The sequence below is a fragment of the Enoplosus armatus genome, chromosome 20 (assembly GCF_043641665.1).
Source record: "Enoplosus armatus isolate fEnoArm2 chromosome 20, fEnoArm2.hap1, whole genome shotgun sequence".
Classification (NCBI taxonomy): domain Eukaryota; kingdom Metazoa; phylum Chordata; class Actinopteri; order Centrarchiformes; family Enoplosidae; genus Enoplosus; species Enoplosus armatus.
Genome location: NC_092199.1, coordinates 15393773 through 15537951, shown reverse-complemented (window position 1 = coordinate 15537951; position 144179 = coordinate 15393773). Strand labels below are relative to the sequence as shown.

The following is a 144179-nucleotide window of genomic DNA, read 5'->3' as shown; positions in this document are numbered from 1 at the left end:
TAATGACGGGCTACAGTGGCTATACGGGAATACATGTTTGTGATTTGATGATACAAACAGTGGATTGATAGTCACCGGCACATTCCCAATGAACACCATTATCGGTTGATTATCTCTTTCTTTAGTGACCAAATGACTCTAAATGAGATTTCGGTGCGTGGTTTGTTAGAACGGTCAGTAGTCAAGTACGGGAAAATTTCAAATGTGTCTGTTTTTTTTCTTTTCTCTCCAGCTCTCCTCCTTCTCTATGACGTCACTAGCAAAGCATCCTTCGACAACATCCGGGTAAGAACATCCACACTTGTCACTTCTTTGATATAACTCACTGCTCTTTGTTTTTGTCTTGTGTCAATCTGTATACTGTCAATACTGTCAGTCTTTGTACCGGACCATTGAGGTCAATTTAGCCGTTGATCTACATTCCAACCCTCACCTGTGGTCATGAGTTTTGGGTAGTGACTGCAAGAGTGAGATTGTGGATACAAGCTGCCGAAATGAGTTTGCTGGTGGTTGGGCTCACCCGTAGAGGTAAGGCAAGGAACTCAGATATCCAGAGTAGAGACGCTGCTCCTAAGTGTTGAAAGGGGCCAGTTTAGGTTGTTTGGGCATCTGATAAGGATATTATTATTACAGTATTATAGTACTGGTCGCCTTCCTTTGGAGGTTTTGTGGTCACGTCCAACTGGTACAGTAGGAGACTCCCTGGTAGACCTAGAACACGCTGGAGGGATAATATATCTCATCTGGTTTGGGAACGGCCCGGGATCCCCCAGGAGGAGCTAGAAGACGTTGCTGGCGCGAGTGCTGATTGGACTACCTAGCTTAGCCTGCTGCCACTGTCACCCGACCCCAGACACGAGATCAAATTGAATGGAGCGGCTATTTTGTACATTAACAAAGTTCAGGAGTTAGATTACATGCTAATTTCAGAATAGATTGGCTGGCTGTCTGAATCGACTGATGTAATGATTCTTGGATGCTTGAAATCACTGTTGAACTCTCTGGAGGAACAAATTCTATGCTACTTGATGCTAGTTGGTGGAATAACCAATACTCACCTATTGACCCTGTAACATTTTGATGAAGGTGCAGGTGAATCGTGCTGCCTGTTTGACAGTTCTGTAGATTCACGTCGCTGTTGTCTGACGCAGTTTGTGGGTTAGCGTAATTCTTCTAAATTGGGATTTTGCTCGAATGCTTACCTAAGATGATGGCGGAGAGATGAGTGTAACATCAAACCCTGTATATTGTTGAAGGCTTTCCATTCGTGTAAGCAAAGCAGAAATCTAATTTGGATCGTACAAATTAGCATAGTGCTTGTGGAAAGTCTCTTGTCCACTGGAAAATGTGCAGCTGAATACAAAAAGCTCTTAAAATAATTTGCTCGTACTCGCAGCAGGGATGGGATGGCGAACGATGAGGACACTGACTGAGGATGACCACAGTGGTAACAAATGAAGGGAGGTGACGAGACGGAAGAGCATGTGGGGTGCAGATTAGAGCTCACTTTTTTCCCCCAAATGGACCCGTCTCTTTGTAGTCGCAGCATGGCTCTCCTCGGCACTCAGCTCCAACTGTGATTTTCCAACCATCTCGTCCTCCCCTCATCCCCTGTAAGTGCATTACTCTCCTTTGATTAACGCAGAGCGGAGTTAAGAGCAGAGAATGGCCATTATAAAAGTTTGTGTCTTACACATCAAGGAGAGAAATGGCTCCAAAGCCATCTGGCAGGCCTGATGCATTTACATCTGGAGACTGTGTGTGTGTGTGTGTGTGTGTGGGTTTGTTCATGTGTGTTCATGGGTATGCCTGTGTGGGGTGCCAGTATAACCTGGATGTGCATGTGCGCTCAGGTGTTTGCGTAGGTGTGCAAATGCCTTCATTAACAGAGGATGGAGAGCAGTCCCTAGAGGGGGACAGACACAGCTTAGCTTCTCTCCAAACTGCAGGTTAGCATCATTATGCTTTTAATGGTTTGCATTAAAGCACCCTATCAGGTATTTGAAGCTTGGATCTAATGGGGATGAAAAACAGAGGACTGACAGGGGAGGAGGAAGTAGACACCAATTTCCAATAACCTGATCTGCTACTGAGTTGATATAAAGGGCAGGGCTGGTGATATTACTATGTTTTATATGTCACATGAAAAGACCGAAAACAACCATGTGTTAGTCCATCTCACACACACACACACACACACACACAGACTCACAAGGTGAAAACAATACCAGCCACACGCAGTCACGGCTTGTGAACATACAGCGTTACAACCAACCTTTTGACATGTTCTCTACCAAGTGCAATCTTTCATCGTCATTGGTTTCACACAGGACACGCACAGCGGTCCTCTGGGTGAAAGTCCTATCTTTCTGTCGGAAAAAGGCTTTCTGCCAGATAGCTATGACGGCAAACTTCTCCCACGTGCCACGAGCAGGTCAGGTGTGCGTGAACGTTTTGAAACAAAGTGTCACCACTTCTTCCTTTGTGCTGAACAGATTGCTGATAGGCTAATATGCAACTTCCCAAGTAACAGCCAAGGGACAAATATCATATATAAATATTAATATTTACTAATATGGTATAAACAAACCAAACAATTCCCCGTGTGATTTGGCCCACGGGGTGCAAGTTGAGTATCACTGGTTTACAATGACAGTTTGTAACACAGGCTTTCTGTTGTGTATGTGTATATATATATATATATATATGTCTAGTCCCCAAGCCTGATGACAGTGTTAACGTTATTTTCATGACTTCACAAAGCTCCTCTGGAGCCACACAAGATGTTCGAGCCAATTCAGTTTGATATGTATTGTCGCGCCCGCTAGATGCTGACAGGATACGGAACCCCTATTAAATAGGAAGTGAGGCCTACAGAAAGGCGGGTTTGGGTACTGGGAGTGAGAGCGAGGACGGCAGCAAACAGTTTTTGACCACATTTTTTATTTATGGGCCAAGTAAACTTTAGTTGAAAGGGCATGTTGATAATCTAGGACTAAAGAAAGAAATAAAAAGGGAGAAGCCTTATTTTGTAGGATGCTTTTAACTCGTCTATGTTGATTTTCACACATCACGCATCTACAGCAAAGCTTATTATATTTTCAGTTATATTTAGAAAGGCCGCAGTTCCTGTTTTCTTTCGTTGCTGTATAGGATTCGTTAGTTTGTTTTGTTTGTTTGAACGAGTCGCTGGCTGGGGACTTGAAAAGAGGTAGGAGTAGTACTAGCTGATTGTGTGATGCACCCTTTTTAACCAACACAATCATACACTAGTAGAATTATAAAATACTGTGTGAGAGCTGAGAAGTCACCGTGACACTTTTTAATGGTCCAATGTGTTTACACCATACAATGCCGGAAGAAGATGAAGCTTCTTTTTTACTTTCTCTAAGCGTTTGACTTGGATGGAACACAAAACTGCACTATGACCTCTTTAAATGTATACAAATCCTAGGAATGGGTTCTTGGCCTGGGTGCACTATATAGTCCACCTTGTTATCCAGTGACTCTGGGTCTTTGCGTGTTACTATTCCTGAGAACCGCAGGAGCGTCTGCAATCACGCTGCCGGTGATTCTCGGATCAATCAAAGAACACAGGGACGTGGTGAAGTGGAGATGATTTGGAATCAGAAAGCTCGTGTTGAACTGGGGATTTGAACCATGAGAGGTGACGTAAAGATGGCTTATCTACCTGTAGCACTCATGTGCAAATATATCAGACATGATGCTGATTTAATTTGTGCTTAATTTGAAATTATGAAGCAGTAAGCACTCTGTTTGTGTATTGCTTCAAGTTTCAAATTAATTTGGGGTCAGAACACAAATCTTCCTTATCCCGACCAAGGCTTCACAGTGCGAGCGTTTCACTCGCATTTGACTAAAAATAGATGCGTGGAAACTGTAGCACGTGCGAATGAGAAGTTACAAAATGACTCAAATCAGCCCAAGCAGCCTCAACTTCTCCTCAATGTCCCTTTGATGATTTGTGGTGTTATTCATATCTTCGACATGCATGAGGATGTTAGCCTGTTAGCATAAAAACAGCTCTAATGCGCCAGAGCAGATGCAAACTCAGTGTGAGGCTAGGTGTGTGTGTGTGTGTGTGTGTGTGTGTGTGTGTGTGTGTTTGATGAATATACAGAACGGACTGTAATCCCTGCAGAGGGGTGAGAGAGCACACCTGTTCACTACAACAACAACAACAACTGAACAACCTGCGAGTCACACACACACACACACACACACACACACAAAGGCAATTTGGGCTTGTTAATGTTAATCAATTCTAATTACAACAATTGAAGTGCAGATTGTGCAGGCCATAATATGTGCACACCCACAACCTTTTGTTTATATGGGTGCATTGTAGCGGAGCTGGGCACACAAATTCACTCAAGTACGGTACTTGTATTTTGCAGTTACTCGAAATGTACTTGAGTATTTCTATTTTATGCTACTTTTATACTTTTTTATACTACTCCAACACTACAATAGGGAGTGAAATATACTTTTTACTCGACTACATGTGTTTCACAGCTACAGAAATATGCTTATTTGCTTTCTTGCTGAGCGTTGGATGAGACGATTGATACCACTCTGTACAGTAACTATGAAGCTAATTCCAGCAGCCAGTTAGCTTAGCTTAGCATAAAGACTGGAAACGGGGCAACCAGCCAGCCCAGCTCTGTCAGAAGTAACACAATCTGCCTGACAGCACCTCTAAAGCTCACTAAATATCTTGTGTGTAATCCTTACAAAAACAAAACATAAAATCAACCTTTTTTTTTTTTTACACTGTTTGCAATCTTTATGCTAAGTTAAGCTAAGATGCTGCTGATGGTAGCTTCATATTTACCATAAAAACATGAGCGGTATCGATCTTCTCACCCAATTCTCAACATGACAGCGAATATGTGTGTTTCGCAAAATGTCGAGCTTTTCCTGTAGTTTACCAGGCAGTATATGAAAATAGGATTATAATGGATGCTAATATAGCACTTTACACAGTGGTATCTTGCTTGGGTACTTTTACTTTTCATACTTTAATATATGTTGCTGCTAAAACTTTTATTTTTACTGCCAGTTAAGTAAAAGATCAGATACTTCTTGCTGCTTTTATGTCACTTTTGTGTATTCCTACCCAGATGAATGTGTGCATGTGGCACACATAGCTCTCACCATATACATGTGCGTTCAAGGCTCCCGCAGAACACTGTGTCAGCACACACTGATGTGTCCCATAGAGTGAATCCATTAGCAGCAGAGCCTCGGGGTGAAGGCTGGAGAGCATTTGGATGATAAAGAGATGGAGACACTGTGCCCACTGCTTTCCATCACTCACTCTCTCTTATTCTGTCTCCCATGTTTTGCTTTTGCTCTTTCACTTCTCTCTTCACGCTCCATACCATCTGTAACCATGGCCACAGCCACTGCTGCTTTCTATCGGCCGCTCTTTTCTGCTTCTACTTACCTCCATCTATATCTTCTTTTGTCTCTCTCTGCCTTTCTGTTTCATTAGCCCAGCCTTTTCTTTTGCTTAACATTTGTATTTTGTAAGACCAGTACATTTGCAGTAATTGTGACAAAAGTAAGGAGGAAACAAAAATAATCAACAATCACCTTGCATTTGGCCTCTTAAGCACCCTCCAGACATGCACCTTGTTACGTAAATGCGATACCAATTTAACATGAAGGTCTTAAATATGAATAAAAGTCACTTCTACATAGTGACAACATGTTTTATTAGGTTGGACCTAAGCATTTATGAATTGAATGCTGTCAGATTGACATAAAGGCACATAGTCATGTGATCCATTGTTGATATAAAAATATTTATTATAGGCGCTTTAATGTCTTTTCATTCTATGAATGTGCACTGAGGAACTTTATAAAATAGGCACCGGAATTCTAATAAATGATTGATGAATTGATGAGAAAATGTATTTGTGGGTTCACTGTGAGAAGGGGCTGAGGGTCCATCACCGATGCCAAATATCACATGAGCATTGTGGCCCTCTTTGTAACAGTCCCGTCGTGTCTGAATAAAGCCAGAGGGAACGTTTGTCTGAATGACACGACGTCATCACTGTAACAGAAAGATGAAGCCAGAATGTTACGTACCCCCATGTCTGAACGGGGCTTTAGTTGGTTTGAATGGAGAGTGACCATGGAAGACCACAATGTCCTCACCAATGTCCTTATTTCATGCGTGTGTGTGTTTCTGTATCTCGGCATCCATTGAATGTGTGTGCATTCACGTGTTCACGCGTGTACTTTGCATGTACGTATGCTACAGTGACGATGTGACCCTGTCAGAGATCAGCTGCATTTCAAGATGAAAAGTGCTTTTACTTGTCAAAATTGTCAAAAAAAGAGTGTTTTTCTGGCTATATCCCATGTTGCATTATTCATTCTCCATATGTTATTGCATGCATGTGAATGTGTGTAAATATAGTCGTAGTGTTTCAGGAGCCTGATGCCATTAAACCCTGGAATCCTTTGCAACCTTATATCAGGGCTTTACAGCTGCTGCTTTGGCACCACGCGCATGTGTTTTGCTAAAGACACTGCTCAGCTGAAGATTTGTGCTCCCTCACATGCCACACACTCATGAATATACACAGACAAGCACAGCGGCACGCACACACACTCACTCGGACAGATTTTATTGGTATTGACCTGCACGCCCGGGCACAGAGGCCACAGAGAAAAATCATTAAATCATTAGATCTCTAAAAGCCGTCGCACAGCAGGGAAGGCTTTGTTGTTCAAAAGATTCCCCCAACAGTAAAGTAAAAAATCAATTTGATGGTCAGCTAAACGTTTGGGGAGGGTGAAGAGATGGAGCAGACTGTAGGGAAGCAGAATTACAGTGATCATTGGATTTCCTTTTTAATGTAATCTGTTACATTTACCACATGTTGTTCTTGCAATAATAACACAACTCGGGTCTTGAAGGTATACTGCAAACTCCTCTGCTTTTTTAAAATTTTAATTAAATTAGTTTTACACTCAGTATTCTCCTAAAAACGATTAGCATCAATCACAGTAAAAGGTTGCAACGGGCCCGGGCTCTCTTTGGTAAAGACGCTAAAACAATATTGATGCATTAAAATTGCATTTCTACTTTTTTAATTATATGCCTGCCACCAGACCTACCTGCTTGAGGACGGGAGGAAAAACAAGCCTCTAAATAATAATAAACATTTGAGAAACTGGCTGGAGCTGCGGTTCCTCTGGCGTGTGAGTCAGAGTCAGAAATAGCACCTGTGCTGTTGGTGGTACTCTGGCCATTTCAAATAAACACGGCCTGCTTAAACGAGGCAAAAACTTGGACACCTTGATATGAGTGTGATCCGGCAACAAAACCCACAAGTGATGTATAGGAATACATGATATATGTAACACATTATTTGTCTTACTCAGACTGACTGTTAGTTTCAGATGACTTTAAAAATCCCTTTGGCACGGAACAAGGACTGTGGATTTTATCCCCCATTTCCCATTTCCATTTCCTTTACAGTGTTTTACGGGACTAGTGTGTACAGCAGGAACAACTGCAGCAACTAAAAACCACTATGTACATTTATTCTGTTAAGAGAGACTTCAAAAGGCAAAACGTGATATAAGATATTGTAATGTTAGACATCAAATCCAGACATATTTACCATATGTACTCCGGTAAATTACACGTATCAAATGACACTACAAAATGGCCGACTGGCTTCTGGGAAAAAAAAAAAAAAAAAAAGGTTTCTGCTTCTGCAATCATTTTCCAGCACAGCCTCTCCAGAGCACCAGCCTAGAAGTTGATGAGTCTCAGTGCCAGTTTGCCTAATTGAGCTGCGGGGACACTGAAAGGCTTTTGGGCGAACAAAAAATCCTCCACTGTTGATTGGCAGGTGAGAGTGGTGATGCTTTGGATGCTCGGTAAAGGTCCTTCCCTTTACCGAGCAGAAAATGAACGATGCAGAAACTCTCTCCGCCTGTTTGTTCCACTGAATCAAATAATGTTTGTCCTTCTGTCTCCTTCCTCTCTCTCTCTCTCTCTCCCTCTCTCTTCTACTCACACAAACTCACAAGCATATTTGTTGATTTTCTCCACCCGCCCCGGCAGCCCTCTCACTTTCTGCTTCTTTCCTCTGTTTATTCGTCGCGCTTCCTCCCTTCTGCCGAGGCTGTGTCTCTCTGAAACCCAGTTAGCTTTTTCGCCCTCTTCTCCAATGCTAACAGCGGCATTTCCTTTACGTTTTTTGGCATTTAACATTTCCCGTGTCGCCACAGCTTATCAGCCAGGAGTGAGAAAACAGCTTGGAAAGGCCAACGTGGGGTCCTATGAATATGTAAAACACAAGGAGCAGGAGATTGTGAGGTGAAAGACTTGTGGTAGTTGGATGCTAACTGGTTATTCAGTCTCTCATGGGATTTGATAGAGACTTTAATGGCTCCATCTGTAGCTGGCTTATTGCAGTGTCTGAAGGACCTGGAACGAGTCCACACACATTCACAGTAATGCTGTGTGCATGTGCCGTTGTCCTGAACGCTGAGTCACACAGTGACATTCAGACAGAATTAACACACAGAATCAGATGTAAAAAAAAACAAAAACCCACACCACTGCTCATATTTGTACGTGTTGTACATCCCAAAGTTGTGCGACCACCTTTTTGTTTATTGTGAAATAATAATAACCCTCAGATGCAACCTGGAAGACTTTATTTTTCAGGTTAGTACTTGGTGAAAATGAGCGATCTTTCTTTGTCAAACTTAAAAAGTTTGAAAATCCACCACAGTCTCAGGCGGCAGATTCAGACACTCCCTGTAGCCCCCCCGTATTTCAAACCCTGGGTAAGCCGTATCATGTTATGCAGCTAAATATAGTTTCCTTTAAGTGCAGTTGAGTATCGTTATAAATGTGCACATTGTATTATTATACCAGTGGTCGCCAACCCATCGCAACCTTTAAGACTTTCCCGAAAATAATAGAAAAATAAATACACAAATACAATATGCTCCCACGAAAGAAAGGCGAAAACGTGCAATTTCCATCCAGAATGGGAAGAGGAATTTATTTTTACCTTGGTGAAAGACAAGTGTGTATGAACGTTGTGCCACCAAATGCAAGCACCGTCTGAAAGAAGAAATCTGGAGCGACACCACAACACCAACCACCAGACGTTGAAGGTGTTATTGGATGAGCTTCGGGAGACCTACTTCTGCATGCTGATGTCCGGTGGTTGAGTCGCAGCAAAGTGTTGCAGGGACTTGTCGACTTGCTGCCTGAGACAAAGGCTTTACTGTCGACAAGGAGCACGAGGACTTGTCAGATGATGCCTGGCTACTGGACTGGGGTTTCTGACACCCGCCCCAAATGATAAATTCGAGGCCAAACTCTGTGTTTGGACCGCACCTCTAAAGAACGAGAGGCTGACACCTGGAGAAAATGTCGCAGGCCATCGAAGACGAGGATGCTTTTCACCCTGAGCAGTACCGTGATCACCTGAACAAAGTGGCAACAGAGCTCAATCTGCGCTTTGGCGAGTTAGACGTCACGGAAGGCAGAGCTGCATTGGTCTCAAACTCATTCCTGTCCATTGATGTAGGTAGCGGTAGATATAGGTATAACAGGTAACAGCCAAATTCCAGCAAGTATTTGCTTTGCCAAGTGGAGTTGGCGAGGAGATGTTGATTTGCAGAATGACATAGAGGTGAAAGGGCAGATCAAGGGACAGTGACTTTTTGGGGACTTGTGGTATCCTCGCACAAAGAGCGAGTGCCTGCTTTGGATCCACTTACCTCTGTGAGATGGCGTTTTCGCGGATGAAAATAATCAAATCAAAGTACAGGAGCCTCAGACCGGCCGTCTGTAGCGATGAGCCGAACTACAAAGTGTTCGGTCACAGCCGTCACGCTGACTCTGGGGGAGTAACAGGAGTGCAATAGCTTCGCCTTCTGACGGCATTGTGAAAAGTGATGCCGTGTAAGATGGGACATAGAATTGCACTCAGCTTGAAGTGTGTAATGAGATGCTGTGGTACTGTGGTGCCCGTAATACGCACATTGCACTAACTTGGACATAATTCAAACACACACTAACATGTACACTTTTACACACACTACCCGCACAACCTGACGCTGTCCCAAACACACACACACACACACACACACACACACACACACACACACACACACACACACACACTCAAAGTGCAGCAGGCTAATAAGTGTCAGTCTGTTCTGCCTCCTCTGCTCTCCTCGCTCTGAAGGATGAAAAGATCTCTTCCTCTCTGCCTTTTCATCTCCCTCTTCTTGTTCCTCCTCAAAGGCGGAGTGCATCCAGCCGTCTCATTTAGACTCCTGAGACGTTTGTTCCTTTTCTGCTCTCAAAGTTTCAGTTATTAATCCGTTTGAGTGAAAACTTATATCTGAGGTTCATTCATGCCAAGCGCGTTTGTGAGCGTCTCGCATCGAAGCCCGGAGTGTTTGATCCTGCAGTTCAGTCCGTTTGGGAGGGCGGGAACACGTCTTCAGGTGCACTCAGCTGATCGGGATCATTCCACCATGTGTGAAGTATCATAAGCCCATAACCACACATCACGTCCTGCCTGCAAGAGGTTTTTTTGTTTGTTTTTTTTTGGGCTCCCACTGTCTTGGAGGCTGGCCTGGCTAACTTCAGCAGGCTGATTTCACATTGGCTGATTTCACAAGCAAGTGCTACGAAAAACAAAGCAAAACAAAACAGAGCTGTGAAATCTGAGGGGCAGCACACACTGGTGTATAACATACATCAATACCAAGCTCTGGGCTGTGATGCTATTTTGGTATAGTGGCCACTTTTGGCTTTGCAGGATCTTGTGCTGCACACTGGCCCAAAACACACACTTCCCAGTTTGAACCACAGGCAACAGACTCTGGGTGCGATCGCCCCCCCCCCCCCCCCTGTGTGTTGTCGGAGTGATTCTGTAATGAGTCTCGTGTGACCGGACTCCTCCTCATCGTGTTTGTCTCAGTGCAATGAATTTAGAGCTGCCGTCCCTTCATGACAGAAAGAGTTGATCTCCCAGCAGCTGATGCAGGTAAAATTAGAAACCAAGAGATCTTAACACAGTTGAAAGCAGTGTTCAGCCTGCAGACGTGAGGCTTGAAGTGCAATGTGTGTCGATCAGCGTGTGAAGTTGTGTATTTTTGTACCTACTTTCATCTAGTTTTAGACCTTAAGAATGTAGATATTTTTGTGGAATAATTCCTCTTGGCTGCTCCTGATCCTCTTGTTAAAGAGTGTAGTGTAAGGTTTTCATTTCCGGGGGTTGGATATGGGTTAAATAATAAAAGCCCACTGTGATTCATGCAAGCACAAGTTACTTGTAGTTCAGCAAGTGTAAAAAGTGAAGCGATGAGATGAGAAATATGAGATGCAGCATCTTCAGATTTGCATGCACAGGTTGAGATATAGAGTGTGTGTGTGTGTGTGTGTGTGTGTGTATGTGTGTGTGTACAGGTGTCGGGGGGGGTTCTCTGCATGTGTTGCATGATGATCGGTCCCGCTGCTCACCTGCCTGCAGCGTTGCTTCCAGCCTGCACTGCAGATCTCTGCTCGACACCCAGCAGCTCGTCTCAGCGGACCAAACCCACATTCACACAGCTGACGCCGTCGAAACGTCTCTGTCGGCATCTTTTTACCTTTTCGCTTCTATGAGCATGCTTCCTGCTGAAGTATTACTAAATAGTTCACTGTGGAAAATAATATTTTGATTTGGTTTATATATAGAGAGAGAGAGAGAGCAGGCAAAGTCTAATTAGGTTGCATTAATCAGAAATGCACAGAGAAGAAAGTCATTAGCATTCTTTATTACGTAAGCTTTATTCCTGTAAACAGTTCCCCAAATAGAACTGCACTCAGTTCAGTTGTCAACTTTTCAAGATTTTTGACCAGCCAGTTATCGGCTGGTAATGCTATATTTCAGGGGCACGTAGTTTTTCCTGGACAGGATGATGGCATTTGGTACTAATTATAGGGAATGAAACAATGATCCAAGATGGTACGCCCACCATTTATGTGAGTTTGTAAGAAAAATCAAGTCCATTTAGTAGCATCACCGAGCTCGTAAATGGACCTTGAGTTGAGGTTATTTTGTCGCTCATACTAATCCCAAGAGCAAGAATTAACTTTCACGCTGAAGATACGATGTTATAGTTCCATAAAAATGGAATATGGGCTCAAGACTTTTTTTTTTAACCAAAAGCCTACATTACAAACTGGAGGTGTGGGGCAGTATTGGTGTTTTTGGAGCTTGAACCATACTCGGGACTGTCGGAAGATCTCGGCCTCTATCTCGTACCTCTTTAAGTTACACTAACAATGCATTTGAGTTAAATAATTGGAAGTGTACTGAAGCGGGCACGGCCTCCATTTCCCTTTTAATAGTACCAAAACAGAGAAACTTTCCCAATTACCCTCTCGGTTCCATTCTAGGAAATTAAAAGGATACTTTGGTTTAGTTTCCCTCAACACTTAATTCTTTCTGAACCTATTCTTCCAAGTTTGTCACGAGTAGATAATGTGCATACATGGAAAGTCTGCCAACCTGGGCCAAGGCAACAGATGGTAAACAAGCGTTGGTCTTTGGCTGCTACTTCACACAGTCTGGACTGCTGTTTTGTCATTTTTATTATTTCCTTTTGGATCCTCTCACTCGTTCTAGTTGTAAATTTGTCCCCGCTGTCGTTGCTGTAAAAACGCACCACGTGAACAGTCTGATGAGTTTTGGCTTGGCTTTAGTAAGACTGTTATTGTTTGTAGTTTCAACCAGCAAATACACAGTGATAACATAGTGGCTTTTTTTTTTTTTTTTGCTATTTTCCCAGTGATTTCCCTGTGAGCAGCTGTTCCATTGTGATTAGGCGGTCTGTAAACTTTAAGCTTTTTGCTGTCTTGAGCCCATTCTTCTGTTTATTTGACTGACCAGAGATAAGCAGCAAGATTCCCAGCACTCCGCACCTGTGTCAAGTCCGCGTACTACGTGCTATTGCAGCCGCAAGCAAGTTCGATTTTGCTGCTGCGCATTGTGTTTGTGCGTCTGTCAGGCAAACACACCAAGGTTTACCCAAGTATAGTGTTGTACATAGAAAGGGCCCGCAGCAATTCATCTGGAGGCAGAGTGCCGGAGACATCAGACCGTGGGACTCGCTGATAAAAACAAACAAAAGAATTTTTCACAAAATTGATTCCATCAGTTAAAAAGCTCTAATAACAATGTTCTGTTCAACTGAAAATGATGAAAACGGTAAAAGAAGGCAAACTTGAGAAGCTTTAACCAGTGTTTTTGCTTCTATTTGACAGGAAGGGAGGGGATCTATGGTTGAAGGGTCCCAAGCTTCAAAAATGTACTGAAAAAGCAAAATGAACTGAGAAGATTAATGATTTATTGCCATCAGTTTATTTCTTGTTGGTCAAATAATCAGCTAATATCAGTGCCTAAAAGATTCAAATGTATTCATTTTACAGCAAAGAATATCACATCTGGTATCATCAGTAACCTACTGCTCACAGAACACATCAGGCACATTTCCAACACTGTACAAGCAAGTATACAACAGTAACTTAAAGGGACATGGAGTGATTTATTGTCTCTAATAGCAACCAGTAGGAATTGCAGCATCTGCCGGGTTTGTTTCTTCCTGCACAAGTAGCACCACACGCCCTTAAAGCAACACTTGCTTGTGACTCACACAAAGAATGAAGTCGTATTTCCACAACAGAGAGAAGTTAGGCAAATATTTGCAGCAGACATTCAACAGAAATATACGGTGGAGAGGTAAAACATCAGACATTTGCGTCAGCCAGGGAAGCGTGGAGTGGACCTCTCCCTGTCGCAGCTGGTGTCCACTGGCAGCCCTGCTGAGACACAGGAAACGCTGTTACTATTGACGGACACTGTAAAGCCCCTCCCCTCCTCACAGCACCCGGCAAAGGAAATCAATCGAAAGCCAATCAGGGAGAGAGGCACTCAGGCATCTGCAATTAGATCTTCTGTAAACGTTAAAGACAGCGTTGTGCTTCGTCTTCATGTACAACAAATTCACTGTTTGTGTGAAGGGGAACGCCAACATTTTTACACATCAGCCGTCGTCCGTTGCTCGAGAGGAACTTTCTGAAGTGTGAGAACGTCTCATATTATTGGTTTGCATGTCCAATTGTGCCTTTAGACTACAATCCCTGAGCTGTATTAGTATTTTAGTCCTGAACAGTGCCACTGGAGGGCAGCACACATATACGTGAGTTAATGATTCTATGTCATCTGTACATGCTCAAGACCCTGTATGCCTCTACAGTGCTGAATTGCTGGACTAGCCCTTTAACGAGTTGCAGTGTGTTTTGTAGTTTTGTTTAGGTGTTCTTTCTTCACAACTTATTATTGGTTGATTTTCACGAGTGCTTACCGGTTTTCCTCGCATGCCCGTTGTTGTGGTCTCCAGTCTGGTGTGAGCGTTTAGGCTTTGGCATTACAACACTGGTGTAAATGTTTTCTGCATTACTTTCAGCTGTAACAGGCCGACAGCGTTGGTGCGAATGAGCAATCAGTTGTGCCGTTTGTCTCGCCACGGAAGTTTTTTCTGGAACAGGTGGTGGTACTTTGCGTGGCCGAGCGGTCCCCTTCACCTCCTCTTCATCCCCCTCGCTGAAGACGTTGTCGGACTCATCTGAAAGGGTGACTGGGCGGAGATGCACAGAGCAGAGCTCCTCAATTGTCACCACAGGCACAGGGGTCCCCAGAGATCTGAGGAAGGCTGAGGAGTCGGAGTGGCGACGACGGGGTGGTTTGGCTATGAGAGGAGTTTTGGTTGTAGTGTTGGAGTGAGCAGGACCAGATTTGGGCTCAGGAAAGACGACAGGGAGGGGAATCTGCAGAGACAACCTGTTAGTGCGAGCATGGGGGGGCGTGGAGCTGGACTTGGGACGCAACTTCCACCCTAGAGGGTCGGGGCCGGTGATGACGGTTGTCTGGACAGGAGGAGGGGAGGAGCAGGAAGAAGTGGAGGCTGAGGAAGAAGAGGAGGATGGATGACTTGGCGAGCCAAAGACTCCAACGGGGGGGCAGGAGTAGCGTTTGACAGAAGAATGGGATGCAGTGTGGGGTCTGAGGAGGGATACTCCACGCTGAGGAGGCTGCGGTTCCTTCACGTTCTTCTTCACAGTAATGACTGGGGAGGTTCCGCACTTGCAAAAGTCGGCTGACCACCGGCGCCGATGAGAACGTGGGGTCACACTGAAGGTGGAGACTGTTGAGGAGGAGTTGTGTGTTGTGACATGTCCTGGTCCTTGTCTGCTCTTGCAGTCTCTGTTCTGTGCCGCGAGGCTCACATGGTTACCATTAGACACTTTTTTATCCATCTGGCCACACTTAGCATAGCTGCCATTTGCACACGCCGGGCTAGCAGTAGAACATTTACTCATCTTGCTTGCGACCTCAGTGTTTGTCAAGTCTGGTGAGCATAAGTAACCCTGTGAAGACACACATGGAAAGTGAGAGGACGGAGGGTGTGGGTTGGGGTGGGGGGGGTCAGGCTGTTTCCATTTTGAAAAGAGGAACAGGAAACACCCATCTTGACTTCACAAATAAAGGTTTCACAATGTACTGGCTGCTATGATAACACCCATCAGTCGTGTGTATTTTAGAAAGGGCGTCTTCGATCAATTGATAACCAGCTGTTATAATTTGAAAAGGCAATTACGACATTTACATAGTTATAGAAATAAATGCTAAAATACTGTTTAGCTTTTCGCTGAAATGCTAAGCTATTGTAACAGTAGCGCAAGTGGAGAAAGGTCAGCAAACTTTTTTCGGTAATGTCCTTCATACAGCCATATGATTGACTAACATTAGTCAACATGAGCTAATCACACCAGACCAAATGAGGCTGCAGCAGCAAAAGTGTATTTAAATGCATTACTTCAGCTTTTCATTTGTAAAAGGTAGATTGTGCTGTTTCTTCTCTCAAAAGTTACATAGTCTTGTTTTAGATTAATATAAATAAAGTTGTTGGTTTGATTAAACTACCACTGCACACGTTAATGAACATGCTAACTGCATAACATGAAATTCTCTCAAGACAGTTTGTAACTTAAATGTTTGTACATAAAAACTTGAAGACCTCAAATAATTATACCCCAACACGTAATAATGAACACTGTTTACAATGTGAATACCTTCAAGATGTGAATGTAAAATGTAAAACATTATTTACCTGCAGAGCTGTGTGGCTCTCAGTTCTCATCCAGTCTGTACGAATCTCTTCCTCTCATCTCTTTCTTAATATCACTCTGTGTGTGTGTGTGTGTGTGTGTGTGTGTGTGTGTGTGTGTGTGTGTGTGTGTGTGTGTGTGTGTGTGTGTGTGTGTGTGTGTGTGTGTGTGTGTGTGTGTGTGTGTTCACCCACCCAGCGACCCAGCCCACATCTGACCGCAGCTTCCTCAAACTAACGCCTAGAAACCCCTTTTCACACACACACACACACACACACACACACACACACACACACACACACACTCGGGGTTGATTAACAGCTGTTTTCATAATAGCATGAAGCAAGAGCAGTTTGGGAAAGTATATATTTGTTCACGAACATGAACATTTCACACGGCTCACAGACATTTAAACTGGATGTTAAATGTCTATGACAGACCTCACTCATGATACTCATACTATTGTTAGTAATATATAAATCTGTAGTGATTTAACCTATTGCCAGACGGTTAAAGGGTTAGTTCACCAAATCATAAAATAACATGGTCTCCCACTTTGTCCAGTTTTCCACCAAAGAAACATTTAAACAAGTAAAAACTGTCCAGCGTGAAGACTTAATAACCAGGACATTGATTCTTAGAGGGAACTTTTTCAGAAGTAACTTTTCAATGCTTTGAGCGCTTTGTAATTCCACTCATGTCTTTGCAGAATAGCAAAAGTCTCATGGTTCTGGATGTTTTACTGGATGCCGTGTTGGTGCTTTGCATTTAGACTGCCTCCTTTGCACGGTGCCTCAAATCAACTGAGCGCTATTTGGATAAACCCCAATTACAGGCACTTGTTTTCAAGCATGTCATAATTAACTGCTCTCTGCTTCACAAACTCAGCTAGCAGCTAGTGACTGCAATGTCCGTGTGTTGGTTGGTCCACCACTTTGGTCCAGTCTGAAATATCTCAGCAGCTGTCGGATGGATTGCTTTGAGATTTTGTACAGCCATTCATGGTGCCAAGAGGATGGATCCTACTGACTTTGGTGATCCCCTGACCTTCCCTCTAGTGCCGCCGTGGCGTTGACATTTGTGATTTTGAGTATAGTATCTGCAACCATTGAATGGATTGCCATGAAATGTAATACACACACGTGTGTTGAAACTTAAAAACCAGCAGGAGAAAGACATATTGGTACTACTGATTTGGACTTTTCGCTTATCCATTTCGAAGGAAACCCACAAAGTTCAGAAAGCAACTATGGCATAGGTTGCACTCTTGTTACGTCTTGAAGATGTTTGGATCTTCTCTGACAGCTGAAAATAAGCACCCAGCGAATCGATCACGCGATTCCGTAGTAGCCTCTTTATAAGCCCGCGGCCAGGACACTCGGTCTCCCTCGGCACAAAATTTACTCCAAGTGTCAACCGCAAGCTATACCAAAGCTGTAAATCTGACTGAATGTCACAAGCTATCACATGTAGACCAACGCATACACGTGTCCTCCTCCCGTGCTCCCACATGCTGTATGATCTCGAACGCTCAGCGTCGACAGCGAGTCCTTTGAAGTTTGATCACTCTCGGCTCAGAAGCTGCGTTCCTTCTCTCACCTCCTCGTAATCCTCCCACATGCCGCCGAGATCTTTCAAGGCTGTGTGAGTAATTGGCAGGTTCGCATGTTGTGGAGAGTCGGGGCTGCTAGGTGAGGGCTTGGTACATTAATCTCTGTGTAATGAAGTGATGTAAACCCCCCGGGAGGCAGCGCTGAATACTGTAAACCTGTAGGCGAGGGGAGGGATTACAGCACAGAGCTGCGAGATGGACGGAGGCAGGAGGAAATGTGTGTGTGTGTGTGTTGTACAGTATGTGTGTGAGTGCGAGAGAGAACTGACCTTTCTCTCACTGTTTCATTCAATAGCAGTGAAATATATTTACCTCTGCTCCCAGCCAGTCAGAAGCGATCAATATGTACTTGTTGATGCTTGAAATGTTAACTGCTCCTCTCTTCCCCGCTGGCCGTCTCCGCTTATGTTATGTTTGGGGTTATATGTCTTTTGTGGAGCACAACAGCGTTAAAACCCCTGCTGGGAACTTTTCATTTCAGTTTAGAAACTTATAAAATTGCTGTAAAAGTTGAATCCAACCTTGGAGTGAAGTGTTTGACGTGGGCCTAAAATAAAAACCCATGTGCCTAAAGAAGGAAGGGAAAATTGTTTATAATAAGAGTATGAGGTCCAAACGTTTCAGAAATCAGGTGGGAATAATGTCCAAGAGGTAAGAGGAGGATTTCATGATGGGTTTATTTTTTTGTTGTTGACAGATGTACAGTACAGCTCTGTGGAAAATGGAGAGATTTGAAGCCTGATTCCCTCCGGTTTGCTGGCAAAATGATCAAAGAAAGATTTTTTTTTTGAGGAAGTACAGCTAGTCACACACTTAGGGTTTGGAGGAATCCTGGAGCAAACGGAAGGTACAAGTTGCACATATCGTTCTATGCAATCACAAACTATTGCTGATTTATAGCTCTCTAGAAGCCTTTTGATCCATCAAGCAGCTAGAAAAATGTCTGAATAGACGACAGCATCCACATCACTCCCATCACATCACTGCTACCTGCCTCAGTTTGTGAAATCAGGGTCCGTTGCTAGTCAGTCACAATCGCTCTCCAAGCTTCCTTTGTTATTTGCAGCTTGTTAGTTTAGTTTGGTCGCTAACAGTTCATACTCCAACATGGAGGACGGTTAGATAAAAGCGGGCGTTGCTACACAGCTAACAAGCTACAATAGCGTCCGCCATTCTGAGAGAGGCGTCTTGCTAGCGACAACACAAATTCACGGGTCAAAGTTTCACCGAAGTCGACAAAGTTCTTCCCCGTGAGTTGAATCCACTGATCGCGGCGATTCTGTCGGAAAGAGCTGATGTCGCCGCTCGATGCTTCAAAAGCAACTCTGAAGCGATCACGTGATTGATCACCTGTATGCTCTGAGCAGAAACAGCCTATCAGAGAAGAGGATTCCCGCATGTGCCATAATCTTCATTGTTGTTTCAGCCTTACCTTTTGCTCATGTTATTCCTGCGAAAAACAGAATATTTCCGGAGTTGCCATGTTTTATTTATTTGTTTTGATGTGCCCAAATATCCTAGTGAGACGTTTGTTAAATGCCTGACATGCACATCAGTGTCTGTTATGTGCTCACTGTTGCTGTACACGTTGCACTTGCTTGTCATTTATCCGGAGTCCCTTAGATTTCTGCGTCTCCTCTGGTAACAAAGCGGTTCCCGTGCAACCACTCCAGTCCATTCTCCTCCTCTGTCATAACGGCACAGCCTTCCTGTTCTCGCTCTCTGCCAGTCGAGGTGTTTCGACACAACCTTGAACCGCCGATGAACGCTGACTTCACTGTTGCATAAGCTCTCCATTTCATTACACCTTTCCCCACCGTTCCTCTCACTCTTACCCAGGCCTAATAGCCGAATCTCAGAACAGCTGACCGTCCTTCACGATATCCTGTGAACAAAAAATTGGGCCGGCGGGAAAGTTGATACAAATCCTGCGGTCGTCTGTGGCTCATTATTTAGTACCCTCACCATCGTACAATAAGTTTTACGGCCAAAAAATGGCAACTTGTGGTCGATTTAATCACATACAGAAAAGCACACACATACAGTATCTGCTCAGAGAATGTTAAGGGACAGTAATTACCATAACTGCAATTATTTCCATAATCATCTGGGCTAATTAGAAACTTGAAAGTAGGGCAGCTACTGTAAATTATTGTTGTGTTAATGTAAATGATTGTCAAGCTACATGCATATATTTTGTGGGGGACTGGAGCTAAATAGATAAAAAAGGAGTATCCTGTATCTGGTTGAAACCAGAATGGGTTTCTTTATGTGCCCTGCCCTTCCACTTTTCTTTTTTTCTTTTTTATCTTCAACTGCTTTAAGCAGATGCTAATTTGAATGAATTTAATTAGTCTGGATAACGGTGGAGAGTTTTCGAGTTCCATGTTAGAGGCTTTTACACTTAAAGCTGTAGTCTGGAAGAATTAGTTTTGTAATTTGGCAGGATAATGGTCAACTTTAAATACATTACACGCGTTGGTGGGGGCGTGCTGTTTAAGGCACCGGCAAGACAATGAAATATAATCCAGGATTCATTTGGATTAACAGATTAGTGAGTTTAAAGTTTCTGTAATACTCACAGACCGAACTTTACAACTCTGGAAAGTTTCCACTGTCGGCATCTATTTCAGTCGTGATGATCGCGAGGTAACCAGTAGGAATACAGCGTACCTTTTTTGCTTTTTTGCTCCCTGAATTGTTTTTGCTGGAGCCCCCTGCGTTGCGTCCCCAGACCGGCTCCATTCAAATGAATGAGAGCGCTGAGTTTTTGGCGTGGCCCCGCTCCAACCTTAACCAACCTAACCAACGGAAGCAACGAGTACTAGCCAATCAGAGGCAGAGTTCCCGGGACTTGCGGGTTGCAAGCATGGCTAGCAGGCTAACAAGAGCAGTCCAAAAGGTTGTAAATTTAACAGCTTCAACTATATGTCCTGAAGGAGAGGTCAATCCACCCCAGTCTCACTGAAGAGCTCATCGTCTGATCGGGCTCTAAGACCATAATGTTAACAGTGAAGTGTCGTTTTGGCCTCATATCTGTCCATCACAACCTCCCTGGAGTGTCACATCAACTGTTGTTCCCACGCACACACAGAGCCCATCATATTAACATTCTATTAACAGTCATTCTACATGAAATATTACCGTAAAGTAAAGAATGACTTGTCCAATACTAATCAGATCTAATACTAAGGACTGCTCTCTTTTTAATTTATTTTTTTTAATTTCTTTTTCAACTTCATCATCATCATTTTTGTGTTGGCTGCTCAGCGACATCCCTGGTCACTGGGCATTTCGAAAGTTTGTATAAAAGTTGCCTGAAAGTGGGATGGAAACGCACTTGGTCTCAGCTTCTTTTCATGTGTGCTATAGTGAACTATGGATGAGGTGTGTGTGTGAGTAGAGTACCAAAGACCCCCGGACGCTAAGTGCTCTTTAACCAAGCCAGGTAACAGGGAGCCAAGAGACCACTGGCATGTAATTGGAAGAAGACGGATGGATAGATATGCAGGAGGAGAGACGAAGGGTGAAGAGGGGATCTCGAGGGAGGACAAGAAGAACTGCAGCCAGTCAACAATAAATTAATCTATTGTCTTTCTCCTTTTCCCCCTCTGTGTGAATCCATCCGTCTCCTCTGTCACTATCTATCTCTAATCCCTCCCTGCCTATCTCCTCTGTACTCTCTCCTCTCCCTACTTCCCTTTTCCCGTTTTGGATTCCTTCACCACTCTGTGCTCTCTTTCCGTCCCCAGGCATGGCTGACAGAGATCCATGAGTACGCCCAGCAGGACGTGGTCGTCATGCTGCTGGGCAACAAGGTGAGGCCTTGTTGCCAACACTGGGAGATGGATGGACAGATGGACTCATAGAGGGAGGGAAGGAGGGATCATGGAGGGAGGTATGGCGGGAGCCGGGGTGTAAGGACGGATTTATCGATGTCATCTGGAAGCAGGGAAAGAGATGTGCTTTGTATGTATTGCAGAGTGGATTATCAAATGTCACAAAATGTCTTAAGAGTGGTCGCTTATCATGTCAACAGATAGGCCACCGTGTTGTGACAATACGCTCAAATGATTGAAGCTTAAGCTAATCAACATGTATGTGTCAGACGACGATGTGTGAACTCAGCTCTGTGGAGCTTAGCATCTTTTAGCTTTGTAAGGCTACAACATGTCAAATGTCGTATTTTTAGCTTCTTATGGAGCCTCCAAGTGAACGAAAGAGCAGTTAATGCCACTTAAGTCTCTCAATTTTTATGAGATCTCAGACATTTACGTCCAAATCCTCCGCTTGTAGTTATGTATTTGTTTTTCAGGAGAGTTGGTCGTGACAATTGGGACAATCAAAACCAAAATTTGCAAAGAATGTAAAAGCAGCTGGTAAGACAATGAAGAATGACTGGCAGGTACTTCAATTTATGCCGTAAGAGAGGTAAATTGGATAGTGACACGGACAACTAAATGAATTCCCTCGTTAGCGTTGACCACTCTCCGGACACTGTGTGGCTGTGGGCGATGTGAGCCACGGATCCTAACGTGACATTGTTGTGTTCTAGGCTGACTCAACACATGACAGGGTGGTGAAGCGAGAGGAGGGAGAGAAACTGGCAAAGGTGAGCTTCATAATACACACACACACACACACACACACACACACATGCAGTTTGACACATGTAACAAGGGTGAAAGACATGCTGTACTTAATCTGCCCATGCAGCCATGTGGACCCTGAAACTCCCCCCATGTGGCTGCTGTGTCTTGATTAGTGTGTGTAATTATGTATTCATGGAGGCACATGATGTTGTTATTGTTTGGAATAAATGACGGGGGGGCTTGCTAACTTAATTTTCCAGGCCGTTTCGCTCAGATAAGCTCTGAGATGCGTGTTAGAGTAAATACGAACACAAGTGGTGGGGAATAGCGTGGCAGAGGCACTGCAGCTGTCAAGTTAGAGACACACACACAGCAGGAATATTGACATGTACACACACACACACACATATATGCGGAATGTGATACCTGGGAGCATCTTTCATCGATTAAATGTGGTGTTGTTTTTCTTTCTCGTAAATGACGACAAAGAGGGGAGAAAATTAGTTTTTGAAAGCCAGGAATCTCAGCCATCAGAATGATTGCTGAATTATTGGTATTGATCAGCAACCCTCTCACCCCACGCCAGGTGCTTTAGACCCCAGCTCTAAACCTGAACACCCGAACCTAGATTAATCCTAAACCTCAACTTTCAGTCAGCTTCAGGACATTTTTTTTTCCTCATGAGGGAAAAGATATAAGAGTGCCAAGTCCACACACACATCACACACACACACACACACACACACACACACACACACACACACACAGTAACCTAGTAACAGATGTTTCTCCGTTTCTCTGTGCAGGAGTTTGGGGTGCCCTTCATGGAGACGAGCGCTAAATCTGGACTGAATGTGGAGCTGGCCTTCACTGCAGTGGCCAAGTGAGTCACACTAACAACCACAGAATGAAGAGCACAGCAATGTAACTTTACCTCGAATGAACACAGACGTTTTGAGAGTTTGTGTGCTCTGCATAGGCTGTATAAAAGTGGGTCTGAAAAGTGAAGCCAACGTGGACGTGCCTTAAACCTGTATTCTTTCTAATGGCCAGCAGGGGGGCGACTCCACTGGTGGCAAAAAGAAGTCTGATTGTGTAGAAGGCTATGAGAAAATGACCCTACTTAGTAAATTCTGGTCCCATTTAGAGGGAAATAGACTGGTATGCTTTAGGGCAGGGCTACCTTGTGATTGACAGGTCGCCGTGGTAGCGACCAGGGATACCAGGATATCGCCAGGGTAGATGTGTAGCAATGCATATGCATGGTACTGTGGACATTTAAATTGTTTTACAATTTAAATGGTTTCGTCTGATTTGAAAATCGGACCCAGTGACAGGCATTAAAAATTCCTATATAGAAATAGCTCATGGTCTCGTTTGCTTGTGTAGGTCACATAAAGGCATCAGTATTAAACTGAGACTGTTTCGTGACCAGTTAAAAACTCCTTGGAGTTGCTTTAATATGAGATCAGCATCTGAACCAAAAGTTTATGTTGACAACAACACATCTAATAGTTGTGCTTGTCTTATAGGATACTATTTTAACTGTGTGTGTCACTTCACTGTGTAGTGTCGGACAGTTTGTGTGGGAGTTGTTTTACATTTATAGCCTCGTTATGGTAACAGGCTGACATGATGGGGTGTCGCCAAGAATAGCTTGACAGTCTGGCACACAACACCCCGCAGATACAGAATATAAGACAAGCTCTTTTCTTGTGGGGTTGTGTTTACACCTCTTCCAGTTTTCACGTCTCTTGCTTTCTCTTTTTTTTTCATCTCTCTCCAAACTTCTCCATCACTTCTCATCTGTCACTCCTCCACGTCTCTCATCTCTTCCACCCGATCGTGTTTTACTTCATTTCTACACTGAGGTCATTAAACGGTCACCATTCTGTCGGCTCTAATGAGCTCATTAAGATGTTAACATAAAGTTTTACTTTCATTTCTGTCTGTTAAATGTGGAGCTACAATTTCTGAGTTTGAGAACGCACACACGGCCAGACAGACAAGTGTGAGCTTCAATGCAAGTCCAGTTTTTGGTGTCTGAGGCTGTTTCCAGTTTCCTTTATGTACAATACATTGATCTGTCATGTGATCGATATAACATCAGATCAGTTAATATGGAGTTTAGCATGAAGACTGTTATCTTTAGACAGAGCCAGGCTACAAGTTGGGGTTATTTACGGGGGGGTGGGGGGGTAGTGTAGGGGACTATTTCTTGTACCAGCGGACACTCCAGGCAGTCGCTGCACCTGGCTAAGAAATACTTAGGAACATAACCCCACATTTTGATTAGTGAGCTGTAGCGTTGCTGGCCGGTGGATTTGTTACCTTTGGACGGAACCAGGCCAGCAGTTTCCCCCTTGTTTCCAGTCTTTGAGCTAAGCTAAACTAAGCTAACCGTCCCCTTCTGTGGGAGTTCAGATTTCATTGACAGATATGAAAGTGGTACCAGTCTTTACATCTCACGTTGGAAAAGAAAGCCAATAAGTAGATTTCCAAAAATGTCAAACTATTACCACTATTATAAAGTGGGAAAAACCATCTGTGTCTTGCTGTACCAGATATATATATTCTGTCAGGCTTTTGATGTTTACATTGAGTTAAGTATTCAAACCCATGTTTTTTTTTATAGCCGCACCATTTCAACGAATATAGACTTATTTTGTATAATGATATGCACATTTTACCAAAATTCAGAGCTTTGTACCTTTGGGAACTTGGGCCCAGCGTCCAGTCAAGTTTCCTCTTGCTGTAAGCATCCAACTGTAAAATCATCCTGGAATTCTTCAACAATGTGCACCAAACATTGTGTAGATGTAATTGACTGCCACAGCACCTTGTCACTATGGTGAAAATGTTATCGTGTGATATTCTATAATGCAGAAAAGTCAGTGCTGCTCTGCTCTGTCGCCACCTATTGGTAGCAGAGTTAGCATAGCCTCATGTCTGTCTGTGTGTGTGTGTGTGTGTGTGTCTCTCTCTCAGAGAACTGAAGCACAGGACCATGAAGGAGCCCGATGAGCCAAAGTTTCAGCTGAAGGAGTACGTCGACAAAGAAATGAGGACTGCTGGCTGCTGCCGCTCATAGACCGCATCCCGCGCGCACGCGCGTGTGTGTGTGTGTGTGTGTGTGTGTGTGTGTGTGTGTATGCGTGTGTGTGAGAGCGAGACAGAGAGAGAACAGGTACATTCTATTAAAGTAGTAATAAATCTGAGTCGGTGTTGTCTGGGAATTCTAATGAAATTCTCAGTGGTGATATGGCCAACATGCTCTCTCTCCTAACCCACCTTTCCTCCGCAACTGTGAATGTAATATAACTCCTATCGACATGCTTGCACATACACATGCATGCACACACACACACACACACACACACACACACACACACACACACACACGGCTGTGTTTGTACGTTTACTTCGCGGCCTGTCCAATCCATTTTTCCATACGTGTGATGTAAATATTTTAAATGTAATTTTAATTTTGTGCTCTGAAACTTTGTAGTTTGTAAATGCCTGTCTTGTTGGAACTAAAGAACACAAATATGTTAAATATTCTATCAATCTTGTTAAAGTCATGGAACTAAATAGATCTTATGAACACACTTGTACAGATACACTATTGAACCTGCTGTAAGCTGTCAGGCGGCACTGTGTGCTGTTTATGTACAGGATATCATGTGGTAACTGTTTTTAATACTTGTACCCGTGATCATGACTATCACTGTACTGATGCGTCTGTGAAATTTGATTTGGGGTCTTGACCTTTTATACACAGACGGTTCAGTTTGAGTTTAAAGCTGCCATGGGAACCCTTTTAAACACAAAATAAATCCTCCTTCAGTAATTATTAGACCGCATTAGATGTAAAAAACAAGATCATCAGCAAAAAGGCTGGAGGCGTCCGTTGACTGCTACTCCGCCATTGACAGAAGAATGTCAGAAGAAATCAGTTATATTTATGGCACGAAACAGGAAGAGGGCGTCATTCATCCATAGAAATCACTTCTGGCTCTCAGACCTTTTTGAGAAAGGGAAAGAAAACTACAATTTGAAGAAAGATTTAAAAGAAAAAAAAAAGTTGGGGAAAAAAAAATCTCAATTCAAAGTCTCCTTACTGTACTAGAAGTACAATTTCTGGAGCTTTCCACCACCTCTCACTCTCTTCATCAGCACATGGAGTTGATCTTCTGATAAAGACCGGATCAACGCCATCTGCTTCAATAAGATTTAACAATATTGATTTATTTGATATTCAGAGCTGATAGAAGACCCTGAGATGTGGTTGAAAGCTCCAGATAAAGCCAGTAAGTGGACTTTGAGTTAAGTTTTTTTCTTTTTTTAAGGTTGAATATAGCTGGTTTGAGGTTGGAGGTTATCTATTATTCTCCACTTTTTGTACGTACACGGTGAAATTTCAGCTATACAGTATATTGTATAAATGTTTAAAACTGCTACACCAAACGTCTTGATTTTTGTTTTTTTACTCCCCTTTGCCAGGCTTCATTTAAATGCATCAACATGTTCAAACAATATCAAATAAACTTGCAGCAGCTACAATGAACACGAACACAGCAGATACGCAAAGAGCCAGTCTCACAAAATGTAGAAAACTGAGTTGAGAATTTGTTAAACCAAGAAGACTGAACTTATGTTTCACTTGTTTTTTCCCTCCTGAGGTTTTGTAGTTCCTGTCAGCCCATAGAGACGTAGCCATTGTTATTGGATCTTTGCTGAACTAATACTGCGCGCTGTGACTCCAACCCCAAGACGAGGCGAAGGGGACGGTAATTGGAAGTTACTAGTTGGTGGAGGGATGCTGTTATTGTGTGGTGGCTGTCTGCAGTGTAATGGAACTTGTCTTGGGGCAAAGATGCAGGATTCACTTGTAAATGAATGTAACTTGTCACAGGTAATCATATCTTTATTTTTGGTGAGACGTTTCATCAAAGATGGTTTCATACTGCTGCTTATGTTTAAAAATGCTACAAATTCCTTCATGAAATGCTGTTAATACAGATTCAATTTGCTTACATTCAATTGTATTTAAATGAAATGACACTGAATATTGATACACTGCTTTTACAATAGATCACACCTTTTCAGAATAAATCAGTCGCTTAATGTCTACTTGTAATGTGTGTACTGTATCTTAAATGAAATGATTTGTATTGTATCAATCTCCAGTGTTCACAATAAAGAGTCAATGTAAGGCAGTGAATGAGTCGTTCTTACCTGTGGATGACCAGCTCACACACAGGTCTACACTGCCACCATCAGGCAGAAAGTTGTCATTACAACATTGACTATGTCTGGCTGTATTTGCGCAACACAGTGCGATGGTATTAAATGTAATGGAACTTGTCTTGGTGCTTTTGCAATCATACTCACAAACGACCCGCTTTGCTGCCCCCTCCTTTATTCATGTTTGTCCTGGCTCTCGTACTCCCTCTTGCTCTCTCTAGGCTCCTGAATTGTCTTGACCCTGAACTCTTGGAGAGCTCAGTGCTGGACAAGCCAGAACACAGACTGCACTGACTCGGGATCAGTAGAGAATTGGCCAGCAGGTCTCTTACCATCAGCACTGGGACAACGGGTGTAGGTGGGTATGAATGCATTTTCTTTTTACAGTAACGGGATGTGTTGATGGAGTCCTGAATCAGGCACTGAGCTGCGAGGGGCTGTACAAGCCACAATTCATATTGTTCTTGCAAGTCAAGGCAAGCTTGTCTGACACTGTAGATGGTTTAATATCACTTGAAATTCATTATGCACATTCAAGTAATCAGTGTGTACATGCTTTTATTTTGGTTTTTACTGCCTGCTGTTGGCAGTTCTCTTAATGGCAGCTATTGCCTCAATGTTTCAAGCTAAATCATCCATGAGAAGATTTCCATTTTTTCGTACTAGTTCTGTGGAAAGTAATGATTAACTGCCAACAGAAAGAAAGATGTTTTTTTTTTAGAACACTGTTGTGCTTATTGAAGTATTTTTTTCTTTATGGATGTGATGGTTTTCGCCTCTGGAACTAAACAAAGAACGGTGTATGTAGTATACCTCAAAGGCTGCTGCACAATGAGATGCCTTATTTTTCTAGTCGAACATTTTGTTCAAAAAAAACGTTGCAAATTGGAGCAAAAATGTAATCAAATAGAACACCACCCCTGCAGGGCCCCGTGGTAATAATCTTTGCCATATCAGTCAGTAAGGTCATTTCTGCCTCCAAAATGTTTTATGATACCTGAAATTTCAATCTGTGAGGAGGCGGGGGTGGGAGGGCTGAGACTGTGAGCAAGGTTGGATTAACCTGCAGGTTTGATGTAGCAGGGTTTTTTTTTTTTTTTCCAGTGTTCCACACCCACACTGTTTTTCCAAAGAAGAACACAGTTGAAATGGAAGGACAGTTTAACCTGAGTTAGCCTCTCTTTATCAGTCAGTACTGAGCTTTCCTTTGATTGGTCCGAAAATGGTTGACGCCATGATATTCTGCAACAGGGCACAACAGAGTGAAAGGGCAGGGAAGACTGAGGATGAGGAGGAGGAGGAGGAGGAGGAGGAGACAAAGTGACCAGAAGAAGGGAACAGGTCAGCATCACACAGTACGGGATGAACAAATGTCACAGTGCAGGTAAGCAAGCAAGAGAACATGACGACCCGCTGCAGGAAGTGAAGACAGAATTATTCCGTACTAAAATAATAATGTATACTAAATGAATTGGCAACAACGTCTTCGTGTAGACATCCACGGTGGCCGGACAAGAGCAGACATTTTAAGACATTAACACATTGTTAAGAGTTGTGCAGGAGGTTTGTGTGGATGTGTGTTCGATGTTATGTTATTACAATGGACAATTTACTTTTGACTTATGGGAAGTCCACAAGTGAAGATGAATAATGCTTTAACATCCTTTCCTTTTAAATGTGTACAAATCTACATTCAAATGTAAATCAGATTTCTTCGTTTAGCCCATTTTGACCAAACTTCCACCTTCCAGCTAGAAGTAGTCAGTTTTCTAAATGATTGACAGGCACGTGAATAAGTTTGAATGACTTCAGTTTAGACCGATGTGCCTCTTGTGGCTGCTGATGGTGGAGACGGAACGAATCGACACTGTGTTCTGTCCACTTTTGCTCAATCTAGTGTTCTCCCCCTCTCTGTTATTGTGTCCTTCGCTGCGAGTGGAAAATATGTTGCCTGGGTGATCAACACCGTGTGCTTAGACAGGCTGTGACTCAGACTCTGACTAATAGTTATTCCAATTTCCTTAAAACATCCCAGTCTGGAACAGTATGACGATGACACCCAGAAACATTTTCCCTCTCCTTCTTGTTTACTGGATCCAGTGGCACTTAATTAGAAGATGGGCGGTTTGAAGCACACGTTGACCTGATAATACGACCTGAAAAAGTTTAGTCACACACTGTATCATGGTATCATGCAACTGACAGGCATGCCTACATGACTTTCTATGGCACAGCAGCTAAACTTTTACGAAACTCACTTTGTACCATTCCTCCAAGCGTGAATCATTAAACGTCCACTTTCATCACCCACATTTCCCGAGCTCCTCCCAGAAGCCTGTAGTCTGCCACAAAAGCAGTGCTTTACCTGCTGTAGTCAAGCTGGGGTAAGCTGTAGTGCCCTTTATGCTCAGCAGGGGTCACACTTGTAGCACGGATTTTGCTAAGAAGCCTCAAGCAGCACTTGTTGCTCACAGCTGTGTTTTTTCACTGAGGAATGAACTGAGTTTTACATTTTTAAGATCATTTATTGATGTCTCTGGTGACGGGTTTTTTTCTGTACACCCATTTTAGAAGACAGTGTCCATTCCCACTCTATGGTATGTGTGCAGTTTCTTTTCCATTAGGTGTCATCTCTGGATTTTGTTTGAGTTTGCTCTGAATTAGCTCCAACCTCGCTCTGTTTTCGGGCCGGGATTTGGTCATTTCAGTAATTGCAAATTAGTTAGAGAATTGGTGCCTTTACCGTACAATATCAACCAGGAGAGATCCTGCAATACCTTCTCTTGTGGCCCTGTATTGTAGAACAGTGGTTCCCATTCTGGGGGCCGGCCCCCGCACAAGGGGTCGTGAGATAAATCTGAGGGCGGAGAGCAGAAAAAAAAAAAAACATATACTACACAACCTGCAGTATAGTCCTCCAAATTAAATGACATAATAAAGCCGTTTGTACGTTTTCTGACCTGACGCCCCCATCGACAGGACGACATCAATGAATCAGTTTCATGATGTGACAACGCTATGGCTAAGGTTTGGTTAGATTTAGGGAAACATCGTGGTTTGGATTAAAATAAGTACTTTGTTGGGATTAGGGAGCGATTGGGGTTGTGGTTACGAAACCCAATGATGGCAGTCGGGTGGAAACGGCTGCCTCTCGCGTTAAAGTCTCATGTTTTGTTGACCCATCCGACCTCCCCGACCTCCTCCCTATGCGGAATATGTCACTCTGCGATTATGTCACCTGACTGCCTCCTTTGCTCTGGCATAATTCCTATGGCCACTTTATTGTAGTGGTTCACGTTGTGCCCACATGGTGCATATTCCTAAATAATGTTGCGATCAAAACATCACAATCAAGAGGCAGGCACCATAATAAATAAGGAAGCCGCTATGTGTAGTCTGCCGTGTGCACGATACGTAATGGAAACTTGGAGGTGACAGGGTGCATCCACAATGTTCAGAGGGTCGTGTTCAAAGTTCACTTGCTCATGAATTGTTCATACACAAATCCTGGTTGTAGTAACGCAAACCGCTCTACAATTTTTTATTTCCATCCACAGAAAAAGAGGGGCAAGCAGAAGGCAAAGAATGGCTCCAGGAGTGGTCATGCTGCCTGAATATGTGTAAATGTGTGCAATGGTGTGAATAAGTCAATAAATGACTGTCATAGTCATGCCACTTGTTAACAGAGGCCCTCATATGACTTAGCGAGGGCCATCTGTTGCACCAGTTGCTCTCCGTGTCATTAGCCCTACCTGAGGACACCATAACCCCGATGGCTCTTCTGTAGTGGTCAGAGTATGTGTGTCTGATTTTGTGCGCGTGTGTGCTCATCTGTCACTCGTTGCCAAGCAGTCCGCTCTGCTGCGCTAAAGGGAGCAGGAACCCCAAACAAAGCCATGTGGTGTACGTATTTATGTGTTGAAATGCCGGTTTCTGTCGCGTGAGTTTTGTCCTGAAGGCCTTATCCCTTGTGTTTCTGGAAAATCTGAGTCTTCCTACTAACTCTATACACTCACTCACCTGTGCTATAAAGGACCCCTGTTCACAGTGAGTGCAATAGCCTGCAGCAGTACCATTACATATAACACCACCAGACATAGCGCTGGGTTATTTTTAGGATGAGACAGTGACAAGAGAATGAGTACACAGCGAGGAAGAGGGTGGTGTTTTTGTTCATGTTGTTGTCTGTTTCTATTGTCTGTCTCCTTCTGAGCCCCTGGACCTTGTTGCAATGACACTAATAATTACCACCTTATAGATGTTACAATAATAAAAGGCGTGGCATCCCTTGAGGATTAAAAAGACCAGGCTGAATTCAGTGTTGTTCTCCTCCCCATTGTTGTTTTATCTAAACACTGTGGTGTAGTTTATGTCATGTCACAATATGTCAGGGAACATCTGTGTGCTTTAATTACATTTAAGTTCATACATTGTTAATGAATCTCCTAATATATTCTTAAATGCATATTTATTTTTATTTCATTTGCTATATCTTTTACTTGCATGTTGGACTTGACTTGACTTGAGTTGACTGGACTGGATTGGATTGGTTTGGATTGATTTGATTGGACTGGAAAGAACTAGATTTATCATTTTGTACTAGATTTAGCTGGACCAGATTGGTAGATTGGATTAGACTGGATTTGATTAGACTGGATTGTATTGGATGGAACTGAGTTAGACTCAACGGGATTGAGTTTGAATGGACTTGACTGGATTGGAATAGATTGAACAGTAAGTAGCTGGATTTATATTTCAAATGGATTTAGCTTGGCTCAAATTGAGACTGGACCTGATTGGATTGGATTAGAATGGGTTAGACTGGACTGGATGGGACTGTATTTGACTAAAGTGGATTACACGTGACTAGACAAGACTTGATTGGACTGGATTTGATTAGATTAGATGGGACTGGACTGGGCTACGCTGATTTTAATCAGATTTAACTGGATTGGACTGGTAGATTGGATTAAATTTGGGCTGTGTCTGAGTGGATTGGATTTGGCTGGATTGAACTGGATTGATTTAGACTGGAGTGGATTGGACTAGACTGCACTGGACTAGCCTGGATTGGGATAAATGGGGCTAAACAGGACTTTAATGGATTAGATTGGACTGGAATTGAGAGGACTGGATTCGTAGACAGGAATGACTGATTCACAGACTGACCAACACCAAAAAAAGGATAATATATATAAATATATATAGTTTGGTTTCAGTGTGATCCATGACATTTAATCGATGGAGTGTAATAAATGCTTCATCTTCATTCGTACAGTATATGACTCTTCTGGGAACACAGCAATATTTTGGCCCCTCTGTTGTCACAGTGCATCGATTATGGCCCTTCCTCTGGTTATTTGTAATGTTATGGATGTGGGAAATGTGTTACAGTATCTGTCTACAAAGCCTAATGGCCTCATTTAAATAGATTGATTATCAATACTGGAAATAAACCCTTCCTTAATCTTTACTGGTATGTGTCCTGGCTGACAGTAATGTGGGTCTTTCGGTTGTCATTTACACGTGTGAATGGAGCAACATTAGTTTCCATATTTGTGTTTGTTGTGTGTGTGTGTGTGTGTATGTCTGGTTTGTGTTGTGGAGACTGGCCTTCCAGTTATGCAGTCCCATTAAGATAAGCCTCCTCTCCACACCGAAGAACGTCAACAAACAGAGAGGAAATCCTCCTGCTGCGACACACAGTCACACTGGCCCACGTGGATCTACTCAACTGTATGTTTTCCTCCTCAGATTCCACCCTCGCTGACATTTGCCTGATAAGATGAGACAACAAATGAGGAAGAGGAAGAGGCAGGGAATGGCACACAACTCAAAGTGAAATGATGTGGAGGAGATACTGTATACGGTCGTCTTATTATCGTGAAAATGTATTTATTTTGAGTATATTTTTGAAAGAATTCACAAGGACAGATAGGGGGCAAGGCATGCATGGAGGGCATGGTGAGAGGTGAGCGTGCACGCAAGAGGAAAACATGTTGTGACACAACCTCCGCCTCTAGCCACGTGACACGGAATCACTGATAACACAAAACACACAAATGATGTAAGAGAGAGTACCTTGCAATTGTTGGACTGTATACACACATGACCAAAGAAAGAACATAAAAAAAAGCACTATTAAAATGTACTAATACAATGGTACTATCATACAAATTAGATCGTGGCTGAAAAGGCATTGTGCCTGCAAATTGTATATTCGGTGAAATTGTGAGAATTGGCTGCAAAACAGAGCAACCTTATAATTCAGGAAATAACCAGATTGGCATCCCTCTTTACTATTTGTACACATTATGGAGGCTTAAGACGTGTCCTTTCACAATAAGAGCTAGATGCTTGGTGATTTAGTGACTACCCGGAGTGCTAATCAGAAAACTGCCGAAGCTGCCGCGTTAAAAGCTAACATGCTAACCAGTGAGGGAACACAAGCTACTCAATCACAGTACCTTTTCCAAGCGAGCTGGAACTTGGTACTTGGTAACTTCCAGTTAGCAACCCGTGCATCCTCTGTGCAGTAGTTCATTTTCTGACAGAGCAGGGTAGTATAAAATTGAATGGTGCAACACAGCTAATATAAGCGATGAAAGCACCCTCTGTTTTGGACACTCGGACTCCATGTTCCCTCAACGGGTGTCTGTCACGACAGTTTGCCTGTGGACAACGGCGTTCAACTTTGACACGAAAGATGGACGCGTGGATTTCATAGATGTTCTAGAAGAGCTGGATATGGTGCCGCAAATTTGGCCCAGGGGCCAACTGCAGTATTGGGTTGAAGAAATCTCTTGCGGACCGATCCCTATGTGAAGTCTCTTTAGCAGCATCAGCAGTGGGCTGCATCTTCATTTCCGGTATCCAGTTTTTATAATATTGCTGAGTTGATGAATGAATTGGGGATTTTGGGCAGCCGCCTCCCCTCTGCACCTTTTGGTGCAGAGATTTTGGTGAGGCCATCAGGGAGCTGGCTGACACTACATAACTGTCATGAGAAAGACCAGTCAAGCCTAATGGACAGCGGACAAGACAATGAAAAAAGCAGACTGGTTGCATTTGCTTTCTGAATCTTCAACACTGGTGGGGGATTTATAGATGCAGGTTATCTCATCTTCAGGCAGATAAGTGACAAAGTGTGTGTGTGTGTGTGTGTGTGTGTGTGTGTGTGTGTGTGTGTGCGCGCGCGCGCGCGCGCGGGAGCTTGAAACGGTGACGGACAGGAGAACGGGAATAAGCAACCACTTCCTGTTTTTAGGCTGCATGATGTGCTTTTCAAATCAGCTACGTAAATAAGCTCCCGTCGGCTCCTTTCATCACTTCTCTGGAACTATCTGCCACGGAGAGAGGGATTCAGAAGGCCCGCTGTGTCCGGCCGACGCCTGGACCATTTGGGTTCATTTTGACCGTGTCAAAAGTCTCTGCTGCTCCTCCAAAGCCCTGCTGCTCTCGGAATGAGGGTAGCATGACTGTCGGAGCAGGTTTTAGAGTGATTGTGACATTGTGGGGCCTCAATCCTGCAGTAATTCCAGAGGGGAAAGCGTATGCTCTCAGTGCCGTGTCAGTGGGGCATATTTTTAGCCTTGTGTTTCATAAGGCCTGTATACATTGTAAGCATTTGATGGATTTGGTCCCTTGACAACCGCGGAGTGATCATGCGTCTTTGTCCGCAGGGGAGTGATTCCTGCAGGGGTGGGATGTACCTATTTGGCTAAAGATAATGCACAATTTTTTTTTCTGTTGCTTTGTGATGAGAACAACGTTTATCCATTTATCTTTTACCCATGTCAGTCTCAGTATTTCATTCCATTACAGCCATTTTGCCATTGTGACCCAGATCTGCTGATGTTTATTTTCAGAGAAAATCGTGTTCTTCTCTTTTCTATTGCCTGACTTCTCCTAGACTTAAGTAACAGCTTGGACACCACACATCTACAGGAGATCTATTTATCGTGGCCATTGATTTGTCTCAAAATCTTTGTCTCAAAGGGATATTTCAGATTGACAACTATAATTGTTTATAGCTTCTGTACTGACATTTATGGTCCACAGAGGATGAATCCTACTGACTTTGGTGATTCCCTGAGGTTCCCTTGAGGTTGACATTTGTGGGTTCCATCACGAGGACAAAATGCTCATTTGCCTAACACTTCATGCCTCAGCCGCACTGCAAGTTGTGCTTATTAGCAAACGTAAGCATGCTAACACACTGAACACTGAAAAGATAGTGAACGTGGTAATCGCCTGCTAAAGGTCGGCATGACAGCAATGCCATTGTCTTAGCATGGTGATATTTCGCATTAGGCTCAGAGTATAGCCTCACTGAGCTGCTAGCACGCCTGCAGACCCTTGTTAACATACAAACAGGAAGAAGGGAGTTATATTTGTTTTCTTTTTGAAAATGAAAGTCTAGAGTCACAACAAAAGTCTTCACTGATGCTGCATGCCTTCTGTACCTCTGCAGTATGGCTCATTTGCTCAATTTATCTAATCTAATCTGTCAAATTTAGGATATAAACCATATCTGATGTGAAGACAACAGTATTAAAAAGACTCACACAAACACAGCAAAACATAAATGATGTCACCATGCATTTATTCATTCGTAACATCTGTTGTTTTGCCGTTTGTGAATTGAAGCCTACTATTCGTCTTACATTCCATTATTATGTTGTGTCATCATTTCAGCTAATTAAACTACCAAAGGCATTATATTGAAGGCATATCACATGCCTTTGGATCCCATATAGTCCTGTATAACCATATGATTTGGTATCTCTAGGAATGGATTTTAAATATTTCCCAAGAGCGGGAAGCCAAACCTGCAGAGCCCTCTTTACCTGCTTTCCAAAAGCCCAGTCACTGTTGAAACAAATCACTGGCAGCCTCACGACTCACGACTCAGCAGCTAAAGTTAGACCAGGAGGAATTCTCAAGGGATCCAGTATGAAGGAATGGCTTACAGTCATGCACAGGGAAGGTGGTTGCATTCGTCACTCAAAATGCTGCTAAAGTTAGATGAAGACACAGCCCCAGGACTGTGTTGGAATATGAGTCAAGTTGCTGTTTGCAGACAAGAATCTCACCAGCCTGGATTTGACGAAGGTCCCCTGGGGCCTTTCACTGCAGTAACAAACTCTGGATGAATTCCAGGTGGAGAATAAGGCGAATTCAATATAAACATCAGCTCGAAAGCACTGCAAATGAATCTCTATTGTTCACTCGTATCGGAAATTTGTCTTTGGCTTCAAAGCAAAGCACGTGCTGTAATAAAAAATGGAAATAAAGCAAAGGGACATGATGAAGACAGTTCATACACAAAGACATGTATATATATTTAAAAGCTTCCTCTGCCATTGGTTAGCAGACACGAGATAAAAACATGAAATAATTGGGCCTGTAACAATAAACGGATGAAAGTGCTAAAATAATAACAGTAAATACATATCTTAAATAGTAGCAGCAGTCACTAGTATCTGATAAAAAGTCATTTGTTTAGTAAGATGACAGAGGGTGGAATAATGGGTCGCTTAAAGATGTTTCTCGTTGCCGTAGGTGCCCTATATTGTCATCCTGAAGGGAGTTTTTAAAATTCATTAAGCAAAGGGTGCGAAGGCTCCTGAACTATTAATGTTGCTTTGTGTGGTGAACAGCTCCACCAACCATCTCTGGGGGTTCTGTATAATCTTTGTGGCTGTAATTTCCTTAAAAAAAACAAACAAAAAGAAAAAACCCCGAACAATCTTTGCATTGCCTTCTGAAAAATGTTGTGATTTGGTTGATGAGAGAATGTGTTGTCCATGGAAGGTTGCCAGTTTGATTTCCTGATATCCAAGCGGCGAATGTAAAGACATTGAGATATTCCTCCTCGCTGCCTCAATATTGGAACTAATGCTGATGAACCATTGAGCAAATAACTAAAATAGAAATGTTATGAAAGTGAATTATTTTATCAATATCATACATACCTTTCTTGGTTATTTGTTTTCATACTTCTTAAATAGACCGCAAATATTGCTTTTCATGAGGTTTATATTATCTTTAGATCAGTCACATCAATTCTAGGAAAAAGCCATAACACCGGTCACTGCTCTGATAAAGCCCTCCATCCCTACAGTGATTGTCATAGCTTAGCAAACGTTAGCACGGCGGGTTCGTCAAGCTTTGGATTTCTCTGGTGTGCATGGGGCTGTACGCTGGAGCAATACTCCTTACATAAAGAGTTTGGAACCCGAAACCTGAGAGAAAAGGTGTAACAATGGATTAAACGGTGTGTTTAGCTGCTCTAAGGTAAGCTGCAAATGTTAGCATGGCTGGCTAATTAGCTTACAACGTACAACAGTAACATAGCCCAATTCCAAGGCCAAGGTGCATATCATTAGCTAATTACATTATTTGTTGGGTTACAGGTTACAAGGTTCACAGCTGACTGTTACACTCACAACTGCCCCCCATGAAACAATGGCAGGTAGGAACTAAAAGTCTATACATTTCTAACCTGTGGATGACTTGTTGCTGACTTTCAAGACACGTAGCTTTAGCCTCAGTCTTTCAGCATACTATCATGCATGTAGAGCGGCAATGAGAAGTTGATGAATCAATTCGTCCATTGAAAGAAAATGAATCCGCAACATACTCAGTTGAACGTTTGCTGGTGCCAGCTTCTCAAATGTAAAGATTTGCTGCTTTTCTTTGTCGTTCATGATGTTTTTGGATGTTGGTCGGACAAAACAAGCAATTTGAAGACCTCACTTTGGGCTCCGGGAAATTCTGATGAGCATTTGTCACAATATTTTGACAAATTAAGAAGTCAGCTAACTTACAGACTTAGGGTAAGCTAGCTAACTATACAGTTAGTTTAGTTCTATGTGAAACGAAAGCCCATTATTTCAAAAGTTACTACAAATTTAGAGTATTAACTGCTGTATTTGTCATTGTAAGCTGCATTTGTGTCGTGCTGGATTAGATAAACTTGCCTAGCGTAGCAATAACTAAGCTAAGGGTGGGGTTAGCAGGCAGTCATTGACTTGCACCTTTTTCCTGATAAACATACAGAAAAACTAAGCTAAACAATAAAATGTTACATTCGAAGTATAAGGTACATGTTGAAACGTTGCTTGCAAGAATCCCATTTGTTCACACAGTGTTATTTAGGAGGCAATGTGTGTGTACAATGTTATGTGTGAGCGTGCAGCAGGGTGCTGCTGAGCAGGAGAATGGATTGTATGTTCTTTGACCTCTTGTGGAAGAAAAGCAGACAAAGGGAGAGTCTGCGGGTGACATCTCACCTTGGGGGGGGCATGTCTGAACATGAAGGGGGTGGGGTCATCTTGGGTGAGACGCTGTGGCAGACGCTGTGAATAACGGGCAGTATGGCTGCAGACGTCTGCTACTGATTCAGTGTTTGCTGTCTTCTCCAAACCTCCTGCCTGGATCCAGCCGCAGGTATAAATACAGACAGTTGTCATAGCAACATCTGTACAGGTGACTGGCAATGTCAGCGTCTGCCAGTGTGGCAATCAGACCAAGTGGAGATGTGGGATTACAGAGACTGTGTGCTTGTGTGTGTATTTCTCAGCTTTATAGTGTGATTCATTTTGAGAATCAGCACCTTCTTCTCTTCTTTTTCTTCCTCTCCTTCATCTTCTCCTTACTTTTCCCTGTCCTCCTCCTCCTCTGCTGTTTTGTGTCTTGCAGACTGTGATGGATGGCAGATACCGGGCAAATGGGTGAATGTAGATTTTAAAAAAGAAAACCCAAAATAAATTGTGTGATATTTCAATTAAGTTCAGAGAATTTGAAAGACTGTGACAGAACAGGTCTATTTCGGTAGCCTTTTTGCTGGCTTGCTCTCAACTTGTGTCAATGGACACGTGCTGTTTTGAGCTGTTAGTGGTGATCATGCTGAGAACATATAAATATGCTCTTCTGATGTGCCAACAAAGACAAACATACACCAGTATCTTCAATAATCAGGACTGTGTAGTCATTTGTTGTGGTTGCAGAAGGTCTGCAGTGCATTGAGTAAATACTTAAGTCAGCACGCTAACATGCTCACGGTGACTATGTTAACGTGCTGATGTTCAACAGGTTTCACGTTTACCATGTTCGCCGTCTTCGCTTTGCATGTTAGCTTGCTAACGTTTGCTAATTAGCAGTAAACACAGCTAAACAGCGAAAGACGATGAGAATCTCGTATGACTTTTACGGCCGCGCTGATCGACTGGTCACAGAACAAGAACACGGAGCCCCTGACTTGTGTTGTCCATTGATGATTCCAATAAAGTTTCATTCAAACAAGATGGCGTCATCCTCAAAAATGTACAGAGAAAAAAAAGAGAGAAAGGCATCCCAGCAGCCACGTAAAAAACACATCATCACAGAACTGCGTGAGCTTCAAGACGGCTAACCAAAATTTCGGACGCGCCAGAAATCCTTCCGACCACGCGACTGTTCGTCTGGCGATTAATCAGATGCCACCACTCAAACTGAACGTCAGCTGAACGTCAACTGATCGGGCAGAAATTCTGGCCAATTCTGAAATGAATCGGCAGCGACTAATTTAGGGTTAAAGTCAAGCCGCACAGTGTCTGCCTGACATGAATAAAGGAGTCTAATCTCACCACTCAGCATGACTTTGACGGGCATACAGAGACAGTTTGGATGTCACTGTGTTCCCAAGTAATCAGAATCAGAATCAGAATCAGAAACTGTTTATTGCCAAGTAACATACATTACAAGGAATTTGCCGTGGTCTGAAGGTGCTATTGTTTTGATAACAAATAAGTAGAATATAAAAGGTAAAATAAGAATAAGAATAAAAATAAGATAAGATAAGATAAATAACAACAGTGCAGTGACCAGAATAAAGTAAAGTGTCCAGTAGGGGGTGGGTGCGTTAATGTAACGCAGGGGGGACAGGGGTGATGTACGTTAATATAATGTATAAGTAGTGTTTGTGTTCGGGGGGGGGGGGGGGGTCAATGTAAGTTCGTCAGGTTGACTGCAGAGGGGAAGAAACTGTTTTTGTGGCGGGAGGTTTTGGTCCTGATGGACGGCAGCCTCCTGCCAGAGGGGAGGGGGTCGAACAGATGGTGTCCGGGCTGGGAGGGGTCGGCAGCGATCTTCCCTGCTCTCCTCAGGGTCCTGGAGGAGTACAGGTCCTGAAGAGATGGGAGGTTGCAGCCGATCACCCTCTCTGCAGAGCGGATGATACGCTGCAGTCTGCGTCTGTCCTTGGTGGAGGCAGCAGCGTACCAGACGGTGATGGAGGAGGTGAGGATGGACTCTATGATGGCAGTGTAGAAGTGAACCAGCATTTTTTGTGGCAGGTTAAACTTCCTCAGCTGCCTCAGGAAGTACATCCTCTGTTGGGCTTTCTTGATGAGGGAGCTGATGTTCAGCTCCCACCGGAGGTCCTGGCTGATGATGGAGCCCAGGAAACGGAAGGACTCCACAGTGTCCACTGGAGAGTCACACAGGGTGATGGGGGCGGGTGGGGCTGCGCTCTTCCTAAAGTCTACAACCATCTCCACTGTCTTTGAAGCGTTAAGCTCCAGGTTGTTGCTGTTGCACCAGGTCACCAGATGGTCAATCTCTCACCTGTAGGCAGACTCATCCTCTCCAGAGATGAGTCCGATGAGGGTGGTGTCGTCCGCGAACTTCAGGAGCTTGACGGACTGGTGACTGGAGGTGCAGCTGTACAGGGAGAAGAGTAGAGGAGAAAGAACACAGCCTTGAGGGGAGCCGGTGCTGATCGTCCGCGAGTCTGAGACGTGTTTCCCCAGCTTCACGTGCTGCTTCCTGTCAGACAGGAAATCTCTGATCCACCTGCAGGTGGGGTCAGGCACGTTCAGCTGGGAGACCTCGTCCTGAAGAAGAGCCGGGACGATCGTGTTGAAGGCAGAGCTGAAGTCCACAAACAGGATCCTGGCGTAGGATCCTGCGGAGTCCAGGTGCTGGAGGATGAAGTGTAGAGCCAGGTTGACGGCGTCGTCTACAGACCTGTTGGCTCTGTAGGCGAACTGCAGGGGGTCCAGCAGAGGGTCTGTGATGGATTTGAGGTGGGACAGGACCAGGCGTTCAAATGATTTCATGACCACAGAGGTCAGGGCGACGGGTCTGTAGTCATTTAATCCTGTGGGCCCTGTTTTTTTGGGTACGGGGATGATGGTGGAGGCCTTGAAGCAGGCTGGCACGTGGCATGTCTCCAGTGAGGTGTTGAAGATGCCCATGAACACCGGAGACAGCTGATCGGCGCAGCGCTTCAGGCAGGATGGGGAGATGGAGTCTGGTCCAGCAGCTTTTCGCGGGTTTTGTCTCTTGAAGAGTCTGTTCACATCTCTTTCAAGGACAGACAGAGGTGTCGATACTGGAGGAGTGAGGGGCGCTGTGGTGGTAAGAGGTGTGAGAGTTCAGCCCCAGGTGTGATGAGGGGGTTGGGGCTGTTGGGCTGGAGCTGGTGGGGGATGGTGTGGGGGATGGTGTCAGGACTGTCCCATTGTCTTTCAAAGCGACAGTAGAAGTCGTTGAGGCTGTTGGCGAGGCGTCGGTCGTTAGCAGAGTTGGGGGGTAACCTGAGTCAGCGAGGGGATTACCCTGTGAGAACACGCTAAACCTGTTAACCTAGAAAACAATACTACAGTGATTCATGTGTCTATCGCTCCACTGAATATAAAGCACACGTTTGCCGTAGAGTTTCCAGCAGTCAGCCATTGCATCATGGCACAGTCTCGTTTTGAAAGATCCCGTAACATTTTGCTTGCTCTCATCAGAGCCATTTCTGGCCGAAAATGTATTTTTCAAGAAATAAAAGTAAAACTCAGAAGTCGACCTCAAAACTTTGTCTCGTCTTTGTCTGAACCTTGAATTGCATGCCTTTGGTTTGGTTATCGCTGATCACGCAATGCTTTAAAACTGAAATGTACTGTACGAACTGTAACCTTTGTGAAGGATATTGAATCTTCTGCACAACGAATGATTTCACCCTTCCTTTGTTTGTCTGCCAGCAGACTATCTCAGAAAGCAATTTCAGTTCTTTGTCCAAGGACCTTCTTACGATAATTTGTGGTCAGGATGAAGGCACAATGATTAAAACTTACAGATGCAAGGATGGCATAACCTCAAGTGCTCATAGGTTTGCAGAACAAGTGCATCCCGGTTGTGTTTGGCACTCTGCAATGAAAGTTACATAAATGTGTGCTTTTCCAAACTGGACTTATGGAGTGGACAGCAGTGTGTGCAAGTCATCTACACAGCTGTAAAATAAAGAAACAAAACGTTTCTTTATTTAAAATCCCTCAAGATTTGCTGAGACATGAAAGGTTTGAGGTTTTCACTTTCATGCAATCTCTGGATTGCAAGTCCGAATTCTCTCTGAATGAACAAAACCATATTCCTTGAAGCAGTCTCCGACCAAACTGCATGACTTATACCTTAAAGCCAAACATCACTTCTCCTCAGCAGAGTCATCGCTATGGCCACTGCTTCCATGGCAACGGGGATATGTATCGCTAAAGCAGCATGGTCCGTCCTCATTAAAGATGAAGACTAAATGTGAGCATGAGCTGCTTACGATTCATGCGATGACTAAATGTGTGCATCTGTACTGACCCCTTTATCTTTTTACCTCACTCTTTCCATTGCACACTGCGACTCAGTAATAGCTTTCGGAAGCATGGTAAGAAATGATGGGGAGGATATGGGGGGTGGCTACTTCTTAAAATCTTACACTCTCGCTCTCTCTCTGTCTGCCCATTATCTTTTATGTTTCTCCCCCAGCCATTTCTTGCTCCAATGTGTCAGTTCTAGATCGTGGTGTCTTTCTCACTCATGGACTCTAGATAACTTGCAAGCAAATCATGAATAATGCTTTTCCACTCAAATACTTGCATGCAAATAAGGCTAATCTTGTCACACACACACACAACCAGAAACTATAGTGTGGGGGGGGGGGGGGGGGGGGGGGGGGGGGTTGAATAGTGAATGCCATACAGAATGGCTGAGTCTATACCTTGGCGAGATGAGGACTGGACAGATTTGACCTTTCCTGCAGGTCTAGTTCTCAGTATACAGTAGACAGACAACATCACTTCCATCCGCCGGCCGAAATGTTGTAGCTTAATGTTACTGTGCTTGTTCGGTGTTTCGATACTCCTACAGTGTGTGCCAGCCTGTAATGTTGTATTCGATGGGATTCTGTTCTAAAAACAGCAGTATTGATAATTTCTTCAAACACAAGCTATGATGACATTTCCCTGAAAAGTGACTTTTATTGACTTTCCTCTCTCTGCAGCAAATGTAGTGTGACGTTATAGCACCACATAACTTTTTTACAGTGTGTTCAGACTGAACACAAAGCAAATATGTCATAATGTCAAAAGGAGGCATAATTGTGGCGAGGATGCGTCTATGTAATAATTCCGACATAAAATACGCCAGTAGATACTCCACTTGTGAATTTTGAAGCTTTTACGTGTCTTAAAAAAGGCGGTTGCTAACAAGTGGCTAAATGAGACCACAGTGGTTGTCGGGGACATTAACTGTCTTCATGCCGAACACGGAAGCTCATCTACTCTCTCGTCTGCCTTTGCAGCCCCGTTGTGTTTATACTCTATATCTATCTATATATCTATATTCTCTCACAAGTTGGAAGCTTAGTGGTGGTGACGTTGAAGTAATGCGACCATGGTGTAGTTCGTTTGTAGCCTAACATTAGCTTTTTACTTCTGGCGATTGCATTTACGCTTCAAAAATCATAAAAGCGGTGTTCATTAGTGAAGATTATCTTGCTGAACAAAACGTGTAAGTACCATAAACTTTTGTTTGCCTGTATGTGTTGTCCTGTTTGTCCCCGTTTCCTCTTCTGCCCTCTCTAGCTCTGTCCAGGTGTTCATCGTGATTGCCCAATGAGGTGCACCTGGCCTGGGCATGTGCTTAAAAGATCCTAAACCAGCGTCGGAAGGGAAGAGGCTTCTGGCTTGGGACTGCTAGGCTTGCTGCCGCTCAGCCTTTGTGTGTTTTAACTTTGTGTCTTTTGGTTGTTGGTTGTTTGTATTCATTTATGTAACAAATCCCATGGCTTTGGTGTCACACTGTGGTTGATTGGGTCAGTAGTAGGGTTTTTGTTTGTCCCATAGGGTCACCCAAAGGTGGGACGGAACATTGCCACAGAGGTTATTTTCTGCAATAATCCAAAATCCAATGTAAAATCCTATTAGCTTTTTGTCAAGGGAACCATGGTGATCAAAAGTCATCCCTGCAGCAATCTATTGAACTGAGAAAGTGACTTTTATGGGCTATAAATGTAACTCATAACTTGTATGAAAACACTATTTTGTCCTTTACGTAACAGTACTTTATTGATACTTTGATAAAATCAAATGTTTTCCTGTTTTCAAAACTCACTTTGAAGCCTGCACTGCGTTTTGGAACAAAATCTAAGAAAGTGGCCGCATCATCACACAAGGGCAGTATGTTGCGTTGTGAAATACTACCGTCTCCTCAACTGTTGATCTGTCGATGTGGTGGAATTTCAGCGCTCTCGCCCACACACAGAGCTGATGCTCTTATCCAACAGCTCTCAGGGTCAATGGGGGACCAAATGAATGAAGAAATGTGTGAATGAATGATGGGACACGCCAATGAATGAATAGACAGGCCCACTAACACAGTTATGTGAGGCTCCGCAGGATCAACTACAAGAGAGAAACTCAGCGGTGCAATAAAAAGAACAAAAGGACGAGTGTAGCCCAGAAAGAGACGTATTGATTCTGGGTCTTCAAATGTCAAAAGCGAGACGTCAAACTGAGAGAGCAAGTGCTGAAACCCAAGCTGTCGACCCAAGTCTCACTGCCTCCACGAGCTAGAAGTACACGTGCAGAGTATTACTGCATCCCACCCATCAACACACAAGATACGAATCCAAAACACACATACAATACACAAAATACACCCACACAGTGAATGAGTTCATTCTTTTCTCCTGATTAATATGGTTATTGAAGGCAAACAGTGCTGTGTGTGTGTGTGTGTGTGTGTGTGTGTGTGTGTGTGTGTGTGTGTGTGTGTGTGAACTGTAGTTAAACTCAGGGTTTCCACGATTGACGTAGACTGATCTGGGAGAGGTGGAGACAAGACCAAATGCAATGTTTGTATTGGTATGGTAATGGTAATGGTCATGTTTATTTTCCCTCTTTACCCGTCCCGCAGTAAGCAAATTCATTGGTAAAGTATATTAAGACTGCCATCCAGAAATGGAAATGTAATCATATGGAACATGGAGAAATGAACAAATCCAAGGCTCTCCAAAAATACGTAAACAAAGATTATAAACGTCCAATAAAATGCAATTTTATTGGATTTATGGTGCATCAAAATACAATTTGTCCAAATATTTGGATGGTACACAATAGCAGTACGATGAACATGAACACAACATTAAGATTGATATATATATCTAGTATATCCTATGCATATGTGTGTGTGTGTGTGTGTGTGTGTGTGTGTGTGTGTGTCTAGGTTATTCCCTCTCCCTCAAGTTGTGGCAGGTTGGTACATATGTGGCAGCAAGAAATGCTCTGTCTCCTTCTCCAAGGAGTGTTTTTTTAATTTTGAGAACTCTTAGTAATCTGAAATGACAGAGCTGAACTCAAACAGTTCTCATTTGATCTCAGGTCGTGTTCCGATTGTGAGTTACGCTTATTTCTGTTACAAACTCCCCAAAATAAGGCTGAGGTCTGAGAAAATGAATGTTATTGATGTGTATTATTTGATACTAATCATAAAAGTGGTCTTTTCATAAAATGATATGCAGTACAAAGTTGCCACGTATGCAATGTTCCAGGTAAACAACTAGCAGATGTTGGGGCCCGTAAAGATAAGATTTATTGTTGTTTAGGAGAGGTCTTGGTATGTGAAAGGTCATTCTGAGAGGTCTCTTTTCCTGACCCCTATATGGGGAACGGAAGTTTACAGACTTGTGTGTTGTAGTAGGACCCCATGTATGCTTACAGGTATAAAAGATGAGCTTGAACAGTGTTCGAGGCAGCAGTACTGATTTGGCTACGGGTGCTGTACAGGTTAAGATGCGCATGCCTGTTGATCCTGATCTTTGATGCAAATAAAGAGTATTATGTGAAAAGTCAGTATCAGCGGAGTTTCCTTCCATCATCGGATCATCGCCTACATCTGGGGAATGAAGAAGAAATTGACAACATTATAAAACGGAGAGTGTCAGACACCTTGGACCACATCTCACGTATAGTGGCTGGTGAAAACACTCTCATTACTCTCATAATGCACGATCAATCTCCCTCAACACGCCTCGGATGAATGAACAGGACGGCAGTATAGGCCGCATCATTATCGTGTGCGATGTATTCAGCATCCTGCTTTTGTTCGTCGTAATAGGATTTGGCCATGGCCTCCTTCCAATCTGCTGGTAAAATGTCGAGCAGCAGATAGTTGTGTTGACACAGAATTGATTTGTTCTACTTCCCGAAGGATTAATATCACTGTTGAAGAGCAAACGGACCCTCTGGACCCTTAGGGAAACACTTACGTGGAGCTAACATGTTGCCAAGTGTTTAAACTGATGAAGAAGAGAGCCATCGAGCCATCAAGGGCTACCACACAGTGTTTATTGTTGTTGTTTTTTCTCCTGCAAATGGAAAACAGATTGATCCACTTGTTGTTGCCCTCTGTCCTCAGACTTCACAGCAGGGCAGATGCTGAGCTGCTGGCTCTGTAGCTGATGGTAAGCACACCTTCAAGACAGAAAGACACTGAAACACAGACATCATGTATGAAGAACACGCATCCCCCACGCCAGACCAGCCCAGCTGTAATTTGTAGAGCCACTAATTGTTCTCCTGTTGTCTTTCGAGTTGTAAGAACATTTTTGGGCCTCGAGGCCGCCGTGGGAAAATGAGATCACGCTTGCAAAGGAAATGAGAGACGAGTCCTCACAGGGTCTGCTTATTGTAAATGTTTTCCTCAGCAATGAAAATCGTGAATATGAAGATGCTAAATAAATGAAACAGCTGACACAGCATACCCAATGTTGCATGCATGAGTACCACTGCGTATATCACAGCGGAGACAAAAGCACATTTCTTTGCAATGAGCCGCAGCAACAGGAAATGACCTGTTTCCTGCTAAGGGAGGGAATTAAATAAGAGGAAATCATGTCTTTTACCCAGTTAGATGAGCTATAAAGTGGAAATCTATAAAAAAAAAAGCATTGCATTTTTGCAACATTTGAACGTTGAAGTAAATATAAGCTATGATACTTCAGCTGGTATGAACCCGTGTGTGTCTCAGAGCCTGTGCGTGGGCTTTTCCCGTGGCAGCAGTTCAGAACTCACGTTATCGGTACGTTACCCTGCGATCCGAATCAGCCGAGTCACGGACCAACGTAGGGCGCTAACAGCCATAGACTGCATATAAAGGAGGACGACATGTCAGCTCCCTGTCATGATTGACAGCAGTGATTGACCGTGGTGTGCTCGGGTCGGGTTGGGCAGGTGTATGGGCGGGACCTCGATACCGTGGCTCCACCCCCCTGATGACTACTGCTCAGACTCTGGCTCCAAAATGACGTCACGAGCGCAAGATGACAGCGCCCGTATCCGGGATATTTTGGCTTCGTTTTTGCACGGTGGGCGGAAGTAGAGACGCGTTGTCCATCTTTATATACAGTCTATGCTAACAGTCTATGCTAACAGCTAACGCCCCAGCTGGTTAAGTGCCTGTGTGGCTGTTGGCGAACACTGATATGGAAACACGATTACTGCAGAAATATGAATGAAATCAATTATTTTTGGGAATCAGAATTTTTACCAAACAACAATATACATACTTTATATATGGGTTCCCTGTGCATGATTTATATTCAAACTAATTTTGTATAAAAAAAAAAAGCAGCATTTGGCCCCACTGAGAGCCTTGTTGAGTGTACTTTCAAAACTCTGCAATTGATGAGTGCTACATCATTAAGCACCAGAGACGGACCACTCACCTGGCAGACCACTCACCTCAGCAGCACTGTGATTCACTTTGTGTTACGCAACAGGAACTCTTCAAGGTCGGCTCTACTGTAATGTTTGTGTTCTCCTCCTGATTCAGGCATCTTTTAAGCAATCAAAGCATGATGTGTCATGTCTGGTAATGTAAAAGCACTTTTCCACCTCTTGTCTTTTTTTCTCTTGTCTCTCTTAACTCTTGTTTTGATCAAAGACTCAAAATTGTCCATTGTCACCTTGTGGGTCTGAGCACCATTTAGGAAATGTGTCTAAGGAACAGTGAAGACACTGTTGCTGGTGCGGATGATGGATGAGGAGGCTGGTGCAGGCAGGAGGCAGTTCAGACCGATACCTTTCTGAAAGTGTTTGCAGCATTTCCGGCTGTAGTGACAACTGCCAAGTTATTGATTCCAACAATGACCCAGTTGGACTGAGAAAAACAAATATATATATATATATATAGAATGTACATGTGCACACATGCAGACCAATACATGCAAAAGCTTATCCCCACACTGTGCAGGAGCACAATGGCAGCCCTGCAGAAATGTGGCCCCTCAGTCAACAGGGACGTCTGCCAAGCACTAAACACACTGACACATTTTCACTAAACCACCACTGACGCAGGTAAGTACCATACGATTTGTGCTTTCGGCAGTCGCATGTTTATCAAGTCATTTCGCATGGAGGATCAGCACGGTTGTTGCATTTTAAACAGTTTGCGTAATGTCTTTATGTAATCGGGACAGAGTGTTTGCTTCTATGTGGGTTTCACAGTGTCTCGTGGCTAGGCAGATCCAGGGCAAGAATAGAGGGTGTGTGTGTGTGTGTGTGTGTGTGTGTGTATGTGTGTGTCCATGGGTGTAGTTTGATGCCCAGTTCATTCTCAGGCCCATGGGAGCCAGTGAGTGTATTTTGTAATGTGTGCTAGAAAAAAGACAGGAGGGAGGTAGCAGGAGGGGGAGGAGGAGAGGTTCTGTGGTGAAGTCAGTGTCTGAGTTTGAATGTGTGAGATGAGTGAGGACACGGGTCACTGAGTGAGAGAGGAACAAGTCAACAAGCGAATGCATGGGTGAATTTGTCATTAAGTGAGCTTAACTGAGCCTAAACTTTCGATTCTGCTCGAGCGAGACAACGTGGCCCATTCTAAAGAAATTGGAGGTGCACAACCATGCGCCACGGCGACTTGCGGAGCCTACGAGTTTGAAGGGCATATACAAAGCTCAAGACGCTGAGCCACTGACTCAGCCAGTGAGCAAGCGAAACAGAGGCATGATGTAGCACCAAAGAAGGGAAATGCATGTTTCATGTGTTTATTGTGGCGTGTGTTTGTGTGTCAAAGACAGACAGAGAGGAAATGTAAACACGAGGCTGTGCTAACTGATGCCACCAAACGCCGGCCTGCCGACTGATCGTTGCTCGCTGTGACTCATTCTCCTCCTCAGACTGGCAGCTGAAATGAAAGGCCTCTTTGCGGCCGCCCTCCGTCACCGCCTCAGAAGCCTCTGGTTGACAGACTCATAAAATTACTGTGATCAAATTAGAAAAACTGCGTTAATCTCCTTCCCTGGGCGGGCTGAAGAGAGTCCCCCACAGAGAGATGACGCATGTTTCCTGGTGACAACGTAGGAAAAGATTAGGAAGTAGAAGCCTCTTTTTCTCTCACATTCAGTCTTAATGGGAAACTATATTAGATGCTGTAACTTTAACAAGTCGTCACCTTTGATATATTCAAACGGGGACTGTATGTTAAATGTTAATTTTCTTTTCTTCATGTGACAGTTCATGAACCCACATGAGCCTGGATGTGTGCAGAAGTGCCGTCCTTGTCATTTCCCATCAATCTGCTGCTACGATCACGCGGCGGCCATCGGCTGTATAGATCCACAGGAAACAGGGCAACTCTTTGTTTACATACAGAGTTCAATCGCAGGTCGACACTGCAATTACAGGGGAGGGGAGGGAGAGATGGGAAGAGTTTAGGAGGGGGAGGAAGCGAGAGAAGAACGATGATGTGGTGAATTAGCCCAGGGTTTTTGGAAAGAGAGGGAAGATGGGGGGAAAAATGGCTTCGCAATGGCCCCGCTCGAATGCGCGTGAAAAAAGCCTGCTGTCTTAGAGATGGACATGATGCAAAGTCTGTTCTCTAAAAATGAAAGAAAAAAAGTGACTGATGAAAGAAGAAACTGAAATTGAACAAGACAAGACAATTGCTGCGTAACTCGGATGCTTCTATATGAATCGATACAGCTGTCTACATACTTTGCAGAAACCTCACGGCGTCTTTTAAAACTTGCACTAATAATTTTGTTTGGCCACTTGGGGGCAGCAAAACCAGCTGTGAACACAACATTTGACATACAGCATTGACTTATATGGTGAACGTGTTAACAGACACAGAGCAGCACTCTTCTTTTAGCTCTGTTTTTGGTCTCCACCAGCTCCTGAGGGAAATATCCTTCTTTTCAGCTGCTCAAATGCTCCACTGTGTTCACCAGCTGCTGAAAATGACTTTGATGAGTTGATTATTTTTATAAAAGGGAGAGAAAGAAGCAGTAACACTGTACACACGTGTTCAATATACTATCAATATATACATTTTTCCTTAAAATCTATGTTGGAACAGTCTACATTGCCACACTATGATGGCATCATGAGGATTTATGTTTACATTCAAGGCAACAACATAAGATGGAAGTCTGCTGACCTTAGCCACAATTAAACTCTCAGTGAGTCAGTGAAAATCCTTCATTCATTTGTTTGACCTTTCTTTATCTGCATGAACAGCGGCTGCGTAGGCTGACGTACTGTCCCTCTAATTATGCCGTTAAAGGTCACTATCTTTGCTTTTGTCGTTGTCATCGGTTTAATGCTCCGTTCATGTCACTTCTTATGTAACTGACTGTTTTCTTGTCTTTAATGTAGTTGCCATGCGTCCGCCGCTGTGACTCCCCTGTGTGTGTTCGCTCTTTGTTTCCAGTTTTATGGGAAGAGGTTTGGGTTAAAACTGATTAAACACATCTTCAGAATAAATAAAGACATACATGTGGCCTCCCATACATCACTGCAGCAGCAGGTAGCAACTTAAATCTAATGAAGCCAAATCTCTGTTTGTTTACTTGCCAACAGGAAAAGAGGATGAGTGGGCAGCACGTGCATCCTCCTGTACCAAAACAACAACATCCGTTACTACACATCATACGCCTGATCTGCTTAACCCAATGACGCCTGGATTACAACAAACTCCTGAATACATAAACACTATCTGTACATCTTGTTGGCAAATATGTTCCAGTTCCTAATGTAGGGATCAGTGTGTTCCTTGCGTAAGTTCAGCGGTGTAAATATCCTCTTTTGCGTAAGTTACAGCTAGTCTGACAAGACGTGGTTGTAACAAACCAGTGGACAAGTTGTACAGTTGTGAGTTTCAGGATCATCATCGGCGCTAATTCAGTTGAGCTGTAATAGCAGGGCTGTTCCAAGACACAAATGAGAGGATGATCTCCATTGTTTCCTTTTGATATATCTGCTATATTATTGCTTATCAATTTCCTGCCCTGCGTTATCTGATTCTTCACAGTTGACATCTACTGCACTGGTCTGACGCTGTGCAATGAACTTCCTGGCAGGGACCAGCTCTACAGGCCAGAGCTCATGATGGCACTGGGAAAAGAAACAAGACATAGCTCAGATCAGTTTTTCATAACTGGTTGCAGATGGATGAATGGTTGATTGGTGAATGAATGGAAGGGGGGATTCATGATTCTAAAAATGGCTCATGAATTTATTTCCTATTGGCAATTTATTGACTTTACCCATGTAGCCTATATGCTTTGTCTAATGTTGGCTGACACAGTGGCTGCTCAACAGCCAATCATATTATTATTGATATTATTTAATTGAACCTGCACCTTCCGATACCCGCAACCTCAGGTTCAGCATCTCTGTCTGCACCTCCTCTGTATCACATCCTCCTCATCCTGTTCAGTTACACATTCGCCAGAGGTCCCCCGACCTCTTTCCGAAAGGACTGAGTTCATTTTTACTAGACACTTGCGTTCTGTGCACAGTGGAAACGGGGCGTATCATTTATTTGGAGACTAAGCTGCTCTGGGGCCAGAAAACAGAAAAGTCATCTCCCATGTCAAACCCTTAGGCAGAGCAAAGGAACCATCATTTGATTTTGTATATTAGATTGAAGCCCAGAGAAAACCAAAACAGGTGCTGTAAGAGAGGAAGAACTGCAATCATTTTACACCTAGTATGACTTTCCAAATTCACTTCAATCCACAGATGCTGTCTAATGATGAAAGTCAGTTCACTTTGCTTTAAAAATCAACCAAATCAATGCCAGAGTTAATTGATTAGGGGTTTTTTTCCGTTGGAAATGGAACAAGCTGTAAACACGACATTGACATATTATCAATGTTGTAACATGTTCCACACCCAGCAGATATGGTCTTTCTGTTTACTTGTATTAAAGGCCAATATTTACTTCTCCTTTTAGCGCCGTTTTGGTCTCCCTCGACTCCTGATGAAACCAGAGCTAAACTAGAGAGTGAGTATAAAAGAGAGTGAATATTGGACTTACATTTGTCAGGTGGCCCTAAATATGGCTTCAAATGAATGCAAATGTTGCTCTATGGAGCTGGATGTGTAACCAACTGTTTGCTACCAAGTTCACCATATCAACTTGAAAGGTGAAGATAAACCCCCCAGGTTTGCATAACCAGAGTCAGGTACACTTGTTCATCTTTTGTTCAGGCCAAAGATGTCAAGTGGAAGATTACATGAATACCCTCTGAACACTCTCCCGTCTGCTGTTAGCACTGGCAGTACAGAAGCTTTGTTCTATTTGGGTCTCTTGCGTTTTTCACGAACCTGTTGACTGTCTGCAAAATCCACACTGGGAAAAGACAAGCAGGTGAACTCTGGGTACAGGTGAGTACACCGCATGTGCTTTATAGTCCACCGCGCACACTGAACAAATGAATGGGTTGCGAAAGCACACTGGGCCTAATGGATCCCGTGACCATGAATGTTTCAGTCACCATATCAGATGACTGTTATGTCACCTTTTTGCCAGAATCGTCTCCTCTTTTCCTGTCCTCCTCATCCACATTGTGAATTAGTTGAATTAACTGAAATCATCAGCATAATCAAAAGCACTTTGACATGACCTCAGTCAATGTCTTATCTCATTTGTAGCACGTTGTCTGTAAGAAGAGCGGGAACAGAAGAACTCTTCCAGTCATATAGTGGCTCCAGGCATTCATAGCATTGATTCCCAGCCTTGTTAATCAATGCTTGTGGTTTACTCACCAATGCTCTTTACAGGTTGCATTATGTTTAAAAGTGTAAGCAGTTCTAACAACGAATATGACATGTTCCCTTCTCAGATTGTTCCGTTTGAATTGTTTTTAGAGGCCGGAATTATGTGAGAGAAGTCTGAGAAATAATCATCTCACCACCCCTTAGATGTGTGGTCTAAAATCAAACCAATTTGACTTTGGTGTCACAAAATCGAAATTGAATGTCTTTTATGTTACGTTTGGCCATTGGCATATTGTCACCTTAAAGTTTACATGACGAGCGTGATAGCTTACGGCAGAACATTATCATTCATTTGGAGTCGTGTTTCTGGCCACCTGATGAATGTAAGTCGAGCATTCACTCTCCTTTTTAGCTCTGTTTTGGTCTCCACCAAACCCTAAAGGAAATATTCAGCGCTAAATGCTCCACTATTGTGGATCGCTATTTATTGTGATGGCCGCTTACAGTTTATCAGAGCTTCTTCACTGAAAAGAGCTGCCTGCAGCGGCTGGAAACAAGGTTAATGAGATCAGTGACAATAGTAGCTGAAGGTGCGGGCCGTAAAACCAAAACAGTGAGCTGAAAGACGCTAAAACGCTCTGTAGAGCTACAGGGAACTCCAGCATTGGGTGATAATTCTCTGTAGGTTTTTCACCACAAGCCATTTGACCCATTGTTACGATGAAACTATTGATTAATGTAGCTTTAAAGACTAGATACCAACAGTACGATATAATGAATCAATTGTACCGTGGGTTGATACCGGTACACGACAATCCCTCATAACTATCCTTACTTATAGTGATTGATAAATTTGCTAGATATTGAAAGCATTAAACCAAGTAAAAATAAATATAACCTTCAATATGTTTTTGAAAAGAAAGTTTAGATTTTTTGAAACTCACTTGAAATACTAGATAACTCAAAAGTCTCATCTAATCATAATATTGGTTGAGGGACTCGCCGTGTGCGTGAATGTGTTCTGTATGAGCGTTGTGACCAATTACCTTCCATATTTCTGTTACTTGTGTTCGCTCATGAGAGCTCGTGTGGTTTTGAATAGCGTCGGGTTTATTTGTCTCTGATGATTCAGTGCTTTCTCTAGGGGTGGAGGGATTGTGGGAAAGCAAACGGAGGGCCTTCTGCTGCTTATTTTCCCCACTGCCCCTGCCCGGGTCTCGTCTGTGAAAGCGCCTGACTGTCAACAGGAGAGTAAGCTGGAGGAAATGATGTAGCAGAGCAGCTGTTTTGATAGACAGTGTTTACCTGTGCTGAACACCACGTGCGTGTATGTGGCCTTCTGGCTGTGCGTTAATGTGGGTTTGTGTTTGAATATGTTTTTCTCCACTGTGAGGACCTACTGGATTCATAACAACAGAAACAGTTTGGCTATTGGTGAATCATTTGCGCCAAGTTTGCACACGTTGCGCAGCAATCCAAGGTCTATTCAGATTCAGAAGCAATATTTGCTGCGCGCTGCCGTATTTGACAGTTACTGGAGCCAGAAAATCCAACATCCTGTATGGGCCCAGACACAAATTAGAAGAAAAAGGTGGATAATAATTCAAATTATAATACAAGATTTCAGTCCTGATTGATTTGGTGACACCTGTGGTTACCACGGTAACAGCAATTGCGGTTTACAGCACCAGCTCCTTGAGCAGCTGCGTTTGTCAGAAATACAACAGAACATCAACTGTTGGGTTTACAGTGCAGCCAAACAAAACTGACCATGTTTTGATGAAGAAGTCAGTCAATAATCTGATCAACCACTCCGATCTGAGTTCACGGTGCAAGTGGTTCCCCTGCTGCTCCTCATCTAAAAGCCCACCGGGGCTGCTCCTTCTTGCTTGCTTTACTCCCTGCAATATTTACAACTGATCCATTGTCAAACAAAAAGGTCAAAATCCACTGTTGTCTTGTTGTCTTGACGCTTTTGTGATCGCCTCTGTAACGAACACATTGCATTTCCCATGACTGTTTCACAATAAAAGCCCCTCTCTTGCCAGTGGAACACTTTTAATGTGAAGCAGCAGCAGTAGGTTCGATTTGCATTGGCAGTAACTTAATACAGCTGTGATACAGCTGTAGGAAAGGGAAGTGAGGCTGATATAGATGACAACCTGCAACCGCTGTGCTGTGTTCTGTATTGTTTGGTGTTACTCTTTCCTCTGCACGTGTCCAAGATGAATCAGTTTGATGGTAAACCTGCTCAAGTGGTGGCAGGGTTTGTGAACTACTGTATGACTAAACATACCGCATCCATGATTTGAAAAATCAAATCGTCAGACAAGCTGCATTGAGTCACAGATGTTTACTTCGGACAACACCTTGATGGCAGCTCGACTGTGTTTCTATCCATCACACAATGATCAGACTTAGGGCTTGGGCAATGACTGTAGTCCGTGAAAGTCCACATGTTGCATGTGTATGAGATGGAAAAGAAGAAAAGGCCAAAAACAGAGTTCTCACTGGCTACAGTATATGGATTTAAGTGTGAGGCTGAGAGAAAGCATGAGGGCAGACTGATAGCATTCTCATCCTTGTGTGTGTTGAATTAAACCCTCACTCTGCGAGCTGACAGCCTTCATGAATGTCTTCTTCTGCTGTTCTGCCTTATATTTCCCTCTGCTTGTTTAGTCCTCCCTGTTGCTATTTAAATAATGTATCACGAGTGTGCGCAATTACGCTCTGTGATGGGCCTGTGTGTGTGTGTGTGTGTGTGTGTGTTTGATTGTGTTTGATTGTGTGAATGAAAACACAACACACACGGTTGTGTGTGCTGCAAACGGAACGGTTATTGACAGGTCTTGAAAAAACATTTGATCACGTGTGTGTGTAATGTCTTTGAGCAGGCAGCTAACAAATAGCTTTATTGCTTTTAGTCTGTCATGGACAAATATGCACAATATGGGATTGTATTGATCACCTGATGTTAGAATTTCAATGTCTTCTGTCTTGACCTATCACCACATTACTGTGTGCACAGAGAGGTCAAATTTCAGGAACAGCTGCAGGACAGCTATGTGGCTGTATGAGATTTAGTGTCTGTTGTTGCTCAGAACTACATAAAAACATGCATCCTGTTTGTGTGTGTGTGTGTGTGTTGGAGAGAGAGAGAGAGAGAGATTGTGCATGATGGCGTCGTCCCTCCTATAAACAGCAATGAAGTACGTAATTCAGGATCTCTACAAATCATTATCTTTGTAAAAAAAACAGCATAAAAAATTAAGTTCCTCATTTATAGAATCAGAGTGATGCAAGCAGCTACTGCTGCTGTGTAATCAAACGTCATATACCATACATCCTTATGAAGGTCTGGGGTTTATCTGTCCATATTTTGTTTTTTTTTCTATGTCTGCTCCTCCATGCTACATTCATGCCATTTAAATTGATAGCAATAGTTATTTTGTCCAATAGGGATGTAGAGACTGAGGGAAGGGCTGATGTTACTAGTACATCCATGCAGTTGCAAACAAGTTAAATATATAAGGGCATAGTCTCTTTCTGTCTGAAATACAGGAAAACGAACGACAGGGTGTATTTTGGAAGACTCTCTCTCTAGACTATTTACCATTCTGATTGGTACAAAAACAAAACAGTTATAAAACTGCAAGAAAGTGTAGAATCTGATATTCAGGGACACTTTTTTGCCTTTTCAGTGACGCCTATTCACTTTCTTGCAGAGAGCTGAGTTAGAAGATTGATGCCACTTTCATGTCTGTACGCAAAATATGTAGCTGGAGCCAGTAGTAGCTTAGCTTAGCATAAAGACTGGAAACGGGGGAAAACAGCTAGCCTGGCTGTGTCCAAACAAAAGTCCGACTACCAGCACCTTTAAAGCTCACAGATTAATATATTATGTCTTGCTTGTAGTGTGAAGACAACACAGTGAGGTTTTATTGGGGTCTATGTGCCAGACTATTTCTTGGACAGGACCAGTTGCCAGGCGACTACCTACTCTACCAACTCTTATGTAATTATATTTTATACTTTCAGTGCAGTATTGTCCCCAATCTATTTTCACAATATCTGTTTGCTCTCAGTCTCTTCATGACTGACATTATTCCTTTCAAAGTTTTATACCAATGCCCTTTTAAGTACATATACTGCATAAGGATAAGGATAGATATGAAAATGAAGAGTCATCAGTCCTCAGAGAACAGAGTCTGTCAATACAGAGAGCTTAAACACAATAGTAGCTGAAAATAAACGGTGAGTTTTGGTTCCGTCTGCAGCATGAACAACAGTCCTTTGTGCTCCCCCCAAACAATATGGAGGATGAAACTTTGTTTTGTTTGTGTTTGGGTGTATATTCCTCGTGTGGTTTGCATCTGGGGGTGGCAGGAGCTTAAGCAGCAGGACAAAGTGAGGAGGAAGAGAAAGTACTGCTGAAGGAGCCAGAAGGAAATGGAGACGGAGGAGAGACTCTCAATTACAGCCGTAATCTTCACCTGCTGGCTGCATGTCATGCCCATTTTATTTTACATGATGAAGCTCTCGGCGCCGACAGCTCGCCGACTGATGAACGAACTTTCCACTCGGTCAGGGAGCTGCAAGGCGTTACACGCTTCCTCTGTTACTCCCTCCGCATGGGGCGTCTTCAACTTAATTGATAGACTCCAAACAAACAGCAGGGGGGTTGGAGGAAGAGAGGAGCGAAGAGGGAGGGAAAGGAGAGGAGTGGAAAAGAGGAGTAAAAGGAGAGAAAATAACGGTAGGAAAGGATTAAAAACAAGATGAGGAGGGAGGAGAGGGAAAAAAAGAATGAGGACAGAGGATGGAGATGTAATGACATGTAGGAGGGAAATAGATAGAACACTGAAAACAGGCAAAAGAATGAGAAATGATGCAGGAAAAAGAAATACACCAATGTGAGAAAGTATGGGAAAGAGGAGAGAGAAGATGAAAGGAGGGAAGAGAAAATACAAGAAACAGAGGGAGAAGGGAACAGAGAAGAAAAGCTAGGTAGAACGATAAGATCTTTTTATTTCATTTAACTCCATTTCTTTTATTCATGGCAACCGACCAGCTATATGTAATGAAATTGGGCTAGTTGACTTCTACTTTAAAAAAAATAAGCTGTGTTTTTTAGCTGGTCAGAGGTAATAAAAAAAAAAAGACATGCTTATTTACAGTGATTATTACAAACATTACAGATGTAAACAGACCCTTTAAAACTCGAGAAAACAACAACAACTCACAGTTCATGTCCATCGACTTGGGAATGGTCAGAGTCTAAACAGACTACATATTTTCAGCCAGCAGATGTCACTCTAGAGCAACAGACTATTCATTTACAACTAAATAGAAAACTAATACAGGAAGAAAAAAAATCCCACAGGTTATCATGTCTGGCAGCAGGTCCACAAGTTAAAGATTTCAGTATATGTCGAAGGGAGAGTAAGGACTGCCGGTGTGACACACTAAGCTTCTATTGTTCAAGTGAGCTACGAACTACATTTCCCACAATGCACTGAGCTGGGTTAGAGGTTATTAGGACATGTGTAGTTGTCAACAGGAACTGCACCCTTCTTTCACTGAATAATGAGACCCTTGCACTCAATATTGTGCAATTATCGTTATCTTCCACGCACACACACGAGTGCTGGTGGTCTGCCAGTGTCCATCAGTGTGTATGAGCGACAGCGACAGGGCCGCTGCCCGGAACAATAACCCCGCTGGAAATAAGCCTCTCGTGCCGCTGGACTGCTGCGGAGGACTCAACAACGTCGACTACACGGAGGTAAAATTAAAACGGTTAAATTGCGATGCTGTTCTGCGTGTTTAACTTTCACGTGAGTCGGTGTGACGGCTCAGACAAGCAGCGAGGGTCCCGGTTCGGCCGAACGAGCCAGTTTCCTCCACCGCTGAGCTCCCGACAGCCGGAAAACAGCCGATACACAGTCGCCTTTTTCAAAGTAAAAGCACGGTTTCCTGCAAACCCACAGTACACAAATGTAGCCTCCAAGCAATGCATTGCACCTTCAACAAAACACAATGCAACAGTAACTTTTCATTTAAATGTGTAAATAAAAATATTTTTATTCTTGATTCAAGTTCTATTGGCCTTGTAACCTGCATACAGATATGTTGGGGGGGGAGAGGGGGGGGGGGGCGGTACAGTGCAGTACACTAATTTTATGCATATTGTTAAAATAACTGAATGAATCAATTTGGCTGTGTCGTCCTCGTGGCCCAAACACTGTGATATAAGACACCCAAAGCACACGAAGGGCATTGGCCTTAAAAACATACTTTGTTGCTCTTCATCTCTGGCGTCAATAGACATTAGCTGTAGAACCTAACAGAGCACCCCACGGTACAGTGCAGTACACTAATTTTATGCATATTGTTAAAATAACTGAATGAATCAATTTGGCTGTGTCGTCCTCGTGGCCCAAACACTGTGATATAAGACACCCAAAGCACACGAAGGGCATTGGCCTTAAAAACATACTTTGTTGCTCTTCATCTCTGGCGTCAATAGACATTAGCTGTAGAACCTAACAGAGCACCCCAGGTTGTGACAGAGAAGGAATATCAGTCTATGCTGCTCCACCTCATATCAGTCTTTAGAATTAATTTTTATGCCATGTGATGCCTCACTTTTGAGTAGCCCTGTGTCACCTGTCATAAGTTTCTTTCCTCCATTCACAATGAAAACATTTGAAATGAAAGGCGAATACTGTGATTTGATGCAGCAGTAGAAGAGCAGTGGTATTATACGCTCAACTCCTGCTGTTCTCATACCAGTAGTGGATGGGAACATATATTCATTTGCATTTCTTTTTGCCACTTATCTGAATTCGGTTAATGTTTCCATTCCCGTGCAGACCTCTGACGATATTTAACACTTTCTTTTTTTAACTACCTATGGAAGACAGTATTTTGGGCCACACTTTTATAGCCATCAATCTTTCAATGAAATTCTGTTTTGTTATGTGTTTTTCACATGGCTGTTTCTTCCAGATGGACCTGATGCTGATGGAAGGACTACTGAAACTTATCAACTTTCATGACTCCAGCTTTTGCATTGCTGTGATCACCATCATCTTCAACCCTTTCTTCTGGAATGTGGTAAGAACTTCTGTAGATCACACATTGTAGCTACTAACAATTGGGACATCTTCCAATTGGGAGCTTGAGCGTTACCGGCTATAAAAGATTGTGTATCCGTCCACAGATAGGCTGCCATTGACTGTTGATCTGTCTTTGTCCAATCAAGGCAAACTGTCCCGACAGTGTCCCTGAGCCTGATAAAACTGCCCTTCTGTCTATCACAGAGGGTTATCTTTCACAGACAAGATAGTCACATTTCACGATTTGATCTCAGACATCTTATCTTAATTGCTCATCATTAGGGACTCAAAACTGATTATAGTTAATATCTAATAGACCGGACATTACATAATATTGCGTCTGAGAATTAGGCCCTAAATAATATAGGTGTTCCGGGTGTGTCGATAGTCCTGGAGTCACAAAGACACGGAAAGAAAATGTTCTCTTTTTTTTCCCATCAGAGATGCTCCGGATATCAAGTGGGGGGTTTACTGAGTGAATCATGCCAACACCTCAGTCTAATTCTGCTTGGAGCTTTATATAATACTGCAATTACGGTGAAGTAGCCATATTAGAAGAAATCCTCTTTACCTGTGTTCCTCACCCACGTTTTTAATGTGGCACTTTGCTGTCATATGTGGTCAAAGTGCGCCGTTAATTATAATGTAGTTTGTCATAATTAGGAGTATATGAATACGAAGTTCAAGCGCTGGGGGATTGCTGGCTAAAATTGCTGTAATTTACTCGCTGCTTTTGAAATGTATTTCACCGCTGCAACAGGTGCATGTGTATGTATTTCCACAATGTAATTTAACTGACCTTTTAATGGTGACTCGTTTGGCCATCGGCTCAGTGCTCCTGCACAACCCAGCAGGACACATGCTGATCAGACAGAAGCCAATTATTTGCATCAAGGTAAACGCTGCTGAGGTGCTCTTGGCCCTGCACATGATTCCAAATCACCCTTTTTGTGCATTTTGCTGAAAGATAAGCCGTAAGTGGCTGTAATGGGGGTTATTCAGGCAAACAGCATTAGGACTGATGGAACTTACTTAGGTAATAAAAGATATTTTCATCTTGTCTGTTTGAGCCACAATGCCATATTCCCACAAAGGTGGGTGTGTCGGGGATGGTGTTTCATTTGACTTTATTGGGCTAACATCTACTAAAGGATGGAGGAAAAAACAGACACACATGTCTTTCTAATATTTCGGATCAAATGTCTGCAACACGTGATGGCTCAGACAGCTGCTGATGGGATTTTTTTTAGATAACATTGGCGTGCTAACTTGTACCTTTGTCCCTGTACACCCTGGTCCAAGGAACATTTAAATTTATGGCAATGGCATTTTGATGAAAGGAAGTGGTAAAGTACGTTTTTCACCATCATTTGTCGCAGGTCACGCTGTTGCCTTGTTTCATGGGACTCTGTGTGCTGCACGTGCTGTGCTGGTGCCCTGCTCCTGATAGTGCCGAAGGTTTATCATGTTAGTGCTGAGATTTCCTGGCCAAGTCCTTTTTAAACTCTGCTTTGGTCTTCAACAACTCCTGAAAAAAAAATTCAGCAGACGCGAAGCAACATTAGCATTCATTTGGAGTCTTGTTTTTGGCCACTTGTACATGTAAGTCCAATATTCACTCCCCTTTCAGCTCTGTTTGGGTCTCCACCGACGACTGAGGAGAATATTTGGCTCTTTCAGCTGCTAAATGCTCCACTAGGTTCACCAGCTAGTCGCTAAAGTCTATCTGCCTTTTGGTGCCAGACAGGTAGTGTACAATGGGTTTATCAGAGCTTTTTACTAAAAAAAAAAAAAAAAAAACAGCTGAACCAAAACAGCAAAATAAAACATAAGAAAAAACCGTTGAAAATATAAAAAAAAAAAACAGCAAACCAATAAGCTAAAATTTCATGATACGTGTAGTCATTAGACCCATTGTTCACATAAAAATATAAATTGGTGCCGCTTTAAGATTTCAGCTTCGGAAGTGTGGTTGGCATTTTTCACATTTTAGACCAAGCTATTAATCAATCAATCTGAAAAAATAATGGTCAGATTAATAATTGTTAGTTGCAGCCATAGTACCTAAATGTTCAACACCATCGGGATTACAGGAGTGACGATGTATCCTGGAAACCTTTTGTGCGATTGTATTGTATCTCACGAGGACTGTGCTTCCATCTGAAAGTTTATATGGACACACATTCAAACTTCTTCAAGGCTGCTTCAAGCTCCCTGCACGAGGAGGTGTCTTGTGTTTCTCCATCACTGATTAGTGTCTGGTGCTGTAAAATCTTTCCAGTCACGTTTTCCAGCCACACTCCCCTCCCCTCACCCTGATCTTTCCCATCCGGTGGCTGGTGAGTTAGTAGGAAGCTTCCTTTTGTTCTTTAACAGTGGTAGTGTGAGGTGCACGCTGCCCTGCTTGTTGTGTAATCAGACGGCGGTTAATATGACCACAGAAGCTTGCGGCCGTTGTGACCACAGTCTGAAGTGAAAGGACCCAGCAGTCTGTCCCAGTAATTAACTTGTGGTACAACATATGCAGCCCTTTTAAATTAGGTGATGTTATCGTTTCATTGTGTTCCAGGATGGTTTTAGTGCACTCCACAGAAAATCTACCTATAAAAAAAAAAAATGTAGAAAGTGGTAGAGAATTCAATAACTTACTCAGAGCACTTCAGCAGTCTTTCCCAACCCTTTTTTTGGGCCCGGGACCCAAACTTCTATGACCCCAGCTACTTGAATAATCACATTTCTTTGCTATTGAATACTTTGGTAATGACTGACGAGGATTTTGTTTTTGGTCTCTTTAAAAAACATTTTTTGGGGGGAACGGATGACCTTTTTATGTACAAGGAAATGAGATGTCAGGAGGTGAGAAGAAATTCTGTGGAAAATGTTAGAGGAATGTAAAAACAAAAAACAGGAGGCTGACTTTTGATACAAACAAACGTCAGCTTCCTGGTTGAGGGGAAGTCTCTCTCTGCCGGAGGGAGGGACTCACCTGCTCTTTAATAATGGAGGTATATGCGGCATTTGCACTGAACACAGTGTTCCCACTGGAACAGAGACACAGCAAGGCCTGTTCCTTGTGTGTGTGTGTGTGTGTGTGTGTGTGTGTGTGTGTGTGTGTGTGTGTGTGTGTGAGCACAGATCAGGACGTACCAGCCCCCAACTATCGCTGCATAACCTTTTATCTCTTCATACTAACTGCTGAGCGCTGTCCATGAATGAAACACACATAGACAGACATCAGGCCTGCAGGGTTGAGCTATGCCTCAGGAAAATATCAAAATGCTGTAATTTATAAGAAGAAGGCAGATCAGTCAAGTGACATTCTCTCGTCTTGAACTGATTTTGCTTACTGCCGGGGAAATAGAATCAGAAGAAGAAACGGGAGGCTTCCAGGCTAAAACTCAGGGCTCAGTGGGGCATGAGGTCAGTGTGCCACAATGAGGCTATGGCACATTGACCTCGTTGTGGAACAGAGCCAGTCCTGCTGTCAGGCACTGGTTGCACCAATTTTGCTTGGCACATTGGCTCTGTCAATGTTAGAATCTCGGCCGGCTTAACTGAACTTAGCAGCACCTGCACAGTGCGGGCTACGAAGTGTGAATGTGTGTGTGTGTGTGTGCGTGCAGGTGGCCTGCATAGTGACTCATCGACAGACCAGAGTTGAGTCTGTGAAAGCCTCCAGAAAAGTGCAGAAGCGCTTTGCCACGGGGGGCAGCCTGTCTGTCAGCCGTCTCGTTAGACTCAGATCAGAGACTGACACCCTGCTGTACCGAATTAAACCTGTGCGCTGATTGCAGGGGTGCCATCAGGTGTTGATGATGTAATCTCCTCCCACTCAGCGCATGGTTTTTATGTCAATATATATATATATATATATATATATATATTTTTTTTTTTTTATTGTTTATTGAAAGTTTTGCCATTTTGGCTACTACTAATAGAGCAGCAACGATCACTCGACTAATTGATTATACGACTGACAGAAAATTAGTTGCCAAGTATTTTGATAATCGATAAATCGTTTCAGTCGTTTTTCATGCAAAAATGTAAAAAGTTTGCTGGTTCCAGTTTCTTAAATGTGAGGATTTGCTGCTTTTCTTCGTAGTTTATGATAGTAAATGAAGAGACTTTGGGTTTTGGACTGCGTCACTGGAGCTCATGCCCAATTAAATTTAGCTTGACTAGTATTCATTGTTTTAAAGTCTTTTATACCTGTAACAGGCAGAAACCTCGAGCAGGGCGGAGAGAGAGTGGAAAGAGAACATACGGTAACACAGCGCAAGTCCCACACAGAGATGAAAAGTAAGAAAGTGCTGCAGGGATGGCGTATTTTTGTAGGCCAACCTGGAAGTGAGCATCGCCCTGGTTCCCTCGACAAAAAGCCAATGGGATTTTTCCATTGGCTTTGGATTATTGCAGAAAAAAACTTTGTGGCAAACACAAGTTTATGATACTTACATGTTTTGTTGAGTATAGTAAATAGATGAGTTTGCATGTTCAGCATGAAGATGTTAATGTCCCTGACAACCTCTGTAGTCTCATTTAGCCACTTGTTAGCAACCGCCTTTTTTAAGACACGTAAAAGCTTTAAAATTCACGAGTGGAGTATCTACTGACGTATTTCATGCCATAGAACAAAAGTTTCTGTTAAAGTGCTAACTACTTTCCAGGTTTTAGGACTCATTCCTGCAGCACTTTATTGAAAGTTTAATTTAAGTGATAGTTAGATACATATGGACAGTTTTCTGTTGGTCAAAAGAGCAAATTCTCATGACAAAGTTCACCAAAGTTGAGAGTGATGTGAAAGATTTGTGCAGATTTTACTTCGCCACCTCGAGCAAATTTACAGATTGAGCCAATTGCATTGAAATTAATAGATTGTTCTGCATTATTTCATTTTGCCTGTGGCACTGGGCCTGTAAGTCTTGTTAACATATCGTTTGATCATAATGTCTCTAATTTCGGACTGTATTTTATTTAGACAAAGTTCCTGTACGGATGATTGTGTTGGGACCAAATTAAATACTGATGTATTTTAGAGGTAATATTGTAATATTGTTTCTGCTGTTTGTCGTTTACTGGATGGGATGGTAGATTCGTAAACACAGTTTTTTAGCTTCACTGCAAAGTGATTACAGATGTGCATGACGACCTTGTGATATGTTTATCAGGGACCAAATCTTTACTTTGCTTTTGTAACTGATGTGTTTTTAGTCTTTATCTCAATTATCAGCCAGTTGCATAAGCCTCTGTCTGTGTGCAGAGGGTTGCGTTCAGAAAGCTGGTTCTTTCTGACCTCATGTTGCAGTCGTAAAAACTGTTTTGAAAAATTACAGCCTTGTTTTATTTTCAGATCAGGGAAAAAGTGGGCCTATACTGTGTCCTTAATTCCAAGTTCAAATAATGAATCATTCCAAATTTACCATTAAATGTGTCACAGCTGTAACCCCAAAACAAACTGTGTTCCATATTAGAGACAGTGAACGATGTTGTCAGTGGAAATGTCTTTTCTCAGACATCAGGCCCATTGGATTTTCTAGAACTTTTCTCCTGTTTCTGGAACTTAAAGGTACCTGTGGAGTTTTGTCCCACTAGTAGCACTATGGAGAAATGTTTTTTTGTTTTGTTTTTTTATGAGTAGGTCCCTGTTTTGTTCGTTACCCTTGCACATGCATGAGGACACACGCAGGTCGACGCAATACAGGGGCTATCTACATGTGGCAGTAATAAGCCAAGAACGCAGCAAGTGATGCAGGGAAGAAATAAGACTGCTAGCTAGCAAACCTGAATGTAAACAATGCAGTTTAAAATGTTCACAAAAAATTGGCTTTGCAAGTGTTTTACGTGCTGAGGAAATGCACTCAGCACAGATATTTTGGCTTCAAAGAGACACACAGTGTGTTTTGGTGTATTGTTATTACAACACTGGTTGTCAGATGGAAGCTGGCTGTAAACCGCTCCTCTCTTAAAAAACATCACCAACAAAGCAGGAATTAATAATATATTTTTAAGCCATAATTATATAGTCATAGAAAAGCGACTTAGACACTTTCCTTTTTGCATAATTAATGCACTCTACTGAAGCCTTCACTTTCAGATTGAGAGTAAACTAAAAGCACTAAGGTGGAAAGCAAAGGCTAGTGCCACAGAGATTTAAAAAGTAGTTTACATTCCTTTTCATTTGCGTCTCTCATCATTTACACCCAATCAGTTGCCCGGTCAACAGGCATGTGCAGTATTCCTCTGCTCAGTGATTGGAGAGGGGGCAAATGTGATGAGGAAGATGACAACTGTAGGTCATGCACGCCTTTGCTTAGATGACATTCAGATTTCATTTTCTCCTTTCTCCATATCAACAGCAACAGGTTGCCCCAGTCCCAAACTCTGAAGACATCTTTTAAACTATTTCAAAGTCAGATCTTCTCCTACCTGAACAAGATTAGATTGGGTCAGGGGCTGCATTAGATAGATGTCACGCTGACACTGAGGCGCTGAGGAGGAAAGTGGTCAGCCTGTTCCTTCTTATTTTATCTCACTGCCTTAGGCTGACATCTCAGCTGGAATCACGTGGACATGATGTCAGGCTTTAGATAACAGGATGTGGGAACTAACTTGTAACTACAACAGGAAGATTGCTGTGCAAGTCATATTCTGCTGACCTTCAAAATAATGCTTCCGTTCAGCACCAGTGGCTTGATTAAATTGTCGGAAAAGCGCATCTAGTTTGAAACCAATGGATGCAAAAAGGAGACCATTTGACATCATGTCTTTTCTTGCTTTGACCAGCGATTCCTAACCAGGGGTGCTTTGTACCTCAGGGGTGTACATCTGCAGTTCCCAGCGGGTACTTGGAAAGACTACTCAACTAATTTACAAGAACAGAAATTACAATTTGATTGAAAAAATATGTCCACGTGTTGAGTCAACTGTTACACAACTGCATTTTGTAATATAGAGTGTGTGAAAACTAGCTAGCTAGCAAGCGTACAGATAAGTCTAAGCAGTTAGCTAAAAGTTATGGATAAATGGTTGAATAGAAAAGTAAAAGCGTTAAACCGCTCAAATAATAAGATTGGATACACAGTTGAAATAGTTAGCTCAAACTTGCAATAACAACATTTTTCGCCCACTTGGGGGCAGTGGAAACAAGCTGTGAACATTGACATACATGGTGAACTTGTTAGCAAACAGTTGCTTGTTTACACATGCAGCAGTTACGGATCAACATTATCACTCATTTGGAGTCGTGTGTCTGTCCACCTGATGAATGTAAGTCCAACATTCACTCTCATTTTAGCTCTGTTTTGGTCTCCACCAGGAAATATCTCCCTCATTAGCTGCTAAATGCTCCACTATGTTCCCCAGCTAGCCGCTAACTGTGCCTTAGTGCCGTTTGCTGCTGTAAGCTGTAGGTTCATCACTACGAGTGACCCCTTTCACATTGTCGTTTGATACATTGTTGTTATAAAAATATAAGTGTTGGATAAATGGTGAAACATTCAGCTTCTGCCACTCCAAGTGGTAGTATTACAAGTGCAAACTTGACCAAACTGACATTAACAGTTCAATTGTATGAAACAATCATTGTAACAATATCCACTTGTATAGTGTTAAATAGCGTCCAGTTCAAAATCAATTCAAATGAATATTTATTGAATATATATGAATATTTGGATCGTGACAGGTAGATGAAGGGGTACCGGAGTTCTGACAGGGCTATGGAGGTCCATCAGACAAAACAGGTAAGCAGCAGCACACCGAGAGATCATGTTATTAATCTTTAATGGATCATTCTCACTCTGCTTTCATGCCCTAATCACAGCTGAGACTATAGCCAAACGTTTGCACTTACAGAAATAAAAGTGTGCATATGTAACCTCGGCAGTGTAAGGCTCCCATGTCGTGCTCCATCTCTCAGGGGTCTTATCTGAGTCGACCTTGTGCAGACCAATAACGTCTGAATGAGTCATCAGCGTTTAGACGGGAAGGAGGAAGGACGTGGTGGAGTGAGGCAGAGAGAAAAGGGATAGGTGTTTCATTTCATCAGAAGTGCCTCGAGAAATTAGAGAGGAGCAGAAAGGGAGGATGAAATAAAAAAAAGCCAAAGGGAATATAAAAAGCAAACAAAGGGGAAGTGCAACGTGATGTCAATGTGACCCCGTTCACATCTCTGATTATTTACAAACTCTACATGCTGGGAAAAGGAGAAAATAAATGCAAACTGAAAGTGAGGCACAGGATCCTTATGCGGCTTATTAAAGTGTCACAACTGAGGAGAAATAAATCAGTTTGAAAAATAGAGACACTGAGGGGACAAAGCAGCAGAAATGAAAATTACATCAAGAATAGTCTCTCAATGAATAGAGGAATAGTTAAGAAAAACTATTTTAAAAAGCACATGTAATGGGGGGGGGGGGGGGGGTTACAAGAAAAAGACATGTTAGGGTACGACTGAAAGGCGGTGTGATGAGTTGCTCATAGGATGTGTCAGGCTGGGAAAGCTATTATCTCCTAATAAGTGATGTGATGTCAATGCCAGATAACTTGTGTTTGCTTATATATATCTTTATTATACAACTTTATTCCAAAACGAAGAAAGAAAATTGACACTAGATTTCAGGTGTGATAGTGCAGAAAACCAATGTAATAAATCACTATTAAGGGTAATCTTGAGATATTTTTGACCATATTTACAAGCATGCACATGAATGATTCATTTTATTTATGGCACTTCGGTGCTATTAACGGCAGATGGTTATTCTTCAGTATGGATCATTGTGATAAGGCATAAATTGCGCCCTAGTACGGACGTGAATTCCACTTAAACAGAGTCATCATCTGCTTTTGGAAGTACATTTGACCTACTGTATTTATATTTGAAACTGTGCACATCCCGTACAATAATATGTTTCCTCTGAGCAAAACTCTTTACAGGACTCCCAAACGGTTAGTGCGTCCTGACGGGGAGAGCCCTGGGTTTTAAAGGGGATAAAAGTAATGAATGTGATTAGCCATGATTGTCACAGCCTCTAACACGCCTACCTATAATGTATGATCATGTATTCTTTCTGATCCCACCCCGCATGCCTGACCACGAAAATACCAAAAGAGCGCTTGGCACATCCCAGACCCACTGGGCATGGCGCACTTGACTGCGATCTGCGCCGCGCTGCAGGTTCAAGAAAGCAGATCCCACTATTTAACCCATGCCATACACTCTTGTGTTTTAAGTTTTGGAAAGACAAAAAAGAAAAAAACAAAACACGACCCTCGACCCAGTAGTGGATTTTTTTTTTTCCAATCAGATGAGCCTGATTACTGTTTCCTTTTTTTAACTGCACTAACAAAATCTCCCCTCTCACTGTGCCCTCACAATCAGAGGTCAGCCTCAGTTGAACAAATAGATGCCACCCGGTGCATGAATTATCAACCTGCCCATATGTGGCGATGAAGCCGATAGAGCAAACAACATATTAAACGTCATCTGATCGTCTCCCTGCGTATGGAGTTACACTCAGTCATCAGGTCTGTGCTGCCCAGTGACCTACATCTATGGGAACAAAGTACTCATCAGCCCATGCTGTCCTCGTTGGCTGCTGCTGCGGCTGGTAGTCTCATGCAGCTGAAGCTGTCTGTTAGGTCAGGAGAAGTCTGAAATCATGATAAGAGCTTGTTGAGCCAAAGAAAGCAAAGGATGGGCAGTTGGTTTTAAAGATTCTCCGATATGCTTCCAAAACTTTTTGGTTTGGTTTTCTTTTCCGGTTGAAGGCGTTTAGATGATTAGACTGACGTTAGATTGGAACTAATGTACAACCTTTTTCTGGCACACACGTTTATACATATAAAATGCATTAATGAATATGGAAGTCGTTGCGGAAACTGTGATGGGTGTTTAAAACGGACATTAAGGAGAAAAATTGTACCATTTGCCTTTGTTCTCTCTTCCTCTTTTCTGAAAGTTAGCCATGTAAAGGGGTTTCTAGTACAGCCGATCCAACTGAGAATCAACTGAAAACCTTTGTCAAGGAGTTTTTTATTAGTGAATAAAGAATTTTCTCCTGTTGATGTTGCTGTTTCTGCTGGATGTCCTATATAAGTAGGCAATTATGAACTTGCTGAAGTATATCAATATTATTATTGTTGTTTGTTTCTGTCTTTCCACCTTGTGGTCAAAAATCACTTAATGCAGCTTGACCTCAAATGACTGTGATACTGAAGATAACAGAATCAGTTCCTGATCCGAGTCATTAATCAAGTTCTTTATCGTACATATGTATTTGGTTCAGTCAGGTAAGAGATATTTAGATAGATATTCATGGCCAGTGAAGAACTAAAGATTCAGTTCATTGTTTTCATGTTTTCATTCATTGGACTCAATTACACTGATTGCCTGGGTGATCTGACCTCAGACATACCCACGCAGTGTGGGCTAAAGTTTGTGTGTGTGTGAGTCACACCGCTGGGCATTGGAAGTCAAGCCGAGATCGCTGTTGTGTCACTAACAAATCTGTTGCTCATTAAACACGGATGTGCTGTTTGATTTGCTGTGAGTTCAAATTGAAGGACACAGGTGGTGGCAGCTGTTCGGAGTTTTCTTTTCAAATTGGCCTCAAATTCAGCCCCAAAGGTTCAGCAGTTATTAAAGGAAAGGTTTTTAAAGGCAGACAACGGTTTTCTGGGGAATTACTACATTTTCAATGTATTCTTTAAATGACAAGAGCACAAACAAAAGAAACAAACAAACTTGTGTGGCTGACTGGTGGCTTACTGCCCATAAATCTATAGGTAAAAAACAGCAACCAACCAAAATGTCCTGTACATTTTCAGATAGTGGCCTGCTGAAAGAATCAGGCCTTTATTTGTTTTCATTCATTGGACTCACACTGATTGCCTGGGTGATCTGACCTCAGATGTACCCACGCGGTGCAGGCTAACTTGGTGTGTGTTTGTGTGTGAGTCACACCGGTGGGCATTGGGAGCCATGTTGAGATATCTGATGTTTTTCCTCAGATTGGATATCCATAACAAATCTGTTGCTCGTTAAACACATTCATATTTCAGAGCTCAAATCTGCTGCTTGATTTGCTGTGAGCTCAAGTTAATGATCGAGATGGTGGCAGCTATTTATGATTAGTTTTTTTTTAATTCAGCTGCAATGGTTCAACAGTTCTTAAAGGCAGACAACAGGATAAACGGATATTTCTTCATGGCTGTAGATAAAAAAAAGAATCAGGCTTTTATTCTCCAATTTCTCCTGTTTTGTACATATATTCTATTCTATTATATGTATTTTATTGGCTCCTATTTTAATTTGCTGTCAATGCAATTTAACTATTCCTCTGTGTTTACTTTATATTCACGTTATGTTCACACTTTCAGCAGAGAGGTTTCAAATTAAAAACCGTCAAGCAGCCCAAAGGGCATAATCCCTTCTTGCTCTGGCAGGGTATCCATTTGAAAAGAGAGTTCATGGATTAACTTGATGTAAATCACTGTTATTTTTGGAACTATTTTTATTTTGGAACTATTAAAATGAATTTGCCTAATGATTGATGATGATCATTTATTTGCCCATGTAGTAAAGATTTTTAGAGGACAATATCAATGTATTATTTATTATATTATATAATACAATGTAGCCAGACAGGATTGGCAGCAAATTAGATACCTGAATATCTTAAGATCTTAATCTCAATGATGCCAAAATCATGTAAAAATCTAAAATAGCCAAAAATCAGTCCTGCTCATTGATTTGTAACACCAAGTACCACTGTCTAACATATCTATATCGTCTTATAGTATATTCCATCATATTGCCCATCCCAATTCTGTCTGAATACTATTAGTTGATATAATAGTTCATAGAGGGCTCCATATTTATCTTCTACTATATGTTGGGAAAGTCTCTGTCTGTCACTTCAAGTTCAAAGCTTTCATGCTTTACAATATCTTAAGATGCCTGTCCTTCCAGCCACTGTTCCACAGATTGGTAAATGGTTTGCTTGTCCTAAACTTTTCATAAAGGCAGATGATCAGTGTCAAGAAGCCACAACGTGACTGAAATGTTTCTGTACCTGAAGGGCAATGATTATAGTCTCACAACTGTGTCCATGACCAACAAGCCACAGTCTGAGACTGTCAACCCCCGTGGTTGCTATATAGTACATATCCAGCTTTAAAGTAGCCAACACTGATTTCCTTTTATGTAGTTTTATTTGGTCAAGTTCACTCTGATGTCCCCAGTAAAAGTGATACTGATAGTGATAGTCGATAATCGTGAAGTCTGCATGTATTCATTTTGCGATTTCGCAGCCTGTAAGCATTTCAGCTGAATCGTCATTGGTGAAATAATCAGGGTGATATAATAGGTTGAACATTCTATCTCTGCCTGGAGGTGGAATGGGTGCAGCCATAATAGAGGTCATTGTATCATTAGGCTTTAACTAACATGAAAGGGAGGTCTTAAGGGCAGACTTAAACTGTGTATTTTCCCAGTCCAGTAAAATGAAATCAACCTTCAGATTCAATGTTTCATCTGTTCATTCAAGGGAGTAAAGGCTTACAATGGAAGAGCTACTGAGAGTTAGCTCTTGTTAATGTGCCACTTAGCAATGCAACTGACCTGAGAGTGGCAATAGATGAAAGGTTATAGGGGCAAGGACCAAGGGCGGTATACCTTAAGGACCATGAATCTGACCAACAAATTTCATTGTTAGATAATGAGAAATCAAATGTGCAAAGTTGACATAAGGTTGACAGAATTATTTAATTATATTTTCCTTATGGAAAGCTCATGAAGTGTCCAAAATGGCAACGGTTCATCTTCTGAGAAGAATGAATGGAGTGGAGCATGATTGTTTTTCAGTGTGATTATTAAATTCTTATTTCTTGTGTACAAGTGAACATTTTGGCTTGATGGTGGCAAAACTTTTGACAAGAGGTCAAGGGGTCACAAAAATGTCCACTCGGGACCATGAATATTCACAGCAAATACTGTAGAAATTCGGCCACTAATTTTCTTTTCATGGACCAAGATGTGAGTGAGAGTGATATTTTGAACTGATTGTGACAATGGACACAAGGTAAGGGAGTCACCAATACATTTGAAATCATCCTCTGGGAACACTACATTTCCATACCCAATTCCAATCATAGCTATCTTGCCGGCAGTTGTCAAGATATTCTGCTCAAAGAGGCCAATGTCGTCTTCCTTAGAACAACAAAACTAAGAGTCTTCAGCCATACTATCTGCTCTGTGAAGCTGTACTAAGGCACAGTGGTGCTTTGAGTTAAATGTTAACATCAGCGTGCCAACATGCTCACAATGATAACGATGCTGATGTTTAGCGGGTGGAATGTTTACCATGGTCACCATTGTGTTAGTATGCTAACATGTGCTAATTAGCACTAAACGTACATCTGAGGCTGATGGAAATTCGTTTTGCAGGTATTTGGTAATGAAACAAACTATTGGACAAAACGGTAACACGCTGAATTGAGGAGGATTTAATCAGGGAGTTGCTGGTGTGCATGTGATCCATCTATGTTCTTGTTCTCTTTCTCTTCGTTACCCGAGGACGGCACACATCCTCGCATTAATACACTTGGCTGTGCCTATGCGTGCATTTGTGCCTGTGTGCAGGTGGTCCTCCATTAAACACAGCTGTACATTAATGCACTGGATCAACCTCCAGCTGTTAATCAGGCTGATGAAATCAGACTCTCTCCCTGGAGGATTTGAAAATGACCACAACTCAAAGTACTCCAAAGTACCCCTTTCATACTGTAGTAGGATGAGTTTGGGGGTGCTTTCAACTATATTTTCCCCTTTTTGCTGCTTAATGTTCTCCTGTCAAAGAACATCAGACATCAGAAGTCCCTCTCCCTCAGATGCCTTCCGAATGTCCTAAGCCCATTCAAGTGCCTGCATCACACATTTAACTTGGGACGCAGGAGGAGTCTGTTACCTAAGCCTTGATTGGATTTGTCTTGGAGAGCTGCTAGTCCTGCCAAGCTGGCGCCACTCTCGGTACTCCCCTAATTCCTGCCCTCTGTTATTTCCATTGCGTGATTGATGATTTGATGACAGCATCAGTCGAAAATCATGTTGGACGACTGTGGGGGGAGCTTGCAGTCCCATCACTGCTTCGAACTAGAGCGCACTGGCATAAATGGCCGGTTAATGGGGATGGTGAAAGGTGCTTGGCATGTTTCCCACAGGCCAACAAGATGTGTTCTTGTGTTTCAAATGAACCCTGTGTAACTCAACTCATTTACTGAGACAACAATTAAATTCTGATTTAACGATATTTATTTATAAAGATGTTTCTAAAAAAAAAAAAAAAAGACAACAACATAGAGGGAAGTTACACACAAAACAAAAGCTTGCCCATAAAAAGTACAAACCTCCGCATTGTAAAACTCTTGTGCAGTAGCACCTCAGTAGTAGTTTGCACAAGCTCCAGTTTGGTGCAGTATTTTTTCTGTTGACAACACAGCCACCTCTTCAGTTTTACATCAGCTGTTCAGGCTGATGTTCAATCAGTGTCACCCTGATTGAACACCTGTGCCATCATGCTATTTGAATTATAAAGATATGCGTGAGGTTACATTATGTCTCACATTAAAATGCACCGCATCATCTCTGCATTCACAAACGTGCTACCTGCAAGTCTAATTCTTGTCTAATTATTCCCTCCGTTGTTATTCTTAACCTTCTTCTCTCGCTATGTCCCAGTGTCCTACAGAGCAGACTGTAATGTAATCAGCATTTGGACATAATCATAGTCTGAGTCACAGAAGTGCTTGGGCTTTAATTACACAGCAGTCTTCCTCTCTTGGCGTGGAGATAGAGAAGAAGGAGGGATGAAAGAGGCTGCTGGCAGCTGCAATGAAACGACAGCGGACATGTGGTGCAGAGGAACATGGAGAGGGAGAATAAAGATATTCTTTTGTCAGTTATTCTAAAGATGGAAAAGGGAGCCGCTAAGTAGCCTTGGGTTTATATCTTAAGTAAATCTTCATCAACAACCTCTGATTGCACTTCAGCATGGAGCTTAGCTCCCTTTCACCGCCACAGGTTGCCCAGCAACTAATAGTCAAACACACCTTGAAAATGACTGTCCATGCTCAGCCTTTCCCACAGATCTGAGTAGGTGTAGCTCTTCAGTCACTTAAGCCCCCCATTTAAATACCAACATTAACTTTTTCTATTTTTCCACTCCTCAATAACGAAGAGGTGTTGCCATGGCAACATTTGTGTCCCCTTTTTTTTGCTGTGTTTTACAGTCGTCTGCACACTTCCTTCGCTCACAGTCCGTTAGTAACTAGTAGTTTGTCAGTCAGTCCATCAGCAACTCTCTCGGTCAGTAATGCCACAGATAGGCGGGTTCACCATATGGACAGACATTCAAAACGCTTTTTATGTTGCATAAATGATTGGAGTTGAATAGTTCCTATTGAGAAGTGCATCTCGGAAAATGTAACTGTGACCACTTAGATAAGATCCTTTGCTGTCAGCCCCTGTGGGATAAGCATGGTGCGTAGTCAGGGAGCTGAAACTGTACAGCAAACATCAATTACAAGTTCCAGTCCACAATATGAACAGATAATTCCCTCTGAGCCGATACAAACCGCGTCCAAATGTTTGCAGTATTTATTTGTTTGTCACACAGCGGACCTCCCTCTTTAAAGTGGTAGGATCTCTCACGACCCCTCAAGGATAAACGTCCATAAATCCATTCAGATATCATGGAAAAAATGGCATGGCTTATAACTTCAGACTTTTTCCCGCTGTTAAAACCTTCTGATCTGTTTCCACTGTTCATTTGCACCTGGACCATTAACAGTTAGTTAAGTTATGCTTCATTCTTTGGTTAATTTCGGTACATGGTGAAAATATTCTCTTATGTTGTACATTTTGTGAGCAGAACTTACACATATATATGAACGGCAGTAGAAAACAATCTAACAAAGGAAATGGTCGCAACGACGAGGCCCTGCGCTCCACCAGTGTCAATCTGAATACAGATGTTTTTATGAAATAAACAGAGATGAACAGATGAAAAAGCTCCGCACAAATGTCCATGATTCCACGATTCCACTTAATGGCTTGTAAGTGATTGTGCTGTGCAAATACACAAATCCAATCACTTGATGGGGAACTTTCAGATCAGATTTCACAAGCAAATAAGCGAAAACAAATCTCATGAAGTCTTGAAAAGGGCAAAAGAGGTTAAAAATAGTGCAGACGCCTCGCAATCAGGCGCTCTGAGGGAAAGTACTTGAGCGGGCCCTTGTGTTCATACAACACAAGATTGAAAACATGTTTAAATGGTGCTTATTTTCTTGATGGAGTCCTGCTTTTACTCCGTTTTTTCAGTAGTTTTGGAGGTGTAACCGCGCTCAGCTACACTTCGGTGTAACTGGCTGGTTCTATCAACCCCTCGACTCTGCGTTGTGTGGGCAATGATGGACGGGAGGCTTGTTTCTCTTTTTGTGCCGCCGTTTAATATCTGAGCAGGAACAGAACATGTACTGGTCAGTCTCGTAGTTGGCTCGTTTCAGGCAGCACATCACAAAAGATCGGCAAATTATTTTAAAACAGAGGCTAGCTAGCTTAACAAAAGTGTTATGCCGTTAATTGGACATTTTTAGCACTTAAAAAGTAACCCATTTGTAACCCTTCTCTTTAACGTTTCTGTAAATCACAGTGCATATATGTTCATATGGCGGACATACAGACATTAATGCATCACATTCGCATACAGTGCTGTACTCAGCAACTCACCGTGGGCATGCCTCTCACAAACTGGCAATGCCTCTAAGGTGCCAGTGGCATTTACCACCCCTGAAGAGCCAACAACTCTACATGAAATAGCAAGTGGAGTCACACACAGACTCCGGTACAGAGACTTATTGACCCGCTGAAGTACTAAGAAAAACAACAGTGTTACTTAACTGAACACAGTGTTAGTCCCCCCAGTCAGTCAGCCATTCACCCAGTTGCCTCTCCAGCCAGTGAGTATTTACATCCACTGGACTCAGTTTGTAAATTCCTGAATGGACTCTGAGCTGTCTAGTTTGGGGAGAGTCTGTCTTTTAATCTAATCAATGCTAGCAATGATGATGGAGCAATGCTTCAAATGATGAAGACATCAATACACCAACCACTACATTAAACATTACCTCTTCCCTGAAAGCTGAAGCGAGGGGGGGATGGAGGTGATTATAGGCTCCACTGACAGGAAGAAAGAGTGCTTTGGTAATGTGAAAGCCATCACAGTTGTGATTTCATGAAATGTTGGAATACATTGTTTCTGACAATTTCAAATAGCAACGGAAATGAATCTCTGAATCACGTTCTCCTCCGCCATTGTGAGAGGGGGAAAAAAAGAAGATTTGAAAAATCCACAATCATCTTGGAGTAGAGGACTTTTAGTCGATGCATCAAAACAGTAAGCACTAACGTAAGCAGGGGGAAAATAGTGCTTACAGGCTCTTTGCTCATTGTGAATGCCCTTTTCCCAAAGTTTTTAATCAGAAAAAGTAGAGGCGACAACAAAATAATGTCAACCGAATAACAACAGACTTTAAAGCCGCTGTGATAAATTCACATTAACGATGGATCAAATCACTGAGTGTACGTGTATTCCCCTCAGCTCTACGTAGTGTTTTAGCTTCCTTCAGCTCGTTGTTGTGGTTGTGTTGTGGTTGAGTCCCACCGTTCTCATCGGCGCCATTTCTGTAAGCCGGTGCAAAATGTCCGATAATTCTGGGGTTTCGCAACTAGCTGGTGAACATAGCGGAGGGTTCAGGTCGTGGAGACCAAATGAACCAGTGATTGTTGGACAGATTAACAGAACTCCGAATAAGTGCTAATGTTGCTCTGCTGGGTGTGTGAATAGGCCAATGTTTGCTAACATGCACGTCCCCCGTAGTTACTTTATACGTCGATAATATGTCAGTGTTGTATTTACAGCTCGTTGCGCCATTTTATTAGCAGTGTTTTTCAATCCATCCACATACTTTTTGACAATGCAGTCATCGTTTTCCAGACTCTTCCCAGGAAACGCCATCAGCTCATGTCCTCTGCTCTCTTGTCCCTCTTGTCGTTTGTCAGGTGGCGAGGTGGGAGCATCGCACACGGAGACTCTCCCGGCTCTTCGGTAGCCCCTACCTGGCCTGTTACTGCCTGGGCTTCGTCATCATTCTGCTCAACGTGTACCGCAGCCACAGGTGACGCGCACACCTCCTCATTCTGCTCAACTCAAACCATTTTCATCCTCTTCATTTCAATCCAGACTAGCTTTTTTTTTTTTTTTTTTTTATCAATTAAAATGTTATCAGAAGCATGAGTCATTTTCGTTTAGCATCAACACATCATTGTGATTAGCTATAACACTTGCATTGGTAATGTAGACGCAACAGCTTAAAAGGCAGTAAAATAGTGCAGTAAATGCATTAAGAGGAAGTAGCGGATTTACACTCACTTCCGGCTCTCAGGAGGAATCAGTATTTATATCGAATAACAGAATTTAACTCCAAAGGGAAAGGAAAATTGGCCAATTCATTCACTTAGTCTCATCGATCTCATCAATCAAATATGCTAAACTTTCTATTCTCTGCTAGACCAGCATGTGTGTGTATGTGATCTGTGTAGGACAATGGTTACCTAAAGAGAATCAGCGTGTTTATTTCTGCATTTCTTTGACCAGGAAGTGGGAAGGCTTTAGTTTGCTTTGCTCTGAAAGAACAGCGCCCTCCTCCTGTGTAGTGCTTTAAAGCAAACCCTGGCGCGTTGACTCACAATGTAAAATGCTGATTGAAGGCCTGTCTTATACAACTTTTCTTGCCCAGTTTTCCTTCTACGTTCTCGTTGGTGCTAAATACTACGCCCAGCTGAGCAGCTTTGATAAATGCATTCTGTTCAGTCTCTAGCAGGCAGGACTCACTCTTTGTCCCTTTCACCTTGTTTCTCAGTTGCCCTTCTTCTTATATTTCTTCTCTTTGTCTTTTTTCCACCCCTGTGTCCTCTTTTCTTTTCTTCCCTCTCGCTGCTGCTCTTTCCTTCCTCCCTCCCGTCCTAATCTGTGCCCACGGCTCTGTATGTGCCAGTGTCAGCCCACGCCATCATACAGTGCCCAGAGGAAGTGCACGCTCCCAGAACTCCCACTGGGGATCAAAATGGTGACAAACTGCCCTCAACAAAACCACACATATACAGTATGCCAGGGCAAGAAGAATTCTTTTTTTCCTCTCTGAAAGCATGTCTGTGATGTCTGTTGCCAGGCAACAAAGCTTTTGGAACAAGCTGCATTAAAGCGATAAATTGTCTTGCCAGTTTTCTCTTGTGCTTCTGAAGAGAATGATTATCAACACACAGTGCAACATGAGAAACTAAAAATAGCAGTAGTACGTGACAATGCTTTTACTCAGATATGCGAGGAACATATAGAAACAGAAAGATGTGAATGGGGTGAATAATGCCAGAACGTTCAATTCGCTGAAATAATTTCTATTTGAAATGCATTTGGTTGCACTACTGCTCTGTAATACTATAACGCGTATAATACAAATACGAAGAAATTCCAATAATTGCTTGGAAAATGCATTTCAAAAGCACCACCTCCATCCCCAGCATCCACCTGTGGGCTCTACGTTCTAGTCTAGAACTGGTCTTCTAGTCTACGTTCCCCTGGGAGACTCTCCGCAAGGTGAGGGTCAATAGGGCGTCAATAGGCTAGTTGTCTACTTGTATTGTAGAAGAATGGAAACAGTGAAGAAGGTCGTAACATAACTGTCCAGGAAAAATATGTAACACTACTGCAAAGGGAAAACGCAGTAAAGCTGTTAATTAACCTGCCGTGTTATTCTTTCAGATCTGTTTAGTTTTGACAAATTGTGATCAGAACAACAGCAAAACTTACTATAATTAACATAATTATAATTAATATTAAAACGATGATCATGAGAAACTAACTGAAGACTTGTAGCAAGCTAACCTCCCACCAAAAGATGACTAGACAGGCTTCATTCAGGAATGAGCCTCAGCTCCACAGACATCCCTCGCACCTGCTTTATACACTCTTGTTGATGTAAAAGTAAAAAGCACAGAAGCTGAAAGAAACTGTCCAAAAAGACAGTTTATACGTGACCATTGATTGAGAAAAAAATGGGTGCTAGACAAAGTGCACAAATGTCTTTTCATACATGTGTACATGCTGAAAGTGGTTTCATACAAGAACTTACAGAAGAAGTTTACAAAATAAGCCAGTGAATATTATGAGTCAGCAGACTGTTGTTGCTGCCTTTTAAAATGGACAGAGACCATCTCATTTCACAGCATTTCCAGAGTGAGTCATTGCTGTGTTCATTCATTATTGTCTTTTAGGTATTGACAGCCGACGCATTCATGTCCGTGCCATGATTTCCACATGATGTGTGACTGAAGGCAGTTTAATAGCAGATAGAAAGGAAAGGAAATCTTTTCTGCGTGCTGCCTGTGTCATCAAGCGCACGTTACATGTGTAACTTTAACAACCACCATAAGTGGTCGATTGACACTCTTACTGTTAAGTGTGCTGTGTAATAATGATCTGCTGCTGGTGGCCACACTGTTAAAACATTTGGTGAGATTGACCGCTTCAGTGCCACCTCAGCAGGGTGGATGCTGGGCAGTATGAAGCCGGATTGATCTCCCTTCTCTTTTGTCCACTCTGCTGCCCAGTGGCAGATTGATTAGCTGCTAATTCAAATAAAATCTGACCAAGGGCTACTGCTGCTTTGCTTAATGTGATGGAAAGAAAATTACAGACATACTGCTGACACCTACATTATAGTACCTTGCTTTGGGAAGCTGGTTAAAGCATGTCATACCCATGGGGAAAAAGTTAATATTAAGCGGTTATTTCTGAAAACTGTGCAACGCTGACAGAATATAATCAACATGGTTTATCATGAGGTAATGTTGTGACTGCCCCGCAGCCCAAAATAACTAGATTTCCATGGGGTTGATGTGGTCGGTTAAAGACAAACAATTGCTTCACCACATGCTGACATTTATTCAAAATTCACTCTCTGGCCCTTTCATTGTTTGGATAGAAAAGCTCCTGAATTGAATTGAATGTAAACATTCCACGTTTTGTCCAATTTGATATAAATTTCATACCATGTCATACAAATTGGTATGTATATGTGCTACTTTAGCATTACACAAGGTAGGGACTGCTCTTGAAGGAGATGACAGAGGAACAGAGAGAAAGTTAAAGAGAAGAGAAAGATGCACAAAAAAACCCAAAACAAAAGTCCGTGAGCAACAGCAGCCATTCCAGCAGTACTGGCGTGGTGCAAATGGTTTTCCACAGGACAGCGTAGCAAGAGGAAAAGGCTTTGTTTACCTTCATGATGTGATGATGGAGGTGTGCTGGGTTGCACACAAACAGCAGTAAGAGGCTTTCTTTCTGCAGCTCTTAATTCAACAGATCACTGTGGGTGTTACATATTTGATCCTCCCTCCCTGAGCTGTTTCGGGCGCCACGCGTTCCAGGGCATGAAACTTTCCTGCTTAAGTCACCAGTGCAAAAGATGACCAACTGTGTTTGAAAATATCTGGTTCCTTGATTAAAAGTCAAGAGATACAAGCATGTATACATACAGATTTCAAGGGAGAAGTGGTGGGCAGCGATGGCCTTAAGTTTAGAGAAGTGGGCTTGTGACCCAAAGATCGCCGGCCCGGCATCGCCTGGGACCTTTTTGATTTCCAAGGGGCGCAGACCAAAATGCTTCTGGATGCTACAACCAATCAGAGCAATGAAACATGTGACGTAGTGGTAGGCTGCTAGGCTAGGTAGCTAGTTCCAACATGATTTAGAAGCCATCACTTAGCATTTGTACGTAATGTGAACTACCGTCCAGTTTGTTTAATACGATTCAGAACGTTCCACATCAGCGGCAGCCATATGAGTTGTTTACAAAAAGGCTCAATGGCGCTTAAACCCGCCCCACATTAGGTAAACAGTTGTGATTGGTCCAACCTGAATCAGGCCGGATGGAAATCTGTCTGAACGGGGGGATCTATTCAGAGTAGCAGTTTTACCACTCATTACCATCACTGAGGTGCCCTTGAGCAAGGCGCTGAACCCCAAACTGCTCCAGTGGAGCTGCTCTGTGACTGTGGTTGTACTGTGCAGCTGTGGGCTGTCAGTGAAAGTTCCCCGAATAAATAAAGGTTAAAACCAAAGAAATGGATTGTTACATTATCCAGGAGAGTCCCATGTTCCGATATTAAGTAACACTGAGAATCATGTTTTTAAAAGGGAATACAGAATGGGGAAAGGTTGTCCCCTGCTGTGAAGTCGCAGTGGAAACACATGTAATTTGTACACCTGAAACGGTCCTCATTATTACTGTTTCCAAACCCTACTAACAGGCTGACCAGCAGACTAATTACCTTACAGCTTCATTGTCGTGCTGCTAATTTGTCTGCTTAATTGACTTGCTTCTACGCAGACTGATTCACTGGCGTGCGTACTCGCTGACTGACAGCCACGTCTTTTTATAGCTCCACAACAGATTTATAGGCTGCTTGACAGACATGCAGAGTGTGTATTTTTTTATCTGCTAAGTACACAGCAGTGATGCTCTCCACTGATTATGCTCAATAATAAACTTTAAGCGAAAGCTCCAGGGGCTGTAACATGCCAATTTTTTCATTAAGTTGTGGCGCTTTTGCTATTAATAGGAAGCCTAATGAGATGGGAGGATTGGGATTTACACATTTAGGAGTGTTAAATTGAAAAATGTTACACTTCCACTGCCTCTGTGTTTATGCTCAGGAAATATTAAAAGCTAAAAAAAGAATATACCAAAACCCATATTTAGAAATATGATGGGTGTTTGGAAAGGATAATAAATATTAATGGGGTATTGTGTCATTTGAATAACTAGTTATTAAATACAACATTCCGCATTAACAATTCTTATTTACAATTAAGACGCACTACAAGCGTGCCAACTCTGCATGCGTTAGAAAAGCAAAATGGACGCTTGTTTTGTGTATCTGTGAACTGTATTCCACTTCCTTGGTCCTATTCCCATGAAGTGGTCGCACACACCATTTTCATTTTTCGACTTTTAAATCGCTAAATACGATGCTCAGATTAGCAACTGCTATTGCAGAAGCTAATGGGGATCGAATGAAAGGACCCCCGATTGTAGCACGCATAGATTGGCGCGTGGCCCCGCTGTGTGCTTTCAAGTGTGCAGATGTCCACATCAGTGTTAAAGTGTGAACAACGCTTTAAGAGTCTCAGTCATGCTAGCAGCTCTGTTAGGCTGTACTAAGGCACAGCGGTGCTTTGAGCTAAATGCTAACATAAGCATGCTAACATGCACACAATAACAAAAACAAAATGTACGAGTGTACAAGTATTCTTGAATCACTAAAGAGCTACTTCCTAGACTACTGCCATGATGGAAATGGCCAGCTACTCACATACTGTAGGAGGATTCTTTTGAAACTCAGGAGCGGCCCTGTGACCAAATGACATTTGTACTAAAGGTTCTTTGTGACTCTCATTTCAGCCAGGTGATTGGAGTAGCAAATATGTGACTAGGTAGAAAGATATGATGGAGAACCAAAGGTAACATATCTCAAATCCTGCATGAGTTACAGTATGGTTGTTGAGAACTGCTGCGTCAGAGAATATACGTCAAGATTTCTGCAGCATTTCGCTTTTGTGTTGGTTTGAAATATCAGAAGTGATGGTGTGTGCATGTGTGAGTGTATACGTGGACGCTTGACCATGGCCAACCCAATACACCTTGACTGTTTCAGCTTGTAATCCTGCCAGAAGTAAGGGAGGCCTGTTTACTAGGGATTATTTTCATTATTGATTAATCTGCCGGTTATTGTCATGATGTTTTATAGACTAATCGATGAATCGATTAGTCTATAAAATGTCAAAAAATTGTGAAAAATGCCCATCACAAGAGACCAAATTGCTTCTTTTGTCGAACCAACAGTCCAAAACCCAAAGTCTCTTCATTTACTGTGATAAACGACAAAGACAAGCAGAAAATCCTCACATTCAAGAAGCTGGAACCAGCAAACGTTTTACATTTTTGCTTGAAAAATGACTGAAATGATTTATCGATTGTCAAAATAGTTGGCAACTCATTTCCTTTTGATCCAATAATCGATTAATCGAGTAATCGTTGCGGCACTACTGCTTCCGTCTCACAGCTGCATGTGGAAATGTATCACGTTTTAAACTTTGACACGTTTTCTTTTTTGTACTTTGAATAAAGCAAACACATGTAAAGATAAAGTTTGCTACTCTCGTAGAAGTAGTGCTACGTAGCTGTTTTCAGAGGTGAACTGGAGACAGAAGAACAGAGGAACAACAGCAATAGGGAATCAGGGAGGATGGAGCAGCCGCCGCCAAGACACATTCGGTTTTTGAAGATGAAATTGTAGTCCAGAGTTTAAAGCACAAGTGTGGTTATGTGAAATCACCAGCCTTGCTCCTCGTGCTTCTTGCTTTTCTAAGCTCTGCTGTAAAGTGGCTCGCTGTGAAAGGGACTTTGTCTGACTTCCACGCTGAACCTTCCTTCCCTGACCCTCCCTGTACTTCCTCCTCCTCCTCCTCGTCCTCATTCTTTCTGTATAATCAGACTTTCTATTTCACATCCTGAAAAAGTGCAAACAGGGAAGATCTATGACTTTAACGGGAGTGGGTCTTTAATTCCATACTATTTGATATCATCATCGCTGTTGTGTTAACACGCACAGACGCCACTGTCACAAATAGCACATAAACAATACACAATCCCAAACATTGTGGGAGTAAAATGACAAAAGCATCCATCAATGAGCAATTTGTTAGAAAGACAGTATTTCTTTTATTTGTAGAAGCTACAGAGTGCGCTCCATCAGCAGTGACTTGTCATCACTCGTAACAGTGCACTAACCCCCCACTCACACCTCCGACCCCCATACCTGCTTTCCCACCTCTTTTCCGATCCAAATCCCAGCGGTACGCCTTGCCAGGCCACCTTACTTAACAGACGGCCCAGCGGTCGCTCTTTGTGTCTGACGTGGCGGAACAAAACGCAGCATCACATTACACTTCCTGCTTCCTTTGACAAAGGGAGGACGCCATAAGACTCACAGCACAGACCCCGTAACCCAGTTTTGTCTTATTAACCCCAAACCTAGTTTTGATTTGGGAGCCACTTTTGTGCAGAGGTGCGCCGCATTCAGACGGCAACCCACACACACAAAAACACAGAACTGCATCTGTCCCAGCAACTGTCCGTGTTCCGTTATAATTCGCAGCGTTAGGAACTCTTTCAACGCTGTAATTACTAAACGTTTGAACTCTGCGGCCTGGTGACTTTTAGAGGCTGCGGGGCACGGCAGCCTTAACAAAATGTACTAAACCATGAAGTGCGAAATGAGCAGGAAAGCGGCAATAACCAGTGTTATAAGTCTTAAAGCTGCACTTTGCAGACGGAACAGTTTGCATTTTGATGACTTAAATTATTATCCAAAGGAATATCTTAAGGGGTAAGAGGATCAAAACATCTAACACAGTTTGCAAAAACAGTCTCTCTCAATAGAGCTCTCCCTAACTGCTCCAGTATATTTAATCTGAAGGTTTAGTTCCCAGCTTCATATTCAGAAATGTATGCAATTCCAGAGTAAGTCGAATCTTTGGGGACTCAGTTAGTCCGAATGGGGCGTTAGTTTTGTTGGAGCTACAATGTGGGATTCGCGGGTAAAACAGGCAGATTTGAACATACTGCATACTAACTAAATGTTTAGGCCTGTACATCAAGTTCTTCACACTTTAACACGGTGACTGTTTCCTATATATGATCATTCCTTAGTCAAACTATTTAACATTTTAAGCCGTTATATGCCAATGTATCTCTGTACAGATGGAATAATTTGTTCTTCTGGAGCGTCAACTGTGCAGTGTTTGCCAATTAGAAGCAAGAACATGGATTCAGCATCTGAAAGGATATTATGAAGCCTGGATGTGAGATTACCTCTCACTGGAGCCAAATTTGGTCAAAGGAAAGGAAGCTTGAGTAGAGCAAGAGATTTGATGCTGGAGGTAGTAGTGTTAGCAGCACTGTATGCCGCAGTGCTGCTGGGGAAAATGCTTTGAAATCTATGTATTTTAGTTTGCGTCAATTTTTTTCAAGCTACTTTTACTCCTACAATTCATCGCAGAGCGCACTTGCAAATCGTTGACATTAATTAGGCGTTTTTAATCTTATCATTTTGTTGCGGTTGTCCACCGTGGCCAGAACAGGCCAAACTGAAACTAGAATGCAAAACAAAAAATTTTTCGAAGTGGTGTTATAATAATTCAATTCAATTCAATTCAATTTTATTTATATAGCGCCAAATCACAACAAAGTCATCTCATGACACTTTACAAAATAGAGCAGGTCTAGACCGACTCTTTATAATGTTATTACAGAGACCCAACAGTTCCCACCATGAGCAAGCACTTTGGCGACAGTGGCAAGGAAAAACTTCCTTTTAAGAGGCAGAAACCTTGAGCAGAACCAGACTCTAGGTGGGCGGTCATCTGCTTTGACCGGTTGGGTTTTAGGGTTTTAATAAGTTGCCCCCTTTACTTTGTTCTGGCTCTCATAGTGGTCAAGCCACGGGCACCAGGCCAAGTCCGAGTCATTTCTTACACAATACAGCCAGTGAATCAGGACACTTGTTTTCCTTTCAACTTCACAAATAGGTACATACGATGTGGAATACACTAAAACAAAGGGAAAGGGAACATTGATCAAAGTGGTTACATGGGTCTCCAAGCAACAAGGGCTACACACCTTCCCTCTCCTCACATTTCTCTTTCCCTGATGTGATCAGCATCGTTTATATGGCCAGCAATTTTGTGTGTGATCAGCCACTTTGAGTAGTGAGGAAGCAGAGGAGAAACTGCGCATGAAAGGGAAGGTCAGGAGTCGTGAGGGATCAATCATGTATCCAGGTTTCCATAGACTTGTAGATTTCTGAGCTACCAAGTGAGGATAAATTGAGTAAAACCTGGTACATAGTAAACCTCCTAATCACCAGCAACTTTGAACTGGGCCTGGGGTCAACAACACTGTCTTTTGTAAGTTTTTATTTTTTGCTAGTAAATTGTGTTTTTAGATGAGTAAAATAAATGTGGCTTAACGACTGAAACAAAACAAAAATAGGTAAACAGTGTGGCGATGTCTACACCTTTTAGCCAGCTATCGCTAGCTTGTTTTAGGCTTTGTTTTAATGGAGAGAAAACAACCAGAATACCCAAGAATATGTCTTTTGGCCATCTTCAGAAGTAGCGCTGAAACATTTCTAATAGCAGTCTATTCATTGGTAAATCGATTGACAGAAACATAAATTCCAGTCTCTGATTTCAGCTTCTCAAATGTGAGGATTTGCTGCTTTTCTCAGTTTTTATATCATTGCAAATTGAATGTCTTTGGGTTTTGGACAAAATAAGCAATTTTAGGACGTCACTTTGGACTCTTGGGCATGGTCATGGGCCGTTTTTTCACTACTTTCCAACCATTTAAAACTAATACTAATTCCTTTGATGTCATTGCAATATCGCAAATAATCGATAATGAAAACATTTGTTAGTTGTGATCCTGTTTCAAAGTATTTTATAGTTTGTAACATATAGTGTAAATGTAGGGACAGTTGAGGCATTAGTGATAGCAATGATGGTGATGCATCATGGGTAAGTTAGAAACAGTTCAAAATAATCAATTATAGTCACATTAACATTAACGTATTATGGACTTTTGCCGTGACTTACCTTCTAGTGTTCATACCAGTTAAGCTTATGCAATATGTTTCCACCTCTTCCAAGCTATACAGCAGTGTTGGAACAAGGCCGGGAGAGTTATTTGCTGCTACAAATTCCATTCTTTGTGTAGGTACCATCTTTTATATACGGGCAACAGGAAAACCAACTGAGCGCCTTTTTAAAGCAGACATTCACACTTTCAGAAACTCTTCTTCCAAACATCATAGGATAACACAGTGGATGCAAAATGAAAATGCTTTTACTGTATGATGCATCGATGCATTAGAAGAGATTGTGGGAGTGTTGGCAATAGAACAGACAGCTGGTTTTCAACAGAAAAATGCTTGATCGTGATGCAGACTCACTTCCTGTTGCGCATTCCCAGGTACAGGTGCCACACTTCAAATTGAAATAATGCAGTGTACATTGGCTCTAAAGTACAAAACATAACAAAGATGGATCCAGTGAGTCAAGAACAAAATGAAAATGTGACGGTACCCTCTAGAATTAGTAAAGATAACATCAAGGTGGAATGCATAAAAGTCTTCCTTGATTACTCCCCTGGTTGTCCTGGAGGTATTTCCATGCAATGATGTCATGATCCCATAGTGATGGCATTCAAACATGATGAAACTCGGAGAGGTGCTGTGTCTTTGCACTCTGATGGCCCATCACTAGTGGTTCAAAAATAGATTTGAGTTAGAGTCACTGAAACTGCTGCACTTCTAGCCCATGTTCAAACACACAAGGGGTCCATGCCCATTTCGTTGTCACTTCATCATTCTTCATCATGTTCTTGTTTGCCATTTTCTGTCCGGGCAAAGGGGACATTATTTCCCCCTAACCAATCATGAGCTCTACGAATTGCAATGTCGGTCTGTCAGTGGGTCAATCAGACTGAAATATCATAACAACTATTGGGTGGCTTGCTCTGACATTCGTTGTCCCCAGAGGAAGAATCCTACTGACTTTGGTGATCCCCTGACTTCTCCTCTAGTGCCACCAGCAGGTCACAATTTTCTCAGATCCAGTGAAATATCATATAACATATACTAGTTGGATTGGAACAAAATGTACTCTCCATGCTCTCCAAAGGATTAACCCTTTGGTGATCACCTGACTGTTCCACTGGCTGCATTTTTGGTTCAGAGTGAAATGCCTCGGCAATATTGATTGCCATGAAATTTTATGTTGTAATTACCTTTTGTGATCCCTTAACTTTTCCTCTAGTGTCATCATCAGGTCGAAAAGCGGACACTGGACATATTAAGATACAATGCACGAAAAAAATCCATATGTCTCTTTGTGACTTTGGCTGTCATGATTCGGGGTGTCACGATTTCGATTCTGAATCGAAAATCGATCGAAATGAGCTTTCGATCAATTTCAATTCCAACCTTCAAATCAAAAGCAGGATCAGCGATTCTCCCAGTATTATTTTTTATTTCAATGTTGGTGGATTTGGTCCACTTACCACTACTTATCAAAACTAGAGCATGTACATAATACAGTGGTTAAATAAATGTGGTTGTGATTTGTTTTTTCTGCAGTATTACGGTGGTGATGAAGGCCCAGGCCAGGTGGGAGGTGATGGACAGGACGGATGTCTTCTACACTGGCGTAGCTCTCATGGTGCAGGGCACTGTGCTGGTGGTCAGCAGCTTCCTGTCTCTGGGATTCACTGGAACCTTCCTAGGTGGGTATCAAGCACAGTGTATAATAAATATTAAACAAATATTAAAGGGACAGTTCACTGATTTTACATGTCAAGGGAAATGTTCTAGTCACAGGAAGTAGTACTCACTCTGTGAAAACAGTTGTGTAATGATATCACTACAACTTAGTGATCCCTGAACTTAGTTTAATTACCAAATGTAATTTCTCTTTAAAAATGTGTTCTTTTAAACTAATTTTAAGTCAATACCCATGACCTCAAGGGACGTTATGATCTTGATTCTTGGATGGGTGGGTAGATTCTTGGTCAGTGGGTTATTGGCAACCATATCTGTCTACATTCAATTAATAATTAAACTTTTTTTCACTATATAGCAATTACAATGTATGTGTATTTATATTCAATTTAGCCGACGATGTTACAGCAAACTACAGTCAGTATGATACTAGACTGACCTTCAGATTCGAGTCAACACCAGAAGAAACTATACCTGCTAATCAGTATGTTAGCATTGTCAAAGTGAGCATGTTAGCACACTGGCGTGAGCATTTTGTTCAAGGGTACACTGAGCAGCTAGCATGGCTGTAGACTCTTAGTCTTGTTATTATATTAATGAGTTCTATTGATGTAACATCTATGGATGGCAATGTTGGTCTGTCTGTCGGTCAGTTGGTTAGCACCCACCACTTTGGTCCAGATTGAAATATCGGAACAACTATTTGATGGATTGTCATGACATTTAGTGCAGACATTCTTGGTTCCCAGAGGATGGATCCAAGTGATCCCCTGACTTTTCGGCCCCTATGAGCTCCACATTTGTGGCTTTGAGGGAAATATCTTAACAACTATTGGATGGATTTGTTTTGCACTTGGTACATTCTTAGCATGCTTAACTAAAATAGTGAACATGAAGTATGTTAGCATGCTGACACACTAAACTAGTACAAATCAACTTACTAAACATCAGCATGTTAGCATATTGACATAGTTTAGCTTAAAACATTGTTATGTGTAAGTACAGTCTTATAGAGCCGTTAGCATGGCTGTAGACTCTTAGCCTTGTTTGTTGTCTTAATTACATCCCTCTATTTATGTTTTGTGTTTTTTACATACTACTTACAGTATGTATTATATACTGTGTACCATGTACTATTTAACAAGTATCTATTTTTTTTTACTATTTAGTAAGACGGCATACATACAGTAGGCAACTGTGCAATAACAATCATCAGTCTGAAAGATCGTTTGGATAAAAATTAAGTTTAGAGATCATATGTGTCTTGGGGAGAGACATGCACACACGTGCTGCATCCTAATGAGGACACTTGAGTGCACTTACATGAAGACACACTCGTGAACTCAGACACATTTGTCAGCCGTGCTCATTTCTATGCATGCAAACACTTTCATGTCCTCGCATACAGCACATGCAAATGTCTTCGCATCTGACTCTGAGACAAACATGTTTGTTTTCCTTTTGTTGTGCCGTTGAGTGCAACCAGGCATCGATTCAAAGGAACGTGAGTACGACATCGCCATTATGACTATTTGGCAAGCTCTGGTTTCTAATCTAGGTCAGTCATTTCACTGAGTCATCTCCTAGATCCAGACTTTGTGTCTCAGCTCCGTCACCATCTTTGTCCATCGCTGTACTGAAGTGACATTCACTGTCTCCACCAATCCCCAACTGTGACAACAGAGGGGAGGCAGCAGGAGCTGCAGGTGGTGACAGGAGTTGGCAGGAGAGTGTGTGTCTGTCTGTCTGTCTGTCTGTGTGTGTGTGTGTGTGTGTATGAACAGGAGTCAGATCCAGCATCCCAATAACAAGGGGCTCTGCTGGCATGTTTCATTCTCATTCGCCCATTTGGAGCGCCAACGTTAAAGTCTATAAAGCAGAAATGTTTTTCTTCAAGGACAACACTGTGACTGATGAGAAGAACCAAAGTCATGGCCTTCCCTCCAGCATCAGTAGGGTTTTTAGCTCCACTACTAGCAGCAGAAAATCAGTATGTTAGCATCAAAGTTCATTCTTGACCATTTTCTTTTTTAATAACCGCTTTTTTAAAATCGAACTACTTTTTTTGTTCCCATCTCCATGTCCTCTTACTAGCTTTTTCCAGAGCTTTCAACCGTATCACACAGTTTTCATCAGCAGATAGAGTTTCCTCAGTTGTCGTGGAGATGGATTTGTCGAAATGAGCTCAGTAGCTGTTACATTTCATCCATAGCATTTTAGGACTTTTCGTCCTTGTCTGGCTTAACTTTTAAGCCAACATTGACAGGGTATTCCCAGTTGAATGCATTGAAATACACGGCCTGATTATCAATATCTAATGATGGGTTATTTGAGAAACAAGTGTGTATGTGTGCCTGCATATGTGAAGGGTGATTATAATGCCTGTTTACTTTCCAATTCCTCCTACTGTGGGCACCCACAAACATATGCACACACACACACTTGAAGATATAGCCTGTGGGTGCGTGTTGTAATTTGATGTGTCTTATTTGCTCTATATTAAGCCCCTTGAGTCACTGTGACCTGATGATTCAAGCTGATGGCACAGGTGCAGAAGCAAAGATCCAAACACAATGAAATTACACACAGAGCGTTTAACGTATCGGCCGGCTGGCCCAGGGTCCAAACTCCGATCACAACCTGCACTGATCACAGACGCACGTCTCTAACCTAGAGGCTGCCACAGTACTATCACTACTCCTCAGCAAATCCAGGTTGCCCATTATTTTCACAACTACAATGAAACAACAGTTACGTAGGAACACACAAAAAAAATCTTTCAAATCTGAATGGGTTACCAGTCGTCACTTTGGAGGTCAAAAATGAGGTTAGCGTATTGTTCTGAAGGCCAATTACAGCTAGTTTTCTATTCAAAACCAAACACATTTGTTTATATAATCTCTTTTTTATCCTGCCCCACTTGTGATGTTAAAATGAGCAAACATTATCAAAATTGTTATGTAACTTGGACATTAACGGCCTCTCTTTGACAGAAAACAGGGCCAGCTGCAGGTTTTACCTACTGCAGGCCTGTGTGTGTGTGTCTGTGTGTGTGTGTGTGTGTGTGTGTGTGTGTGTGTGTGTGTGTGTGTGTGTGTGTGTCTGTGTGTGTGCGTGCGTGCATGTGTGGGTGTGTGTGGGTTGGCAGGTTGATGAGGGAGGGAAGTATTTAAATGTCTGGATACCTGGATGTGTAATTTCCCAGGGGATCGATAAAGTATTTCTGAATCTGATTCTGATGGCTGAACTAATTGCATAGCAAACAATAGTAAGTGCTCAGGTTACAGTAAGCGATGTCCTACAGCGGCTCAGCTGCCCCCCAATTTTTTACTGGCTAAAGACCCCCACTCCACAAGTAACCACACACTTGTTTATCCAACTCGAGCCTCCACGACCAAAAAATCATGCTAAAATGACTTCTGCTTAAAAATTTAACTGATATTGAATTAAATGTTTGCTTAGAAATGAGTATATATTTCCTTGGTTTTGTTAGAATTTGTACTCTCTGTAAATGTTGTAAAGGGACAGACAGCTTGAAACAGTAAAAGTTGATAGCTAATACTATGTGAACTTGAAAAAATGCCTTGTGTCAACGTTCTTAGGCTTTACAGTATGACGCATAGATGTTATATAGGAATACCAGGACTCCCAGATGGCGCCTAGTTATTTGAATGAAAATGTCTCGCCCTGTACGTAAGCCAAAAAGGTCTTCCCTCTTCCTGGTTTGCTTCCGCGTTGTGCGGCCCACTTCACATGTGCATTAGTCTTTCTCCCGCTGGCCCGTCTGCTCGTCTGTGCTTAGGCCCATTGACTTTACACTGGTAGTTTTACAAATATAACACCTTCATGGTTTAGAGATTCATGATACAAACAAATTGGCAGTAATTGACACTGTTCTAACAAATATGTCCTTTCTCTCCTCTTTTGAAGAATCATCTGAATTTATATTTCTTTACACAAAAAGTGAGAAGAATTCAAATTTCACTTGAATGTTTTCTGAATCACCTCTTGCCACAAGTGCTTGTACAATGATCAAAGTCTCACTCCAGGGTTTTCACATGAGGTCATATCTACGCGTTCATCGTGTTGACATCAGTAACAGCCAGGTGACGGTGGGCGCAGGCAGACAGTGTGGCAGTCACGAGGTGGTGCCAAAGTCAGGTTCCCTGGCGGTGCATCATCAGTCTGACTTCTCTGTATGCTCTTTGTCAGAGACAAAACCCTAACCCCAAATCTGTTTAAAACAATACATCAATGTTGATGACACAGCAGGAAACCATGGCAACAGTGTGAAACAGTCCGCAGGAAAAGCATGTGTAGAAATGGACAGATTTTAGTTATGAAATGCAGAGTTTGTGTCAAATAGAGCCACAATTCTCTCCCCTCGACCTGTCACAGCATTAACCCACTGTGTGTGTGTCTGTGTTGGCTTCCTAGGTGATTACTTTGGCATCCTGATGGATGAGAAGGTGACAGGCTTTCCCTTCAACATCACAGAGAACCCGATGTACTGGGGCAGCACTGCCAACTACCTCGGCCTGGCACTCATGTAAGTGTGTGTGTGTGTGTGTGTGTGTGTGTGTGTGTGTGTGTGTGACTGGAAAGGAGGAGAGGTCATTTCACAAATGTATCTGTGGTCAACAAGAGTGTAATTTGAATTTAATGTCTCTGCAGAGGTCTGTAGCTGAGATTGGCTCTAATAAATCATAGCAACAAGTTATTTTTACCAGGCCCGTCATTAACCATTAACCATTACTTGAGTCACATAAATAAAATTTAATTAAAGAAAAATGACCCGACGACTGGCTGGCAAAGTGCTGGTGTGCGTCAATTGGCGTTTTAAATAAAGTGAGGGCACGCAGAAGCGGCGCTGATAATAAGCTGCGACCTGCAAATGGAATATGTTGTTTTCTCCAAGTTGCAAATCACTTCCCTCTTGAAAAAGGCAGGGGGGTGAAAACTTTTACGTGCACCTCGTCTCTATGGCAACTGTGACCACATCTTTCCCTGAGCCCGGCCTGCGTAGCTGCTGGTTTGATGAGCCAGCCGCCGATAAAAGCTATTAGCCCCCCATTCTTCCTCACACTGAGTTACGTGGACTCCATTCCTAATTTTAACGTCTCTATAGTCCCTTTTTGTTGTGAGTAATTTTGCCCCTATTTTCTCTCTACTTTGAATCTAATTCACTTTCAGTTAACCACTAACCCCCCCACCCCCACCCCCCTCTGTTGTTCAGCTGAGACACAGCACCAGCCTCTGCCTCAACCTGTTCTACCCTCTTCAGTCTTCATCCCTCTGTCCCTGTCTGGTGCTGCCCTCAGGACCTACACAAACACAAATAAAAGCTCTGAAAATACACCTGTGGTTTAACGCTTCACAAACTTACACAGATGCTGCTAATGTCCTTGAATATGTGTGTCTCCGCTGCTTCAATAATGTCCGAATCACTCAGATGTCTGTGGTGTATTTTTAGTGTTTTTAGGTGAATGAATTAGAGCCTTAATAGCATTTTGAATGCATTTACGACCCAAGCATAGGCGTTTTTGAATTTTAACAAAAGTCAAGATGCACTTACTTGTCTTGTAAGCCAATGCGGGCTGGGCACTTTTTTTGCGCATGACACTCTGGAAAAATAAACTACTTACTTACTTACTTTCTTGTTCCTGAGCTTTTGACCGGATCAAAAACAATGGATCACGCGACTATTTGTATGTGAAAGGGGCCACTCGTAATCACGAACCCACAGGGAGCTATCACCGACTCTGCAGTTCCCCTCAGCTCTGCAGAGCTTCATAGTGTCTTTCAGCTCATTGTTTTGGTTTTCAAGACACCTACCGTGTTTTTTGGGGCGCAGCAGGCAGCTGCTTTAATCAAAAAAGTTCTGTTAAACCCACTGTACGCTACCTGCCCAGCACCAAACGGCAAACAACCAAAGTTAGCAACTAGCTGGTGAACACAGGGGAGCATTTAGCAGCTAAAAGAGCCAGATATTTTCCTCGGGAGTTGGTGGAGACCAAAACCGAGCTGAAAGGAGAGTGAATATTGGACTTACATTTGCCAGGTGGACACAAACAGGACTCCAAATGAATGCTCATTTTGCACTGCGTCTGCTGGGTGTATAAATACGAAACTGTTTGCAATTTAAATGTGATAATATATCAGTGTTGTGCTCACAGCTTGTTTCCACTGCCCCCAAAGTGGGTGCAGGTTTAAGAGTTGAGCTTGACAGTTCATTCTTGACCTAAAAGTGCTCCAAATATTGGATTGACACTCAACATAAGGACCACGCGATATGGTCAAAAGCTCTAGAACAGATGAGTATGTTGACCTTGAGTTAAGATTATTTAGCCAAGTGCTGTTTTCAAGGTCAAGAATGAACTTTCAATCTCGACTTTCTTTAAAGTTTCAAAATGTGCATTGTATATATCAGCTTGCACTCTTCTTCTTCTCCTCCTTTTATTGTTGCATTGCTACCATAATGACACACTCCGGCCACCTATCATGGATTAGCAGTACCACCCTCTGCTCTCTGTTGGATCATGTTACGCTAATGCTTGCGCAGTGCATGTGTGTTGTTATGTGCATGTTGGTAGAACACAAGATACAAACCATGCAGGACTTGCTCATCAAAACAATGCCCTACAGCGCCACTAGTGGTCAAAAACTCCATAGGGTTTTCTCCTTTAATGTATACATATCTATAACTACTGTCACAACTTTGTGATTTATTTGTTATTAATATGTTCTGTATATACTCAGATAAGTTGTTAACTGTGATGTAAAAGCCATAAAACCCTCAAGGACATTCCTCTTTGTGACAGAGAGAACTCCTTCAGTGATCCTGAAGCACCTCTGTCACACCCTCAAACACACACAAGGAACACACTCCATGCAGATACAACTGAAGAACATCAGGGGGCCCTATACACAGACACACACACACACACACACACACACACACACACACACACACACACTGCTTCTGCTCCCACAAGTCCCTCGCTGTGCCGAACAATCTTTGCCACACATTAGGCCACTTACTGGCCTCTCTCTGTGTGACCTGGACAGGAGATCAGCTGACACACATTAGCAGATGCACTTAGACTAATACATGAACACGAGCTGGACTCGTGTGTCGCTAAATAAATAAGATGGGAGCTAAAATTGCTGCATGATGCTATTTCTTTTTGTGGCTACATATGATGTATTTTCGCATGGAGCACTGCTGCAGAAAAAGGACTTTGCTACCAAACAGTCTATGATCTGTGCTGTATTTTGTAGCGTGCGTATATATTACAACATAACATATTATGCATGTTTCAGGAAAGTAGGTTATGAAAGTTGAAAAACTCTCTGAAATAAAAAATAAAATTCAGTAATATCAGATCAAGCGTGAACAGGGGGAACATCTGCTCCCACGTCACATCTGTTTGTCTCTGTAAATCACAGTGGGATGGTCTCTCAGTTGAATTCACACTAAGAAAATTAAGCATACATACATTTATCTCACAACCCCAACTCCACCACTTTGGTCCTGACTGAAATATCTCTACAACTAATGGATGCATTACCATGATATTTGGGACAGATATTGAAGGTCCCCGGAAGATGAATCCTAGTGACTTTGGTGATCCCTGTTTTATTTGAGGTTGACATTTCGTTCGTTGATCATCTGGTCAAATTTTTTATTTGTCCAATACTACTAAAGAAATGACATCAGCCTCAGTTGTACTTTGTGTTGCTCATTAGCAATGTTTAGCATGCTAATAGGCTAATTGGTAAACACTATACCTGCTAAATATCACCAGCATATATCAGCATTGTCATTGTGAGCATTTTAGCATGCTGATGTTAGCATTTTGCTTAATGCCCTGCTGTGCTTCAGCTCATCCCCACATGGCTTGACTAGCGAAGACACTTCAAACATCAGCAGATGTTTACATATTTATTTATTTATTTGGGCTCTGCATCTGGCCGCTGTTCCTGAATGCATCTTGTGTAGACACGGTGTTAGGTCTTGTTAACTTCATGATACACTAAAATGTGACTTTCAGCCTCGAAAGTATTAAAGTTACAGTCCATAAGATTTCAGTCCTGGTTGATTTAGCGACACCTGTCATTACTGCCAGTTATGGCGCTTTTGAAGATACAGGCCCCAGTTCCAAAATAACACGTGTCGACCACTGGGTGCAGCAAACTCGGCTTCAGAAACGCAACAGAAAAAAAGGCAACTGTCAGTTAACATCACAAACAAACAAGGAGGTTTCATTGTGTCACGTCGTCTTGACACAGAGGACAAAAGGAAACGTGTAATACTGAACTCACGATTGAATGTTGTCTCCCACGTTACTTGTAATTTTGCGCGCGCACCAGCGTTCGTCTTCTGCGTCACGTCCAGCATGTACATGCATCTTCTCCAGTGAATTGCAGCAACATGACTTCCGTACAGGAATAGTGGACTCCACCTGTAAACAACAAAAACTATGATGTATAGAAACAATTACAGAAATCAAATACAGTACTTTGAATGGCTGTTATTGAAAAGTGCTGCCTGTAAATGCTATCAAAACTTGGGTTTGATGCAATGAAAATCTTAAGGATTATAATTCAAGCAGCAGTGTAGCAAATTCTTAAACAAGCTGTTTAGCTATTACAACTATTTGCCCTCTGTCCCTGTTCTTTGTTTCTTACTCTATGATAAAACCCCCTCCAGTTCACTCCGAAGTGAGACAGTTCATTTGTTTTGCCACTGTACCATTACCAGAGCGATTGGCAGTGTGGAGAATGCTGCCCTCCAGTTACATCATGGACCATTATCATGTGTTGTGCTTGTGGGATGGAGCAGTATCTTTGAGCGAGAGAGAACAACAACGCTCTGACTTTCTAAAGGTCACTCTCTTCTCCGGGCGAAATCACGTCGCTACCCTGTTGCTATTCAGCTGAGGCTGCTGCTACAGTGTGTGTACAGTGCGTGGACAGTGCAACTGCAGAGGGAGAGTCCGGTCATAAAACGGTTAAATGCACCTCAAGGCATTGCTTCTTGGACAAAGCACTTATACATGATTATATTTGCTACACTGTGACCACAGCTCTTTAAGTAGGAGATTATACAATTGTGTAACACCAGTAGATCTCTGCTTTCGCTTATGTTACATTTTAGAATTAATCAAAAAATTGACTTTCTGTCTCCAAAGTCACATATCTGCCATGCCTGTCAGACATGATATAGTGGACCAGGCCATATGGGACAGGCCTGTTTTGTAGGTCTTTTCTTCTATTACATTCATTTTTTGTGTGTTCCTGCAGTATAGATACATGTCTACACACTTTTGATGTTCTTTGCTTTTCTGTGTACATTGTCTTTCCCTCATAATTGAATGTGCTATTTAAACTTTTGCTTGCTTGCATACTTCTAGTCGTCGTCACTCAACAAGACAAAGTTCACAGCCGTGCCATCGGCTCATTCTAACCATGCTAACATGCTCACAATGTGTTAACATGCTGATGTTCAGCAGGTATAATGTTTACCATGTTCACCATCTTAGCTTAGCATGTTAGCAGGCTAATATTTGCTAATTAGCAAAAGAAACAACTTTATGACCAACTTTGGTCATAAACCAAAGTGTTGGACAAATTTGACGTGATGATGGCACTGGATGAAAAGTTTGGGGATCGCCAAAGTTCTAACAGTTCGTCCAGGGGGGAACATGAACGTCTGTACCAAATTTCGTTTTATCCAACAGTCGTTAAGATTTTTCACTTAAAAAAACATGAATGTCAACATCATGGACAAAAAAGTCAGGGAATCACCAAAGTAAGTAGGATTCATCCTCTGGGGACAATGAATGTCTGTAAAAAATAAAAAATACCAGTATCTCATTACTGCCACTGCATGCAGAAGCTATAGCTCATACGCTACCATGTAACCACTCATAAGTAGGTATAATCAAAAGCAGGGGATGAAATTATTCTATACGCCTGTTTTTAGATCTCAAAGACAATGTACTTATAAAAGGAATTGTTGTTCTACTAAATAATATTACCACATAATGTAACATATTTGAAATAATAACATGAGAAAACTTTGAATAAACACCATTTTATGATAAATTATCGACAGTTCTATTAAAATCAAATGTCACTTACGGAGGGAAAAACAGTTTTTTCCCAGGAAACGTGTGATATATTCCCCAGGAAGTAATAAACCTTCAGTCCTATACACACATATGGTCTGTATATGGTATTACTGTTCAAAACAGATGGCTAAACATAGACAACTAATAGAGCTGCATATAAATACCCTTTTTCCTGATGCATGGATTTTTTTTATGGTATAAAAAAACATTATAATGAATTTCCTGTAATATACCATATTATATGCTGCTTGACACTGCACAGAGGTTGGCATGTCGCTCTTCTGCCCCATTTAACTTGCTAATTAATGACTTGTCAATCACACATCCGAGGCGACGCCCAGTGAGGTGCAGTATTCCATATTTGGAAGAAACCGGGTCAAACAGCACATATAAGCACATGTTTTTATTCATGTTTTCCTTTTTTTTCTCTTCTTACGCTTGTTTGTCTTTGCTCATTCATAATTTGAAATAGTGTTTTTCTACCCTTTTTCATTTCATTTAATTTCTCCAAAACTCTTGACACCTCAGTTTCCCATTAGTCTTAGTCCTCCTTCTCCACCACCTCCACATGTCCTTCTCTAACCGTCTATGTAACTGCAGGACTTCACAGGTAGGATAATTGCACCACTTTGTGTGGATCTCTCTGTCATTAAGAGGATCGCGCTGCAGTCGGAGCTGTCCTGAATTCTCCCTCTGACTAATATTTAAACCTATATGGCTGTGTTTTCCTAATAAATTGGAAGTTGCCGTCATCTCCCAGCTATAAGTTAGGCCACAGAGAAAAAGGATCTATCTACTCCCCATGAGCCTCATTTGTTCAAAGGTTATTCCAATTATACAAAATTCTGGCCACAGATGAAATTTCTTTCTAAACACGACACATGATCTTTATATTTTCCCCTCATCAGGCTGGGAAGTGCGTAAGAGAGCGGTCAAAGCTAAAGCTTTTTTGACAGTTTTTTTTTGTTTGTTTTATGAACGTCTTGTAATGTCAAGTATTTGGATATTTTACCTAGCAGCATGTCTCACTATGGTTTCCACCTCATTCCCCTCCCCCAACTCAACCCTTAACTCCACGAGCTTTGTATTTATTTCTACGGTAAACAATCACAACACATGAGGACGGACCGGCTTGCTCATGAAGAGGTCTTATGTGTGTGCCTGTTGAGTTAACAGTGGTCTGAGAGTCATTGATCAACACTTGTGGTGCCACAGCCGCTGGTGTAAAGTCATTAACTCACATCATCGACTGTTTTTTTTGTGTGTGTGTGTGTGTGTGTGTGTGTGTGTGTGTGTTTTTAACGATATGTTTTCCATTTCCTACCCTCCACAAAGCTCTTGGCATGGTTCTGTTTCAGGGCAATACAGTCATGGCCTGGGAGGAGGCAGCTTTTATTAAAAGTATGCATTAAAAATCTTAAATAATAAAAGTGGTAGCAGTAAAGTAGCTCGAGTACTGATTTTTGATTTGAATGATTTTTAATGTTGTAACTGGCTGAGGTGGGGTTTATTTTAACTACGTACCTACTTGGATAGTGTAGCCTATAACAATGCACATAAGATGCTTATAGGTTTTGTATGTAAAACTGCAATATGCAAAGTAACTAAAGCTGTCAAATAAATGTAGTGGAATAAGAACAAGTACATTATATCCCTCTGGAATGTAGTTCACTATAAAGTACAAGAAACTGTACTTAAATACAGTGCTTGAGTAAATAGAAGTCGATAATATCTCACAAATACAAGGAAGGTGTGATATATATTTGGCACATTTTCCATCATGCTGGTGTTTCCCTCACCACTATTCTCTCTATCTCTGTGGATCTATATTCTCTCCACATAATGGAATAACATGATGTTTTCTGTTTCCATACAGTTTTTCAGTCAGTGAGGGACAGGTGGGGCAGCAGTGGGGCTCTCTTAGGTCGGTAGACAGGAAAGGATTGAGGGGATGAAATGAGAAGAGGTGGAAGATGTGTCGGTCCTGCATACTGAAAAGTTTTCCTTTGATCTCATTTATGTCTCCATTTTTGCAAAACTTGGTCAGTGTTATGTAGCTCTCATCCTCCCACTTCATCACACACACACACACACACACACAGCAATCAGAGGGAATGAGAGGTTTGTTCCTGTGTGTGTGTGTGTGTGTGTGTGTGTTTGTATTGGTTCTCTAGTGACTGCATGGCTTTTCCCAGAGGGCAGGTCAGGTATTTGTGTCTTGTTAAGAAGGTCACAGAGAATCACAGCACACTCGCCACTTAAAGCACAATCAATCTGTTTGCTGATTGTCAACAAGGAAGCGTGTTTTCACGAAACACATTCGCTTTTATTTGTGTGCCGCTAGTGCGGGTGGGAACGCACCCCGAGCCACACTGTTGTTGCAGTGAAATACAATTGGGCCACTTTCAGATACGATCTGGGATACATGTCACAACATACAGTGTGTATTGGTGTGTGAATGGCAGTTTGTCAGTCTTGAGAATTTTGATTTTCAGCACAAGCAGGCTCCAAGCAAGACGAGTCTGCAGCCATGCTAGCAGCTCTGCGGGGTTGTTCTTGGGCTAAGCAGTGCTAAAGTCAGCATGATAACACGCTCACAGTGACAATGTTAACATGCTGATGTTTAGCAGATAATGTTTTGCCGTTCTTAACGAGAACGGCAAAACATTATCACTCCGCCATAGCCCGTTTACAGACACAACACCCGAATGCACTCATTGCTATTTCGGGTGACTTCAACCACGTCACCATGGCTAAGACACTTCCCACCTTCACACAGTATGTGAGCTGTCCCACTAGAGAGGAGAGGACCCTGGACTTGCTGTATGCTAACGTTAAGGATGCATACAGCTCCTCTCCCCTCCCCCCTCTGGGTAGGTCAGACCACAACCTAATGCACCTCAACCCCTGTTATATTAATAGTTGGATGTATCAGTAAGGGTGATGAGGAGGAGTACAGGGCTGCTGTGGACAACTTTGTCGCATGGTGCGAGCAAAACCACCTGCAGCTCAACGTGACAAAGACAAAGGAACTGACTGTTGATCTGAGGAGGACCAAGGCGCCGATGACCCCTGTTTCCATCCAGGGGGTCAGTGTGGACATTGTAGAGGATTACAAGTACCTGGGAGTCCACATAGACAATAAACTGGACTGGGTAAAGAACACTAATGCTCTCTACAAGAAGGGCCAGAGCCGTCTCTACTTTCTGAGGCGGCTGAGGTCCTTCAACATCTGCCGGACTATGCTGAGGATGTTTTATGAGTCTGTGGTGGCCAGTGCTATCCTCCATGCTGTTGCATGCTGGGGCAGCAGGCTGAGGGTGGCGGACTCCAACAGACTAAACAAACTGATCCGCAAGGCCAGTGATGTTGTGGGGGGCATCTTGGACAATGTTTCACATCCTCTCCATGATGTGGTGGTCAGGCACAAGAGCACCTTCAGTGGGAGAATCATTCCTCCCAAATGTACAACTGAGCGCCACGGGAAATCATTCCTGCCTGTGGCCATCAAACTGTTCAACTCCTCCCTCTGAGTGTCAGACACTCAGGAAGAGACTGGAAATCTGGACCTTCTTCACTTGTTCATATACTACCTCACTATTTATTCTTTAAATGTTTCAGTGCAATACATATATAGTCATACACTTCAGTGCAATACATACATACATATATATATATATATGTATACACATACATATACATTGTTATTTTATATATTTTTTACCTTATTGTTCACTTAAATACTGTAAATGTATATATTTTTATTTTCTATTTCTTATTTTTATATTTTGTACATACCTTTAGTTCTAAATTATGCTACTTTACTCTTGAATGGGAGCACCGGTACTGTACAATTTCCCCCCGGGGATCAATAAAGTATTTCTGATTCTGATTACTATGATCACCAGTCATTAGGCTTCATCCTCTGGGGACAATGAGTTTTTACACTAAATTTCATGGCAATCCCTCCAAAAATGTTGAGATATTTCAGCCTGGACCAAAGTGGTGGACCAACTGACCGACCAACTGACCGACCATCCCCAGAGCCACACAACAAGTGTGGCTAAAACAGCAGCGGACCCAATATCCTTAATAGCCGAGCCGGGCCGGGTTCAAGTTATATTCGGTCTAGTCAGGTCTGGATAGTGTCCCATTCTATTGTAGGGGTTTTCAGGTCTGTGTCAATAAACCCAAGTGGATCCCAGTGGACTTAGATTTACTGTAATGATTTCAAACTAATTGTGTCAAAAACAATGGCAGTGAGTATCTGCTGAGGGCTGCAAGAATAGTCAAGTTGTATCTCAGTCTGTAAATATGTACCCAGATTTGTAAATGTGCGAAGAATCTGTCAATGTGTTCTCAGATTTCTGAATGTAAGTGGACTACGTGGCAGAGTGAAAAGGTTTTGACAGACGAAGGAAGAGAAAGCTCTTTGTTTCATCTGCAAGTAAACTTCTTAATTGGCTGTCTTTTGCTACACTCCTGCCATGAGCCTTATCTGTGAATGTGTGTGTGCGTGTGTGTGTGTGTGTGTGTGTGTGTGTGTGCAGGGACCTTTATGCCCCAAATCGGCAGGCAAGCACGCCGCCCAGGTTGAACAAAATCCAACGGCAAGCTCTGCTAATGCCGTTCATTAAGACCCCCACAGAGGTGAACATATGACCTACAGATGGGTAACAGAAGTGTCTTAGTATGGAGTCAGGCCACCATGAGTCCGTGGAACTCTACTGGAGCGATGAACACCATTCCCTCATTTTAATATACCACCTTTATTTAAGGGTTCAATGGTTCATTTCATGGTCATTTTACAACACAAGGTTGTGTAACAAAATGTACATTTGTTGTCCCTTTATGCTACACGTACACAAACAACACAGAGCAAAACATAACAACAGGAACTTCTCAGTTAATGCAATCAATCTAATATCACTGAGCTCAAGATCTCTTCAGTGCAGCGGATAGAAAGAAAAACAAACATGTAACAAAAGACAGTCACAGACATCACAAACTAGATTGGAAGATTAACGTTTATATTATATCATCTTATGGAGATGGCGGTGGAGAGCAGTCTTGAGCATGTTGGTTCCATAGTGTTCAACTGGGTTGAGATGTGGTGACTGTAAAGGCCGTAGCATTTTATTCACGTCATTTTCATACACACCAAACCATTCAGTGAGCCCTGGTGCACGGAGGCACCTGCATTTGATTTGTTTCTCCGCTCTTTTATTCAGGTTTATCCTTTAATTTGTCTTAATTTGTTTAATTTGAAGGTCTTGCCCTCCGGTGGGCACGCGGTATATCAGTTTTCAACAGTGACAGAAATTTTCTGTGAATACTAAACCTTTTCACTCAATCTTCAGGTCTGCAATAGGTACTACAGGTACTTTTCTGCCCTTTGTTATAACATTTTGCACAAAAACATTCATTTTTAATCAAGAAGGGCACTAACGTTTGACCTTGGAACCATCAGCACATACACTTGCGCTGTCTTATGCAAAAAAAAAAAAAAAAAAGGCTGACAATGACTGATTGAGTAATTAATCTTTTGTCCATCTGCTCAATGTCCTTTTCCAAATTCTCAGTTTTAAACACTGCCAGCTCATGAGCATCTGCACCTGGAATCATGCAGACAGCGCATATGGAAGCAAACACATGGCACATATTCATGTGCATATGCAGATTTCTATACAGGTTTAGATATCAGCATTCATTTATTCAGATGCTCATTAACTTAATTAAAAAAATGTCTCCCTTATCTGCAGCATGAAGAGGAGACCAAAGGGATAACATACAAAAATATCTGTGTCATGAATTACTCTAAAGAAATGCTCTGCTTCTTTTTCCTGTAGCTGACAAAGTCGAGGACAAATTGAATCTGAAGAAGAAAAGCACGAAAAGTGGCGCTGAATTGTAGCTCCGGCGAGCGCTGTGTTAGAGACTACTGACTCGTCATCGTGTCAGATTGGTGCGTCACACACAGTGGGCCTCGCTGGAACCAGCGCTGTGTGTCACATTTGAAGTCGGCGAAAGCCGTGAATCGAATGTAATCACAGCTGTTACTGACACAGAAATCTAGAGTCACAAGAGAACTGCTCGAAGACTCTGCAGTTTTGTTCATGCAGTACACTATGAAATGTTACAGAGATAGACGTGTAGGACGTGCATCCCTAAAGCCGGGCTCAGATTACAGGACTTCCTAACTGACTTTGAAATCGGAGGAGAAACCTCACAGTTGTTCTTCTCTCTGATCTCAAACGTGCACAGACTACAGGATTAAAAAAATAATGGCGCATCATCACACACCACAGGAAATTTGCAACTTGCTGTAGTAATGCTTTGAAGTCAGAACAAACAAAAGCAGAAGGCGAAACGAGTCTGGATGAGAAATTAGAATAGACCATCCGGTCAACACGGGTGGTCTATTCTTCAGCAAGAACCAGAGGTGAACAGTAGTATGCTAGCTAACGTTAACCTCAAGGACTTGGCAACACTGTCAGCTGCTCTGGGACTAACATTAGCTTTTAACGCTTCTGTCTCCTTGTAGACTGGTCCCTCTCATTGGCTATAGTGGTCCCCCTCGGGAAGTACTGACGTAATCATCCCGATTTCAACTCCCAAATATCCAACATGTTTGAAATGATCGGGGTGACCCAGCTGAGTCAGCGAGCAGGTTGTTCTGGGCCGAACATCTGTACCGACCAAGGTCCCAGACCAGATTTGTCCTTTGTGGTTGTCAGGAGGGGTGAATCGGGGATAAAGCGGACCAAAACTCCTGTCCGGTTTTAAGTGATGAATAAGACTCTGCAATGGCTATGGCCCGGCGCAGTAGAAATAGAAAAGTACACAATAGTGCTGGCCAAATCTGACATTTTTTGGAGGGATTGTTAACACAAATAGTAAATGTCAGATTTGGTGTCAGAATCAAAAATCAGTCCTCGTTCTCGAGCAGAAGTTAACAAATTCTAATAAAAAGCACTGACCTCCTAACTTAAATCTCTGAACAGAAAGCTTCCAGTGTGTTCCCGTGCTGCAGTCCCATTTTCTGTTGCTCCTGTGATCTTCAAAAAGGCCAAAGGCGATCCAAAGAATTGAAAGGAGTCATTTTTGAAAACCACAGGTAGTTCCAAACCTTGCATCACTTCCCATGTCTTGACCTGGTTTATGGTTCTCCAGGGAGAAAAGCAAAACACTGGCGCTGCATTCCAACTGTGAGCATAAAGTCAGTGTGATTTTAAAGTTAGGCAAAAGAGCCTGAGCCTGGAATTACCTTCCAGGTCGTTAAAGGCTCATTAAGGTTTGCACAAGGAATAGTTTGTGCCTCAACTTTGCACTATTAATTGTGGGAAATTTGGAGGCTTAAAATGCAACTTTTAGGTCGGCGTCCTCTATGAAGTAACGTGGAGAAATGACGTAGAAACAAAATAAATACATACATGTATATCCATATAAACACAACAGTGATATCTGGACCACTTTCTTAGCCATGCTAGCAACGGGGCTTTAGGGCCGGTAGTGTCAGCCTCTTGATCAGTCCACCATTTTGGTCCAGCCTGAAATATCTCGTCTATCTCTTGCCGTGAAATTTTGTACAGACATTTGTGTTCCCCAGAGGATTGGTGGAACATTCATGATTCCCGGAGGGTAAATGCCAATGACCTCTAGCACCACCATGAGGTTGATGTGTGGTTTTGAGTAAAATGTCTCAATCACTGTCGGATTGATTTCCATGACATTTGGTACACGCATTTATGTTCCCCACAGGGTGAGGGAATTGTAAAAACTCTGGTGATCTCCCAACTCTCCAGACTGTATAGGGCTATCACCAGGTCAAAATTTCAATGTGTCCATGTTACGACTGTATGCGTTTCCCTGTGCTGTTTGTCCCTTTTCCTCTTCTGCTCTCTAACTCTGCCCAGGTGTGCTACATCACGATTGCTCAATGAGGTGCACCTGGCCTGGGAAGGAAGTGCTTAAAAGCTCCTGCTTAAAAGCGTCAGAAGGGAGAGGCTTCTGGCGTGGGTGCTGCTGGTCTTGCGGCCTGTCTTTTCTGTGGCTTTTGGTAGTCTTGATTTAGTGTCTTGGTTGCTTGTACGTCTTTATGTCAATAAATCCCATGGATGTGGTTGTTTTAAAGATGGTCCTCTGTGGTTGATTGGGTCAGTGGTGGAGTTTTTGTTCCTCCCGTAGGGCCGCCTCAGGGTGGGGCGAAACAGTCCGATACTTTGGTTTATGTTTATGTTTACCAAAAACCTGCAAATCTCATGACATTCCCATCAGCCTCAACAAGTTTAGTGCTAATTAACAAATGTCACCACGCTAACACACTAACAGACTAACAGTCTACAGCTATCTGCTCTGTGTACAGCTGTGCTTTGAGATTTGATGCTAATGTCAGCATGCTAACATGCTCACAGTGATATATATTATATATTAACCTGCAGTTTGGCAGGGCATCATCATCAAAATCAAAAGCATTCATTCTCTGGGGACCATGAGTTTCTGTACCAAAATCCATCCAATGGTCAGTCTGCACCGAAGTGATGGATCGACAGAACCACTGTGCTAACTAGCTGAAAAGCTTTTTTTCAGGGCAAAATATGTACCCTTTTCTCTGAAGAGGAGCTGTTCCAAAGCATAATGTTCTTTAAATGTTAGTGTTATTATGGAACCCAAGGAAGAAATACACACACACGTTTATTTATTTTTATTATTAATTTTTATATAATTTTAATTTTCTCTGTATTCTGGTGCCTCCGGCCTAACTAGGTCAGGGTGGACAGCTCATCGGCAAGTCTTGTTGAGCTGCCCCACAGAGACTCCTTGCCCTGGTAAGCTCCAGTGGCTGGTGTGGTGAGCAATTAAGCCATTATGGAATGTTTAAGGTTACACAACAGGAAGTCCAGATCACACATAGTTTTTATACTGAACGTGTGATATTTGTGTACAGTGATTTCAGATAATGGCTTTTTGTTACTCACACTGCTGCTCCACATGAGAGGGCTTTCAGTCCAGCACTCGCAGGTTTTTCACTTAATTACTGCATTAACTCCATCATGTGTGTTCTGTGTGGCAGGGTGCCATTTTCTTTTTGTGTTTTTTTTCCTTCATAAAATAACTCTGTGTCACTATGTCACTTTCCATCAGGTATGTGTAGGTCAGTGGGTTGTATGTGTTTTATTATTCCCCACAGGGATGAACTACAAGGTCAACCATTTTTTTAAACTTAGCTCAACAATAGGTCTTTCAAGGGTCTTTTTTTTCTGAAACTATATTTGACTTTGTCTCCTCTAGATTTACTACTTTTTTTTTATTATCACTGACTGACTATATCGTCAAACAATCCCTCCTTTAAAAAAATCCAGTTTCACTCCTCTTTGTTCGCCTATGCCAGGGGTACTCAACTAAAGTTCGAAGAGGTCCAGTTAGAGAAAATTTAGATATGTACAATGTTCTTCTCTCATTAACTAAAAGAAGAGCTGCATTTAAAAATAAAATAGAGAAAATAAATAAAATAGCCTTTGAAAAATTGTGCATCTTAAAATAAAGTGCTTCATTTTAGAAAAACAAAACAAAGTGTAGCAGCAGCTTGAGTTTCCCTTTTTCTTTGTTAACTGTTTCACATCTTGACTTCACAGTCTCAACCAATTTCACAATAAATAATGTGTCTTCTCTCTCGTCTCTCTGTCTTCTCTCCCTGTGTCGTTCACTCGTCTTATCATCTGTCACTCGCCTCTCACCTCTCCCGTCTGTCTGTATTCAGAGTCGCAATGTTTATCGCCTGGAATGCACTGATTTGATTGGCTGAGTAGCGTCACGTGGACTGGCGTAACTCGTATGCAATTGGTCTGTGAGTTTCTTGAGCCGCTAAACCAGCGCCGCAAAGACTAGAAAAGCTGCGCCGGTTAAAATGGAAGCGCCCCGTCAAAATTTAAAATCCCTTAATAATTTATTGATTATAGGTCCGGGTCCGTATAGGACGGCGTCTGGGTCCGGACTCGGACCGCGGTCCGCCTGTTAGTGACCCATGACCTATGCCATTCAGGGCGCCAATTGTTTGCTTCAGTCCAGCTGTTGCAGACAGCAAATTCACATTTCATCTCGTTCAATCTCAACTTCAGCTGTCTTTGTTCTGTCGCACTCTTAATGTATCTCTCTTGCTCCCTATCATAACACACTTCACATCTGTTTGAGATAGATGGCCTGAAGTGGGTACTCCAGTGGTACATATCGTGTTGTACACACAATATATAATGCAACCCATCTGTCTCACACTTTTTCTCTCCCTCCCTCTCTTCAGTGGTGCCAGTCCTGTTGGGCTTGTCCTGACTCTCATAGTAGCCGTGGCTTACAAGGTGGCAATACGATTTGAGGGGTAAGTCTTTCTTTGCCTCAGACCCTGTTCACACTTGTCAATAAAATGCATTTGGTTAATCACTTGTTTACAGAAGGTGATGCACCCTAATATGCACTGAGAAACACTGAAATCTGATCACAAGTAGGTTCTAAATCATTAACATTTAAAACAGCAGAGGACCCAAAATCCTTCCCTGTTGACCTCCTGTGTGAACGTCTCTTTTAGCTCTACACGTCTATCTCCCCACAAACTAGTCGTCCCCACGGGCACCCTAGGTTCCTTATAACCAAGACTCAACCCAGGACCCAAGTTAGAATTTATATTCAGTCTGATTGGGTCTGAGTGGGGTTGCATTCTATTGCTACAGATCTCGGGTCTGTGTGTCAATATATCCTAGGCCTGAATATTCTGCACTATACTGCACAAGACCACTCGGGTAGGAAAATGACGCACCAGTCTACTCCCATCTCATCATTTATTGAGTCCAACATTCATTAGTTTTGCGAAAAAAGCTGCAATAGACAAAGAAAGAAGTATTAAAAAAAAAAAAAATTCTCACACATTGAAAGCCTTGTTGGTCAGCCCTTTCTCCCTCGCGTCCTCCTCCTCCTCCTCCTTCTGGTCGTCCATGTCGATTACGAGATAAGACCTAAAAAACAGTTATGAGCGACCTACTTCGAGGCTGCGCAGACACAAGCGCGGCGAAATACACACACCCGCATACACGCAGAGATACACAAACATGCTGTCACTGCATAAGCCAGTCACAAATGAGGCAGAGCTCGGCATGGAAGCAGCTGCTATGTGCACTTGCTCTTTAAGCCCATTGTGTGTGTGTGTGTGTGTGTGTGTGTGTGTGTGTGTGTGTGTGTGTGTGTGTGTGTGCGCACGATGCCCTCTCATCTTCAGAGTATAGGTGTTCGTTTGTATGTGCATGTGTTAACTTGTGCAGCTGTCCTTTTGCATTACATGTGTGGGGAACCTGACACATAGCAGCATAACAGCTTATGATTCAAATGTGCACAACAATGGTGCACAGGTGCACATGGTTGTACCTACACACAACACAATCATACTTTGTCATTAACTCACCACATTGAGGACGGAGGAGACAGGTTAGGCTGGGTCTACTGACTGACCTACATTTATCACATAGAAAACCTTAGCCAGACCCACACAGTCCCCAGAAACACACAATCAGGAGCTACATTTGTGTTCACTAATACAAATACGAATCACCAAATTACATCTGATGAGCCCTCATTGTCCATTTCCTACCTCGGCGAGCCCGTGCAAGCTTATCTTTGTAGTTTTTATTCACATCCTCTCACCCATATTTCTGCTGCTACACAAGTCACCAAGTTTTGGCAGGAAAAACACTTCTGTCTAGCCGAGTCTTTCAGAACGGCTCCATTTGCCCAACGAGTGAAACGAAGAGTATGTTAGACCTGAAAGGGAAGAGAGAGGTTAGCCTCGGCCCCGTCGGAAGCATACGTTTCCAAAAATGTGTCTCAGTGACACACGCTGTGAATGAGAGCGCAGGTGTGCATGTCGCCGTGGCAATTTTCAGCAGCGCCGCTCCACGGCTGTGTCATTTAGCCCGAAACTGCGAAGTGAGGGAAAGGCAGGTGCCAGATTTTACCACACACTGTGACTGGGAAACGATTCATATGCTATATTTATCTTTTCGCTCCTGGCATAGATTCTGAATGATCTCATTTAGTTAAACTGTGCGAGGATAGCAAAGGAGTCTGGTTGGATCTCACACAGTGACCGGAATAGGCGCCAATGGGGTAGACGCAGGAACCACACTGGGAGCAATGGTGAGTTCATGCCTCCCAGCTTTTTTAGCTCATAATCGCCGATGGTGCGAAGTGAGATGCGATGGTGAACGCGGCCACCAAATAATGGCTCTGAGTCCCTTCCCATCGATTATGAAATCCCAAGAGGAAACTTAAAGGCTCGTTTTGGTGCCTTAGGCTTGACTTCCTCTCGTGCCCTTGTGAGGACGGATCTATGATCTTAGCCAGGTCATTTAATTATAAACCACATTTTATCATAATTCTGTAGTTGATTGTTTCTTTCGACATTTTAGCCTACTATAGGCCTGCACTAAATGAGTAAAGCAGTTTAGATATGTCAAGCATCACAGCTTTTCTTGGTGGTTACTTATTTATTTAGTATGGTGTCCTTATTTTCTTTAATGTCCATATAGGATGCCAGCATGAATCTGCTGTTGCAGGAATGTCTGTGCTCGGACCAGGATACCGGGACCACCAAATATAACAGAAGCTAGCCTGCATCCTTTAATCCCCTGCACTCTTATGAAATGTGTCTGGTTATTCAGAGGTCTGGTGTCAACGAGTGCCAAAGAGACGTGGGCCCCCCTGACGACAGCTTTAATCCCTGGCTTGTTCTTGGGCTCCCGTCAAAGTTTTTTTTTTTCTCCCCTCTCGTCTATGAAGGCAGTTTTCCAAATTCCCCCAGTTCCACACAAGGAACAGAGCTGCAGCCCTCCGGCACAGCTGTTGGTTTGATATGGGGGTGAGCGGTGCAAAAGTGTGTGTGCCTTCATGTGCAACAGAGTGGAGGAACAAGTGCAGACACAAGGCATCTTCCTATCACTCACACACTCACTGAAGCTTCCTCACGGTTCAACACACACACACACACACACACACACACATATACGCGCGGTCCTGGTACAGAGTGGTACGGCGTTCCCGTCTCTGATTTATTGTCCCGTTGCATGTTTGTTCTGCTGTATTTGCAGACCATTCACTGAACAGATCTATCAGCAGAGGAGTCAGCGCCGCAAGCATGAATAAGCACCTCCCTCCCAGGCGCTTCCTGCTCCGGGTTCGGCTGCGGATCCCCGTCCTGTCACGGGGACAGACCGACGGAACGACAGGCAGACTTACCAACAGCCTTCGTTGTCATTGATCCACCTCCAGTGTGGATTGAAACTACAGTCATACTGCAGCTGCATTTCCGATTGTGTTTCGTGTTCTAACGTATGTGGAAGCTACATGGAGCCATTTTTTTGTGATGTAATTGTGGACCACGTGGTTGTGACACACTGAAAGATCCCCTCCAGGCATATTTGTACATGTGTATAAATTGCTCTACTTTGAATAAGTAACTTTGTATCTGATGTGTATCTTTTCACACATTCTTTGAAATTACATCTACTCCTTCATTAAAAATCCAGAACCTATAAAGTTTTCCTGTTGAATGTCGGACCAGGATTGGCTTCCAAACGATTCGCGATGTCACAATTCATGCTTGTAGAAAAAAAAGGGAAAAATCCAGTGAGAGCAGAGGAACTTCTCGCTTTCGGCAGGTGACTGTGAAAACATCCTTCTAGTGTCAAACTCTGCACAGACGTCATTCTGCACAGTGAAGCTCAAACATCCAACTGGAGGAACGAGAAGAAAAACATATTTTTGAAAGGAGGGGACCTTTAATTGGGCTATGCCATTCTTGGCACATGGCAAATGGCTCCATATCAAGATATCAGTAAGATATTAGCAAAGACTGAAAGCACGGGGGAACGGCTAGCATATTTCCCAAACTTGTTTTTCACGAGTTCATCACTGCCACAAGTTCTTATAAAACTCCGATATCATGACTGCATTTCAATGGAAATACTGTGCTAGATTTGATGGTGTAACTGTTGGTCTGTAAAATGACATCATCCTGGAACAGCTGGTGGGAGTGAAATGTTCATAGTGTCCCTCAAAGCAGAACAAAACATTAAAAAAGACTCGAGGGTCATGGAGACCTCAAAGCAGCAATCCAGTCCTGAGAAGATTTTTTTTTTTTTATTCTACAAAACCAACAGAAATGTCACTGTTGCCACTGTTGTTGTAACTTGATTTAATGTGATACACTGTCATTCAATATTATAACAGTTTTTAATGTTGACGTGAACCCTTTTAAATGTCAGGGGAGCTACACCAATAATGGCTCCATACTCTACCTATGCAAACCATTCCAAACAGAACAATGCACACTGCCTGGTGATGCACTCCATGTTGATGGGATATTTATTCATGTAATAAAAGAGTGAGTCCAGGTTCACAGCGCTGGTCTCTCTTTGTGTCTCAAGAAATCAAGACTTGCTAATGGATGCACTTAAGGCAGCACTTTAGCGTGTCTACCTCATACGGGCAGACGTGGGAGAAAGCGTCGTGATTATTCTTTCTTTGCATGAGTCAGGAAAATGCTACATCTCCTTGTGATTGCAGCAAGGAGTGCTAATGCAGTCTTGTGATGAATGACACATTTGATTGGTTTGTGGTTAAGCAGCTATTACATAATTAATGGCTACTCCTTATCTGTGTGTTCTAAGTCATGATCCAAAGAGAATGGGTTAAAGTCTATGGACAGTTTCATGACATGACACGTTTTCACCTCAAATCCACAGGTTTTTGGCTTCAAGTTCATTTTTGGTTTTTGAGCATGCAGACAAGTCGTACTACGTAAGCCAGTTAGCTAGCTTGTCTCTCTAAACTTAGCTGATAGCTGGCTTGTCAGTTCTCTCTGGTGGACAAACGAATGTAACTGCATCGCTGTTTCTAAGCTGCCTCAAACATCCATGGCATTTAAAGGTCCCATATTATGCTCATTTCAGCTCTATATTTTTATTCTGGGACTCCACTAGAGTAGCTTTGCACGATTCACAGTTCAAATAAGTCCTTCTTTATCTCCTCCTGGCCCTCCATGCAGCCCTTCAGTTCAGCCTCTGTCTGACACAAGCCGTTTTAGACAAACTGAACAACCTCCAAAAACTTGAAAGAGTAGCCCTGAGCAGAGCACTCCAATAACTCAGACAGACTGAGCGGGTGGATGAGCTCCCCTGTACTTGGTAGGTGGTGCTGTGCCTGGAGCAGATGAGCTGCTGGGGGGCGTGGCTGAGTGCGGTGACTGTATAGTTGTGACATCACAACCTTACAGAAGTCCTGAGTTTCTGAATACGGGCTGTGTTTCATTTCTCCGTGGACCGAGCGTTTTGATACTTTCACCGTATCAAATCGTATTTGTGTCAACTACGTTTTCAAAGGTCAAGAATGAACTTTCAATCCTAATGGTACACTATGTTTAAGTCATTAATTATTCGTTGCATCATCACCTTGTTGTGCACAATGTCACACTGCCAGACCACAAACTGGGAGCGTCACTCTTATACACTGTGTACAGTTTGTGATTGCTCTCCACAATAATTCTTCATTGTCCGCGTCGGAACTGTGACATCCAGGCGCTTCCTCTGGGCTGAGTGCGGGGCAATTTTGTTAATCAGAAGGCTGATGTGACTGTAGCTTGAGAGAGAGAGGAGCTTGATAACACGATAGGAAAAAGCAGTGGCATATAGAGGTCACTGCCGCATGGTGAAAATGCATATTTTGATTTGATATTTCTGTACCTATTTCATCAAGAGTTTCACTCCTAGGTGACATATAGTGCAGTAGTTATATGCTAAGTATGAAAATAACAACATCACACTGGCTTGGCAATATTGTAAGCATTTTTCTTGACTGAGTGGATGTACACTTTTTGCCTCAATGTCAACAGGGGTCTACTTTTTGTCTGTTGTTTCGCTTTCCCTCCCAATCGAAAGCATCAGACTCGGCTTCCTCTGCACCGATCATGTCAAATGAAGTCTGAGTGAGCAAGAGGGAGAGGAGGCAATTCAAGTGAGTGGTCTCTTAACACTCCTCTCTCCGGGCCGCTACTTGCGTCAGAAACGAGAACAACACAGACAGCCTGAAACACACTTTGACTACCTGATTGATTTCACAGGCAACGGGGTGAATGGTGGTCTGCAGCAGTGGGTGAGAATCGTTGATGAATCTCTACCCTATCCTCTCAAAACCTCCATGCAAACGTATATATCGCCCAGCATGAAATCGCGTGCCGAGTACATAAACTTGAATGCAGCACGCAATGACGTGTGAGAGAGAAACGTAAAAGCGGCGGGTCTGAATGCTTTGCAGTTGCGGTAAAGTATCATGTTAGGCTACATAGGATTGTTCCCCATGTTTTTTTGTTTTTTTTTATGTACACAACACTATAAAAAAATCAACAAAGAAAAGATCATCACCAGGACAACACAGGGCCTGGGAGGGGAAGCGAGACGAGGCAGCATTAAAACTACAAATCTAAATAAGGAGTGGACATCCTTGTCTAGTGGAATCATTTTAGAGACACTGTATGTACGTTAATTATAAAAGATGCATAAGAGAAATGTGTAACCTAAGGCTAAGGCACAAGCTAAGCTTTCCTGCTTAGCTTCCTGAGATGTTTACGTCAGGAATTGTATGAATACACGTTTTTTCCGTACTAAAAAGTAGGTTGGAGTCAACGTGAAAGAGCCGTCTCGAGTGCATTTTATTCCCTTAGTCACGTTTAGAAGTCTGTCTCATGAAAATCAATCGTTCTCTGCAGCACACCTGCTCTCAGGGGTGTCGGGCTGTTTGATTCTATCTGTCCTTGTAACTGCCTGAAGAAAGAGAAGAAAAGCTGAATAAGTGGAGTTTCGGCTGCGTAGGTGCTCTGACATCTCTGTCAAACAATATCTGTAGTGCCGCAAAAACCCCAGCTGCAGCACAGAAATTAGGGATCCCACATCATACTGAGTGCTCGCTGAAATCAAGCTGCACTAATAGAAGAATTAAGCTGCACTTTCGTTTGTGCAAGAATTAGTGAGGGAATCAGCTGCATCACTGTGGGACAGATGCTGAAGCAGCAGTCTCATCTGCACTTACAGTGTTTAGAGAGAGAACTCTGTAGCGGCTGTCAAATAGTGGGCTATTAGCCATAATTGAGGTAAAATCTGAAAAGACCTCCCACCCCCTGCCGAAGCAGCCTACCCACCTACAGTAAAAAATTACAGAGATGATTTATTTGAAGGTCACACATTAGACCAGTACTGGAGGTGGACGACTGTGACCTTTAACGCATTTCCAGGCAGATATGAAGCCGTCTTTGCAGTCCAGTCGTGCAGGAGGCAGATTTAAAAGCACGTGTAAACGCTTTTTCTTTCTCAACACTTCATGTGCTGACTTCTAAAACACTACATTTCCATGCCTGATGTGTATCTCTCGCTCCGTCGTATTTGCTCACCGTCGGCACCGTTTGTTTTTCCACCACCACCACCACCCCCCCCTCGCGTTTCCTGCTCCGCTGCTGTACTACAGTACATCGGTCCTTCCTCACACTGTCATTATGTATCAGACGACCAAACACGACCTCTGTTTTCACATGCCACCTACTGCTGCTCAGGCGGGGGGGGGGTTTTTGATGTTGCTGAGATGGAAGGAAGGAGGGAGAGCTGGATCTGAATCGTGGGGATGGTTTTTCAGGTTTTTCCGTCATTGCATCTATTTGTCTGTAATGAACTGTGCATGCCTTGTCTCTGTCTCTCTATGAGGGGGAGGTTACACTTGGTAACAAACTAGTTAAACTACCTGTTCTCATGCACACACACGAGCACATTATTCCTTATTCCAGCTGCACCAAGACATACATGCACTTCAATGACACTGGGTCATGACAACACACTGTGGTCATGAGACACAGAGGGTCAGTGTGGCTTTATTTTGTTTTTCCTTCAACGCCAGCAAAGATCTTGTTTATCTGCGCAGGATGCATTCAAGTTAACAGAAGCTTTGAGCGGGCCGAGCAGCGCCTCGTCCACTGACTCTGTGACGCACACTCTGTAGTGTGTTAACCTGACACAACACCGCCACAGACAATACACTCACTGATTATCCCAGAGTTTAAAGGCTCAGGGGCCTGTCATACTTAACGGGGGGGTGGGGGGGTGGGGGGGGTTCTTTGGTGGGAACACAAGTGGAAAGCATTCATCTGGCTGCAGCTTGGTTTGTTATAGTTGCTTCCAGGACTGCAACATAATCCTGCGCCATCAAAAGTGTGTCACTGACTCCGACTTTACATTACAACGTTATGGAAAGGACCATTTTGTAAAAGAGTAAGACCTCTCAGAACAAAAAGGTCTGTCCCTGTCCAGGAACCCTTTCCACAATGTTGTCGGACACCTGTACGAATGCCCTCATTATAAATCGCTTTGCACAAAGCGTCAGATGAATGCGATATAATCTCATTGAATCCATGGAATCAATGGTTAGCAGTTGAAAGTACTTTCGGTAGTTGAAAGGCGCTATATAAGTGAGATCATTTACCATTTACCTTTGTCATTGTTTGGTGTCCGCGCCTGTAAAAGTTCATTTTTGAATCAACACGCTTTGAATCAATTGTTCTCTCTGCCGCCAGTCTAACCCAGTAACTGCCTCCTCCCCTTCTGTTTACAGAAGCTCCATTCAGTTTTATGAAGCGCTACTGAGGGAAAAAAAATAGCTTTGTTCCCACCTCCATACACACATCTGCTTCTTTTGTAACAAGTGTTATTGTTTATTACAGATAAACCAAGTCCAAACAAACAGATGGAGACAGCTTATATGCTGACACATGCATGCCCGCACACACACACACACACACGCACACACACACACACACACACACACACGCACACACAATTAGACGTTTTTTTCCTCAGGTAAGTCACGCCAGTCAACTGGATAAAATTGTACTCCGAGTGCCCCCTGTTGGTCACTTTGGTAACTGCGGCATGTCCATCCCCAGCCGTCCTGTCGGCAGCTGCTGCAGTTACTGAGGATGTGACTTTGTCTACAACAGTAGTGGATAAACAAATGTAACTTGGCCTTGTGCTGCAAAGATGTGTTATACATTGTTTTGCACGTATTATTATTTGCATGAGAATAAAGTGAAAGCAGGGCTCAGTGCTGCTTGTGGTTGGCTTAAAAAAAAAAAAAAACCCTAAATAAATAAATAAATAAATAAATAAATAACCGCACTCTTCGGTGAGGATGATGAGCAGAGCTGTCTTGCAACATATTTACTCGGTCTTGAGGAAACTCACATCCGCTGCCGAGGTTTGATGTTTTGGAGAAAAATGTCCAAAGTTCGCCCCGATTTTCGACGCAGTGTTCCAAACCGGGTTGGATGCCGGAAGAAGCGTCAATTATTAACTTGGTTATGTTTCTTGGAAGCTTTCGCGTTTGCTGTACAGCGTCAGTCGCCCTGTCCCCGTCAAGCCTTGACACATGATGGACTGGTGTTCGGAGGGTCGCTGTTTCCCAGCGCCGCCCGTCTCGCCTTCGTGAGAAAATGACAGGCTGACGCACCAGTGAGGGTCCGGTCCGGCTTCTCCAACTTACTGAGCTGTGACGTCGGCGCGGGAGGCGGGGCCCGCCGCGCGCTTAAGTACCCGGCCCCGGTCCGGGAGCGCAGACGAGAAACGCACAGCAGAGCGAACCGCAGCATCTCCTCAACCGCCTTTTACGCACACGCAGTCCACGACCCCGGGAACAAGCATGATTAAGAAAATGTCGCCCTCCGAGAGCGAGTTCGACATCCCGGCGAAGAACTGCTACAGGATGGTGATTCTGGGCTCCACCAAAGTTGGGAAAACGGCCATCGTGTCCCGGTTCCTGAACGGGAGGTTCGACGAGCAGTACACGCCGACCATCGAGGACTTTCACAGGAAACTGTACAGCATCAAGGGAGACGTTTACCAGCTGGACATACTGGATACATCAGGGAACCACCCTTTCCCCGCCATGAGGAGGCTATCCATACTGACAGGTACTAGTCTGCGCATGTATGCTTGTGTTTTTGTGGGAACAATAGTTAGAAAGCGGTCGTGCACTTTGAATGCTGCAGACTGAAAAGCCACCGTGCGCCGTGAGCGAGTGGCTGCAGGCTGCACCAGTGCCTGTTGTACATGTTGCATCTCTTACACTCTGCATGCAAACCAAGCCAAGCTAACCAATGCATCCTCCCCCCCCCCCAGGCGATGTCTTCATCCTCGTCTTCAGCCTGGACAACCGGGACTCCTTCCAGGAGGTGCAGCGGCTCAAGCGGCAGATCTTCGAGACCAAGTCGTGCCTGAAAAACAAGATCAAGGAGAACATCGACGTGCCTCTGGTCATCTGCGGGAACAAGGGCGACAGAGGGTTCCACCGGGAGGTGCAGCAGGAGGAGATCGAGCAGCTGGTGGCCGGGGACGAGAAGTGCGCGTACTTCGAGATCTCCGCCAAGCGCAACGAGAACGTGGATAAGATGTTTCGGACTCTGTTTACCTTGGCCAAGCTACCTCACGAAATGAGCCCCGACCTTCACCGGAAAGTGTCCGTGCAGTACTGCGACATGCTGCACAGAAAGTCCATAAAGAACAAGAAGACGAAGGACATCGGGGAGGCGTACGGCATGGTCACCCCGTGCGCCCGGAGGCCCAGCGTGCACAGCGACCTCATGTACATCAAGGAGAAGGCCGTAGGAGGCGGCCAGGGCAAAGACAAGGAGAGGTGTGTGATCAGTTAAGACTGCGGGGGGACGCATTCACCTCAACGCGAATCTTTTGGAAGGAGACGGAGCCTGGCGCGTCAGCCGGAGAGGCGACCCGCGCGTCCGGCCGCGCTCAGACTGACGCGGGCTGGTGCGGAGGCGCCGCTGCCGCCGGAGCGCGCGCCGTTTCCAGGGACACCGACTGGACCCGCGAGTCCGCTGAAACTGCCAAAAAAAAAACAAAAAATAAAACATTGCCCACGCGGCATGTGAGAATGTTTGCTTGTCCTGTCAATCAAGAGCCCCGACGTGTGACGTGGCTTCATACCTTGCGAGACTCGCGCATCGATGCGTAAAATGTGTTTTGTCGACGTCATGCCTTTTACAGATGTCGGAGAGAGAGCAGAGACTCTTGGCTCAGGAGGTGCACAGTTGGGTGGGGGGGAGGGGGGGGGTACTGTTGTTTACATCTTGTCATAGATTTTATAATGGCTAAGTACACTTGAATGTTCTGTTGCAATCTGAACTGTTTTTTTTTTTTATTGTGAATGTATATTTATTGTCAATGTCAATTTTTGCAAAGAAGTCAAACTAAATCTAAACTGTAATAAAAAAAAAAAAACATAAACTAAAACATATTTTTCTATGTTCATCTTTTCTGCTGTCTTAAAGTCACTCTTCACTGTTGGCCGGTTCACACACACACACACACACACACACACAAACACATCCCACACACACCTGCAGGTCACTTCAGCTGCATCCAAAAGCCCCACACAGTGAAAACGCATGAACATCAGTTCTGTTCGCAGAAACGTGCGTCTCATTGCTGTGAAACTGATGCAAACATCCAAACGTCGCAGCCGTCCTGCAGAAAACACCAGAGCAGAGAAGCTTTCAGTATCCACAAACATCCTCAGCACAGTGCTAAGCCTTTTTTTTTTTTTTTTAATACCTTTGGTTATTCAGCCTTTGAACGATATGACTTTGGTTTAGCGCCACAAACAAAATACTGGGGAGGTGCATTCTTTCAAAGATCTAACTAATCCTTAGAGGGGTGTAGGTCTGTATGTGGCACCTGGATCCAAACGGGAATAACTTAACTCCGCTGAGAGGGCAGGGCCTTAATGAATTCACACGGACGAACTCCGCCTCTCACTTTCTCCTCCATCAAAGTGACTGTGAAGAAGTGCTCGAAACTAACGTACCCATCGTGATTACGTGTGAATATTCACGTGCGCACGCATTCTACGCGTTCAAAACGTGATGAGAGCTTACATCACCCACTGGATGTTTGTGGCATGAATTGCTACGACAGATTAAACCCCGTTAGCAGCAAAATTACCATTTCAGTCCTTGAGTCCACTCATGCATTTTAATAACAGGGTGTACAACAACAAACACACACACACAGTACGCTGGAGAATTATAACACCCTGCAGCTCCAAACAAAGCGCACAGTCTGTTCTCACCGTGGTTCTCATTCTACGTTACTTGCACCTGCTTTTAGAGGTTCAACCTTTTCCCCTGAGATGAAGCAGAAACACACCGTCCAGTACTTTCTCTCTCTGACGTGATGGCTCCTCACTATCAGCAATAATCCTGTATACTGTATCCTGTCAACACGCACACACAGAAAGAACATCCTGCATTATCCTGCGTGTGTGTGTGTGTGTGTGTGTGTGTGTGAGAGAGAGAAAGTGTGTAAGAAGTCAGGGACACACAGCAGTGCACTGTAACACTGCCCTCCAACTAATCAGTGACACTGTGCTCTCTGCTCCTCGCTGCGTTCATTGTGACAATACACAAATACGGTGTTCATCAATAAGCATCATTTTCTCTGTTAGCTGAAGGGCAACTTTGCCCCCCCCCCACCAGGAAACTTGCACTCTTAGCCTGACGCCTGACACACTCAAATAAACTGCAAAAATATGTTTAATGAGATCACGATGTGCGAAGTTCACATGCAGCAAGTCAGAGCATACATTTTTTACATTATAATTACAACCCCCAAAAGGCGTCAACACCAGCGTCAGAGGACGGGGGGGGGGGGGGGGGGGGGGGGACACAGTACAGAGTGTACCAAATAGCACAGCAGCAAGAACAATGAGAGGATGAGTGCGGGTTACAGCGCAGGGATTCTTCCTCCGAATGTGTCGTCAAACATTGCGATTTTTTTTTTGGTGTTGCTTAAATTATAACTCGAAATCACTGTAGTTTGCGTGGGTATGGGTAATGTAGGCACCAGGTTTTGACAAGGAAGGAAGAGTGAATAAAAAAAGAATATTATCTCTGGTTCTGCTGTCCGAGCTGAACTGTGTTGACCGCCGACACTTCAAGGAATTAAAAATAAGCACCGCGGAAACAAATCCTTGCGATAGCTGACGTGGAAAAACAAATGTGTAACCCACGAAAAGTCATGCACGATGACAAAAAAAAATGTAGTTTTGTGGGAACAATTTCTTTTGCACCAAAATCCAATCAAACTAATAGCATCCTAAACAGGCGGACAAAGCAAATGTGGTCAGTTGCCACTGCACATAATAGTGCTTTGAAGCTAACTGAAGAACAAGTTCGACAAGCTGTGTTATTCAATACATAACCTTGGGACAACTTGATCAAAGTGACCCAGGAAATGTTGCACCAGGAAAAGGGAGGCATTGGTTATTCCAGAAGAGTCTGCTTTTGCTGCTCTGTCAGTTGTGATTAAAATGGCATCCTTCAAACAGGCAAAGTTCACAATCAAGACACTTTGATTTTCACTGCTCAAACTTTGGTGACCTCCGCTTCTTAGAAATGTAATGTCACTGTAAGAGAGTTATCATGAAAATTTCCAGTCTACTTATTACTTTATCAACTTACACCGATCAGCCTGACGTGCGTCATTAAAAGCCACTCAGGGCGAGAGAATGGAGATGTAATTGGTGACTAATGACACAGTGGAGGTCCGTAAGATCCTGCTTATATCCAAGGCGATGTCATAACTGACTTAAGTGTGTTACAGCGAGGTTGGGAACATCCGGACGTTACCCAGCATTCAGTGTTTCAATTGGTGTTTCATAATTTGTCCCATATTTTGACTTAGTCTGGTTTTGAAGTGGTGCTACTTCATGTCCTACGCTGCAATGTCCGTTTTTATTGCACTCTGTATTGTCAGCTGTGCTGACGGCTGCATCACTTGTTGCTCCCACACGGAGTCACCGCATGATGCTGACCATAGACTGTATATGAAAATGGACGACATGCCAGCTCCCCAAAAGTGAAGCCAAAACGTCTCCATCGCCCCCCTGGTAGCTGGGTGTAGTACAGGTCATCAACCCCGCCCCCTCCATGTTAGTTAAATCAAAGTACACGTCAAATAAATTCTTCCTAAAGATGGTTTCTGTCTTTTTAGGTAGTTCTTATCACGCTGATGTTTGTTCAAGTGTCTGTTTTTCTGATAAGTTTTAATTACTTATTTGATGCTATAAAAGGGGGGTGAAACATCATGATTGACAGCTGTGATTGACTGTGGGGTGCTCACGATTGGGTCGGGCAGGTGCATGGGGCGGGACTTTGCTAACACGTAGCGAACGTGAAACATTTGCCCATTTACACATCCAGCTGACACAGAATAACATTAGCATTCCTTTGGAGTCGCATCACTGTTGAGTGTCAGCGCTCATTCAGACTCTTGTGCTCATCACTTATGTTTTATATCCCCGAAACTTTCCCCGCTATCAGACTCCGTCAGTGCCGCGGCAACTAACCGGACGTGGCTTCACATTTGGCCGATTATAAACAGGAATGAGAAAACTTTACCAACTAACTGTGTGTTGAACAATAACTCGTTTTAGTGATGATTCCTGGAAGTGTTTCTCAGCGCTGGACAAAAACCTCACTGCAGCGGATAATTGAATGCAGTTAGAAATCTCATCATTTACTTTATTTTCCAAGTAGCCTTCATTAAATTAGAACAGCTTTACTTCAGCCTCCTGACCAGAGTCTAGCACTGCTAATTGGCATTCTAGGATTGCACTTTTTTGCAGTACTGTATGAATAGACATCACTATCTGGCATTTTCCTCTGAGATGGGAACTTTGCTCCCTTGTATTCATTGGCAACCTCCTTAAATTAAATCTAATAATGGACCAGTCAACTGGAAAACTATACAACCCTAATTTATCATTGAGCGGTAATTAAATAACAATGAATCCAGAACAATGGGTAACCTTTGAGCCATATTACATAACAACTAGCTATGGATGGACTACCCAGTAGGATTGGACATTTTTATAAGTAGTGTACATGTGAATAATGTTGTGCCTTTGATATTTGTAGCGGAGGAAGGACAGACCTCTGTCGTCAGTCTGACAGGACTGGCCTGTGGACAGTTCTTACACAACACACGGCTGAGTGGACGGATCGTAGTCACACCAGACTGTCACCTCTTACACAAAATGATTTACTGACACGGGGATGATGGGTAGCCCAGTCCCAGGCAGCATCAGTCTTAATCCGTAATGTATTTATGTTTGGGCAGAGCGCCACAGCAGGACCGGCCTTAGTGACATAACAACATACTGTGCACTCACTCTCCGGTTTATAAGATCCACCTTCTGTAGCTGATTCAACTTGATGGTCACTTAGCAGTATCTTAGGAATTACATCCAGATTTAAAAAAAATCTGCACCTCATGTTTGATGTCCATAGCCAGCGTTCATTACCAGCGCAGGAAGCGGTGTGCCCATCATGTAGCGAGGTAAAACGTATGGATGTGGGGGTCAGGGTGGTGGATGAGTGTGTGGCACATTTGACTTTTCTGCAGGAAACCAAGTTTGCGTCCCATCGCAGAGCTGCAATTAACGCTCACCTCTCAGTTAACGACCTTTCACAAGCTTTTCCCTAAACCTTTTCCAAGTGTTTTAGTTGCCTAACCCCAACCATAACTTAACAATAGTTCATTTGCCATAACCATGGACACTCGGAAAAAGCAATAGATTTCAACAGGGGAAAAGAATATGAGCAAAAACTGGCTTCCCAAAAAAACTTCCCATTTTCAATATCAGGAGATAAACTGAGGCTAGGCAAGTAATTACACATAATATATATTTTAGACAACCATGGTTAAAGGGCAGTATATATCAATGCTTTTTGTCTTTTTACTGATTCGGAGTTAAATGCACAAAAGAGTTGTGTGACTTTGCATCAAACTTCTGATGCCCAGTATGTCAGAGATGCTCCCAAGACGCAGATTAAACCTTGCACCTCCAGAGCAGTGATTTGGTCAGTAGTTAGCATTAACTCACTGGTTAAATTGCAAACAGGAAGCGTCTCCTGCAGGAGTCATTGCCACCCTGTTGTGTCATGTGCATACATGGGTGCATGCAATCATATACAGGTCCAGTTACATCCTAACCAGGTTTAACCTACACTTTGATGCACGAGAGCCTGTGTTGTGTATAGCCTGTGGATAGGCATGTGTGTGTGTGTGTGTGTGTGTGTGTGTGTGTGTGTGTGTGTGTTGATTCGTGTCCACCAAACACGGTCACTGATTGATTGGTTGCCTTCCAGCAGCAGCCACCCACGTCCTCCTCCGGACACAGTGGCACATGATCAAGTTGACTCTGGTTAGGCTGTAACTGAGCCACAGGAAGTAAACCATAGTTAAAAAGTAACATCAATGTGTTTTTTTCACAATTCATGTACATACCAGGGTTAATATCTTGTTTTCACGAAGAAATTAAGTTATTTTCTCGAGATAAGCAGTTGTTTATGTCCCTCTTTGGAGACTATGTTTGGGCTTTTTGTGGAAGATAAACACCTGCTGGGTATCTCAAGAAAATGCCTTTGTTATTACGACATGATGAGATCATTAAATCACGAAGCTGAGATAACGGGATAAAATACAATTATTGCAACCAAAGCTGTTTTTGGCCTTCGTACAATCATGTCCTGCAGGACATTTCAAGCTAGGTAAACTGTTGAAGTTTTGTCTCTGAGACAGTTAAGTCAATGATAGACAGCATACACTGCAAAATGTTTGGTAGACATGTAAAAGCTGGAAAAGCAGAAGTGCGTATTGAGCCTTACCCCTGAATGATACACTTTTTCCCCTTTTGTTTTCTGTCTCCCTCACTCACACAGAGACAACAGGAAGACGCGCAGTGGTACAAAAACACACATGTGAAAATTGCTCACGAATCTAATTTTGGTGCCTCTGCACCATCCTCTGTGTCTGTGTGCCCAGGTGACTTCTGCCTCTTTGTTGGGAGACAATGTCTGTCATCTAAATCTAAATTTAACATTTTACTACTGCTGATACGTACACGGCACTTTGCTCTGCTTTCATTTGAGAATCAAAATGCTATTCAGCACGAGTTTAAGGGCCTTGTGTTTGGTGTCTGGTCATTCCACATCCTCACATGGTCTCATAAAGAATCTACTTGCAGCACTTATCAGATCCAATGAAAAGGACTGATGGAATTGCTGCCCTACAGACGCTGGACAAGCGTAATAATAATTGCATCAAACCTAGGAGGGCTGGACTGAGATATTTAGAGCACACTGCACTTATAGACTTCCTGGAAAGTGAAAGATGAAATTCCAAGAACAGAAGCTTGTGAAATCACAGATACCGTAAAAAACAATTGGGAATGGACATGTTTGTGTTAATATAAGACAAGGATCTTTGCCTATATGTGCAAATCATGATGAGTTAGTTATAATTTGACAGACATTTTTTTTTCCCAGATCAGATGACGCATTTTCACATGCTGGGATACACAAACGCTACAGTTTGTGTTTGTTTTTGAACATTTTGTGTTTTAAATGTACTGTCTTGTATACATGTGCTGCTCCAAATTGCTGAATTCGTGCCCTTAAATGACTTCATTCATTTGAGCACACAGCATAACAAAAAACAAAATTGTTAACATTTTAACATATTTGACGTTTGACAAAATAACCGTGACTTTCCCAGGTCAAGAAAAACTTTTCATGCTCAATTGTAACATACCGCAAGATGTGGTTGAAAGCTCTGGGAAAAGCTAGTAAGCGGACCTTAAAGCTAACATTATTTTGTCCAAATACTACTTCCAAGGCCAAGAAGGAACACAAACAAAAACATCAAATCCACGTGACAAGATTTTGTCCATGGCCTAATAACTGACTGACTGTTAAGCTAGCACTGCTTTAGGCTACACTTAAATTCGTGCAGCTAACAGATAAGCAGCTAACTAGCAGCTAGAATTGCTGAAACAACATCCAACATAGCAACACAGCGTTATAAAGAGTGTTCGGGGGACGAGGACAAACTGTGATAATCTAACAATATTAATATGACAGAATGAATTCAGTATTTGTACGCACCTCGGTACCAAAGCACCGCTGCTAGCCCGCTGCTAACACTCTGATCGGAGTAGCTAACCTGTAGCAACCCTTCTGCAACCTCAAACGTCAATTCACGCACACGCATTAAGTAAGAGAGTTATTCATTTGAGAGCAAGAATGACTCATTTGTGAGCGGGAGTTAAAAAACATCACTCCTGACACCTGCCGGGCTCTACGTATCCCTGCAGAAGGCCTCCACGCGACGCTGCTCCTGCAGGATTTGTTCTTGGATCAGCAGGCAGCAGAGCAGCAGGGATGAGACAAATGGGATTTGTGTGACGAGGAGCTTTTTATGAGAAGCAGATGATTTGTGTGTCTTGCGTGTGACGATTATCTGCTCCTCCAAAGGCCCTAGATCAGAGCAGGCAAGTCACAGGAGTGAAGATTCAATTACCGATGACTTAAGGCGCTCACATCAAAGGTCCCTCTGATGTGAGTGTGTGTGTGTGTGTGTGTGTGTGTGTGTTTGTGTGGAGGCTGATCCACTGACGCACAACGTCACTCAAACAGAAACAATATAACAGGCGTCTTACGGCCATGTAAACCCGACAGGTCTGGTGGTGGATTTGATGTACCGCGGGTGGGCGATGACTCAAGGGTCTGAAGGACTTAATTGCCTTGTTGTGGTGCATGTGCTGACTGTCCCACATGTTGCTGTGCCTCGTCACTCTGCAGCTCTGTTCATGCCGGCTGGGTTTTTTGTTATTACGGCTTTATTCCGCAATGACACTGAGCGTCCATATCTAAAAGTGCTGCTTCGACAAATCATCAATAAATGTAGCCCTTACTCAACAGAATGAGTGTATTTTCGTGCAAAGCTCTGGTAATTATTCCCAGTGTAAAATGATTTTGTTGTGGGAAACATTTAAAAATGAACTCTCCAACCGCATGTTTTTTTTAATCTGGGCTGGGGTTTGTTTTTTTTTTGTTTTTTTGTACACGAGCAATTCCTCACTGCTGCTCTGCTGTGTTGAATCAGCACTGAGAGCTGTGGTGTAACACACAAATGTGATGCTGGGTTTCTGTTGTGGATTTTGTAAAACGAGCAGGGTTTTAAAGAGCTCCATCATGCGTTCACTGGCCCTTTGGTCAACTTGTATGCCGAGAGCATCTCTGGTATATTATTTGCTTCGCTGCTCAGAGTTTAGCATACTCTCTGTGGAGTGACAGTGGGGAAAAAGCATTACAAAAATGTGTCAAGTCCGAGAAAATAAGCCAGATGATGTCATCAGGGCTGTATCAGGTTGTGCATGAGACTGTGTTACAAACTACAACTGAAAGACGCTGTTGAGTTATGGGTATTGCAGGATGCAGCATTTTTAGCTTGACCCGTACTTTAACATTTAATAATCATTTTGAACACTATATTTAAATCTGTCTTCATCCCCCAATTTTATGGAAGTGCACTATGACATCACCGGAGTACCCCTTTAAGAGGATAGGGTTGGCGCCAGATTTAGTGGTGTGCTGAATAAGCAGGGTCTAAGACCTAGTACGCAACCACAAAATCCGAAAAGTAATGAAATATAACACAGCAGTTTGAAGCCAGGGCAGGAGAATGGTGACAGTGCTCCCAAGACGAAGGGAGAAGGAGCGATCGTTTTAGAAAAGGCTGTTTTGGATAGTTTATTTCAGAAACTAAGGTTTAGATTTTAAGGTTTTATTTTAGCAACAATATCACATCTCTCAAGTATGCATAAATCTATATATATATACATATATATATACAAGTTCTGCTGCTTAATGGTTATGCTGCACAGTCTATCATTACCAATCAGCTCTCCATAGAAACAGGAAAGGGTGCTATCTGCACATTATTTTCTTAATTTTATATAATTTAGTGCAGTTCATTGTGTACAGTATGTTAAACTTGGTATACTAGAGCTGGTGTTCTACTGGAGATGATTTGGGTGTACATCCATCACTAATCACAATATTCCTTCACCCTGATCCTCTGGACGTAACACCTATTCAAGGTCTATTTTACACCTGGGATGGAATGAGGTCAATACAATGGACCTCGAGGATTAACAGCAGGTAACTGCTCAACATCCTCCCCAAACATGTTGTATTCCGTTAAAGCAGTTGCAGAGAGATAGAGAATACTGCATTTTGCACCTCTCTGTGGCTAATACAATCAATTTTATGGTGGATTAGCTTTGACCTAAAATAGGAACTTGTTGTGTTGTGTGTTGTGTTGCACACCTATGAGGTCACTCGCATCCTGCTATCTGGGTCAAAGCAGGATTTCAGCCACAGGCAATGTCAAAAACAAGGATCTGCTGTGTGTTTGCCTTCTATCTCATTAGCTCTTTTTATTACGTCTTCATTACGACGGCTTTGCTTTTCTTTCTTTTTTTATACTGACCCAAACTACGCCGTTCCGGAAGCAAAAGAGGCGCGACGTGTACCACAGCAGCGTCGGCGGTTAGCGTGACATATAACACACTCGTCGTCTCCCCAATTCGGATTAACTTCTTCTTCTACTTCTTCTTTGAGTTCGCTGCTAACTGCTGCTAGCTGATTTTTAAATTCCCCCGGTGGGGGGGGGGGGTCGCTCACATAACACGTCATCAAAACGTCACACCCCTATTCTGTCCTGCCAGCTCCCCCGTTTTAACCATGGATGTTAGACCTGGATACAGTTTCCCCCAGTGGCCACTTACGGTATCGCAGCAAAAAAAAAAATCCCCTGCGGCCCAAAAAACATTTTCCCCACAGTCCATAAAAGAGACTCTTATCTCTTTCTGTTTGTCTAAGTCCATGTGTTAGTCCAGTTATTGTACTGTAATGTTCCAGGGTGGTTCTCGATAACTAAATGATCGTTTGTGATTAATCAGTAACTCTCAGTTTGGTATTCCTCCCTCAGTAAATATCTGCAGGTGGATGGTTTTACAGGCAGGGGCAGGATATCCTACAGCCCACGTGCTAATGTTTACATCTGCAGAGGGAGGCAGATGTTGACCAAGAATTGTTGTAGCATTACGCATTCTTGGTGAAGTCAAGGTATTTGTGCGGTATGCTCCGCTAGTGTGACTCAAATCGATAAGCTGTTGTCTACTCTTAATAGACGCATTCAGCAACTGGGAAAGGAAAGTTATTATGGGCAGCTGGAACAGCTCACTGTAGGTCAGGCTGACAGCTCCATCTATATGGGGAGTGTTATGTTTCTCTTCCTCATTCTCTTCCTCCCTCCATCTGTCACCCCTTTGTGACAGGCACTTCTTGGCTTGCCAATAATACGTCCATAGACACATCAAATGTGGTATAAACTCCTGAACTCCTAACTTCTGCCCTTGTACTGTGGTTCAGGCTCAACAGGCATTTGCGTTGGACAGATAATTAAATAGATGATTGACAGTTCCCTATTTCACCCAGACATCATTATAAACCATTCTCTTCTTTAGGCCTTCGTCAGTCTCTCAGCAAGAGCAGCGGAGGAGGGATGTCTTGTTGAAATGCTTCTATTACATTCATGTTTTCACTAGTAATGCTGCATGCTAAGGACAACACAGGGTGAGGCAAGCTTGAGGGGTCGCAGCCATTGTGAACTGAAAGCAACGCAAAATCAGTAAGCAGGGATTTTGCACATTTTTAATCAAAAGTCGTTTTCATTATTTGCAGCGCGATACGCTTTAAGTGTCACTCAGCAAGTGTGTGTGTGTGTGTGTGTGGCACAACTTAAAATAAGTTCCTACACAGCTGAGAGTGTGTGAGAGGAAAGGAACAGAGCATGACGTGTGATAATGGCCAAATGTGCCAACGTCTGACGCTAACGCATCTGTGTAAATCATTCAGTCACAGGAAGTCTCTCGGTCTCCCTGCATGCACCACGGACACACATCAGTCCACTCAACAACCCCCATCTTTCTTTTCTCGAGTGCAGCACAAACAAATATCAGGAGCAAGGGCCTAGTCGCTCGGCGTGGAGCAGGAGATTCTGCGTCACCAGAGACGAGGAGCTCTCCTGCACGTTGACCTTTGTAAATGAGACAGAGGAAGTTCTGTAAACGTATACATTCAGTTTGAGTGACACAGTCATTTTTGAAATCAAACTCTGGACATTGGAACTACTTTCTGCTGAAGTATTAGTCCCAATAAAAAACTGTGCACAGTGTGGTTTGTCCATAGTGTTTGGGATCCTGGGCGCTCTCCACCAATTGTGACACCCGCCCTGTGATAATAGTCAAGTACTTTCTTGTGGGACATATTTCCGGTAACTGCCACAGTTAAGCGAGCGTGTGGGGGTTCATCAGAGCTCGGTCAGCGCAAGATACAAATACACGGCCCGCTCGAGCTCAGGTGCTTCGTTAGCTTCATTTGATTTCCAGGGGAAGTGTGCACCCCGTGGGGATGAAGTGTAGTGTGTGTTGTGGGACACACTTGCCTCCTACCTGGCAGTGTGTGAACACACACTTTCAAGCTCAAGACCGCCTAGGTTCCACCATTCATTCGTTTCGTACAGTGAACCTTTGGTCTGACCTAATTGATTCCAGGGTCGCGTTCCCTAAATATACATAAACAAGCACACAATGACGGCCTATTAACAGCTTCAGATTTTGAAAAACGGACACTTTATTAAATAAAACGTAGCGACGTTCAGAGAACTGACAGCTGTGGTAAGTGAGCCCATAATGGTAGGTGTATGTTTGTCTTGATCAAACGTGCTTTAAAGTCTCTTGATTTTTTGCGCTGACTGATTATTTATTTGACTTTGTTGCCGGTGGTTTGGTGACCATATTTGGTGATGAGGTGGTTGTTTTGACTGATAAACTGTGTTGTGCTGTGATGGGGTTTTTTTTGTCCATGTTTCGGGTGCCCCTGCGAAAAAATGAAGTAGGTGCCTGTTGGTCTATTATCCACAATGTTTTTTGTAAATTGGCTGAACTTACTTTTTAAGCCTTTTTCTTTAATCCCTTACTTCACTGCTGTCGTACGCCATTGTAAAACAGCTGTTTACCATGTGTGTGTTTCCAAAGCTGTCTGGGTATGTGAGGCTGCAGGCACAAGGCCAGTCGAGCATTTGGGCGTGTTTGCCTTCGGCCTTGGGTAGCTTAAGTTCACAGAAGGCCTCGTCATCTATTGGCTTGGAATTACCGTGACAAACACGTGCCACGTGGTGGATGATTTGATCGAGCGCATCGCAGTCTATGACGCCAGCGTCCATTGTTGTGTGTACACTTTAGTTCCCAGTCATCATCTTAAGCCACAAAAGAATGTCCATGTAAATCAAGCTGAGGCTGGAACCGCTCCGTCACAAGAGGCAGGCGCTTTTAAAGAACTCCTCCTTTGGCAGTTCAAGTGGAAAACGTGTTGTTTCAGCTTTAAGACTGATCAACCAAGGATTGTAGTCCTGCATCCTAAAGAGGAGAGGTTTTCATTGTGGGTTTCTCTGACCTGCTGTGTCATCAGCCCTGTGCTGGTCTGATCTGGTCTGGTCTGGTCTGATGGTCATAATTGCCCTTTGTATGTAAAGCTCAAGGAGATCACAATGAGATGATCACACGTTCTGTGGAAATGTTCTACACGCATTCATCGTTCAATGTTCTTATGTGAGGTACCCTTATTCTGCGTCAGTGATTTAAGCGGGTTAGAGTTGGGATCATTGCAAGCAAAAAGAAATAACATGGGGTACTGAATCCGGTCATTTTGGTGACACAGTACATAATGCAAAGCCTTCATGAATCTGCATCAAAGCCAATGAGTTCCTGGCTGGCACCGGCGTCCATTTATTTTGGCTGTGATGTGAACACATTTGGACCAGCATAAGTGATTCAGTTTTCAATACAACCTTCTGTTCAGCCGTGGAAACCACTTTATTTATACTTACACACGTCAGTTTCAGTTTTAGTGAGACAATTTGTTTTGGACACAGTCCCTTACGGGAATCAAGGACCCCCCACCCCTTTTTTTTACATGACATTTAAGAAATCAGGTTACTACAGAACCACGTTATGTTATGTCATCGAAACAGACTGACGGCACCAGACAGACAAGAAGGAATCTTGCAGACAATTCTTCCTCACTACTCTGGTTATACTATACACAGCATGCATGTTTATCATGAAGTCATGTGGACAGTATGTCATGCACAAAGAAAAGACACCCTTTTATTACCTGTATGCAAGTTATGAAGCTGAAATACCTGATGTAATTTCTTTGACACTGGCCTTGCGCTGTTATATTTCTCTATATATCTGTACATATGTTAAAAAATATCCATTAATGATATTATATATTTTTGTTTTTTTAAATAAACAGATATTTCATAAATATCCCATAAACTTGGTTATTAGGTGAGAACACGATGCTCATATTTGTGTAATTCAGGGTATAAAAATATATTTTAAAAAAACATTTAAACAATAATTATGCCAGTAACCGCTTAAAACAACAACACAAGCAGGACAAAAAAAATATCTATATATTGAAGTTGAAAGCAGAAGAATAAAAGTCAAATGTATAAAAATGCAACCTGTAACTCAAAAAAACTAAATACTATTTTAAATGAATAGGACAGCTAAACTACCTGCCTTTTTATTTACAGTTAAACTTTCCCTGCAGCTCTTCACCTTGCCGATGTCATTTCATCATAATGTGTTATCTGCTGGCGATTGGAGGCTATATGAAGCTGGAAATACCGTTCACGTCTAGAGACGTTTAGAGTTTGTCGTGTCCTCCCCAAACCTACGCCCCTGACATTCAAATACACAAATGTCACAATACAGTCACTGAGTACGAACAATGAGACCACTGTAGGAAGAACAGAAGTGTTTTCATACAGTTTATAGTGAGCGTTAACTGTAATAAAGTTGCGGCAGAGGGAGGCCGCATGCAGAAGGTCGCCGATTTCACCTCTCAATATTAGTTTGTGTAATATCTACAGTTTTTACAGTAGTGTCGTTTACTGGAGAATCACAATGTTTTCTTAGAAGTGTAGTACTAATAAATCAAATGATGTCAGTCGAACATCATGTGCCTGTGACATAATTTAGATTTACTGGCACTTTATAAGGTCTGTGGACTTTTCTCTACTCGGGACTGTATCAGAGTGTTATTAAATCATTAGAAGGGGAGGTCTGTCAGAGGAGGGGTATAAGGTTATGTATTTTAAAAAATATATTGTTGTGGGAATTTTAGGAAAACAGAACACTGGCAACAAGGGAGTTGTTCTTGTAGTTTTATTTACACCTGCAGACGGACGACAGCAACTCAATAGCTCCTGCCCGGCTGACCGTACTGCATCTCAGAGTGGTCTGCTTTTATACAGCATGTACAGCAAAGAATGTGAACACTTGTAAGACATACGTCACTCTCTTTGACAGTCATCACCTTGTAGGGAACAAGGCCACAATAAATGGTAATTATAGACAGCAGAAAATACACAACCGAGAACACATAGAGAAGGCTATGGTCCTTTGCTAGGGTCAAAGGGCACTACAGCAAATGCCTGTGACCTAAAATGAACACTTCAGGGTGACAAAGGAATATGTTGTATTTTCCCACTACACACATATATATATATATATATATATATATATATTTATATAGATAGGCACGGACAACCCCGGGTGAGGGGAAAGAGTAGATTGCATGGCCAGATCTGAAACGACAGGAGAGTTCATGATTTGGCATGAAAATAAAACCATAGAGTTGGTGGAATTCGTGACAGGTTGTGCTGAACTTGCACACTTGAACTTGTGTTGTGGGTTCACTTTTTATGACAACTTTAACTTCCCCGCTGTTTTGTTGCGATGCAGAGTAACGTGAAGGCGGCTGCAACTGTTCTAACTTAAGATCCACGTCTAACGTCTAGCATTCAACCACTTCCTGGCCATCATTCATAGCGTCACACAATACGCCCTCCCTATCGTATTGTGTGACACTATGAATCTCATTCACACTCTTTCCCCTCACCCGGGGTTGTCCGTGCCTATCTCCTCACCTGCAGCTCATTCCCTCATCAGTCCCTCAGCATATATACCAGTCCACTTCCACTCGTTCCAAGCCAAGCCAAGCTCTCCAGCATTACTTATCCTGTTTTTGCCTGATCTTTCGGATTTGTTGATGACCGATCTCCCGATTTTGACCCTGCCTGAATCTGACTAGTCAACTGAACTTCTTCTTGCACTCTGGCTGTCTTGTTGCCGTGTTTTTCGGTTCATATCTGCCAGTGCCAGCAAACGTTACACAACCCATACAATTAACATTTTAAGCCTGAAATCAGGGATGAGTTGAGATATGGCGGAAGATGTTGCGATTTCTTTCCAAGCCAAGGGGTGGATACGAAGCAAATATTAATACCCCAGGGGAGCCTGGCAGCCCCCATCCCAATTTTCATTCAGTCCCTAACGGTTTCAAGTGTTCATGTACATGATTTTATATGAATGCATTAGTGAAAAGTCATGAAGTCTTGTTTGAAAAAATCTAATTTGACAAAATATGTTTGGATAAATATTGAAATAAAGGGCTGTTAATAGTGGACACATGCACATATATATGTGTGTGTGTGTGTGTGTGTGTGTGTGTGTGTGTGTGTGTGTGTGTGTGTGTGTGTGTGTGTGTGTGAGCATGGCTTTACATTGGTGATTGAAGGTCAGTCTTTATCTGTGTAACACAGCTCATCCAGGCACAGAATGCTCCGTCCCAACATCCTCTCTCTCTCTCCACTTTGACCTTCCCACAGTGTTCAACACACACACATTTGCAAGCATTTTTAATTGTGCTTTATACCATCTGGCAATAATCAATTATATTACTACCCACATCACATTAAACACACACACACAGTATTTGTATTCACAGCCACTATGTAAACTCATGAACAGAGATGAGAGGTAATGAGTCTCCTTTTACCCTCCCAGCTTATAAACCTTTCATCATTGGAACTATAGACAGCAGTGTCTGTGTCATTTGTTCCTGGTTTTATTGAAAAAGGCAATCTGGTTGCAGACAGCGAACAAACCAATCGTGCAATTGCATTTGCAGCTTGGGATGTTCTGTCATATTGTGCTGCGTGAATGGCTGGCATTTCTCTCCGGGCACTTTGCAGCAGGTGAATGTGTGCAGAGGCGGCAACAAATGCAAACACGGCAGGTGTTATCGTACAGCCTGGAGTCTTTTTGTGAGCGCAAGGTTGGCGTGGAAAGGATTCGTTTGCAGGGTCGTAAACGTGCCCGCGAGGAAACCGATTGGATAACTCCTTGGCCTATAAGAGCAAAAGGAGAGAGAGAGACAACAGAGAGGAACTGAGACGCTGGACTGGAGACTGGATCAGGGAGTCTTCTGTGTCATGTTTGTGTTTTTTTTTGCCATGAACACAAAGACGCCATATGAAATGAATGATGATTAATGAAATTGTTGAGATCTCCAATGGCAATGACATGAGAAAACGTGCTGATAAATGGAGTTGAGTGCAGAGCAAAGTAATAATATACAGTATACAAAATCTGACAGTAGATCTTTTGACATTCATTCTTTCCGTTAGTAGTCCGGAGCAGCCGCCACTGTGGGACAATGACAAACTAAATTACCCTTTGTTTCCCAAGATTCTATTAAGTTGCTACTGTGACATGCTAAAACGTATAAGTAGAGAAGTAGTAATGCTAGTTACACAGAAACATCTATCAAAAGTTTGCTAACCTTAGTTAACATTATGCTGGCAATTGTTAGCTAACGTTGCCTTGTGTTTAAACATTAGCTAACATTAACCACCGTAGAGAGTCGGTTAGAAAACATTCAAAGAAATTCCAGGATAATGACACTAAATTTCATTTCTTTTTCCAAGATTTCCTCTGCTTGTTTTACTTTTGTTATAAAACCGTTGACATGCTAAAACGCAGTGTAACAGTAGAGGTCCGCAAACTGACTGAATTACAGTTAGGCCCGGAAATATTTGGACAGTGACACAATCTTCATGATTTGGGCTCTGCAAGCCACCACATTGGATTTGAAATGAAACAACTAAGATGCAATTGAAGTGCAGACTTTCAGGTTTAATTCAAGGGGTTGAACAAAAATATCCTATGAAACATTTAAGAATTGTAACCTTTTTTATACAAAGTCTCCTCATTTCAGGGGCTCAAAAGTAATTGGGCAAATTAACATTACCATAAGTAAAAGGTTCATTTACTTTGCAGGCAATGACTGCCTGAAGTCTGGAGCCCATGGACGTCACCAGACGCTGGGTTTCCTCCTTTGTGATGCTTTGCCAGGCCTTTACTGCAGCTGTCTTCAGTCGTTGCTTGTTTGTGGGTCTTTCTGCCTTAAGTTTTGTCTTGAGCAAGTGAAATGCATGCTCGATCGAGTTGAGATCTGGTGATTGACTCGGCCATGGCAGAATATTCTTTCTTTGCCTTAAAAAACTCCTGGGTTGCTTTCGCAGTATGTTTTGGGTCATTGTCCATCTGTACTGTGAAGCGCCGTTCCAATCAACTTTGCTGCATTTGGCTGAATCTGAGCAGAAAGTATATCCCTATACACTTCAGAATTCATCCGGCTGCTTCTGTCTTCTGTCACATCATCAATAAACACTAGTGACCCAGTGCCATTGGAAGCCATGCATGCCCATGCCATCACACTGCCTCCACCATGTTTTACAGAAGATGTGGTGTGCTCTGGATCATGAGCTGTTCTTCTCCATACTTTCTTCTTCCCATCAGTCTGGTACAGGTTGATCTTAGTCTCATCTGTCCAAAGAATGCTGTTCCAGAGCTGGGCTGGCTTCTTCAGATGTTTTTTGGCAAAGTCTAATCCGGCCTTTCTATTTTTGGGACTGATTAATGGTTTGCACCTTGTGGTGAACCCTCTGTATTTACTCTCATTAAGTCTTCTCTTTATGGGAGACCTAGATACTGATACACCTACTTCCTGGAGTGTTCTTCACTTGGGTGGATGTTGTGAAGGGGTTTTTCTTCACCATGGAAAGGATCCTGCGATCATCCACCACCGTTGTCTTCCGTGGACGTCCAGGCCTTTTTGAGTTCCCAAGCTCACCAGTGCGCTCTTTTTTTCTCAGAATGTACCAAACTGTTGATTTGGCCACTCCTAACATTTCTGCCATCTCTCTGATGGATTTTTCAGCCTAAGGATGGTCTGTTTCACTTCCATTGAGAGCTCCTTTGACCTCATGTCGTGGGTTCACAGCAACAGCTTCCAAATGCAAATGCCACACCTGGAATCAACTCCAGACCTTTTAACTGCTTAATTGATGACAGGTTAACGAGGGACGAGCCCATGCAGCCTTCTGAGTCAATTGTCCAATTACTTTCGGTCCCTTGAAAAAGAGGCGGCTACATATTAAAGAGCTGAGTGTACTAAATTGAAAAATTGTGTGCTTTATTGCCCAGAAATTATTTTGTAATATTGTCTTATTTCTTGTTAAGTAGTCTTATCATGAGATAGTAGTTTTGTCATTTCAGGGCATATTTGTACTCTGCAATTATATACTGTGGACATGGATATGTTTAAGCACATTTATGCTGAACTGAACCAACTCCTGCATGCTTGCGGGAGTCTGATGACTAAAGACTGTGAAGACCATAATTCATTTGTTTCAGCAGGCAAACCATAATCTGAGCCAGGACTGACTCTGCAGCCTGACAGAGATCATTTCGTGGCTGCATGCCAGTGAGACACAAATACTTTACATCTGATGGCAGAGAGTTCCCTTAAATGTCTACAACTTGGAGGAGGCTGCAGCAGAGTTGTAGCAAGGATAACACAGAAGTAGAGATAGGAAAGTTTTTATCAGGCTGGTCTACAGTGCCTATAAAAAGTTTTCATCCCCCTTGGACTTTTTCATGTTTTCCAACACGGAATCACACGGTTCTTTAGATAAAGGACAACACGAGACTTTTCTAGTTAACTACCAATAAAAAGAATATAATTCAATGCATTAGCGTCACCGTATTTAGTAGTCGGTGTGGTTAGGTTTCTATATCTGCATTGCACATCAGGACACTGTGATTTGCCCTCATTCTTTTTGGCAAGCTTGTTTAAGTTTCATGGTTGAGTGAGACAGCCTGCTCTAGGCAGATTTATACCTGTCCCAATAACCAAATTCACTGATTTGTTGAGAATGTTTCATTGTCTTCTTGAGTGAGGTTTTCGACCTGAATAAGTGTACACGTTGACCTGCTTGTGGCACTAGAGGAAAACTCAGCGAATCACCAAAGTCCTTAGTATTCATCCTCTGAGCACCACAAATATCTGCACCAAATACCATGGCAACCCATCCATCAGTTGCTGAGATGTTTCAGTCTGTAAAAGATTGACAGCCCAACATTGCAATCCCTACAGCCACGCCGACCATCATGAAAATAAAATCAGAAATGACTTGAAGTCCTCAAGTATCAAGCTGATAAAACAATGTTCCTCCAGGACCCCAAACACAAGACAAAAGTAACCTAAAATCACTTGATTAGACTATTTACAACATACACATTCAACTGGCAGCACCAGAGATGATTCAGCTGCAACATAGTGAAGGTGCTGAATACTATTTGTATTATGCCTACAATAGTTGTTTTTATAGGCACGATAAAAGGGGTGGGGGGGTCATAATAATGATCCCTACATATAATTATCTGGTGCGCGATGTCACTATAATGTGCGTGGCATCAATTTCTCTCCCTAGATCTGTCACTGCCCAGCTTTCCCTCTTCATGCTAAGCTAAGCTAATCGCCTGCCAGCTCCAGCCTCATAATAAGCGCACAGACACGGAGAGTGGCATCAATCTTCTCATCTAACTCGAGGCCAGAACGCGTAATGAGCGTACATTCCCAAATGTCAAGCTGTTCTTTGAAAGTTTCGAAACATTTCGTGGTATTATCGCAGCTGCTGTAGCAGTGACTTGATGTGGCGTCACCATGTCTAAAACCCATCGCAACGTTTGAGAAGTGAAAAAGATGATGTGTGTTTTTATTAGAAATGCACCACATCTACCAAACTGATAGTACACACACTTTTCAAGTGATCATATCAAGCAAACCCCCCCCCCCCCCCCCCCCCAACAAGAGACAGGAAAATTAGTCAGTTGTTTAAAATAACTGTATAACACTTGGGAAAATTTGCGTCCGCTAGGAGAGCGGTTGAGGTGAGATGTCAGACTGAACAACACTACCGTTACCTCAAGTCAGCCGTCCACCTGACTGCAGCTCCTGTTGACTTTTATCTCGAGAAGAGGGACTTCACGTCAGCTCCGACTGCAACATCACACTGACATCATGGCGATTCTCGTACTTCATCCGGTAGCAGGAGAGACAAACATTGGTTTCATAACCCATCTGCCGGTTGAGCATTGGACAATAAAGGACCTGTTCACGAGGCTGTGGGGCCGTCGGTCAATGACCACAAAATGTTTGATAAACAGTGATTAAGTAAAATGGAAAATCACATGTATCTATTTTTTTGCACTTTGGATTGAATTGAATCTCAGTCAAAGATACATTTAGATGATGATCTTTCTCAAGATGTTGGGTCACAGTTTATCAGAGGCAAACACAGACGCCTTTCTTGTTAAGAGTAATTACATTAATCATAGCGTTTTGATATTTGTATGCTGTTGTCCTCAGTTGAACCCAGTTGGCAAGATAAGGTCTTTTTTTCTTTCTTTTTTTTAATACCATGGTTTGTATAAGTTTTATATAATGTTGTGTGTAATTTGGATTCCTGGTATTGCAATGTTCTTGCTGACCTTTTTGTTTTTGTGAAAATTCCAAACAATTCAAAATAAAGGGGGTTATGAGAAACGAAGATGATTTATTTCTGATGAGACTAAGAACAGACTATTGTGAGCAGAAACAAATCCTCTGGGTTGAGCTTAACCTCCTCTTTCGAGCCTTGTTACTGTTTTGCCGCTCACTCTTTCTCTTGTTAAATGCTGCTTTTTTTTCATTTACACACGTTAAGAAGATACGGAACAACATTAGCTTTCAGTGGGAGTCGTGCTTCTGGTCACCTGATGAATGTTCAGTATTAGTTTACGTCGTGACTATGTTGCTGCTGAACGCTCCACCAGCTAGTTTGGTGACTTTGTCTGGCTACCGTTCGGTGCTGGGCAGGTAGCATGCAGCTGCCCACAACTGCTTGAAACTCGGACTGAAACTGAATGTAATGTAAAAAGTATCCAGAGAAACAGGGACCTTGTTTCCGGAAAGAGATATTACTGCTCCATTTTTCAATGCTATGAGCTCATACAAACAAAAGCTATCTGCATGACTACGTACCTTGCAGATAGCTTAATCTATAATTGGAAAAAAATGTATATTTTTAATTTGGGTGAATGCTTTGCTGCAACCCTAGAGAAAGAGCCTTTAGTGCCGGGCTAGGCGCACCACCAAGGAGAGACGGTATTTCTAGGAATAGGAAGCACTCGCTGAGGAAGATGAACGTACTAACATTAGCAATAAGAGGAATGAATCAAGTCGAATTCTTTGGGGAGGGACGTGCGTGCATATGTCGTTGCGTAGGAGTAAATGGACTGACGCGCCAAGCCTCAGCTCACGAGTGTGGGTCGACATCGGAGAGATGGAAACATGTGCGAGAGTGTGTGATTGGTTTTAGCCCACTGGAGGATCACTTAATGCCCTCTCTCATCTTTGTTTCTAGACAACCCTGTACACTCAGCAGGACTTAGGAGGCCCGTGGACGGAGGGGCAGGCATATTAACAATATTAGTCTACAAGACTGATGTAGTCTGCCTATCGACGGTCGGCATAGACAGTGTGAGGTTAACCTACATTAGTGCTCCTCCTGAAAGACAGCGGTTGGGTGGGAGGGTTGGCAGCACTGAGGTCAGGGAATTTACTGTCGCTCCTTCTGGAAGTGGCATGTGCTTAATTCAAACAAGTCCTCATCCCTAAATTGACAAAACAGGTTGTATGTCAGTGCTTTCCAGAATGACCCATATGACATAACATAATGACACGGGTGGCGACTGCTCGACCCACTTCCTACCAACAAAGTCACACGCTTTGCGATGCTACTAAGTCTATGCTACTTCCGTCTTTTGACAGATGAGACTAACAATTCAGTGTCAATGAGGTCCACCACCTTGATCATAAATGAGCTCCAACCGTGAGTTCAACATGCTTGTAAAACACTGAAGGTGCTGAAAATGAACTCTTTACAGTATTCAAAGTGCTGCTTCTGGAGAAACGGGTGTTTAAAGGCAAAATTTCTCTGACGCTGAATGATTGTGGCACAAATAAGGTTTCACACGGCTAACACACACACACACACACCATAAAATAATGGTCAACACCTCATGGGGAAATGATTTCACTGA

The 144179-nt window shown here is 42.8% G+C and overlaps 4 protein-coding genes across 4 annotated transcripts in view; 3 read left to right on the top strand and 1 right to left on the bottom strand.

Moving 5' to 3' along the window:
* LOC139303428 (ras-related protein Rab-26) overlaps nucleotides 1–25538 on the top strand; it is a 66893-nt gene extending 41355 nt beyond the window's left edge. The window contains exons 5-9 of the mRNA XM_070927247.1: nucleotides 233–285; nucleotides 21608–21673; nucleotides 22411–22467; nucleotides 23254–23330; nucleotides 25436–25538. Coding sequence (XP_070783348.1) covers nucleotides 233–285; nucleotides 21608–21673; nucleotides 22411–22467; nucleotides 23254–23330; nucleotides 25436–25538 — 356 coding nt within the window. The remainder of the gene's footprint in view (nucleotides 1–232; nucleotides 286–21607; nucleotides 21674–22410; nucleotides 22468–23253; nucleotides 23331–25435) is intronic.
* On the bottom strand, nucleotides 13435–15454 carry LOC139303763 (NHS-like protein 2). The gene is made up of 2 exons (XM_070927598.1): nucleotides 14440–15454; nucleotides 13435–13894 (listed from the first exon to the last, which is right to left on the bottom strand). The coding sequence occupies exons 1-2, from the start codon at nucleotides 15452–15454 to the stop codon at nucleotides 13836–13838; spliced, it is 1074 nt and encodes a 357-aa protein (XP_070783699.1). The 3' UTR covers nucleotides 13435–13835.
* Nucleotides 25539–59586: 34048 nt separating the features above from the next.
* Nucleotides 59587–115206, top strand: pemt (phosphatidylethanolamine N-methyltransferase). The gene is made up of 7 exons (XM_070927285.1): nucleotides 59587–59785; nucleotides 61012–61119; nucleotides 79240–79355; nucleotides 90499–90644; nucleotides 95077–95188; nucleotides 111073–111147; nucleotides 113903–115206. Exons 1-7 carry the CDS (start codon nucleotides 59678–59680, stop codon nucleotides 113955–113957), a joined length of 720 nt encoding a protein of 239 aa, XP_070783386.1. The 5' UTR covers nucleotides 59587–59677; the 3' UTR covers nucleotides 113958–115206.
* Nucleotides 115207–120545: 5339 nt separating this feature from the next.
* On the top strand, nucleotides 120546–121554 carry rasd1 (RAS, dexamethasone-induced 1). Its single transcript, XM_070927511.1, has 2 exons — nucleotides 120546–120816; nucleotides 121025–121554. The coding sequence occupies exons 1-2, from the start codon at nucleotides 120546–120548 to the stop codon at nucleotides 121552–121554; spliced, it is 801 nt and encodes a 266-aa protein (XP_070783612.1).
* The last annotated feature ends 22625 nt before the right edge of the window (nucleotides 121555–144179 follow it).

Coding starts and splice junctions, on each gene's coding strand:
- pemt (XM_070927285.1), top strand. CDS start 59,678: ATGAGCGACAGCGACAGGGCCGCTGCCCGGAACAATAACCCCGCTGGA. Junction 61,120..79,239: donor ACCCTTTCTTCTGGAATGTG/GTAAGAACTTCT, acceptor GTCGTTTGTCAG/GTGGCGAGGTGGGAGCATCG. Junction 79,356..90,498: donor AACGTGTACCGCAGCCACAG/GTGACGCGCACA, acceptor TTTTTTCTGCAG/TATTACGGTGGTGATGAAGG.
- LOC139303763 (XM_070927598.1), bottom strand. CDS start 15,454: ATGAGTAAATGTTCTACTGCTAGCCCGGCGTGTGCAAATGGCAGCTAT. Junction 13,895..14,439: donor CGGGCATGCGAGGAAAACCG/GTAAGCACTCGT, acceptor GTGTCTCAGCAG/GGCTGCCAGTGGACACCAGC.
- rasd1 (XM_070927511.1), top strand. CDS start 120,546: ATGATTAAGAAAATGTCGCCCTCCGAGAGCGAGTTCGACATCCCGGCG. Junction 120,817..121,024: donor GAGGCTATCCATACTGACAG/GTACTAGTCTGC, acceptor CCCCCCCCCCAG/GCGATGTCTTCATCCTCGTC.